Source organism: Glycine soja, chromosome 19 (genome assembly GCF_004193775.1).
Source record: "Glycine soja cultivar W05 chromosome 19, ASM419377v2, whole genome shotgun sequence".
In the NCBI taxonomy this organism is placed as follows: domain Eukaryota; kingdom Viridiplantae; phylum Streptophyta; class Magnoliopsida; order Fabales; family Fabaceae; genus Glycine; species Glycine soja.
The window spans coordinates 8,487,044-8,631,222 of NC_041020.1; the positions used below are offsets into that span (position 1 = coordinate 8,487,044).

Consider the following 144,179-nt stretch of genomic DNA (forward strand, 5'->3'; position numbering starts at 1 on the left):
TCACCAACAATCACAAATCACAATCAATAAGCCATGCTAGCTTTATTTCATTTATCTTCTAGAATCTAATCCAAGATCAGTAGTGTGTATGATTTATCTGAGAATTCTCTTAGTAGCTCGAAATGAATTTCACATTCCAACAAGAAGCATGCAGGAATCTGGATAGCAAATGGCAGCGTACACAATAAACTGTATCCTTGCTCACCTTCTCATTTAACACTAGAGAGGTGTTGACTGATTTACAGTTTTTCATTTCAAACTTTACAAAGAATATGCTAAGTTATTGAATTTTTTGGCTCATTAAATTAATCATTTAATTCCTATAAGCGATACTCAAGAATCAACCTCTATGATAAAAAAGATTTAGTCCATATATATCTGTATTAATACACATCGATTCCAGGTATTACTATGTTCCTTAAGTTTTATCCTTATGTCGATTTATAAGGACTAAAGCAAATCTTAACTTTTTTTTTCCATCCAATGACTAATTGTTAAATGAATATCGCCTATAAGGACTAACTGATTAATTTTAACTTCTGATCTGTAAACTCCTTCCTGATCTTATAGGACATTTCTTTCAATTTGTCTTTTCAAAATTCTTTTGCATCTCATCTTTGGAAATTCTTCTAAAAGAATGAAGCTATTATCAGTTGTTAACAAATCATCAGAGCATATAATGTTTCTGAACATTTAAAGTAGGTTAGATTTGGCCCCTGTAACTATTGATCAGTTCAGGTATATTAATCTCTTGAAGCATGTTATAGATCAAATAAGGCCATCTTAGAAAAGATAAATCTTCCCTTGACTCTACCCCCAAAAACCTTAATGCTATTGTGCATAGATCTCTCCCTAGTTAGGGGTGTGCAAAAATTAGTTCAGTAAAAAAATCCGAATTGGTTTTGAACTGTTTTAATCAATTTAGTTTTATATTCAGATAATCAAACTGATTTAAAAACTGGTTTGAAACCGAACTAGTTTTAAAAAATTGATTTTTAACTGAACTAGTTCTTAACAAGTTTAAATTAGTTCTAAGAGTTAAACTAGTTTCGAATTGGTTTTCGAACTAGTTTTTGAACTATTTTTTTAAATAAAAAAAATATTTAAATAAAAACCAGTTTGGTTAACTGAATTAGTTTTGTAGAAAAAATTTGATTAACTGTATTGATTTTATAAACTAGTGTACTCATTTTTTCTTAACTAGTACAAGGAAAAAAACCAATTCAGACTAGGTTCGGTTACAGTCCAATTTAATCCGAACCAATTTTTTTTTAACACCCTTATTTCCAGTGTTGTGATTTTCAACGAAAATAACACGGAAGAGTCACCCAAAATATTAGGAGAACTTCATGACTTGAGTACTAAATTAAGCTTCTTCTTATTTTATTCAATGTGAGACTCGTAACATTATCACTTTTAAAAGTTGACATCAACCACGACATTGTTCTATCGATAGAAAACAATGAGCTAATGGGAACCTTTTTCATTACATATAGACAGCATTTAGGAACCTAATTAACATCAAGTTGAAACATCCTCCTACCTTTGTGCGCCAAACAATAGCGTATATTATGTCAGGAAGACAGACACCTCTATAATCTGTACACAACTTTTGACTTCGTGGAAGCTCTTCAAGTTTCTTGGTGAGGTGCGTTTCAAATTAAGACAAATAATGTCCTTTATTTTGTTTCATGGTGATGAACAGAATTATATGCACCAACTTGTAAACTCTACGTACTTCACTTATTATTATAATATATATTTAGTGGCTAATATTTTATCTTATAATCTTGGTCATGAAACCCTGTTTATATAATCTATATTTAAAATAAAATAAAAAAATCTTATTCATAAGCTTCCAGAATATAAAAGTTTTCTTGTCTGAGAATCAATTATCTCCATTACTATTTCAGAGCTTCCCCTTCAGCCTATCCTAATATCAAACACACTTATCCTCATGCCTTTAGTAACTCAGCAATTAATATAACATAAATACCATTACCTGTCATTAACTCATTATATAATTGACATTAGTCTATTAATTCACATTCAAAATATCTGATACACTGAAATTCCATACAAACCTTCCTTAAGACATTGTTAACATTAACTAGAAGCAAACAACAAATTAGATTGCCCGGATCTATAGCTCACATTAGGGACTAGTAATCATATTCAATTATGACACTTGTATTCTGCATCATCCATATATTATATGATAATCCGATATCACTACAAAGTGCATGCAGACTGCAGAGTACTTTCAAGTTTCTCCCAACCAACAAGTAATACGAGAATCTTTTGAGTCAAATTCTGATTAAATTCATTGCCAAAAAATGGTATAAAAATACAGATAAGTCTGAAGTGAAATTCTGTACTCATAATTTTTACAATATAGTATAAAAAAATCTGAATTAACATCAATGCTACATTTTGTTATGCAAGGGAATAGTAAGGCCATTGGTCTTCCATTCGTTCCTCAGGATGAAGGGCAGCATAAGAAAGATGGCTGGTATCACCAAAAGCTGTTAAGTCAAACCTTCCATATGCACCTTCCCTTCTCTTGGATTCTATGTTGTTTGACAATGTCTTCTCATTCTGTTGCAATGTCACTCCTTTAGATGTATTCAACAACAACTCATGTCTATGTTTCTGCCAATCATAATGGCAATAATATTAATTATCCATGCATAAAAGAACCAACATTAATAACTGAATTGTTCTAAATTACAAATGTGCATAAGAAATTAACCTGCAAATGACTAGCTACTTGCTCTCTTGTCAAACCAGGGATATTCATAGCTTCAACAATCCTTTTTGGCTTTGCCTCTGAAGAATAATCAAGGGAGAAAATTAGTTATAAGCATCATATAATTATGCCTTATACATGTGTTGCAATACCAACTATGGTGAAGAATTAATCATACTATCAAGTCCAATTTGCATAACATCCTCGACAAATTGTTGATGCAATTCTTGTCGCCACATTAGACGGGGTTTCTTTGTAGGGGGTGCAAAAGAATCATCCAGTTCATCGGAATCAGATTCTTTGAAATTTGTACCGATCTTTTCTTGGCCCCTCGCTATTGCATCAAGAACATAAGAAACAAATTCAGAATCTTGTTTTTTTGGTGGTTGATTTTGACTCCAGAGTTTCCTCGCAAAATAGCAAGTGAGGCATCAGAGTATGCCACAGCTGCAACATAAAAACAATCATCAATAAAAAAGATCAAATCTTTGTACAAGAAATAGTAACAATTAATTGAAATTACCGCGATAGTGGCATCGAGAACACATATTAAGAATGTTATCAAGAATAGTGGGGTCATGATCAACTGCAACGACCCTAAGACCTACTGGGAATTCAAACAAAACCTTCTTCTGAGAAACCAACCATGTGTCCATTGCTTCCAAGTTGACACCTTTGAACCGATCGAGAAACAAAAGTCACAATTTTTAGTTTTATTTTGTTATTTAGTGATTATTTATTGGATTAGTACGTATTTATAACAATTTCGTAATACAAGCTTGTCTAAATTAAACATCTCAACCAATCAATCAATGATTTTTTCTGATCTTTCAACAACGGACTAATTTAATTCAAGCGGGTTAGCAACAACCGCTCAAAACTCTTTATTGAACCTTCTTATATTTAATGTTAATCTTTTAATTAACTGGCTCATGAATACTTTGTATGGGCACCACAACTTGTTTTAGATTGGAATTGAATTGAAGGGAACAACTATTTCCACTGCCGACAATTGCTAATGGCACTACCATAACGTTTGAAAATACTTAATTACTCATAGCTTCATTTTTTCACTCACCCTCCCCTTTGTCTCTCTTCATTTCAGCCACTCTCCCCCAATTTCCATTTACATTTTCTCACCCCAAATCAATTCCACTGCCAGCCATCGAGATTGTTGCCACCGCCCTTGTAGTCGTTGTCATAGTTGTCCTGGTGTTTTTGGCCTACCATCTAAATTGGATAAACGATGTTAAGTGACCCTTGTAATCACACTTTGTTGTGGTTTTAAACCATTTAAGCGGTTTTGAACCATTACTAGATGCACATTTTTCCAAACACCGTCAATTTAATTTAAACCAAAGGAGCTAATTGAATCAGTTTTAAAAATTAGAGGATAAAATTAAATTAAAAAACATTAGAGAACCAAATCGAACCTAAAAATTTAGAGGATAAAAAACTAATTTAACCTGTTTTTTTTTTTAAATGTCATTGTCTTCCTACTTCAAGTATGCGACAATTTTGATAAAAAAAAAAGGTTAAAAAAAATCAATTAAATTGTCATACCAGAAAACCTATAAACGAATCATCATGAACAATGGAACCATTGAACCAAATTTTTATACTCTGGAAGCTTATGAATAGGAATTTTTTATTTATTTTAAATAAAGATTATATAAACAGGGTTTCACGACAAGATTATAAGATAAAATATTAGCCACTAAATATATAGATTATAATAATAAGTGAAGTACGTAGAGTTTACAAGTTGGTGCATATAATTCTGTTCATCACTATGGAACAAAATAAAGGACATTATTTGTCTTAATTTGAAACGCATCTCACCAAGAAACTTACACTAAACATGCACGTCATTCATGAAAAAAAGTGTTTGTGAGCAGTAAAAATTTCCTTTAAGTCAACTCAGCTTGAAGAACTTCCAAGAAGTCAAAAGTTGTGTATAATGTAACAACCTTGATTTTCGATTTCTCAGTCGATTTCACACTATGACACTTCACACGGTAATACTTTACTCAACATATTTATTGGTCAGAATCTTCTACCGGTCAAAATCCTTGTTGATTTTTGATTTCTCAGCAGTTTTGTCCTTACCCGTATACTTCCCGTGAAACTTCCCAGAAGGTCACTCATCCCATAACTATTCCAAGTCAGGCAAACTTAACTATGAAGTTCTTAAGTGATGGGTTACCAAAGGGTAGATGCATCTTGTTGGTATAGGTAGTACCACTGAATTCTTTTAAGTCATCCTTAATTGTATAGTCGCATAATTGCAAAGCCTCTGAATTCCTCTCATTTTGGTGTGATTCGATCAGGGTGTTACATGCCCATTAGCTTCCACTTGGTTCTTTCTCGAACCACACCGTACTGGATAGATGTTTGCTCTGATATCATTTGTAACATCCTCGATTTTCAATTCTCGACGACTCTCACACTATGGCACGTCATGTGGTGGCATCTTCACTCAACATCTTTCTTGGTCAAAACCCTCCATAGGTACCCTCTAGGTTATCAAAATTGAGAGTCTACGTAGACTCGTGAGAGCTCCGTAGACTCGACTAGTAGAGTTGACTTATAGACTCGTAAGAGTCTACTTCGTAAAAAAATACATATGGATAATAAGTAAATATATTCAAAATGCATCATTTTGCAAACAAAATGACAATAAACTCATAATTCATACTATTAGTCTATTACAAAACATAAGTTCTCAAAGTTAAAACATTTAAATAACTAAAAAAACCACAAATGTCTTCAAAGAATCATGTCCAATCCTCTAATAGGATCATCTCCATGAATATCATCACTTTCATCCCCATCTCCATCATCATCAAGGTCTTCCTGAGATTGTGCATCATCATTTTCACCAAAATTAAATTATCTAGATCAAAAGCGTCTACAACTAGATCATTTGAACTTCCTCCAACATCTCCCACTAATTCAACATTGCCACCATCACCTTCACCTTGAGGTTGTTCATCCTCATCATTATATCCCTCTTCAGTTATCCATTCATCATCAAACTCAATCTCATCAAATGGAAGAGGAATGTTTTTTCTATTTTGTTTACTTTTTAACTTTAAGTTATACATCACATAAACCAAGTCATTCATTTTCTGTTGATGTAAGCGGTTTCTTCTCTTTGTATGAACCTATAATTAAAAATCAAATTTTAATTACTATATAAACCAAATAAGTAAAATTATCAAACAAATAAAATAAAGTCATAAGGTTGAATTGAATTACCATTTCAAATGAGCTCCAATTACGCTCACACCCAGAAGAGCTACAAGTCAAGCTTAAAACACGAATAGCAAATCTCCTCAACTCTGGGGTTCCATCACCAAACATCTCCCACCATTCTCCAGGTTGCATAACTTTTCTACTATCCTTTGCCTCTTCCATAGAGAAAAGCCCTCTAGCAAAATGAAACTCAACAAGTTGCAAATTATTTTTTTTTTCCTTTCTACAACATCCTTGACCAATCTTCTCATATACATGTGCAATCCTTCTTTCACCTGATGGTCATCATGTCTGAAAATAGGTTCATAATGTAGATAAGGATTAAGATAATATGCAGCTACATGCAAAGGCCTGTGAAGTTGATGATCCCACCTCTCATCAATAATTTTCCAAACGGGCTCATAGCTACATTGTACATAGATATCAAATATGCTATATCAAAAATAGTTAAAATAATACACAAGTAAATTTTAAATGTGAGAAAGTTTAGAAATTTTACCTTTTCCTGGTGTAATTAAAGTTGTATTTTATCTTCTCTTTTGCATTTTCCATCTCTTCATATATGAAACTCATGGTGGGTTTTGCATCTGAGTCCACCATAAGAGGGGCGACAACTTTGAGGCACATGGTTACGTTCTTCCAAAACCGATTATCCAAAGCCATATTCTATACTTTTCTCCCCTCTTGTGAAGTTCCAAACTTGCTTGTTTTCCACTCTTCAGAGCTAAACATGTTCATCAATGATGCTTTCAATTCATGAAGGCAAGCTAAGGTTAAATAAGTTGTGGCAAATCTAGTCATAGCAGGCCTAATCAAGTTTCTTCCATTTGTGAACTTCTTCATGATGCTAATCAACATTGTTCTACCATAAATGTAGGTGGTGATCCTTCTTCCCTTCTTTATAGTAGTCTCATGAACCTTCAAATGTTTCTCAAAATCTTTAAATATCATATCAATGCAATAAGAAACACATGGGGTCCAATAAAAATGCTCTTGTTTCTGCATCAACAATTCTCCAACTGCTTTGTAATTTGCAGCATTATCTGTTATCACCTGGACTACATTCTCCTCTCCAACAAAATTTACTACATCATCCAACATCTTCAACACTTTGTCAATTGTTTTTGAGATGTCCAAGGTATCCAATGAATAAAGAAATACAGTCCCTTTTGGACTGTTCACCAAAAAATTACAAATTGAACGTCTTTTTTTTATCTATCCACCCATCAGACATATTGTGCAACCAATTTTCTTCCACTCATCCCTAAATTGTTGAAGCATTACATTAGTTTTCTACATTACTCTTTTCAAAAGCTCCTCTTTGATATCATGATAAGATGAAGGTTTATAGCCAACCCCATATCTTGCAACCATGTCACAAAATTTTGCAAAAGCTGGACTTTTAATAACATTGAATGGAATGGCACTTGTGTACCAAAATTCAGCACATTGATCATCAACTCTATCTTTGTCACCTTGTTTATATAATTGATTTAAAGTTGCCTGAACTCCCTCACCACTAGCTTGAACAAATTTTGTTTTTCCTTTTCCATTGAAAACAAGCATCCCTTTTTATCCCACTTTGAGTGGTATTTGACTCCACTCCCTCAGTATGTATACCTTCTTCATGAATACTGTTCAATTTTCTTCTCCTCTCTGATGCATTAGCAACCTCTGCAATAACTTTCATCATAAGCATCTTAACTTCTTCAGGAAGTGAAGCACAAGGTTCAGAATCCCATCTAGTCCCAGCAAGATGATGCTTGAATCTAAAAATTCCCCCATTGTTGATCTTTGAGCAATAGTTGCACTTAACTTTTTTACCATTCCCTAAAACATTTGTCCCATGTTTCCACCCAATATCAATCCTATTTCTTGGAGCATTTTTATTTCTGCTTGTTGCACCTGTGGATGTGCCTATATTGGTATTTGATGAATTTGATTCATTCCCACTCCCAGACATACTAAAATGGAACACAAAAAACCAAAGAAAATATAGTCCACATATGCAAAGAAAGTCACCCATAATACTAAGTTACTGACAAATTCCCCACTTAGCCATTTATACTAGGGCAGTATTAATGATGGTTAGAACACAGACTCAATTAGAGAGATTGCTAAAATTCTAGCGGGACATTTAATGAGTAAATTATATATTTAGGATGACCATCCAATGGGACATTCTTTAATTAAACACGGGGTTGATGCAGTTGGCAGCTTGATTACAATCAAGATGTCCTCACGGATCATGGGCATAGATATTTTCACATGTACAAAGCCCCTTACTCCCTAGCTTTTAAGAAGCATTGAGGCTTATAAGCTGAGGTTTTAGCAGAGGTATTCCCGATGGCACACAGCTCTATAAAAACTACATATGCATAAGCAGTATGTTGCCAGAGTGCCAGTATCTAAGGACCATAGTGATGTAAGCTCCATTGGAGCTTGTAGGCCTATGATATTCTTCATCAATGGATTCCTTTGCTTCTTGAAAGATAAATGGCAGCGGAATGGAGAAGGAAGAGAGAGAGGAGACGCCACTTCAAGGAGAAGATGAGTCTAGAAGAAGCTCACCACCATAGGAGACCACGAATAAGAGCTTGGAGGAAGAAAGAGATGAATGAAGGGAGAGAAAGAGAAGAGCATGAAATTTTGTGCTTTAAAAGAGCTCTTAAATCTGAAGTTTAATTTTTAAATGATCAAAGTTAAAAAAAATGCACACACATGACCTCTATTTATAGCCTAAGTGTCACACAAAATTGGAGGGAAATTTGAATTTCTATTTAAATTTCACTTGAATTTGAAATTGAATTTGTGGAGCCAAATTTTGGAACCAAAATTCCACTAATTATGATCAGTGAATTTTAGCTATGGTTCAGCCTACTAATCCAAGATCAAGTCTAAGATTCTCCACTAAGTGAGCTTAGGTGTCATGAGGCATGTAAAGCATGAAGGACATGCACAAAGTGTGACTATATGATGTGACAATGGGGTGTGGCAAGCAAATGCTCACCTCCTCCTCTAAAATTTAATTGGATTGGGCTTCTCCCAATTCAATTAAATTTATTTCTCGACACACACATCAGATATTCACTTAATACATGTGAAATTACAAAATTATCCCTAATACAAAAACTAGTCTAGGTGCCCTAAAATACAAGGGCGAAAAAATCCTACATTTCTAGGGTACCCTACCTACATTATGGAGTCCTAAATACAAGGCCCAAAAATAATGAAATCTTAATCTAATATGTACAAATATAAGTGGGCTCATAGTTAGCCTATGGTCCCAAAATCTACCCTAAGGCTCGAGAACCTTAGGGCCTTCTCTTACATCTCTGACTCAATCTTTTTGGAGTCTTCTATCCAATGCCCTTGGGGGGTAGGATTGCATCACCCAGTTTCAATAATTTGTAACATGAAATCTTCCTAGTTTTTAAAGTAAAACACACAATCTTCATAGTTCTTAAAGTAAAACACACAGTATGCTGCCAGTATCTAAGGACCCCAGTTTCAGTTTTTATTGCAACCAAAGATATTTAGCTTTTCTCACCTCACCTGGACTCGTGGCTTCTCTTGAGCTTGTTGTGGACCTCATGGTATCTCATTGATAGAAGCAAAGTGGAACAAAAGAAGCAACAGAACCAGCGCACCGCGTCGGGCCTCATGTCGTTGGTCTCGTCTCGGCAACAAAACCAGCACACCGCATCGCCGTGTCCCATCACGCGTCGGGCCATCGCGTCTCATCTGATCTAATGTTGCGCCGCCGCTAAATAGCTCCAAGCCTCCAACTCGTCGTGAATGAAGAACAGGGACAAAGCAGAGTGGAACAAAAGAAGCAAAATCCCTAAACGTGATTGAGCTTTTTTCATGTTGCAGAGGGCACAAAGTGATGTCGTATTGCCAAAGAAAGCTTTCCCAATTGAACTCGTGTAACTCGGGCCAGACTCTCAAGTTTACACGAGTCTACCACGAGTTCACCAAGTTTGCTCCGAGTTTGATAAAAAAAACGAGTTTACTTTCAATTTCACTCGCAGGGACCAAGTAAACTCTTAAACTCATAAGAGTCTATGAGTTGAATCTAGAGTTTGACAATCATGGGTACCCTTTTTGAGACTTAAAAAATGAGGGATGTTACAAATGATATCAGAGCAAACCTTTCTCCCTGTGTGGTGTGGTTCGAGGACAAACTAGGCGGAAGCTGGTGGGCATATAACACCCCAATCGAATCACACCAGAATGAGAGGGATCCAGAAGTTGTGCAGTTATGAGACTATGCAACTGATGATGATTTAAAAGAATTAATTGGTACTATCTATACAAATAAGATGCATCTACTTTTCGGTAGCCCATCACTTAAAAACTCTATAGTTGAACGTGTTTGATTTGAAGTAGTTAAGGGATGGTAATCTTCTGGGAAGTTTTCCGAAAAGCGTGTGAGTGAGGACAAAGCACGCTGAAAAGTATCGTGTTGGTTTGTGGAGTCAATTATTGAACCTGGAAGCTGACAGAGCTGATTTTCAAGGTCTCAGAAAAGGCTACCTATGAAGGATTCTGACCGGTAAAAAGTTTTAACCAAAAAGGATGTTGAGTGAAATGTCATCACGTGAAGTGTCGTAGTGTGAGAGTAGCTTATAAATCAAAAATCAGGGATGTTACATACATACTATAGAGGTGTTGTCTTCCTAACATAATATATGCTATTGTTTTGCACAAAAAGGTTGGAGGATGTTTCAACTTGATGTTAATTAGGTTCCTAAATGTTGTCTAGATGTAACAAAAAAGGTTACCATTAGCTCATTGTTATTTATTGATAGAGCGATGTCATCGTGGATGCCAACTTTTAAAAGTGACAATGTTACAAGTCTCACATTAAATAAAATAAGAAACTTAATTTAGTTGTCTAAGTCATGAAGTTTTCCTAATCTTTTGGGTGGACTCTTTTGTGTTGCTTTTGTCGCAAGTCACCACACTAGAGAGATCTATGCATAATAACATTAAGGTTTTTCGTGCAGAGTCAAGAAGGGAAGATTTACCTTTTCAAGATGGCCTTATTTGATCTAAAACATGCTTAAGAGATTAATATACCTGAATTGATCAATAGTTACAGGGGCCAAAGCAAGCCTACTCTAAATATTTAGAAACATTTGTTGATTGAAACAACTGATAATAGCTTTATTCCTTTAGAAGAATTTCCAAAGATGAGATGCAAAAGAATTTTGAGAAGACATTGAAAGAAATGTCCCATAACAATAGGAAGGAGTTTACAAATCAGAAGTTTAAATTAGTTAGTCCTTATCGGTGATATTCATTTAAGAATTAGTCATTGTATGAAAAGCAAAGTTAAGATTTGGTCCTTATACATCGATATAAGGATAAAACTTAAGGAACATAGTAATACCAGGTACCGATGTGTACTAATAAGGATGTATATGGACTAAATCTTAAGTACTACTTATAGGAATCAAATGATTAATTTAATGAACCCAAGGATTAATTTAACATGTTCTTTGGAAACAGGCTCTGTAATTTGATGAAATCAATATTAAATTACGTAATAAACACAAATCTTGTATCTTTTTATATTCAGACACATTTATCAAACCCTTCGAACAAGCTTATGGCTATTCTCAGGTAAAAACATCAGGTTCTTCCAACTGCATGATTGACTTTGCCACACAATTCTAAGCCGTTATTCAGTGCTGCAATTAAATTCTCCCCTTTATGACTTCTAAATAAAAGTTGCACAATTTTTTTATCAAAATTTTTAATGATCTTATAAAAATGTAAAGTCAAACTTTGAACATTGAAATTAAAAGAAATATTATACAGTGTAGATAAGACTCTGAAAGTTACATATGAAATCAAAACCTGCACTTTCTACAAACATGAAACCAACATTTCTTACAAAAAGAATTTCCAAGCAAATAAATGCCTAAAACTAGATAACAATAGCATTAAAATTCAACTTCACCCAAAGTTAGCCATATTTCAGAAAGGCATGTTATAGTAATTTGTTTGAAATCCATCCAATGGTGGTGGCAATGCATTCAAAGTCCCTCCTCATCAGGTTGATTTGTCCAACCATCAAGATCACCAATCAATAGGTCCATCAAACCAGTTCTCCAAGTCAACAAATTGATTAGCCTAGTCTATAGACTCACCAAGTTGATTAGTTGAATACAGAGGCACATCAACTTGATTACTAGAATCTACTATCTCATTCTTATCACTAAGAGGCTTTAAAGCTTCAAGCACAGGTTGGCTTTGAGAAATGTTTTGCAAGCAATTGAGTTGGCTTGGATGTGAGACATGTGAGGAGGTAGCATTAGAACTTTCCTGAGCCATGTTTGGCACAAAACTAAAACAAGCATCACCTTGTTGCATGTTTCTCATCATATTATTAATTCCATAATTACAAGCTCCATCAAACTGATCCATTGAATTTGTAAAATTCACCCTCCTATTGTCATCATTAAGGAGGATTTGACTTGGATGGTTGGAGAAACCACTTGCTTGAGCCATGTTTTGCACGAAACTGAACTTGGCTTCACTCTGATGCTTGTTTTTCAACATGTTAATTCTATGATCATAACCTCTAATCTTAGAATCCACATGAGCAATGAGGCCCCTCAATTTCTCCTCTTTGATGTTTCTGATACTTTGATCCCAAGTTGGATACTTGATGCTGGCAATCTGTTTTTGCACTTTAGAAATATCAGCCTCAACCATCTTTTTCCTATTTGCAAAAAAATCTTGAATAACAAAAGTCTCTTGAGGCCTCTCATTCTTTGATTGAATCTCATAATACTTTTGAATGATGGCGTGTATCAGTGTGGGGTGTTGAGGCCAAGTCACAGGTCCAACATCACCATTTTCATCATCATACACAATCAAACATGCTTCATCTCCAAACATGGTGGAAAATTTAGAGACTTTCTCAATTAGCCCTTTCTTTCTCTGCTTGGACACCGTCTTGCGAGATCTCTCATTTGAGATATGTTTCAAGGTTATTCTTGCACGACCCATTTTCTACAAAACAACAAACATATATACAAAAATTGTCAATAAGATCATAAAACTTGGTTTATAGTATTTACAATCAAACAAAGTAATGAACAGAAATGGTAGCATTCAAGTAGCTGCATAATTCATACCCACACCACAGGTAGTAAGATCATCTCAATTCCTTAATTTCTCTTTCTTTTTCTAATTTACACGTCAATATTATGTCCTATATTAGTCAATAAAACAGAACTTGGTCTTTACATTTTTATTTTTTTGTACAAGAGAGGAAAGAAAAATTAAGAAGAAAGACGACAAAGAATTCGGTGAAACTAAGAGATCATTATTCGATAGACTTAATTCATCAAGAGAATTCAAGAACCCAAGAATGTGACTATTATCAACAGTTTTTAAATGAAAGGTAAACACGTTTGAGAAAACTCACTTGATGAAAAAAGGCAGAAGAAAGGGATGTTTTAGGGAAATTATTGTTCAAATAAAGGAGCTAAGAGTTTTAAACGAAGCTATAGATAATTAACACAACTTCAAGAAAAATTATTCAAAAGCAAAGAATAAACAACAGTGTAAAAGATTCAATGAAGAAGTAACGCTAAAAAGAGTAGTTACTTTTTTAGGTTGCTTAATTACCTTCAACAATGGTTTCCCTGCTGTGGAGAAGAATCAACGAAGAAGTAACGTTAATAAGAGTTGAATGTGCACAACTTGCTTCGTATTACAATTTTTTAAACAATACTATTTAGGAAACTGAATTTATATATCAAAATTTTGACCGTTGTGTTTCTTTTTAAGGCAGTTTTGAGTTTTTGACCATTGTTACTTGTTTCTAACCCGCTCGAATTAAACTATTCGGTTGTTTAGAGATCACCAAAAATCTTTGATTGATTGAGCGAATAAAATCTTATCTTATAATCAAATAGATGGAAAAAGAGGCACTACATGCCTCAACTATCAATTTCTTTTATTTTTTTAGTTTTAAATTAAAAATAAAAATAATTAAAACACATAAATAAACAAAGTTATGAAAAATTGATGTAATTGAGGTAGTGGGTCAACGATTCAACCGATGGGTCAAAAATTGATCCGGTTTGACCCAGTATATATTAAAAAATTTAAAATTATATATATATATATATATATATATATATATATATATATATATATTATATAAGTATATGACTAACATTATTTGATTAAAAAAAGTTTATTCATACTCCAAAATTCAAAATAACAATTGAAGTATTAAAATTGATAACACAAGTACACAAATAATAATTCAATAACACAATTATACAAGTTTAAGGTTTTTTTGGAGTGTTTTAGAGTTTTTTTTTTATGCGAAAGGGTTTTAAAAACTAATATAAGTTGTCGGGTTTACCCCAAATTGGCCGGGTCTGACTGAGTCATCCCAAACCAAATGCATGGACCGTCCAATAACCAAAATAACATAGTTATGTCAGAAAATCTCAATTGGACCGATCCAACCGACCAAGTCTGACCAGATCTTTAAACTGTCTAAATAAATGTCACATTTGAGGACTTATTTTTCTAATAACCGAAGGAGTTATTTTTTCTAATAATTGTTTGATTTAAAGCTGGTTTTTAGAATTAGTTCGAGGCTAAATTGGTATAAGAAAAAAATGTGTATATCAAGTAGGGATATTTGTCTTTATTAATAACTAGTTGAAAAAGACCATTTGTATCTTTATCCGTAATTCTTTAAAATAAAAAGTAAAAAACAAAAAATAATTGAAAAAAGTAGTGATAAAAATTATATTTTAAAAGTTCATGAAAAAAAATGAATATATTAAAGAGTAATTTAAGACTAGAAAATGTGTAAAAAAAGAGTTATAAATTATAGATATTTCTCTTTATTTATTCTATTTCTTTTTCTCTCTCTCTCCACCTAAATATTTAATGGTTTTTATTACATTTTTTAAAGAGTATTTCGTTTATTGAATGATTTAATCACTATTTTAATTCTCCAATTTAATTTTCAAGTTTAATTTAATTTTTTTATTATTAAAAAATTCAATTAGATCATATAATTTTTAAAAATAATTCAATGAGGTTATTTTATTTTTAAAATTTTTAATTAAGTCTCTTATTTTTAAAATAATTAAATTCAATCCATTATAAATCAAATAATAAAATATATTTTTTATCCTAATAAATATTAAAATATTTAAAATCCATCCTTACAAAATTTCAATAATTTGTTTGTCGGATCAAAATTAAATTTATTACTTGGGATGCATGTTGTTATGCACATAAGTGGACACATAACACATGTTACGTTTTAATTCTCTATAATGAGGTGCACCGCGCGAAATACCTAACCGTCCTCCCTCTCCAGCCTCTTCACCTTCACGGACTCCGACAACCAGCCTCCCTGTCACTTTGTTCCCTTGCCACCGCCGCCGCCACCACGACTCTTCCTCGCCTCTACCCATTTGATGTGTGTGCATGTGTGTATGAGAGAGAGAGAGAGAGAGAGACGTTGCAGTGGTAGTTGCGCTTTCTCTTTTGCGTCGTTGATGAGTCTTAGGGCGGTTGCTGGTTGCGGCGGATTTGGGTTCTTAGGTTTTGTTATGGCGAAACGATTTGGCTTTAGGTGGGTGGCGGCTCTTCGCATGGAGGTGGCTGTTTGATTGGAGGTGCGGTGGTTATGGTGTTTCATGGTGGTGGGTTGGGCGTTGTTGATTCTTATATATATTTTTGGGGGGATTTGTGGCGGTTTTTAATCCAATTTTAAAAAATAAATTAAAGAGTACGACACATAGGTTTAGGTTTATACCGACCCTATAACAAAAAATAATATATTTTAATTTTGGAAGAATTCAATCCTACATTTTTATATTTATGAAGATGAAAAATTTATTTTAATCTAAATTAAATTGGGTTTCGTTTTTTTAAATTTTTGGAACAAATAAAAGAAAAAATAGGATCAAATTCAACTATTTTTTACCTAATTGAATCCTTTATTAAGATCACAAGTACCAGCCTGTAAGGCGTAAGCAATGGCCACTCAGAAGAAGTTTTGTTTGAATTCCCAGTAGGTCTTAGGGTCGTCGCAGTTGATCATGACCCCACTATTCTTGATGTCATTCTGAATATGTGTTCTCCATGTCACTATCGCGGTTTGTTTCAAATTCAATTGTTACTATTTCTTTTACAAAGATTTGATCTTATTTATTGATGATTGTTTTTATGTTGCAGCTGTGGCATACTCTGATGTCTCACTTGCAGTGCTTCTCGGACATGTGCGCAAGGTAATCGACGGTTCAGGACTCTCATTTTGAGGGATTTCCACAACTTTTAAAAAATCTAAAAAAAAAATTTATTAACTTCATTTTTGGTGAACTTTTTAATATATAAGAATTTTGTGTATTATTTTTTATGGTTGAATTTATAAATTCATGAAATTTTTTGTCGATAAATTATTTATAAAATACGTTTTCGTTCTCTGGGAGTTCCTTTTTTAGTTTTTGCTCCGGATCCCAAAAATGTCGGAGACGGCACTGCTCACTTGAAGAGTATGTTCGGGAGAAAACACATTGCATTGATGTGATACTCATTGAAGTTCACATGCCATATGTCGATAGCCTTCAATTCCTTCAGCATGTCACTAACGAAACTAATGTTCCAGTTATCAGTATGTAACTCATTAATTAAACTTGTTCTATAAGTTAATTCTTATATAAGTTTTGGACTTTGTTTTACTTATAATGGTGCAATTTATGTGCAGTGATGTCTCTTGATGATGCTCAGAGTACTGTGATGAAGGCTATTAGAAATGGAGCTTGCAATTATTGGCTTAAGCCTTTGCAAGAGAGCCTAATCAAGGTTATGTGGATGGAATATGCTAGGAAACTCGAGTCAAAATATGCTACCAAGAAAAGAAGATTCTGAATTTGTTGCTTCTTCTGTTCCTGATGCAACAGTGACTCAGATCGGTTCAAATTTCGAAGAATCTGATTCGGATGAACTGAGTGATTCTTTAGCATCCCCAGCATTGAAACCCGACAAGAATTGCATCAACAATTTGTCAAGGCTGTGATGTAAATTGGGCTTGGTAGTAAGATTAATTCTTCACCATTTGTTTTTCTCTATTCATACAATGACTGGATTAATTAATTTCTTTGTTGGTTTTGCAATACAAGACATAACTATACGATTCTTATAATTAATTTCCTCCCTTGATTATTTTTCAGAGGCACAGCCAAAGAAGATTCTTGCAGTGATGAATATTCCTGGTTGGACAAGACAACAAGTACAGAGTCATTCACAGGTTCGTTTCTGTATGAATTTGAAATTTAGAATAATTCAGTATAAATTGCCATAGTCAATTATGCTTACGTGAAATATAGGTGCCATGCTTTTTTTCTATCCATATGGAGGCACTTGCATTTGGAACTTCTAAACAAATGTTGGTTCTTTTATGCATGGATAGTTAATTAATAATATTGCCATAGTGATTTGCAGAAACATAAACATCAGATGTTGAAAATGAAAACATCTGATGGAGTGACACTGCAACAGAATGAGAAGTCATTGTCAAACATCATAAAATCCAGTGAGACTGCAGGGCATGATACTAACCATGTTCCCAATGCACCTCTTCCTCCTGAGGAGCTCACAAGTAACTCAGCACCAATAGAAGAAGACGAAAAGCCTAACCTTTCTCTTGCATAACAAAATGTAGCAACTACATTAATTCAGAATTTTTTTATCCTATTTTGTAAATGAAAATTGAATTCAGAATTTGACTAGGGAGTTATCTGTATTTTGATACCATTTTTTGGCTGCGATTTTAATTCAGAATTTGACTCAAGAGATTCTCATATATTACTTGTTGGTTGGGCGAGACTTGAGAGTACGGTGCACTTTGTAGTGATTTCAGATTGTCATATATGAATATATGATGCAGACTATAGGTGTCAATTGAATATGATTACTAGTCCCTGATGCCAGCTATAGATCTGGGCAATCTAATTTGTTGTTTGCTCGTAGTTAATGTTAACAATGTCTTGAGGAAGGTTTTATGTAAATTCTGTGTATCATGCCCTGCATATAGATGTTTTGAATGTGAATTAAGCTTGGCAACAGGCAAATAGGTGTCAAAATAGTCTCCTCATGTATCTTTCTAAGGCGTCATCTTCCTTGAGCTTGATTTTGTAAATCCATTTGCATTCAATAGGTTTCTTTCCTTCAGGTAGTTGAATCAGGTCCCAAGTGTCAATTTTGAGTTAGAGTATCAAGTTCAGATTGCATTGCTTCAATTCATTAAGCAGCAAGGGATTGATACTAGACCACAAATCACACGTCTGCCAAACTGTAATGCTCCTCGGACATGTAATAAGACTATGCCAACAGTTTTCAAAAGCATCAGTACAAAAAACACATGATGTTGGGCAAGAAATACTAGTATTTTGAGATCAAATTCGGGTTGGGAGACAATCACAACAAGCCTTCCAAAGGGAAACTTTGACCTTAGGAGGGACCTGAAGCTTCCATAACATGCATATGCCAATCTCCTTCAACCTTGAACTGATTGGTATCTGCTATTGAATCCATGTATAAGTTGTATCCATTCTTGGTAAAGTTCCTAATCAACTTGTCTTCATTTGACAGAAAAATAGGCATACTAATGATCCTTTCAGCCATTTGGTGAGGGACTACAGCATGAATCAAAATCTTATCCCACTCATTTGACCATTCTTGAAGGTCTTCCTAGGGACTTTGATTAGGTTACTGCTCTCATAGAGAGTCATCTTCCACATATCTCCATTGAAGAAGTTGAAGGTTTAATCCTTGCACAAGAACTGTCTTAAAAAATATGCCAAACTCAGCTCCTTGAGTAATTCCTTTTCGGCGTCAATGAATCTTACTCATGGAAACTCTTCACAATTCATGACTGGTGAAGATTCTAGCACCAATTTTTCCTCTAATACCAATATGACATACGCAAACCAATACTCCTTTGATTCTAGGGTTTCTGGTGGTTGTATCAATCGAGGTGGAGGTGGCTTCAACCACAGTGGTGGTGGTAGCTCAGTTAAGTGTCAAGTGTGTTTTGAGTATAATCACACTTCTCTCACATGTTACAATCACTTTAATCCTCAGTATCAAGCCTCCAACAATGGAAACAATGGCAATGGTAATTGTTCTAACTGGCCTCAAAACCAGAATCAGAATTGGAACAACTCCTTTGGTTCCAATTGGCACTCTCAATAGCAAAATCAGAATTGGAACAACTCCTCTGGTTCTAATTGGAACTCACAGCAGCAAAATAATATGAACTCAGGGCAAACACTGGAAATCATCCTCCTCAAGCTACGGTAGCCAATTCTGATGCTACTTCTTTGGCCTCTTGGTTTCCAGATTCTAGAGCTTTGTTTCATGTGACCAACAATTCTCAGAATATTCGGCAAAACTCACCTTTTGAGGGTCCAGACCAAATCTTTATTGGTAACAGATGACAAGGTCTGAAAATTTCAGTCTCTAATCACTCTATTTTCCTTTCTCCCTATAATCCTAATATTAATCCTGCCCTTAACCATATGCTTCATGTCCCTCAAATCGCTAAAAATCTCATAAGTTTAAGCAAATTTGCTAATGATAATCATGTTTTCTTTGTGTTTCATGTTAATTGTTGCTTTGTCAAATCTCAAGATTCCAATGAAATCCTTCTTCAAGGTGATGTTGGACTTGATAGGTTGTATCAATTTCCTAGTCTCAAGTTTGGCCCAGCTGTCTGTCTCTTCTTCAACTACTGTTGTTTCTCCTTATATAAACATTGTTTCTGCTTCTGATTGTAATAATAAAGTGCCTAATTTTGTGTATACTTGGCACCTTAGACTAGGACACCCAAACTCTCAAGCTTTAAAGCTTGTTCTTAATAGTTGTAATCTGAAATTTCCTGTTAAGAATGATCTTCCCTTTGTTCTGCTTGTTGTATGGACAAGATACATCGTTTACCTTCTCTTCTCAAACTGTGTATAAATCTCCTTTGGAATTAATATACAGTGATTTGTGGAGTCCCTCTCCTATGGTTTCACAATCTGGTTTCAGATATTACATGTCTTTTGTTAATGCCCATACTCGGTTTACTTGGTTATATTTGCTTAAAAGTAAATATGATGCCATAGTTATATCAGATTATCAATAATAGTAAGAAGTCATTACCAATTGTTGAGCTCTGATCATAACTGCACCCTGTATTATTTCTCATGACTAACCCCTTACATAGATGAAAGTTTCAAAGATGTTTGGAAGGAGTTAACAATCACAAAAAATGGTAGTGCACTAACCTCCTTCATAGCCAAGCTACATGGAATAACAGTAAAGCTTATTATTTATGATTAAATATTATTTTCATTTTCCCTACCAATACTTTTTAATTTTTTATAATTTATAATTTATTAACTAATAAATTAATATGAGATAAAAATTGATGCTACATGAAAGTGAAAAAAAAAAAGTTATATCACAAAATAAAAAGAAAGAAAGAAAAGAAAGAATTAGACACCGTGTGAATGAAGCAAAGCATCTTATTTCCCATAAATCCAGTATATCTAACAGGATTCTTGAACAAAGATTATCATTTCTTATGCAAGCATTACACATCCTTAAACTGAGATCTATAGTATATTGTCATGACAAGTGAAATAATTACGTATGTGAAACTACTAAAGCTTCCAATCACACACACTATCATAAAAGAGCACCCACCAGACAATTTGTACATCAACACCTGAACTCGCGTTTGAGGCTTTGAGCAAGTAAAGGGCCATAACCAAACAATCAATTATCAAAGACTAATAAAGTATACACTTTTTTATCTACAAATCAATATTGTATATGGAGAAATATACTTTCAAATAAATCAATCATACACACCGAAGAAGAAACAGGGGTATTCCTGGACCAGTAGCGAACGCAAGGCACAATAGACATAAGAGATTCAGACATTTCATCGTACAAGTCAAATAGGAATCAAACCTTTTGTCCTCACTTTTTTTGTCTGTATTGCACATAATAACTTATGAACTGTTCAAAGAAGAAACACAACTAAAACAAAAAACAATTGCTTCTTATTCACGAGCTACCTTAGAATAAAGGAATAACTTGCATCTATCGTCATTCAACACCTTACTTCAAAAATGAGAAATGATGAATTTCCTATTACTTTAAGTTTTATTCTTCCAATTAACCATATAATTATGTACTTCTTTACTCATTATCTGTGATCTTTCCCATCTCTTGTCAATTATTTTCATTCATCAAAATTGCAACTCCACATTATTCAATATTGCGGTCGGCCACAAGGCTGTTTCTTATAAATTCTCGTTGGATATTCCTGACATTAAATCTGCACATATCTTGAGGTGCGCATCAACACAAATCTTCAATTTAGTTTAGATTTTGTTTAACTTCATTACATGTCCAGGCCAATGATATAGAAATCATTTCCCCAAGCTTTTGATTTTATGAAGTTATGTCATAAAGTTGCAATTCTAAATATATTATCAAATATTTGAATCGTATTGAGACAAAAGAAATGTCACTCACACTCACTAGAGTGATTGACTCAAATTTATCAGAAATCATCAATTTTGGTAGATTTTACTTCTAAATTAAGAGATAAAATCATTGAATGAGAAGTCTGACCTACAAAAAAATAATATTTTTTAATAAATTTCAATCAATCATAACGAGATGGTTAGAGAGAAAGTATGCTAGCATTATTCCTCATATATAAAATGGAGTAACTAGAAGACAAATTTTACTATTTCTAGCACAATGCAATTTCAAAACTATCCTTTATAAGAAATTTTCTTTTGTACCTCTTTTAACTAATGTATTTTTTTTCTTACTTTAATAAATAATAATTGTTACAATATTAATAATAGAGCAATGCTAGGGATGAACCACCTATGGTGAACCATAATTTTTTACCTTTAGATTAATTTTACTACAGTAGGTAATTTCACATTGGATCCCTCACCTCCTCGCAGCAACCACCGTTTGTCGCCGCTGTTGGAGGCAATTTTCAACAGCGGCATTTTTTCCCCTCACCACCTCCACCATCTTCTCTGACGATCTTTCCCGTGACAATGAACTCAGCTTCATGGACAAGCAACCTATGATTGATCTGCGGAATTAACTCCTTCAAAAACTATTCTCTCTACCACATAAAAGGGCTTTAACATCAGTTATGGAGGAATTTCAACATCAGTTTTAAAATTGATATTGAAACCTCCATCGTTGAAAGTAAGCATTTTTCAACATCAGTTTTAAAATCGATGTTGAAAATCATTATCTACATCGGTTTTGGCTAAAACTGATGTAGAAATGTGGCTAAAATTGTGTAATCTGAAGCGTTTTCTACATCAGTTCTGAAAAGATCGATGTTAAAAGTTGTATACAACATTAGTTCTTAGCACAACCGATGTTGAAAGTGTTATACCACATCGGTTTTGGCCAAAATCAATGTTAAATATGTCTTTATAACCGATTTTGGTCAAAATTGATGTGGTATAGCACATTCAACATCGATTATAGACTAATCGATGTTTTGGGCAAAAAAAATTTAATAATCTCGTCCATGATAGCATCTTCTGAGCTTTCTCATTAACAAAGTGCTGAGATATTTAAGCAGGCAATGACAACCAAAAGTAACAGCAATTGTAGAATCAAGAGATCTCACTAATATGTCTCTTGTCACTCTCTTTGGAAAACTTCAAAAACATGAAATGGAACTTATTAGACTCCATCAACATGAAGAGAATGATAAAAAGAGGAAAGGAATAGCACTCAGAGCCTCATCATCTTCTATTCAAGAAGAAAATGACAAAGAGGACTTGACTAAAATAGAAGAAGATGATGATTTCAGATTTTTTGTGAAGAGATTCAATAAGTTTCTGAGAAACAAAAAAAAAATCAAAGAAAATCAAACATCAATCCAAAGAAGAAAGGAGAAGATTTCTCCTTAGCGCCAAAATGCTATGAATGAGATCAACCTGGGTACATGAGATTTGATTGTCCTGTCTTTAAAAGAAGAATGGAAAAATCCGACAAGAGGAATTTTAAAGAAAAGAAAGCATACATCACTTAGGAAGATAATGACATAAATTCATCAAGTGATTCAGAAAATAAAATCATAAATCTGAGTCTCATGGCGAAAGACTATGAAAGCGAAAAAGAGTTGACACATTGATAATGGTTGCTCCAAACACATGGCGGAAAATGCATCAAAGATTATTCATATTTCTCTCAAAGATATTGAATATGTGATATATGGAGACAACAAACAAAGGCCATTTGATCAACAAGTCCAACAAGTGGTATCAAATGATACCAAAAGGTCTCTTGTCTTTGATTGATTACTTTTGATGATTGTTTTTTATTGTCCTTGATAATTATGATTGATAGTTATGTTGATTGTCTTTTGATGACTATTTTGATTGAGTTTTGATTGTCTTTGATGATTGTTTTTTATTGAGTTTTGATTGTCTTTGATGATTGCTTTTGATTGAGTTTTTTTTTATTGAGTTTTTGATTGTCTATGATGATTGTGTTTGAGAGTTATGTTGATTGTCTTTGATGATTGATTTTGATGATTGTGTTTGAAGGTTATGTTGATTGTTGATAACTTTTGATGATTTTTTTTATTATTATATATTTTGATTGTTTTATACTGGATATGTATTTTTGTGGGTGCAAAATAGTTTGTTTTAATGCCTTTTGGTATCACTTGACTCTCATATATTGCAACAAGCGTTAACATTTTCTTTTAGGCCATGAAATGATACTTGTATGGTATGACATTCTCTACTCTTTTAATTCATTATAAATTGTTGAATGGTTTTCTCCTCTCTGCTCATAATTCATTTTTGATGTTGACAAAGGGGGAGAGATAGATAAAAGATAAAATAGTAAGGGAAATTATCTATTCTTTATGATACAGCTTTTTATATATGAAATCTTCAACTGTCTCATATAAGCAATCATTGCAAAATCAAGGGGGAGTAAACTATAGAGATAAATTTTTTTTTTTTTTGTTGTTGTTCCTAATCTATAGATAGTTGTCATCATCAAAAAGGGGAAGAATGTGAATCATGCAGGTTTTGATGATGTCAAAAAGAATTTACTTGATAATAATTCTCATCATCAAAAAGGGGTAAAATGTGAATCATGCAGGTTTTGATGATGTCAAAAAAAATTTACTTGATAATGATTGTCATCATCAAAAAGGGGGAGAATGTGAATCATGAAGGTTTTGATGATGCTAAAAATAATTCACTTGATAATGATTGTCACCATCAAAAAGGGGGAGAATATGAATGTATGAATACATGATTTTGATGATGTCAAAGAATAATCAAACAAGGTTGCAATTGTGTTCAAGATTACTTCAACAAACATTCAAAGGTTAAGCATTGCTTCAAGATTAATACAAGGTTGCTTCAACAAACAAGCATTGCTTCAAGATTAATTCAAGATCAAGCTTGGCCTCAAAACAAAGTGTTTCCAAGACATCCAAGGTTGTAGTAATCGATTATTAGGCATTGTAATCGATTACCAGAAGAAAATTTTGAAAAATAGCTGTTAAAAAGGGTTTTGAATTTGAATTTTGAACCTGTAATCGATTACTAGATGTTTGTAATCGATTACCAGCAACGAAACTCTTGAAATTCAAATTCAAAATTCATGACCCTTCAAAATATAACTGTGTAATCGATTACCAGAAACCTCTAATCAATTAGCAGTGAAAAAATTCAGAAAATTTTTTTTGGAAAGACACATCTCTTCAAACCAATTTGAAAAGGCGCGAAGGGCCTATATATATGTGTGTCTGATTTCAAAAAGCAAGAGAGAGATATTTCAAGAGAACTTCATTGTCAAATGCTCTATCAACAACTCTTAGGAAAACACTTGCAAATCTATTGAGAGTTTATCCAGGAACTTCAAATTGTATTATTCACTCTAAAGGAGAGAAATCTTTATGTTCTTCTTAGAAAGTCAATTGTAATCAAGAGACTAGTTGTCTCTTGAATTATGAGTTTCCTGAACATAAGGGAAAGGGATTCCTTGGGTGTTTAGAAGTTGTAAAAAGGCTTTTACAAAGTTAGTGAAAATCTCAAGTGGATTTCTTGAGGACTAGATGTAGGCACGGGAAGTGGCCGAACCAGTATAAATCAAGTTTACATATCTTTTCCCTTATCTCATTTATTTTATTGCAATCAATTTTGTCTTGCATGTTTAAAGAACATTATTAAATTGATTGTTGCTTCTTCTTCTACATTTTGAGTCTATCATTTAGAAGGGGGTTAAAAGTTTTTTAGTGGGAAATTTTGAAACTTAATTCACCCCCCTTCTTAAGTTATTGAGGCCACTTGTCCAACAAAATTGACCAATATTCTTTCGTAAATGAGTTTGCTGAAAGACCTCATCTAAGCATGCAGATTGACCAAGCTCCTCTGACTATTAACAAACATTATAAAATAAACATTAAGTGGTAAATTAAGCAAGTACAAAGATGTATTATAATTTTAATGTACATACGAAGTGAGTGGCATGATCCTGCAAACTAATAGAACCACCTGATGTAGCTCCATGTGGAGCTTGTAGGCCTTGGATCTTCTTCATCAATGGAGTCATTTGCTTCTTGAACTTTAATGGCAGCAAAATGGAGAAGGAAGAAAGATGATTGGAGACACCACTTCAAGGAGAAGATGAGTCAAGAACAAGCTCACCACCATAGGAAGCCATGGATAAGAGCTTGAAGGTAAGAGAAGATGAGTGGAGGGAGAGAGAGAGAAAGAGCACGAAATTTTGTGCCTCAAATGAGGTTTAAACATTGAAGTGTAATTCTCAATTGATCAAAGTTGAAAAAAATTCACACACATGACCTCTATTTATAGCCTAAGTGTCACACAATATTGGAGGGAAATTTGAATTTCTATTCAAATTTCACTTGAATTTGTGGAGCCAAATTTTAGAACCAAAATTTCACTAATTATAATTAGTGAATTTTAGTTATGGTTCAGCCCACTAATCCAAGATCAAGTCCAAGATTCTCCACTAAGTGTGCTTAGGTGTCATGAGGCATGTAAAGCATGAAGGACATGCACAAAATGTGACTATATGATGTGGCAATGTGGTGTAGCAAGCAAATGCTCACCTCCTCCTATAAAATTTAATTGGATTGGGCTTCTCCCAATTCAATTAAATTTATTTCTCAACACACACATCAAATATTCACTTAATGCATGTGAAATTACAAAACTACCCCTAATACAAAAGCTAGTCTAAGTGCCCTAAAATACAAAGGCTGAAAAATCCCACATTTCTAGGATACCCTACCTACATTATGGAGCCCTAAATACATGGCTCAAAAATAATGAAATCTTAATCTAATATGTACAAAGATAAGTGGACTCATACTTAGCCCATGGGCCCAAAATCTACCCTAAAGCTCATGAGAATCCTTGGGCCTTCTCTTGTCTCTTTGGCCCAATCTTCTTGGAGTCTTCTATCCAATGCCCTTGGGGGTATGATTGCATCATTCCCTCCTCTTGAAAAGGATTTGACCTCAAATCCAAAGGTTCTTGAAACTCGGGGATTCTTTCCTCAACAACTATAAAAAGAATAAAAACAAATGTATTAGTGGTGTTGGGTATGTTAGAGTAGGGTAAGGACTGAAAACCCCTTTCCTAACCATCTTCCCATGAGAGAACATGGTTCGTCACCAACTCAATGAGTGGTGCTACAAGTATAGAAAAATATAGGACAAACATTTTGTAAAAGTTTGTTAAGTCATTGAAGCCCCGAATTTCCCTTATACTTGGTGGAGTGGGCCACTCAGGAATGACCTTTATTCTCTTAGGGTCCGTGGGAACCCCTTGATCACTAGTTAAAAAGTTAAGGAAAGTAATGGAATAAAACATACCTTTTCCTTTATTTTCATGTTGATTATTCCTACAAAAAATTACGACAAACGTAAGGTGTCCCATATGAGCACCTAGGTTTGTATTGAAACCAAAAATAAGAACAAACCTACCTAATAAGTCCCTATCTACACGAATCTTGAAAATGTTGGGCGCATGAGTGATTTTACAAAAGAGGGTTGCACCACTCAACACATTCATCATATCACCTATTTTAGGGATTCGATGCCTAATATTACCTATTTTGGGCACCAACAAAGCACATGGATTTATGCTCTTATGGACCAAACCATCATCCAACAACTCCTTTACTTAAGGAATAATATCAAGCCCAAGAGGTGTGGCAACGCTAACAAGTGTCTTTTTACAAAGGAGAAGATGTGCAGGTTGTCTAAGAGGGGAAGTTTCTTTAATATTTGTCTTTATTGCACAATGACTTTCCTTCTTAGCTAACGTCTTGGAGGAGACAATTACCTCTTTACACTCCTCCTTAACCATTCAAGGTTGTTTTTATTCTTGGGGTAGATTTCTTTGCTAGATCCTTCCCCTTTTGCTTCTTCACTTTCACTAGAGGAAGGTGAAGTAGTAGCCTCATCTTGGTTACTATAAATGTCTTGGCCCCTCATAATCATAGTTTTCTTGGTGGGGCATTAAGAAGTAATGTGTCCTTTTCCAAGACATTTAAAGTACTTCTTCTCTTGCATACTAGCCTTAGGGGGTTGCTTTTCTATTGTCTTCCCCTTATCATCTTTGGGCTTAGAAGGTGCCGCCCCTAAGATGCCTAGACTTTGGTCTTTCTTTGGATAAGAGTGAGAGCCATAAGATTTTGAAGTAGACTTTCTTTTAAGTTGTTGCTCTATCCTTATTTCTCAATCTAAGTAAGCCTCTACATTGTCCTTCCCATGAAAGTATGGGAGGTTAATGTTAGCCTTTTCAGACTTTCTTTCCTTTTCTCTCCTATGGGAGTGAGGTCTAAGATGTGACTTATGTCTTCCTTCATAATAGTCATGAAGTTCTTCACTTAGGCTCTTACAAGAGTCCTGACTACTATAGGTGACATGTTTTTCTTTTCTTAATTCTTTTAATATTTTCCTTCTTTATTTTTCCCTTATTTGTTCTCTCTCATCTTGATTTATTTTTACCCTCTCTTTTACTTTTTCATTTCTTTCTAGTTTTTCTTTCCATAACTTTAGGGAACTCAACTCATCTAAGATTCTAGATAGAGGATCCTTATGACTAGTATCCTCACCATTAACATTAGATGAATGATGACTCATGTTGGTTCCTAAGTTGTGGTTCTTTCTTGTTGGGGGTTTGTAAAAAGTAAAATCTAGGGTTCAAAAGAACTCAAGATAAGCATGATAAGAAAGAAGAAAGTATTATGTAATTACAAGATAAACTAGGTGTGACTAGGAAAGAAAATAAGCTATGAAAGTAAGCAAGAAATTAAAGTGCAAGAAATGTAAACTAGGTGGATCCTAGGAGTGTATGGATGACCACATTTAAGGTTCCCAACAAAACACTCACTATCCTAAAGGAAAATTGCCTAAAATTATTACACACAAATAGAAGTTTGGTAACCTATTGGAGGCTTCCAACACACTTTCAATGAAAGGTCGTTTTGTTACAAAACTTAAAAGCAATAAAGGTAAGTAAATTTCCAATTACAAAACGGTCCTTAATTTTGGTGTTTGTGCTCTCTTTGATGATTCACTCGATTTGGAGTGCTTCTTAATCCAATAGCTCTTAAGGTGGTTGGCCCCTTGCTTCTTGACTCAAATTCTTCAAGGGATGACACTAATCCTCCTTTTCAATTCCCTATATGGCAACTCACAAATAAGGAAACAAAGAGACAAGCAATAACCAAAGACCAAAAAATGAAATGAAAGCTAAACCAATAGAGTTTTAACAAGACAAATTTTCAAGGATTATTCAACAATTAAAGCAATGAAACCACACAAAAGTAAGCTATGGATGAGTCAAGAACAAGCTCACCACCATAGGAAGCCATGGATAAGAGCTTGAAGGTAGAAAAAGGTGAGTGGAGGGAGAGGGAGAGAAGGAGCACAAAATTTTGTACCTCAAATGAGGTCTAAACTTTGAAGTGTAATTTTCAATTGATCAAAGTTGAAAAAAATGCATACACATGACCTCTATTTATAGCCTAAGTGTCACACATGACCTAAATACAAGGCCCAAAAATAATGAAATCATAATCTAATATGTTCAAAGATAAGTGGGCTCATACTTAGCCCATGGGTCCAAAATCTACCATAAGGCTCATGAGAACCCTAAGGCCTTCTCTTGCCTCTCTAACCCAATCTTCTTGGAGTCTTCTATCCAATGCCCTTGGGGGGTAGGATTGCATCACCACCTGTGTGCATGCACTCCCCCTTTTCATAAGCTCGGTTTTTTTTTGCTTGTGCACACTTGGAACAGTACCCAAGTGCACTCCAATATGATAACAAATCGTTCCAGACATGATCTTAATCCAATATAGCCTTTTATTTTTATTCCGGGCATCCCTAAACATCTCAAAAAGTCTATGAGAGGCTTTCGAGTTAAAAGTTTTCTTAATTTCATTCTCTTCCTTGGGTCTCTAAACCAATTTTCTCTAAAGTATCACAAAGTTATGAAATGTTACATAATTAGCAAAATGCCAATTTTACAATTTCAAATCAAATAAAACAAAATCAACATTACTATCCATTTCAACCATTGAACTAATTCATTAAGACGTGAATAATTTACCTTAAAACATTGGAAAAAGAGTTCCTGGTGATCTTTTGGAATTGTTCCCCATGTAGGCCATGGGTTAGAAAATTGTTGTCTAATGGACAATAGATAACCTTTGTCGTAACCTTAGATGGATGGAACCTAGATAGAAAAAATAATTGATGAAAAAGTAAAAGATCAAATGATGTATCATATATAATGATAATTATTTAAATTTTGTAATACTTATGCTCCATTGATAAGTGTAACCATAGGATGATCATTAAGGGGGGGGGGGGTATTCCATGACCAAATTTGGAACGTCTTCATCAGTAGGCATGTTCGCTATAGGCGGGGAGGGGGATGGTATGGATGTAGATATTAGGGATGGTCCATGTGCATCAATCGGGGATGGGGATGGTGTGGATGTAGGTACCAGGGACGATCTGCGTGCATCAATCAGAGATTGGGATGGTCTAACTTCAATCAGAGGTGGAGATGGTGTAGGTGCAACATCCGAAGATCTTATTAGCTTAGATATAGTAGACGGGGATGGGGTACATGATGGCAGACTATCTCTAGGTGGCAGTAGTCTAACCACATATCATTTTTTCTTTCCACTTGTCCCTTTCCTACTGGAGTCATGTGACAGGGGTCAGGGAGGGTCAGCACCACCTAATGACATATCTATATATAGAAAAAAAATATTACAAATAATTAATCAAATAGAATATTGGGATGAATTAAAATTAGATAACTAACAAAATTCCATTTCTCACCAAAATATACACTAATAAAGTGTTCAAGTATTACAACAAAACAAAGATGTCACTAATAACAAACATTATAACTGACTAACAAACATTAATGTCTAATTCTCTTTAGAATTGTAAACTTCAAAGTCATCTTATAACTCCCATTCATTGTCTTGTTCAATATTATTTGATTCTCCATTCAAATTATTTGATTCTCCATTCAAATTATTTGATTCTTCTTCGTTTGTCAACAGATTAGCAGGGTCTACTTTTTCTTAAATTTTGCAAATCCAGAAATACTTTTAACTTCAATGACTTTGTTGACATGTGACATTTCCTCTACTTGGTAAGGCACATCATCTTGTACATTATCGGATTCTATGCAACCCCTTGTCCCTTCTTATTGTTGGATATGGCACATAATACATTTGCCTTATATTATGTGAACTGATGAATGGGTCAAACAAATTATATCTTTTATCCATTCGAATTTCCACAATTCCATATTTAGGATCAACTCTTGTTCCTCTACTTGTTGGATCAAACCAATGACAATAAAATAATACTACTCGCTTAAGATAGCTTGTAGTATTATACTCTAGCTTAAATATATGTTGAATGACCCCATAAAAATCATTTGCACCTCCTTCTATAAGGCCCTTTATGTGAACCCCGATATTTATCATTTTCTTCCCCTCGGTCCATGTTTAAGTATGGAATTTGTACTCATTGACAAAGTATGTGTGTCATTCCTTAACGTAACTCATAGGACCGTACGATAAATCATTTAAGTGTTGGTTTCCCATATTTATAGGTTCATTTATAACCTATGAATATAAAGAGCATGAATAGTTATATTTTATTTATCATAAAATAGAAAAATAAATTAAACTATAATATACATACTTGTTCTTGGAACCAAGTAGGAAAATTTGCATGTAGATTGAGTATAGCCATTTGATTGGGAGTGCAAGAATGAATTGTCCAAATATAATGTATAACGGGTCAATATTTAGAGTATAATGCTATTGACAACAATAATAATTAAAACTCAAAGGGCATAGATGGTCCAACTTACTCAAGCTATGCTTAACTTTGGCACAGTTAATCAACACATGAACATAGGTTGAGTCATTCTCTTCATCAATTAACCAGTGAATGAACTCCTTCCTAGAAGGGCGACCTTGTTGGTCAAACACTAATAACATTGGTGGGCGTCATTCAGTTTTAATTTAAATTTGATTCATAATATTGCATGACAACAACATAAAGTTATTGAAATAATGAGAACAAAAATGAGTTGTCTCACGATGTAAGTAAGACGTGCAAATGGATCCTTCAACCCTTGCCTTATTTTTCACTACTCGTTTAGAATCGCCCATGAATCTACGAATTTGCATAACCAAGTCATGATTGGTGAGCATTAAACAAATAAATTTTAAATAAAATGCAATAATGATTTTATTACCTTTCAAATTGATACATCCATCTATATTGGATTGGTCCGCCAAGTCTAGCTTCATATGCCAGATGAATAGGAAGATGTTCCATTGAATTGAAAAAACCAAGGGGGAATATTCTCTCCAACTTGCACAAAATGAATGAAATATTTTGTTCCATTCTACTCAGGTCATCCTCCATCAAAGTTGTAGAACACAAATCTTTGAAGAAATGACTTGTTTCAATAGGTGGATTTAAAGCATGTGGCGACAATGAGCTAAAAGCAATAGGAAGTAAACACTCCATGAATACATGACAGTCATGGCTTTTCATCCCATGCATGGTTCCCTTATCAACATTGGCACATCTCACCAAGTTGGAAGAATAACCATCTGGCATTCTTAGTTCTTTTATCCATTGACAGACTAACTTTGTTTGGTCTGCAGTTAGAGTGTAATTCCTTTTTGGCTTTAACAACTTCACATTAGCCTCCCGACTTCAGCTCCAAGTCTTTCCGCCTACAATGAAAAGCTAAGTCCACCCTAACCTTCTCATTGTCTTTTTTCTTACCACTGACATTCATCAATATGTTGAATATGTTGTCAAAGAAAATTTTCTCTATGTGCATAACATCAAGATTGTGTCACAACAAATTATCTTTTCAATATGAAAGATCCTAAAAGATACTTCTTTTTTTCCAATGATATCATTCCCCATATCCATCTATTGGTGGTGGTGGCGGACCAGTTTCCGTGACTTTTGGAAAATTCCTAACCCTACGCCAAACTTGTGTAGGTATCAACATACGCGGTGGCTCATCCCTTTATAATTCCCCTTTTTTTAAGGCATTTTTGTTCATCTTAAATGCACAATCACTCAGTAAGAACCTACAATGACAGTCAAACCAAGAAGATTTTCCCTCATTTGCCAACAAGAAGACATTTTGTGTCTTTCATGCAATACAAACATGTCAATCTACCATGTGTCCCCCAACCAGACAACATGCCATAAGCAGGAAAATCATTAATAGTCTACATCAAAGCTGCCCTCATCATGAAATTTTGCTTTCTTTAGATCATCAATTAAAAGGTTGTAAATAAACATCAATACCAATCATTGGATTAAATGGGCCTGGTACGACACAACTCAAAAACATATAAGGTTTACTCATACACATTTCTAGAGGAAGATTGTATGGGATAACAATGATTGGCCAACAAGAATAAGGTGAAGATGATGCTTGAATATATGGGTTAAATCCATCTACGCATAAATCGAGTTGCACATTATGCGAATCAATAGCAAAATCTACATGTACCCGATCAAAGAGCTTCCAGGCTTCACCATCAGAGGGATGGCGTAACATGCCCGAAGATCTTTTATTCACATAGTGTCATGTCATTTGGCTTGCAGTTTGCATTAATGCAAAAATTTTCTACAACATAGATATAATAGGCAAATAGAACATCGCCTTTACTGGAACTAATTTTTTGTTGCTTGTTCCAACAGTCTTGGCACGATACTTGGGCTTATTACAAAATTTGCATTCAGTTAATGCTCCATCATTGTTATAATACAACATGCAGTCATCCACACAACAATCAATCCTCTTAGCCTCCAATCCCAACTTCGATACTAACCTCTTGGCATCATAAAATTTTTTTGGCAAACACTGTTTTATAGGTGTTACATCCAAAAGCATTTTTGAAATAAACTCTAAGCACTAGTTGGGAACATTTCAATTGGACTTGCAAACAAAAAGTCTCGTGGATATTGATAATTTTGAGTCTCATGCCCCTTCATACAGTGGCTTATTTGCCTCCACCAATAAATTCTAAAATCTTTAAGTATCTTTGTTTGGAGGTTCTTCTGTATTATTTGAGTTTGAAGCTTCAAATGTCTCAAGTTGCCTGAGAGCATCACACACCATCTCTTACATTAAGATAAATTGTTCACCTTAAGCCACATATTCTGCACTACTTGAAATGTCCATGTAACTATTGTCATCATTTAAATCAACATGTGGCATCTCTTTGCCATGATCAATTCAAATCCAATAATTAGGCTTGAACCCATTTTTGTAGAGGTGAACCTTCACAACTCTATCCTCCAAAGCCCTAGTACAATCACATCTAATCCCCTCGTCATTGTGATAACAATCTTGTTGACTAACTTTGCTTACAAACTCTTCAACCCCCTCAACAAAAAACTCTTTCAAATCACTACTACCACTATAACATCTATCATACATCCAACAATGATTCAAAAGGATATAGTTCAAGTTCTGATATTTAAGAAAAAAAAATATGAATATTCATGAATCATATACATAATCTTAAAGTGATCTCTATTATTAGAGTGTATTACAAGGTCTTTCTATTTCTTTTCCTCCTACTTACAACGGAGCTCTAAGGCTCTTTATATAGAGAAAATAAGAAAGAAGAAGACAAAAGACCCCTTCAGTCAAGAACAGTAAAATTACTATTCTTTTACTCTGTCACAGGGTCTACTTTTACAAAAGCTGGAAAAGACTGAAAGTAGAAAATGATGCCAACAAATAAAGGAAAGATTCCCGCCTTAAATTACAGTTGTGTTTTGGCAGGATGTGTCTGTGCCTTATCTTCAATTTTTTGAAGACTTTGTGATGGTAACACCCTCTTCTTCTTGGATGTTTCCTGAAGATGAACAAAAAATGTCTGATGAATCTTTCATAGAAAGATCAGTGGATGGGAATGGAGGAGTTTGTTGTCCATGGCAACCACTGGCCTCATATAATTCTTTATCTTTCTTTTCTTTTTGAAAAATTTTTACTAATTTATTGTTATATTCTACCGGAAAAGGTATGAAAATTTTCCAATTGTATGCAGGTAGAAAAAGCTTTGTGTCAAAGGTCTCTCTTATTAGGTCAAAATCTCTTTTATCGGATTTTGAGAAAAACCATTGATAACCTTGTGTTTGTGCTCTCATGAGGTTGTATTGGTATTGTATACTGCCTTGCACATCCCAGTTCTCATATTCGTCATTAAACAAACAAGAAATATCCCTATGGTCATCTGGCAATAGTTTCATAACATGGGTGGGATAATTTTGTGAGGTAAAATTACTCGGGCAGGTTACAATTTTGATGGAGATATAGTCCATCATTTCAACTTGTATAAGGTTTATGGCTTCATTTATAGAGGGATTAAACCCTTCAAATTTGTTCGAGGGAGGGATTAAAATAAATTCTAGACAGCCATAATCGAGAAGACTTTTTGCAGATACTACTAAGTCTTCGAATCCGAAGGATTTGAATTGGTCTAGGTCTAATCTGACTTTTCTGAAAAGGGATTTTATTTTACAAGGATAATTAATTTTATCCTCGCAAAATGGAGTTTTATTAGTACACACAATTGTCTAGTTGAGGTAGGCATGGACACCTATATAAAGACCAGGAATTTGGGTTTGGTTGGTGTGAACCTTGAACAATAATCTTTGGATTTTCTTGAAATTATTAAGGTTCAAATGGTTTATTGGTCCGGGAACATTTGGACCGACAGAGTCTTTGTAAGTTTTGGGAGTAGTTTTAGTTTGGTCAGCATTTATGACCACAGTTGTGGGCTCAGGTTCGAGGGCTTCTTTTATTTTATTTATATTGGTAGTATTTAATTCAAGGGTTTTTTTTGCTTCTTCTCTTGAATAAAATCCTTTTTAGATTGGGCTTTGAATACCCTCCTTTTCTAAACAAAGGTCTTTGAAGTTGGTATAAACACCTTTATGAGGTCCTGATAATAAGACAAAAGTTATATATCCTTTCCTGGGAGGAGAGGCTTTTGTAAGGAGAGGAACTCCTTGATTACTGCTATGCAGAAATTGTATAAAGCACAAATTATACCCTTTTTAACATAACAAAGAAATTGTTCATTGTTGTTTGTATGCTTTGGAATATTCCAAATGTTGTTAATAAGACAATTAAATTTATCATTGACAGCTTCCCTACTAGGGTAGCGAAACTCATTTGTAAGTACTGGTAATTCTTGATTACCAAACTTCATTTTATGTTTTATATTTTGATAAGAAACCTTGGAGGCTTTCATTTTGTCAGATACCTGAAAAATGAGAAAGAATATCAGCACCAACATTCTTAACTCCTTTTATATGTTCAAAATTTATTTTTATTCCATTATGGTAAACATATTCTTGAAATAAAAGCCATCTTTTGTGAGGTTTTTTATCAGTATTTATTTGTTGACTACCATAAGCTACTATTGCTTCACAATCAGTTCTTATGATGATTTCACTTTTATTGATCATAAAGAGTTTAAATTCTTCTAAAGCGTTTATCACAGCATTGACCTCATAATCTGTAGGAGTAGAATATACTTGTGGTTTCGCATGATATTTTTTTGAGGCATACCTACAAATTTCTTCATCATGAATTTTTTCATATTTATTTTTCTTTTTCTTTAGGATGGCTCCCCATCCTAGTTCACAACCATCACATTCTATGACTAGATGATTAGAATCTAAAGGAAGTGATAAATAAGGTAAATCATTGACTAATTCTTTTATTTTCTGGACCAGTTTTATATCTTTTGTATTAAATTTCCTTTGTCCAGTTAAAGAAGTTTTATTATAAAAGGGAGATGTACATTTCCCCAAGTTTTTAATAAAATTTATTGCATAATTAAGTAACCCGAGAAAGGCTCTTAGAGTTTTTATATCTTCCATTTTGCCTGGAAAAGCAAGAAGTTTTTTGGGAAATATAAGGCTAAAGCCTTATTTTTTCCATTCCCTATTTCTATTCCTAAGAATGAAATATAAGTCTTACAAATTTCCATTTTTGAATTTGAAATGATCAATCAAATTTTTCAAAGAACTTGTTTCAAGTGTAAATAATGTTTTTCCTTTGTTTTTGAAAAAACAAGTACATCATCAATATATGTACATGTGAATTCTTTATAAATTCCAAAAATATCATCCATTTTTCTTTGGAAAATTTGCAGCACATTTTTTAATCCAAAAAGGCATTACCTTCCATTCAAATATGAACAAGAAAAAGTAGTCCACTTTATTGAGTCAGGATGCATTTTTACTTGATGGAATCCTAATTTCAATTCAAATTTTGAAAACCATTTGGCCTTCTGTATTCTATTTATTAACACATCTTTGGTAGGAATAGTATAACCATCTATGTGAGTGCTTATTAACAATAAAGGCTGGACTTCTGTGAGGACTAGTACTGGGTTCTATAACCTTTAAATCTAATAGGGCTTTTATATGAGTTTTACACTCTTCTTGTTCAAAATTTCCATATTGAATATCTTGGGTTTTAATAACCAGGTCTGGGTTTATAATGTCTAATTTACATATAATAGGATCTTTTTTCCAGTATTTAGTGGGGTCTTCTTCTATTATACTTGTTTTATTTAAACCATCTATAATGTGTTGTATATTGTCAAATGTTATGGTTTTTTTTATCTTAACAGAATTGTAATCAGATTCTACTATAGATAAATCATATTCTACTTGAATGTATGTTTTTATGCTATTTAAGATAGCTTCTTGATATGTATCTTGAAGTGTATCTAAAGTGCCTATACTACAATACTTTCGTGATTCTTTTATCTTACAACTACCAGGTATATCACAAGGACATTGGGAATTGAGGGTAGGTGTAGGGTTGGTAGAGGTATCACCACGCTTTGTTTGTAACTATGATGTGAGTTCGTCTATTATTGGTGATATTTGTGAGTTTGTAGAGATTAATAAATAATATGTTGTAATAGTAATTGATCTATTATCATGTGTAATAAAATCAAGTCCTAGGATCATTTGTTCTTTAGAAGGTTGCAAATCTACTACGTTTGCCTTATTTATAAAAAAAATTGTCAAAAATATCACAATTTGTAGATAATTGTATAGTGAAATTTTTGGTTTCTATACCATTGGTTATTATGTCTCCTGACATAGTTCTAGTCTTGGTTATTATGTTACTTCTAAAGCAATTATGTTGAGGTACAACACTTTTGCATATGGAAGTAAAGGAACAACCAGTGTCTACTAAAGCTTGTAAGACTACTTCAGTCTGATCAAAATTATTTGTTTTAGGAAAATTTAATTTAACCAAAATATGTAGGCTTTTATTATTCTTGTTATTGCAAATTATGGGATACAAGCTTTATTTTGTAACGCCATAAGGCCACTTGTTTGTTCTTCCGTTGAAGTGGAGGTTCTATTTTTCTCAAAATTTTCGTAGAGAAAATCTACTATTTTTTCAATTTGGTTTAATCTGGTTTCCAAAGTAGAAATCCTGTTATTTATAACTTTATTTCCAGAATCATTTTCCTTTTTAAAATCAGGAAAATCTATTTTTGAAATTGTTTGTAGGCAAGTTTTGCAAAAATTCTTATGACATAAGCTACAATGAGCTCTTAATGTTTTATGAGGATATCTTTAGCAAAAATAACATTCTTTATGATCAGGTCTTGTATAGAATTGTATTTCATGTTCACAGTTATTTAAATCAGTTTTGAACATAAGGTTGTATCCCAAATCATCAAAGACTTTTCCATAATGGTTATATTTATCATCTACTGGGTAGAGGTCAGTGTACTCATTTCTAGTGAATTCATTGATGATTTTATAGTCTTTATTGACTACTTCTTCCACAGAAGTATATTCAAACCAACTAACTAATTTCTGAGTCAGTAGAAACTGTTTCGTCTATAGGGATGAGGTTCATCCTACAACTTTTTATCAGTTATGCTTCTCTAGTAAATAGATTGGTCTTGTTAGGATAGTCTCTGGAATAATGTCCTGGTTGATGGCAAGCATAACATTCTAGTTGTTTTGTATAGGTTTTAGTATCCTTAATCTTTCTAACATGTCTGTCGTTATTGAGAGTAGGTTTTCTAGAATTAAAGGCTCTAATTGAATACCTACGAGTTGGGTTTTTCTTTATAGGGGGTCTGTACTGAGGTCTTTTTCTTCTGATCTCTTTGTGGTATTGATGTGGAGTGTAAATCTGTTTATAGATTTCTGAATCAACCATTTTTATCTATTTGTTAATGGCTATGTTGGTACATGTGTCTTCCATTACTTTCATTATGTGTTGGATTCTAACAGTCAAATTATTCATGATTGGGTCGATTTGGTTGTCATTCGAACTGTCTCTGATTTTTTTGTCCTAATTTACCAAGGAGTTTTAGGAATAATTTTTCTCCCAAAGATCTATCAATAAATCCTCATGCTATAGAGGCATACATTAGGTAGTCTTGGGTAAATTCTTTTATTTTACCAAAGTAACTTATAAAGAGTCTTTATAGGTTATCTAAGTAATTCTTTTGTCTGATGGTATTTCCATCATTTACAGATTGGGTTGTAAAGATTCTTTGTATTAAACAACAAAATTTTTAGATGTTTGGACCAAGGTCAACTAAATTTGTTTTGATTTGTTCTAGGAAAACTTGCTTAAAAGATTCCTAGCATGCTCTAGCTATATCACCCAAATATGTTTCGACTCTAACTATCATGTCTTGGCTAGTAGATACATGATTCTCATGGTTTATCCAATAGTCTCTTATAACAACAGAAGTCTTGGGTAAATTCTTTTATTTTACCAAAGTAACTTATAGAGAGTATTTCTAGGTTACCTAAGTAAATCTTTTGTCTGATGGTATTTCCATCATTTACAGATTGGGCTGTAAAGATTCTTTGTATTAAACGACAAAAATTGTAAATGTTTGGACCAGGGTCAACTAAATTTGTTTTGATTTGTTCTGGGAAAACTTGCTTAAAAGATTCCCAGCGTGCTCTAGCTATATCACCTAAATATATTTCGGCTCTAGCTATCATGTCTTGGCTAGTAGATACATGATTCTCATGGTTTACCCTATAGTCTCTTATAACAGCAGAAGTCCACTATTCTATCTAATTTGAAAGTAATTAAGGGTCAATACTCCCTATGTTTAATAGGAGAGAAGGCATATTAAACACCGGTTCAATGGGCAATCTTTTCCCTTTTGACTTTATGTTATCTCCTAAAGATAAATCTACAGGAGTAATAATTTTTTCATGGGGGAAGAACCCCATTTGGTAATCTTCTATACTATAGTCAAATTGTGGGGTAAAATATGAACTAGTACCGGAAGTATCAGCCATGAGGCCTTGGTAAGATTCAGGAAAAGAGACTAATGATTTTGTTCCATCAATCTTGGAAGTAATTTCTAATGTGTTTTTGAAGTTGATTTCTTTTTCATAAAAATCTTGTAGATCAATCTTCTCAATTAAATCTTCAGTACCATCGGTATCTGAATTTTCTTTATTTATTGTTGAAAATATTTTTTGTCTAAAATTAGAGTCATCATCTTCGCTAGTGTCTTCAGAATCTGTTTCATTGTTTATGAAACCTTGTGGTTGACACTTCTTATCTTCTTCCCACTTTTTAACTGCTTTAAGAAGTTTTTGGAAAAGAGAAGTTTTTCCTGAAAAAGAAATTTCAATTTGTATGGGTTCATCATAGGGGATATATGACTCAAAATATGAACAATGCCATAAATTCATCATGGACATCCTAGAGGGTTCTTTCTCTTTTCCTGGAGGGGTTTGTATGTCTTTGTAATTAGTAAACCTTACTGAGAGACTATTTCTTCTGTTTGTTATTATGGTTGCACTAGGGGTGGTTATAGCACTCCTAGAGAATCCAACATCAATATGTGTTTGCCATTGGTTACTCTGATTCCTAGAGGAATCAAAAACTTCAGGCGGCAAAAATTGCATTCCATTAGATGACAATGTTGTCACAATGGATTGGTATTTATCTTATCTCTAGGGGATATTTGGTCACTTATTATACCTATAAAGGTAATGTCTAGATGTAAGTTATGCCCTACAAAGTTTCTTCCAAAACCTATGGTCCGGACTTCTAAATTTATGTTTTGTATAAAATCACTAAAATTCATTGTATAATTAGGAGCAATGTATGGTAGGGAGACTGTTAATGAGTCTATTCTAGAGTTTAACTCAATATCAATGTTAGACTCTATGTCTACTATTTATTCTTTCTTAAAGATAATTTAGAAAGTTGTGTAGTTATTTTGTCAAGATTGCTTAAAGAAAAGTGGATTTGTGATTCCATACATAAATAATGTGCACATTATTCTGCTCTTTGTAAGAGTACAAATTTCTTTGTTAAAAAAGAAACCACTCAGGTTTTATTTTTTATTTTTTCAAAAAATAACTGACTTAAAAATTAGCTCATTACATTATTTTAAAGTAACCACTATTATTTGAAAACTCATCATTTTATTTTATTTTTAAAATTCCAAAATGCTATTATTTAAAAATGGCCAATTTTTGTCTTCATTACATTCCTTTCGGCATTGTTTGTCACTATCCAGTTTTCTTTGTTTTTAATTTTTATTTAATTCAAGTAATTATAAAAAAGTTGCTGTAAAAAAGAAAAAGAAATGGCTAAAGTTTTTTCAAAAATAACTAAATTAAAAAATTATAACAGTAATATTTTCGATTTGACTTGAATAAAAATAGGATTTAATTATGATAATTAGAAATGTTGTTAATTGTCGATAAGATAAATAATAAAATCTAAATTAACAATTTGAAATTTTTGTTACAAAAGATAAGATGGGAGAAAAAAAAAAGATGGAAGAGTGACACCATCTCAAAGTGCCAACGTTACAAATACTGAGATCCATCTGTATAGATATCATCATCTACATCCAGGAAGTTGTATGCTTTGTAAGAAGCTTGTACAGTTTGGGAAGAGGTTTTTAGCTACAGTAGGAGGTGCTATAGCGAAACTAATTACAAAAGAGGGGAAATCGGCCACATTAAAATTACCTTCTGGGGAGGTCCGTTTGGGAAATGTTGGAGTAAACCAGAAAAATTTAGGTAGAGCCAGATCTAAATGTTGGTTAGGTAAGCATCCTGTAGTAAGAGGAGTAGTTATGAACCCCGTAGACCATCCGCATGAGGGTGGTGAAGGGAGGGCCCCAATTGGTAGGAAAAAAACCCGCAACTCCTTGGGATTTTCCAGCACTTGGAAGAAGATAATTTGATTCTTTGTCGTCGTACTAAATAGTAGAGAAAATAGAAAAATAGTGGACTGATAGTGTCCATTTTTAAAAATTCGAGTATCCTAATATACTTTCTACCAACATAGTAGTAATTTTATCATTAACTCTACCATTAATGTAAATGGTAACAAAACACAAATTGTTGATGAGATTGTATGAAAACATATCATGTGATGAAAAAAAAATCTAACTATTAAAAATAGTACAATTATATTATTTCCATCTAATTAAAACTGACAGTGTTAACTTTTATTTTAAAAAAAGAAAAAGAAAAAACCTAAATTATTAAACACAAAATTTGGTGTACTCTTTATCAAAGTGATTTTCAAGTCCACACATCTATCTTTGCATATCACCAACATAGATTCCAAGCGTATGATAAAGGATGATGCATGACCATATAATAGTCATATTATGGTGTGTTGTTTTTGGTCAAGGATGTCTGCTATCATATGTTATTTTACTGTAAACGTTTTTTGTATCTGTCATGCCAGTTTGGATCACGTCGTGTGGTTCAATTCTGATTTTTCTTTAATAATAATGAATTTGTTGTAAAAAAAATAAACACCAAATTAGTCAGTATGGAATAAAAGAAAGAAAGAAGATAGTAGTATAGCACACCCTATATTAAATAAACCCTATATTAAATAAAGAACAAATAAAAATGATGAAAAGAGGAAAAGAAAAAGAAATAAAATAAAACAACAGAGAGAACAAACATACGATGAAAAGAGGAAAAGGAAAAGAAATACAATAAAATAACATACAGAACAAAAAAAAGTGATGAGACACATTACTTCATTGATATATGAAACAAATGAAAAAAAGTAAGAAACAAAAAACCTGTGAAGATTACATTGTTTTTGTTTACTTTGCTCAATTGCTTTGACGAATGGTGATAACAGAGAGAACAAAGCAAAAGCAAAATCAATTAGTTAGGCAATGTAGCATCGACCTAGCTGAGAATAGTGAAAGGGATTCTAGAAGGTTGGCAAGATCCAGTTTGTTCTCTTTCGCCTTCATCGGCTGCTCGATCTTCCTCTTCTTCTGCCTCCACTTGTTCTGTCATGTGCTCCTCGCCATTCAAATTGGAATATAATGCTCCATTTCTAGATCATGGTTATTGAATTTCACTCCTCCAAAACCTACTTTTGCGGTGGTGTACCTTATTGTTAGCGGTGGCGGCAATGGTGTCATTCTCCACGCAAATGAGGAAAGGTGACAGAGAGAAATTAATTGAAGATGAATTTTAATAAGGAGAAGGAGATAGTTTAGATAATCGAGTCAGTTGAAGAGAATATATGTAAATGTGATTATATTATTTGGAATGTGTAACAGAATGTTAACCCAAATTCACTGCAAAACAGTTGAAGTTTGTTTACATGAGCAATTGAAGGGGAGGATAATGAGGAGGTTGCAAAATCATAATACTAATGGATGAGGAAGTTACAAAATCAAAACTGGTATAAATAGTATCCCCTCTATTTATTGTTATAGATATATTAATTTATGAAATTATTTATTTAAATTTCTGGATTATTTTTATTTTTGCAAGACCATTAATGAGATTTTAATATTTTTATAAATAAATTTGTGAATCTAGTATCAAAGGAAATAAATAATAATATTTTAATCAAATATTACATCATTTCTTCCTTCTTTTTCTTTATAAATTAATAGTAAAAAAATAATAAATAGAAATAAAATTTTCTCATAATAATAATAATAATTAAGTGCTTTTTCCATAATAATAAACGATAAACATATTATTCCTATAAATATTAAATAATTTCCAAATACATTTTTTTAATTTTCCTCAAGACTATAATGTTTTATAATCTTATTCCCAGTAAATTAGTTTAATTGAGAGTGAAATATTTTCATGCATTAAATGTAGGGATGGGTAAACGGGCTCAGGTCAATGGACTGGCCCGTAGGGCCCGCAGTCCACACGGGTTACGGACCAATTTTTTAAAACGGTTCATAGTTATGTCATATTTATAGGCCCGTCCCGTTTAAGCCATGAACTATGCGGGTTTGTCCGTAGCCCGCATTAGGTTTGATTTGTGTGACCCTGACCCAATCATATTAGATTTGATTTTCTTTTTTTCACTTTAAACTTCTTTTAAAATAGCATATAAAAAAATATATTAGACAAGATAAAGATTTAAAGATAAAAATAAAAAATTTAAATTAAAAGATGATAAAGATAAAAAAGGATAAGATAAAAAAAAATAAAAGGTAACAAAAATAAAAGATTAAGATAAACAAGATAAGTGATAACATAAAATCTTTCTTTTTTGATATTTTCTCGATCTTTTTTCTCTTTTAATCTATCTTTTTCATACCTGCAAGCCATAAATAATAAAAATATTAATTCTTATCATTTAAGCAAAAAATAATTGTTTAATAAATATTTTTAAAGATATTTCAATATATTTTTATTATAAAAAATAGTTCACTTTAGCAGTTATCATTGTAGCAGGCTAATAACACTTTTTTATATTATTGTTGTCATTTGTTGTTGGAGATGTTTAAATTTCATATTTTAGATATATTGCTTGAATTTTCTTTTGTTAAGACATTATTTATTTTATTGATGTAATTGACTAATTATTGAAATTTTATTTACATTTATGCTAAACTTAATTTGATTGTATTGTATTTTTATTAAAATTGATTTTTTTTTTAAAACTAGGCTCGCGGACCGGTACATTTGACCCGCGAGGCGGGGATGGACCAATTTATTTGGTCTGTGTAAGAAGCGGGGCAGACTAGCCCAGTCCGCTGCCAATGCAGGCTTATGCGAGCGAGCCTTACGCGGGGTGGGCCGGTCCGCTTACCCACCCCTAATTAAACGCCATTTTTATGCTTAACTTATTATGAGTGATTTTATGCTTAATTAGGGATTCAAGAAATGTTTTAATTCTTTACGGGGGGAATGAACGGTTTAATTTTCGGTTTAGTTTTTTTATTTAAAAAATTGTCATAAATAATTGGTGTATATTTTCATTCAACGGAACTGATGATGAGAAACTACTACCAATTCCACATTGCCTTTCCTTTTTGAAGCATAATCCACACCACCTTAATACTGTTGGATCGAGTGGCCTCAAAATAATTAAGAAGGGGGGTTGAATTAATTATTCCTAAACCTTTACTAATTAAAAAATTACTCTTCTAAGGTTTTTACTAAATTGTTAAGAGAATAAGGAGTAGAAGAGAAACTTAACAAAAAGTAAAAACGGAAATTAAATGCACAGCGGAAAGTAAAAGAGTAGGGAAGAAGGAAACAAACACACAAGAGTTTTTATACTTGTTCGGCAACAACTCGTGCCTACATCCAGTCCCCAAGTGACCTGCGGTCCTTGAGATTTCTTTCAACCTTGTAAAAATCCTTTTACAAGCAAAGATCCACAAGGGATGTATCCTCCCTTGTTCTCTTTGAACCTAGTGGATGTACCCTCCACTAGAACTGATCCACAAGAGATGTACCCTCTCTTGTTCTCAGTCAAACCCAAGTAGATGTACTCTTTACTTGTACCACAAAGGATGTACCCTCCAATGTGTTAAGACAAATATCTCAGGCGGTTAAACCTTTGATACTTTGTGAATGGGGATACAAAAGAATTCTCAGGCGGTTAGTCCTTTGAATACTTTTGTATAAGGGAAAAGGAAGAATCAAAATAATTCTCAGACTGTGTCGTTTTGAATTCTTTGACAAGGGAGAAGGGAGACACAAAAGAATTCAAGCAGTTAGTCCTTTGTTCTTTTGGAAAAGGGAGAAGAGAGACACAAAAAGAATTCAGGCGGTTAGTCCTTGGCGAATTCTTTTTGGCAAAGGGAGAAGAGAATGAAACGATGAATGGCACAAGTTTTCAAGGTTTAGAAAACCAGAAAACTTCAGAAAGCTTTTGGTACAAAGAAGAAGAAGAAGTTCAAAGAGATTCAAGGCTTGTAAAGGATTCTATGAAATAAGTGTAAAAGTATTGAATGAATTGGAAAAGATTGATTGATAGAATGAATGATTCAAAATGCAAAACAAAGTCTTGCTTTTATAGACTTTTCATGTCTGGCCAAGAGGACCATTTAGAAGAGTTATAACTTTTAGAAAAACTTAAAACCAATTTGAAAAAGTCAAAAACCTTTTGAAGATTTACATCTTTTGATTTATTCAGAAACAAACACTGGTAATCGATTACCAAATCAGTGTAATCGATTACACAAAGATTTTGTGTGAAAGGATGTGACTCTTCCCATTTGAATTTGAATTTCAATGTTCAAAAGCACTGGTAATCAATTACCAAAACATTGTAATCGATTACAACTTTTTGAAATTAATTGGAACGTTGTAAATTCAACTTGAAAACTTTTTCAAATCCATTTTGCTACTGGTAATCGATTACAACAATCTGGTAATCGATTACTAGAGAGTAAAAACTCTTTGGTAAACATGTTTTGAGAAAAATCATGTGCTACTCAATTTTTGAGAAAAACTTTTCATACTTATCTTGATTAAGCCTTCTCTTGATTCTTGAATCTTGAGTCTTGAATCTTGATCTTGATTCTTGAGATCTTGAACCTTGAATCTTGATTCTTGACTCTAAACTTTCTTCTTGAGTCTTGAATTCTTCTTGATTCTTATCTTGAACTCTTGAATTGTTCATGATTCACTTGAGTTGTTCTTTGGTTGATCTTTGATTCACTTGAGTTGTTCTTTGATTGATCTTTGAGCTTTTTGTCATCACCTTTGATTCACCATGAAACTTTGTTTCTACAAATACCATCGCTAATCACAATTTAGTTCCAACAATATCAAATCATATATATATATATATATATATATATATATATATATATATATATATATATATATTAAAAATATGAATATCACTATAATATTAAAATGAAAATAAACATCATTAATTTAAAAAAAACATCATACTTAGAGTTATGTTTGACTAAATTAATTGAAAAACTACTTGGAAGCTTAAAAGTTAGTTGGAAGTTGAAAAGCTAGTTGGTAGATGAAAACTGAAAAACTAGTTTATTAAATTAAAAGTATTTAGTAAAACTAGCTATTCAATTAATTAAAAAGTATAAAATGACATAAAAATAATAAAATCATGACTTATTTAAAAAGATAACAAGAAAAATGAATAAATATATAAAGTTAGAAGTTAGAAACTAATATTTTAAAAAATGTTATTTCGATTAATGTTTCAAAAAAATGCTAAAAGTTGAATATGTCAACTGAACATTAAACCAATATCAAGAAAACGTGAGACAAAGAAATTGAGAGTTATAAATAATTTATAATATTCTTTAAGAAAATTCTTTTGAAATAAACATTAAAATACAACAATCCCTCACATATTTCAAAAAAATAAATTACATTTAATAAATAAAAGAAAATTCTTGGGTTAACATGAGATGTAATGCATTGGACCTGATATAGCGAACTATATGAACCAGACCTAGGCTAATAGGACTTAACGCACAGTATAGTTGGTGTCGCAAGCTATATGAACAAAAAACACTTGGCGTATGATAATGGTTTACCAATCACAAAACACCCCCACAGTCTTTGTTGTTATCACTGTGTTACACTTGGCATATGAATATTAAGTCATGCACGTGCCTAATATTCATGAGTGTTCTAGAGATCTAGCTAAGATCTCATGCATGCAACCCCACCTAACACTCATATACATGATTTCATCAAGTGTACGCTACAAATCATACACCACCCATAAGGGATATGAAAATCATAAAAACTTTATAAGAAGTAAAGCTTTCTCAAACATGTAATGTTTACTATAAAATTTATCCTCTCATTAATGCAACTCTAACACTTTCTCACACCCTAGGAAGGGACTAAAAGCAAATTGATAGAAATCAATTTAAGTGTTAGCAGAACTAACAAGTAACTTGTTTTTACCCATATGAACCTTTTTCATGGGATCTCCAATCACAAAGGTTGGGTTACCATCACTTGTTTGCTTTCAAGTGGCTTAAGTCTCATTCCCCTCGATGTTTCTAATATCATATTCCTTCCTAGGGGTTTTATCAAAGGGTCTGTTAAGTTTCCTTCTAACTTCACATAATCTATGAAAATTGTTCCATCTTTTAGCAGTTGCTTAACCACATTATGTCTCAATTGTATATGTCTATTTTTTCCATTGAATGTTTTATTCTTAGCCACAACTATCATTGACTCAGAATCACAATGCATAGATATTGATGAGGTCGGTTTCATTCCCAAAGGAATGTTAGCTAAGAATTTTTTCAACCACTCAGCCTCACTACCATCCATTTTTCGAGCAATAAACTCTGACTCCATTGTTGATCTAGCAATAATAATTTGTCTGGCTTATCTCCATGCTATCATACCACCACCAAGAGTAAACACATAACCACTAGTGGATTTTGTCACATCTGAATCAGAGATCCAGTTAGCATCATTATACCCTTCAAGTACTACGGGAAATCCATTGTATTCAATATCATAATCCATGATACCTCTCAGATATCTCATGAGTCTAGCAAGTGCATCCCAATGGTCCTGATTAGGACTATGGGTATATCTACTTAATCTGCCTATTGCATATGCAATATCAAGTCTAGAAAAGTTCATCAAATGCAGTAAGCTCCCAATGATTTGGGCATATTGAGTTGAGCAATTGGTTCTCCTTTATTTTTCTGTAATTGAGAGTTAGCATCATAAGGGGTACTCGCTGACTTAAAGTCATAATGTTTATACTTCCTAAGAAGTTTCTCAACATAATGCTCTTGGGATAGTAATATACTATCTCCCTTCCTTATAATTTTAACTCCCAAAATAACACTTGTTTCACCCATGTCTTTCATATCAAATTTAGATGCTAAGAAAGATTTAGTTTTAAAAACTATATCATTTCATGTACCAAAGATAAGCATGTCATCCACATACAAGCATATAATAACATGATCATCATTCACAAACTTTGTATACACACATCTATTAGCATCACTACTAGAAAAACCATCAACAAGTAAAGTCTCATTAAACTTTTCATGCCATTGTTTAGACTCTTGTTTTAAACCATATAGGGATTTCAAAAGTTTGCACACTTTGTTCTCTTAACCATCCACCACACACCCCTCAGGTTGAGTCATATATATCTCTTCCTCTAAATCATCATTCAAGAAAGTTGTCTTAACATTCATCTGATGAATCACTAACTTATGGATCGCAACTAAGGCTATCAAAATCCTAATGGAGGAAATCCTTGTAACAGGTGCAAAGGTATAAAAAAAAATCTGTTAGGTTTCTAAGTAAACCTTTTAGCAACCAACCTTGCCTTGTACTTATCTATAGATCCATTAGGGTTATACTTCCTCTTAAAGATCCATTTACATCAAATAGGACTTACACCCTCAGGTAGATCTACTAAAGTCCATGTATTATTCTTTTTAATAGAATCAATCTCAATCCTAATGGCTTGCTCTCAAAGGTTTGCATCTGAAGAACTAATAGTTTCTAAAAAACTTAAGGGGTCATCCTCAATAAGATATGTATAAAAGTTATCTTCAAAAGATTTCTCTGTCCTATGTGTTTTACTTCTCCTCAAATCCTCGCTTATAGGTTCGCTATAGGTTTCCATTAGTTGTTCAAGACTAGAAATAGTACTGGAACTAGCACTGGCCCTTAAAGGGAAAACGTCCTCAAAGAATTTGGCATTCTTAGTCACCATGATGGCGTCGCACTCAATGATATCACTCTTAAGAACTAGAAACCTATAGGCATCACTATGTTCAGCATAACCTATAAACAAGCAATCATAAGTCTTAGATCCTATTTTCCTTTTCTTTAGATCAGGTAACATTACTTTGGCTAGGCACCCCCGCACTCAGATATTTTAAATTTGGTTTATATCCTTTCCATATCTCATAAGGGCTCAAACCTGTTTTTTTATGTGAAATTCTATTTTGTAAAAAAACAAGCCGTCAAAAGGGATTCTCCCAAAGGTTGTTAGGAGCAGAGGAACTAACGAGTAAAGCACTCATCATTTCCTTAAGGGTTTTATTTTTCCTTTCAGCTACTCCATTTGACTCAGATGAATATAGTGGGGTTACTTCATGAATTATACCTTCTTTTTCACAAAATTCATTAAACAAAGTGTACTCACCACCCCTATCGGATCTTAGCCTCTTGATTTTTCTATTCAATTGATTTTTAACTTTGACTTTATAAGATAAAAACATATTAAATGTTTCATCTTTGTGTCTAATTAGACAAACTTTAGTATATCTAGAGTAATCATCTATAAAGGTTACAAAATAACTCGTACCTTCTATTGTCATAGTTTGTTTCAAATCAACAAGATCAAAATGAATTAAGCCTAGCAGTTTAGTTTCACGTTGTACAAAAGGACATGATTTCTTAGTTAATTTTGATTCAACACATATTTCGCATTTCATACTTTGTTTATCATGCATATTAATTAAACTTAGTCGTTGCAATTTTATAACATACATTGGATTAGCATGTCCTAATCTAACATGCCATATATCATAAGAATCAATCAAGTAAGTAGAAGAAGATGCATTCTCATTAATATTAATCACTTCACAAACATTGAGTACAAAAAGACCCTGATCACAATAACCCTTCCCCATAAATACATTATTCTTAATCATAACTATTTTATTAGACTCAAAGGATATCTTTACCCTAACCTTTCCCAACAATGCTACAGAAACAAGGTTAACTCTAATAGAGGGAACATGTAGCACATCATCAAAGCCAGTGTTTTCCTAGATGTAAGTTTGAGAAAAACTTTTCCCTTTCCTTGAACCGGAGTAGTTCTCAAATCACCAAGATAAAACTTATTCTTTTCCATTCCCCACAGTAGTGTAGGAGCTAAACATACTCTTATTAGCACAAATGTGGCTGGTAGCCCTAAAGTCTACCACCCATTTGTTCACATTGGTGACAACATTCACTTGAAAAATGACCGCAACAATAATGTCATCTCCTTCAACCAGGTTTGCCCTAGGCTTAAGAGGATTGTCATTTCTTACAACTCTGTACCTGCACTGAGGAGCAAAATGTCCTGACTTCCCACAAAAAAATAGACCTTTTTTCTTGAAAGAAGGATTAGAAGTAGGAGCACATGGGATGGGATTAGAAGGAGCAACACGTGGGTTATTATATTTGTACTTATTCTTGTTATTGTGATCAATTTTGTTGACATACCTCTTATGAAATGGTTTGTCATGTACCGTGTTTGCCTTGTCAGACATTGCTTTGGTCCTTGCTACAACACTTTCCTTCCTATTTGTATCTTCAATGATAATGTAGGTGATAAGGTCTAACAGTGACATATGTTTGTGCCTGTGCTTTAACTGTCGTTTGTAGTCTGTCCAGGACTCCCACAACTTCTCAATCAGGAGTTCAAAAATGAACTCATTAGGCAGAGAGATGTTTCCAGTCTTCAAGTCTTCCAGCAGCTTGTGATATTCGTTGATTTGTACCTTGATGTCTTTTTCTTCGTTCATGGTCCAACAGTAGTACTTAGTGATGATAAATCTTTGTCTGACCATGCCCTCGGCAATGTATTTGAGTATGAGAGAGTCTCATATCTCTTTGGATTCCTTGTAGGAGCAGTAGACATTGAAAAGATCATTAGACAAGACATATAACAAAGTGTGTCAGCATACCTTATTGGCCTGAAACCATTGTTGAAGTTGACTGGCATCAGCAGCAACATCAAATTTGGGAGTGTAAAAAGCGAAGACAACTTCACGCATGTCTAGCTAGGTATGAACGTGTTCTTGCCAACAGTGGAAGTTTTGACCAATGAAGACCTCAATTTTTGAGACGTCAGGCAGCGACTTGGCAAAGGTTGTAGTTGGTGGCATGGGGTTGGAAGCATCGGCATTACTGACAGGTTTTATGGCTTCAACCATGATATAAACATTTTAGATTGTTGTTGTTGAAGTTGAAAATCACGAACACAATTGAACTTCCTGAGGTGTGGCAGACATTGACCTAAAAGGTTTATCCGCGGTGTCCTACACAAACCTCCCAGGATACAACAGGAACGTCTTAACGGAGAACTCACAAAGATAAACAACCTAAGAATAAAGAGGGAGATAGATTGTTAGAAGCAAAGATGAGGAACAACAATATCACTTGATCAAAAAAAATTTCTCACACACACCTATCTTTTCCAATGTTGAAGAATATATATATATATATATATATATATATATATATATATATATATATATATATATATATATATATATATATATATATATATATGATCAAAGCAAATATTGTTAGTTAACAAAATTTCCAATGTTTGAAAACAAATTATGTTAGTTATCAAAATTGCACCTGACCATTTTAACGTTAAATCATTAACCAAGAGTTTGAATAAGTCAAATGAACATTAAACCGATATCAAGAAACCTGAGACAAAGAAATTGAGAGTTATAAATAATTTATAATATTCTTGAATTAATTTTTTTTTAAAATCTTTTGAAATAAACATTAAAATTACAATAGTTAGTACGTGAATTATGTGAGAATGAGAGATGAAAAGGGTGAGATAGAACCTTGTACTTATAAAGTGGAGTAAGAACTTTGTATCCTTGTTTGTAGGGGCTACATCGGTGGTGTAACAACCCTTGCAAATAATTACTAGCTTGTAGATAATTGTAGCTTATAGATAATGTGTATCTTACAGATAACTGAGTACCTGCCACTTGATAAGGAAGTTGCAACATTACCATTAATATTCAAGAAGTGGTTAGATATAACTTGTAGGGTTTGGCCTGACTGTTAAGGGTTCGTGTTCCTGTGCCATAGCTGACATGGAGGGCTTATGTGTGTGTTGGAGTGTCATGTAACTTGCCACGCTCACTTTGTGGGCCTTGAACAATATAGTTCTTGATGCAATAGCAAGGGTCCAAGAAAAGATCAGTTCAAATTTCAAAGAATCTAATTCTGATGAATTGGATGATTCTTTTGCACCCCCAACAAAGAAACCTCGTCTAGTGTGGAAACAAGAATTGCATCAACAATTTGTCGAGGCTGTTATGCAAATTGCACTTGATAGTATGATTAATTCTTTGCCATTGTTGGTATTGCAACACATGTATAAGGCATAATTATATGATGCTTATAACTAATTTTCTCCCTTGATTATTCTTTAGAGGCAAAGTCAAAAAGGATTATTGAAGCTATGAATATCCTTGGTTTGACAAGAGAGCAAGTAGCTAGTCATTTGCAGGTTAATTTCTTATGCACATTTGTAATTTAGAACAATTCAGATATTAATGTTGGTTCTTTTATGCATGGATAATTAATATTATTGCCATTATGATTGGCAGAAACATGGACATGAGTTGTTGTTGTTGAATACATCTAAAGGAGTGACATTGTAACAGAATGAGAAGACATTGTCAAACAACATAGAATCCAAGAGAAGGGAAGGTGCATATGGAAGGTTTGACTTAACAGCTTTTGGTGATACCAACCATCTTCTCTATGTTGCCCTTCATCTTGAGGAATGAACGAAAGACCAATGGCCTTACTATTCCCTTGCATAACAAAACCCTTCATCTTGAGGAATGAACGGAAGACCAATGGCCTTACTATTCCCTTGCATAACAAAATGTAGCATCGATGTTAATTCAGATTTTTTTATACTATATTGTAAAAATTATGAGTACAGAATTTCACTTTAGACTTATATGTATTTTTATACCATTTTTTGGTAATGAATTTAATTCAGAATTTGACTCAAAAGATTCTCATATTACTTGTTGGTTGGGAGAAACTTGAAAGTACTCTACCGTCTGCATGCACTTTGTAGTGATATCGGATTATCATATAATATATGGATGATGCAGAATATAAGTGTCATAATTGAAGAAGATTACTAGGTGTAAATGGAGATAGATAGAATAGCATGGGATTCTCCAGAATGTGCAGATATTCAATTAGTTGATCTCGGATTGTGTTTCGAAAACTTATTTTCAGTATTTTAAATTATGTTTCGGAAATTTAGTTTTAAACATATAAACCTATTGAATTCCAGAAATTTATTAGAAAAATATTTTCAAAAAAACTAAAGGGTTGTGAATAGAAAAAAGGGTTGCAAAAATATTCCCTGGAGAACTACTATTGGTTCTACCAGAAATGCTAATGGAACTACCCATGTGGGTAGCTTTTTCGTGTTTTTCCAAAATTACCCTTTTGATGGAAACACAGTTTTGTTGCACACTTATACAATGAAATCATATTTTCATTACATATATGGGGTGAAAAAAATAAAACAACGAAAATATGATTTTGTTGTATACTATACAACAATATAATCGTATTTTCATTGTTGGCTCGCCCTAACACAAATTCACCACCATCCCAAATCCATTGACAACAATAATCTTGTCGGATCACCATCCCAAAGCCAAACACAGATTCAACAAAAATGACAAGGGCCATGTTATGCCGCATGGATCTTTACGGTGTTGGTGGTTTGACAACGGTGGGGTGCACGAATCTCGCTGCCACAATCTTAGGTTTGGATGTCGGTGTTGGTGGACAACAAAAGGGGGACGAGGTGGCCAGTGTGACGCAAATCGATAATGCCAATGCTTGGAATTCAACATTATGCATGCAGTCTGGAGGGGTTGGCATGGGGGAGGGGTGGCCCGACGGTTCTAGATTTGGGCTGGGGTTGGGGTAAGAGGAGAAGGGGAGGGGTATAGGGATTTGGTGAGTGGGCAAAATAGGGATTCACATATGTTGGTAGTCTAAATAGCAAATATGGTAGTAGAAATAGTTGTTCCCTTCCCCTAAAGAACACCGAGTCCAGGCCTAGAATTCAGTCAGTCCACCAACAAACCAAAGCCCGAACAAGAAAAACAAAGCAAGAAACAAAAATCCAACAAGGGTTTTAGGAGGAAACAAGAGAAACAGAGTGTTAGTGAGGAACTGTTCTGTTCCGAAGTGATTCATTCCACTGCTATGAAGTTTCTTCAATCTCTCATTGGTATTCTACTTCTTCTTCTTCATTAAAGCATACAAGCACTTCTTTTTTCTATTCACAATCTCAGCTTCTCCTTCTTCTCTTTTTCTATAGCTCAATCCCGTTATGCAGCGCGTGCCGGGTCACTGAATCGGGTCTCGGGGCTCCGATTCTTCTCCGTTTCCACGGAAGAGTATTCCAAGAGAAACTATGCAAACAACGTTGCCGAGTACAACACTGTTTTGGGTTCTCTCACTGCACAAAGAAGGTGTCTCTCTCTCTCTCTCTCTCTGTCCACTTTTTTTGTTTAAAGAAACAAAAAATGGGTTAATTAATTAATGTGAGGCACCCCATTTGATTCAATTTTGCAAAGTTAATTTTTTTTTCATATAGGGTTTATTTGTTTGTTTGGTAGGAATTTCTTGCTGAGGGATGTGTACGATGATATGATGCTTGATGGGGTGAAGCCTACGCGTGACACTTTCCATTCCCTTGCTGTTGGAACCATGAAAGCAGCTAGAATGCAAGATGCTTTCTACTTCGCGGACCAAATGAAAATCATGGGTTTGCTTCCTGATGTATGTACTTTCTTTTCTTTCTTTTTTATTTTTTTTTAGTTTGTTAGTTAGCTTGTATAACTTTCTGTTGTGGGGATGTTTGGAATGATGCTAGTGATAAAGATCATTGAGTGTTATGTTATGTACTTATGCTTGAAGCTGTATGCAGAAAAATGCATACTTTTTATTTGGGGGGGGGGGGGGGGGGGGGGGTAATGATGCTATTGTTAGGGATTATTAAGTGGGGTGCTTGAATTGATATGTTGAAAAATGGGTGGTTAGTGAATTAGGTTGATCACCGGCAGAAAACGATTTCATTAATTGGAAATTCAATTAGGTGCTGACATATAATGAGATTTTGTGTTAGTTCTGCTGCTTTTGCCCTGTTTTTTTCCAATGGGAATGACTGATAATTATACGACAATGTATCATAGTTCTATATCTTGAGTATGTTGTGTTGAACTCATTTTTGGGGAGGTCTCTTCCTACTGTAATAGCTTGTTGAATATGGATAATCTTGAGTGAGAAAGGAAGTTGTCGAGATTCTTTTCTTCTTTGTAATCTTTTCAAGTTTACATGCTTGTGTGGATCCAAAGATGCATTGGTTATTTTTGTTTCATGGTTTCAAGTTAGAAAAATCACTTGTGTTGGTTGAAACTAAATGCAGGCCATTTTGTAATTTACAATGTATATTGTTTTACATACATTTGTGCGTGAAAAGGTGATTGGGGGTATGCATGGTTGCATCGCAGAGGCTATTGGTTTCCTCCCTTAGGAAGTTAACCCTGCTTTAAATAGAGAAGAATATTGTTCTGAATCTGATTTTTTTCTTATTTAGATTAGAACACGTGCCATAAGACCACAAAACGTTTTGACGTGTAATTTGTACATCCTCTTTATAGGTTTTCTAGATCAATGATCAGTTGTCTCATGTTGATGACATAGGTTACTTTATACAACTTTCTGATTTCGACTTGTGGGAAATGCAAGAACTCGAATAAGGCTATTCAGGTACTTATCACTATCGCTTGTAGTCATGCATTTAAATACTACTATTTTAGATGTGTTTAATGATTCCTTCTCTTTAGATGAATGATTTATTTGTTTTCTTTTGAACTGAAGATTTTGGAAGAGATGAAATGCATGGAAGTAAAGCCAAATATACAAACATACATCTGCTTGCTAAATGCTTGTGCTGCTGATGGACGCATAGACCGAGTGTATGCTATAATTCTACTTCTTTTACTATCTAATACTTCACACTATAAATTACCTTTGCCATTAATTCTTCCTTCAAGAACTCCATTGTCTTTTTTTTCACCATGCTTCTTGGTTGTCACTCAGTGCCAAAGGATTGGTACTTTATTTTTCACAATATGTTGTGACATGCCATGCTTAATGACCCAACAAATAAAACCTTGTTGCCTACAATTTATATCCTTTTCTGTTTTTGTCTTTTGAGTAAGATAGGAGAATTCCTACTTCTGGTTATCTGTTTTTTAGCACCCAAGTGTATTTATATCAGCATCATCAAGTCACCTTTTATTTGTTTTTTTTTTTTTTTGGAGTTATTAATTTTAATTATTGAAGCATATTGATCCAGGTATGCAATTGTTCGTGATATGACTGCAGCTGGTCTGGGATTAAATGAGTTCTGCTATGCTGGGCTTATAGTTGCACACAAGAATAAAACACCTCTTCCTGATGATTTTGCTGCAAAAGTACTTATCATATCTATTTTTTGATTTGGCATGTGTCTATGCTGTAACTGTCCAGTATGTTTAAACTTATTATTCTTTGTGGAAAAAGGTTATTGAGTTTGTGGAGAGATCGAAGATGTGGTCTTCTGTTGAAACCAACAGTGCCAATGCTGAGAATGTGATGATGGGTGTTTCAGATGAGGAGTTATACAGCTTACCAACAGCAGAATATGCTCATAGGCGTGGAGGATTTGTAGTTAGACAATTTACAGCATATCATACTGCATTTCATGCTGCTGCAGACCTCAAAAATGTTGAGGTAACATGTCTATCAGAATTTTGATGCTATTGTTAAATGATTCTTCTTGCTATGCTTCTGATTTATTCTTCTGATGCCATCTGTTTATCTGTGATATGAAATCCTTCAACCATATGAGTTTGAGATGTTGGGTTAAATTATCAGCATAAATATTGTGGAAATTGGTTGCAAGTGATATAGGAATCTGGACATCATTTAAAGTTTAATGAAGATCATGACATGATATTTTGATATCCATTTTCCTGGTTAATATTGTATGTTTCTTTTAAACAATATTTACCCACTTCATTTTGGTGGACTTATGCCCAGCAAGAAAAAATGGTATGATGTTATTTTCTGCTAAACTAGGATGTGCACATTAATCTTCCTTTTTTATGGAAACCCTTATAAAAGTTCTTTATTGCTTTTACTCTGTACTGACCAAAAATTAGATATTCAACGAACAGTGATGTGACTTAATGTAACCAATAGATTATATTGTTTTATAGTTTCCCTTTGGACACCAATAAGCTCAGTTAAATATTGCCACTACCCACCATACTAATATGAGCTAGGTCAATTGCATAGTTACTATCAGGAGTTAGGTGAGGTGGGGATTGGAAACAGTTAATCATCCAAGGTAGTTGAATCTGGATACAAATTGTGAGTTATAAAACCCATTTTCCGAATCACGAATTGAATCGTAAGATTCATGATCAATAATAAAACATAACTCTAAGAGCAATTTAACATAAAGAAACATATAAAAATCAATATATATATTAATTATTAAGTTAAATAGTTAACAAAGTGGCATATAAGCTTTAAATTAACTTTTTAGTTCCCAAAATATCTTGATTAAAGAATATTTATTTAAATTTTATTTGGAAATAAATCTTTATTATAATGAATCTAGATTTTATTTTTCTCTCTATATTTTGATTAAAAGAGATAAGAAAGTCCTATATGAACACAAGGGTCCAACAGAATAAAAGAATTATAAAGGCCCAATAAATAACTGACAGCTCAAAGTTGAAAGTCAGGGGTATTTGTATTGGAACTAAAATGCAAGAGTTCCCAACTTTAGAAAAAAGAACACAGAACACTGCCGTTTAGTTTTAGGCTATGGGTCATCTTTCTTCTCGAGACACTAACAGCAAAGCGCACAGAACCTGTAGATATGCAGTGCAGCATGATTTGGTTGCTCCGGCAGTGGCGGCATGATGGCATTTGGACGGCAAGGCACCACAACCCGCTGCATAAGAATCACACAATTGACGCAAAATTCAGACAAAAACGATACAACTCACAATTCGTATTGCCAAGCTGAAGAATCGCATCGTATCGTGAATCGTATAATACTAATAACCACGTAATCATCTATTAAATTTGAAATAGACATCATAGATATCAGGTGTCTTTTGCCTTAATATTCTGGTATGCTCTGTAAATGAATGTGGTTTAAATTACTTTTAATGAAATTCCCTACCTGTGAACTATGTCATATTTTTTATTTTTTATTTTTGGGAGGGGGGGGGGGGGGGGTGGAATTATGGAAAGAGACATTCAGGTAAAAGGAATTGACATTCTAGATGAGGTTTGTTGTTTTATATTCTACATATCAATAATGAATGTCTATGAAGGCTTTATGGAGCTGTGTGTATGCTACAAACTACTTCACTTAGCTTGGAGTTTGTTTAGCCTTTTTAGTTTATTTATTGTATATATTATGTGATGGAGAAAGCTGCAATTTGCTGAAATTTATATTTTATTTACATAATATATTGTACAACTTCAACATTTAAATTTGATCATTAGTTCTGTGTATGTTCTTTAGAGATTTATATTTTTAGATGTAAGGAAAAAAATTAATAAGAGCAATTTCTGGTTGGCTGTTGAAGCATTTTTTTTTCTAACAATTTAGTTATTGAAGGGATTGTATCACAGCTGAATATCTTATTTGATTTTTTTTTTCATAAAGTAACCTGTCCCCTACCATCCTGTGTCATTCAACTTTGATCAGATTTTGGGCTACAAATTGCAGGTTTGTTTGTGACAAAATGTGCCATTTTAATGTGGTGGTGGTCAAACTAAGTAGAGTCCAGCTTGAAAATAAAGGCTTAGGAAATCTTCAATAATTGAATTTGATCACCTTCTCTTGTCACTTTGATATTTTCCATTATTATTCTTCACTTCTGGTTTGTGATGCCTCAACACGTGGATTCTTTCTCTGCCCACCTGAACTGCTTGACATTTTTTGTTTTTATTTCCTATTCAAAATGGATTTTTTTTTCACACTTGTTGGTTTCTACTTTTTTCTTGTTTTAAACCATCTTTTAATATATGCATGTTTGCTATCTAATCGTGGCAGTTGACGGACACACTTTTGGAAATGCTGAACAAGCAGGGGAAAACTCCTGATATCTTTATTCTGATGCAAGTAATTAGGTAATCAATTACTTGTTTTTAGTTTCTATGGTTTGTCTTATTCAGATAACTTGACAACATGCGTACTACCAAATAATAGCTTTTCATTGGTAAGTAAATTAAGCAAGCCCATGAGCTGGATTTTATGCTTCCTTCAATTTAGATGCTAAATATATTAATCACTGGTGCATTTATTAATCAATTTTATTTCTATAGTTTGCCTTTGGTGCATGTCAATGTCATCATTGAGGTTTTTATGTGTCTTGATGCTGTCAGTGGTTTATGGTGTTGAAGCAAGTAGCCATTTATTAAAGAAGAAAAAAATGCTAAATTTAATATTGACGCCTGTAGAAACTAAATAAAATTACTTATTAGTTTATATAAAAAAATTTCTCATATAATTAGTTTTTCAAGAAAATTATATTATCATAAACTATAAAGGACACGTTAGCGTTGCAGACTGCAGACTCAAATATATAAATGCTGAAAATCAAAGAACAAAAAAGTCACCAAACAATCAGACGAAAATAACAATGTCATTAGAGAGAATAACTACAGTCTCAAAATTTTAATTGGTAATGACCATTGGCCTCCTTAATCTTACTTCTCATCCTCCTCCCTTATGGCATTTGCTTCTCCCTATTGCTACCAACTAATGGACATTCCTAAGTCTTCATTAGCTCATGTTTCTTCATCACTACCAAAACTTAAATCTTCAATATCAGTACTACAAGCAGCAGTTCCTTTCTCTTTGCCTTGCTTTTTTTGACACTATTTTGCTGCAACATCACTGTCCATTTGACATCTTTTGGCTAAAGAGATGCTGTTGTGAGTTGTGATATAAATGTAACTTTTTCACTGAAATAAAACACAACAATAATTTTAATATTCTCTTTCTTACAACAGTTTATACCTCTATCTTGGATCTGTCCTAATGTCCTATTTAGTTTTGCCAAAGCTAAGGATCCTCCAGTTGTCATGGCCCCTAATTGAGGGGAAGGGAATCAAATTATACACACACACACACTGATGCAGAGAAAATTATTGAATAGGTATTTTCCTCTTGGGTAGCTCCTTTCCTTACCCTTTCTGGGAAGCAGCTACTTGTGTGGATAATGAATGGTATTTGACCATTTCAATCAGATGGAAGTTAAAACTCCATAGGAAAGTAGGTTTTCTTTTATATGTAGTTAACATGTAAATAATTACTTTGAATATATTGCTTCTTTTGAAGGATGCTTTTAGGTAGATAAGGGATTTCTTTTGCAATATAATTTAGTTCTTTAAAACAAAATCAAAAATCTTTATTGAATATACCCCCTCTGTCCCTAAATATAAGACTCTTTGAACTAATTCACACCCTTTAAGAAAGTTGGTTAATATAGTTAGTAGCATTAAATTTGTTAACAAATTGTATTGTTTTGCCAAAATTACCCTTAAGTTTATTAGGACTCTTAATCTTTCTCTTTCCACTTAATTGCTTTCACACCTAATTAATTAATGTGTGCTAGTCTTCTTATCCAATCCTTATAAGAGAGATAATGTATTTATCTTTTAAATATATAGTACTTATTGTAAAGTAATAAAGGGTATCTAGGTCAATAAATAATTAATACAAAAGACAACTTGAAAATAGTCTTATAAAAAGGTACAAATAAAATTGAAAAAATACTCTTATATTTAGGGACGGAGAGAGTATAATATTTTTAAATTATAAAATTTTACTAATTAGTGAACATTTAGCATTCTATGGTTTATTCATTTTCCAACATTCAAAACTTTTCAATTGAATTGTTATAGAACACCTAGTTTTTTCTAATATTATTTCTTGTCATGCATTTAACAAACTTCTTTAATGCGTGAATTACACATTCTTTGGTCATTTAATGCTTTCTGGTGTATGGGATGTAATTTAAGATTAAGCTATCAAGAGCAGGCATTGTAGATTTTGGTCTTCTAATTTTTCTTGGCATTCTTCTAAGTTCTAAAGGAGGTTGGTTAATGAGAAGCTTTTGTACATTGGAATATAAAGGAGAGTTTCATGAATACCACAGGCAATATGTTTAAGAAATGGAATATCTCAAAAAGGAAGACATGTATAATTTAAATAATTAGTCAAGTACATAATAGTGAATGATTGATAAGGTTACTAAATGAATATGTTTTGCCAAGCCTGCAATTTTAAAATGACTAATGTGGTGACCCACAAACCTATGTTTTCCAATCACTCAGTAAGCAACAGTGCCAATTACTAATAAGGCACCATCACTCCCTAGGGCCTAATGTCAGTCAAGCAGATGTCATGCTTTAAATTCTTCTTGTTACATCTGCAGGATTTGCTTAACAATTGATATAATTCCCAGTGCTAGATATGAAACTATTAAGTTGCACATTGTTTTGGAGTCTTGTTATGTTTGTAATCTAATCAGGCTATGTTTTTACTAGATATACTACACTAATACTGGAGCTTGATTATTATTACTATAATAAAAGCACTTGGTTGATTTAGAATATTTTACAAAATTTGTTCTTCTTTTCTTCCTTTTTCCCTTTAATTTCTACAAAACAACTTCACTGAACCTGCCCAATTGGAGGGTGCTGCTAATAGTAAGTAGATTATGAATTGCTTGTAAAAAGGCATGGATGTAACCATCAAACTTGCTCTACTTTATTGCAGTATGGTTGGTGAAGGAAGTGAATGCGGTTTCAATTTGAACTTTTTTTGGCTGTAGACTGGATCCTTCTTTCTTCATTCTGTTTTATGTGACTAGTATTTGTTTTCCTATTGCATTTGTCAAAAAAATCAGTTTTTCTATGTTTACCATTATTATGCAGGTGCTATTGTCATGCAGGAGATATTGAGCGTGGTCTTCAAAATTTTGAGAACCACCTAAGGCAGGACAGGTCTGTTCCTGCAGAACTTTTTGTGGTGAGTTTTGGTCATACGGTTTCAATACCAAATCTTGTAGTTCAATGGATAAGTACCCTTTTGGCAGTGGTGTGGCTTGTTTGGGTGTGCAAGAATTTTATTATTCTCTCTAATTTCTACTTGTTTTCCTGTCTTGCATCTAACATATAGACATGGTATGTGTGGCTGACAATTTGTATCCCCCCTACCTCTTTGAACTCTGCTGCTTAATGAATTTTTTAAAACAATTTGTATAAAATGCATATTGAGTTATACTAACCAACTCGACTGCAGACTCTTGCAGAAGGGGCAATGGTTGGGTACACTGAAAAAGGAATGCAAATGGCTCAAGATATTCTGGTAGGTCATCATAGCTACATCATCAACTTCATTACAATGAGATTTATATAATCTGTTTAAAGACTTAAAATTTAATTTTGTAAATGTAGGTAAGGATGAACGAGAGAAACATTTTTTTGAATAACAAATTGGGAAGTGAGCTCCTATTTACAGCTGCGGGAGAAAAGGTATGAAACTATATCTCGTTACGTGATTGATACAAAGTTTATATTTGTTGCCCTGGATTTTAAAAGTGTATTATTTTTTCTTATTTCTTAAATGGTAGACTGGGGGATATATCACTGCTAACTACATATGGGACTTGATGCAAGCTCGTGGAATTACCCCTTCGTTTCCTGCAGTAGAAGCATATTACCAAGGCTTAAAAGTGAGTTATTTGCCTCAATAATGCATCATGTTTTTTTATGTGCTTTGAAATATTTTCTCTTGATAGTGATAGTTTTTATATTCATATTTGTGGTAAAAATTTATGAATCTTACATTGAAGAGGTTGCAAATTCTCTTATCTCAATTGGAGATGATAATTAATGAGTTTAATTTTGATCCACTATCACTAACCTTTTTGTACTACAGTCCAATCTTTTTTGTTAGATTGCTTTGTTTAACTTCTGATTTAATTACATTGCTATCATGATCAAACTCCTTTAATAGTGTGGCAATTCAAGGTTTGATGGTGTAATTACACTAACCACGGATCAAAACTAAACGCATATGGTTGGAAAAGTGTTTCATCTTTTTGCATGGAAGTACAATAAGTTTTCGTTTCTATGTTCTCCAAATGACTCTATAGTTTGAAATGCTTGTATTGTATTTGAATTTGAATAAATGAAAAACTACACTCTAGGATATGAGGCTTAGTTTTCTAATGGTCACATGTCATTATCATCTAGTCAAACTATCTTCCCATTGAGTGCACCCTTGATGTTCACTGTTTTGTGTGTGGAATTGCAGGATCGAGAGATACCTGAAGATGATCCTAGACTTGTATTGGTTTCTAGAATACACAAAAACCTTAGCGTGAGATTCGGGAACAGGACGAACATAAATTTATAGAGATTTAGGCTCTTCCCTTATTGTTAAGAATTCTGCTAGCTGCTTATGAGTTTGCTATTTTGAATCAAGAATCCATAAGTTACCTGAATTATTTGTTTGATTCATGTATGGCATGGTACGTAGAATCCATGTATTCACACAGGGTTTTGCTGTTGTCCAGAGTAAGTTTAACTAAGTGTTGGTATTTTAGGAGATTATGTAGAGCATTTTATACCTTTTCCCACCATTTGATGGTTTATGTTTCTTTTCTTTCTTTCTTTTTTCTTTTTTGAAATAAGTATTTGTTTCAGAGTGTGAATACATGAGGTAGCATTGATGTGAAGTTATTTCAATGTCAATGAGGAATACGTTGTTATTTGTAATTTACACTAATCTCTTTTAATTGTTGACTTAACACGGCTATCACCTCAAGGAGGAATAAGTCGTGTGGTTTTTGTATATACATGTTTACTAATTAGATTATATTGAGCCGCAATATATGTGAGGCAAGTTAAACAAAAAAGACTATTTTGTAGAAAATTAGTCAATGATGTCCTTCCATGAATTCACCTATACAAGCCGTAGCTAAAGTATAAAAAATCAGAGCTTGAATACCCACTTGCGAATAATGCAAGGAGTGTGACAGGTATAGGAAGTGCTAAAGAAACAAGAAACACTACTAATTCTTCAGTCAATATATTTTTGAAAAGTCAAAAACTTTTCAATATTATGGTGTACTGTGTACGTTTATATGCAAAAGATTTTTTCTTTTTGTTCTTTCTGTTCCTTGTTTTAGGTCTTGTAGTTCAATTGTTTTAATCGAAAGGACATGCTTTCAATTTTTTTTATGAAACATAGACAAGGATTAATTTTTGTTCTTTCTGTTTCTTGGTTTAGGTCTTGTATTTCAATTGTTTTAATGGAAATGACATGCTTTCAATTACCAACTGTAAATAGTCAAATGATGGAATTGTTTTAAAAAATTTACAAATTGATCAAATCAAAATGTAGATATACAAAATATTGAAACAGATATTATTATTGAATATTGCAAATTGTGTAGAAACAGGTATTATTATTGAATATTGCAAATTGTGTAGATACAAAGTAGGCTTAATGATGATTTTGGTCTATATAATATATTATGTATGGTTATTGTTTTTGTCTCAAAAAAATTTCTACTTTCGATCTTGTTAAGAAAAATTGTTTTAATTTTAGTCTTTTATGCTAGGTCACTTTTGAGTGATGGACAAACTTGATATTCCTTAAACTAAAGGGATTAAAATGAACTATTTTTTTTAGATTTATATCAAAACTTTATAGTTTTTTAGAGACTATAACTAAAGGCTAAAATGGAAGGAAAAAAATTAATAGAGACAAATTATTAAAATCTAACAAATGTATATATTATTATAAGGACTAAACTTATTCTTCTCAGAAAAAAAGGGACTAAACTTATTTTGAGCCTAATATACGTGTAACATTATTCTACTATCTGAAATTTAGAATTATCATGGAAAGCCACGTGAAATTACAGCTACTCGATATTATATGCCCCAACAACACAATATGGTGCATGTTGTATAAATTGTAATAATATATATATTTCACAAGTCTTATAGTTTATGTGGCAATGTGTTACCTGGCTAAGTGTTATTCAAATGCTTCGAAACTTTAAAGTTTATTTGTTTTTGAAATCAATGTATACTGAGTGGAGCTTTTCGGAAGTTTATCTTAAGTTTAAAAATCTCTTTGACCGAATCTTTTGCTATCTTTATTGTGTTAGAAAAAAAATTGTTTAAACCATAAGAATTCCAAGCTTCCCCTCCAAGTATTTAAGTTGGAATAACCCCACAAGTATTATTCTAATAAAATATGATTTCTGTTGTTCTTCTACCTTTGCCTTATTTAAACTGTTAAATCCTGAAGGATTTTTGCGCTACACAAATAAACCCTTAAGGTCAATGTTACTCCACAAGTCTAAGACTATTGTTCTCTTTGTTGGGTTTTTTATCGTTGTTGTTTCTAGTATCGGGTTGTTGCTCCAACTTTTTCCAACAGTACATACAAATAGAAAATTAGCACGAAGAACCTTGCATCTGTAACTGCACACTGATGATGATATACGAGCAAAACAAATATCCACGGGTAGGAGGACTACTTTTACAAACTTTTTCCCTAAAAAGTCTGTTTGTAAAGAAATTCTTGGGGGGTCTATTTTTAAGGATGTTTCGTCAGTGCCAATGGCGAAACACCCTATTTCGCCAAGACCAGCAGCGGTACAAAGGGTTCCGCCAGCACCACCAGCGACACAGCACTGTGTCAGCTTGGGCGAAACACACTCATGCAGAGTGCCACCAACCCACTTGGCGAAACGTCCATGCATTCATGCCTTCCTTCCCATGCATGGATGCATGTCATGCATCACATGGGTGCCGCCAGCCTGGCTGGCAAAACGCGTGCAATGGGTTCTGCCAACCCCATTGGCGAAACACGTGCCAGCCAGTTTTTCCAGCTTTTTTTGCTTCAACGTAGCTACATGCAGAAGCTTTTTCAAAAGTTTCAGGAGGTGTAGGATGTGCAGGAAAAATTAGACACATACTCGAAAAACTCCAAAGGAGGCAATTTCTAGTAACTAAGTAACTAATTTCCAGTCAGTAAAATTTCCACTTCCAGTAAGCAAGAAAACTAGAAAAATCTTCTGGGGTGCCTTTATTCTTCAGCAGCATGCTCTTATATAAACAACAAAAAGGGGGAGAGGGTGGAGGAGTTGATAAATTTGAATGAAACAAGCTAGGCTTACAAATTCTGAAAATGCTACATGCTTTAATAGTAAAACCTTCTGAAGAGTGCAGGCTATTGATTTAGTACATCTAGAGTCAGTCTAGGACTCACGGGTTTTTCTGACCCTCTTGGCTTCATCAACTTCATTTTTCATGTTGGTAATATATAAAAAGTAAAGTCATTAAATAAAAATTGGGGAGTTGGCATTTTTATTCTTTTTTATTTGTTATGGGTTGTAAGCTACCTTGCTTATGTTATGAATGTGCATTTTTTACTAGTTTGGTGACTTATTATTACTATTAAAAGTAATTCATAGATACATAAAAAATATCTTTCTTGCTACAACTTGTTTTCTTGTGTTGCTTTTTAATTAAAACTTGATTTCCAAAATTAATGTTTATATTTAATATAAAATGATTATGTTAATTAATGAGATAAAACATTTAATTAAGAGTTTAATTCTCACATAAATTATCTTATTTATTATAAATGATCAAACTAACTATACAAAATTTATATTTCAAAAAAAGCAGCTTCTGAAAATGGAAGGGGGCACCTATGGTGGAAATGGAAGGGGGCATGCAACGTGCCTGGAATGCATGCATGAATGCGTGGAAAAAAATAAATACTTCTGAAAAGGGAAGGAGAAAAAGGAATGGGGCACTCATGGTGTATGCATGGTATGCATGCATGTATGGAAATGGAAGGGAGTGTGTTTCACCAATGGTACTGGCGAAACAAACTGGACATGTGAACCTGACACCACAACTACAACTGTGTCGCTGGTGGTGCTGGCGGAACCCCTCGGTGTCGCTGCTGCTCCTAGCGAAATAAGGCGTTTCGTCATTGGCACTGGCGAAACACCCTTAAAAATAGACCCCCCCAAGAATTTCTTTACAAACAGACCCCTTTAGGGAAAAAGTTTGTAAAAGTAGCCCTCCTATGTCATTTTGCCATTCTAAGCCTTGGAATTTTCTCTTTTAGGCTTGGTGTGTTGGTCAAATCTGCATGCTCATCTTCTATACGGTCGTATCCTTAGACTCATTTTTTAAGCATAATTTACACTAAACTTTTTGTCAATGGCAATAATTAAGCTTACCTATGTGTTAGCACAAGAAATTAAAAGATTGATTCAAGAAGTTGAGAATTATCAGGCTAAAGAAATGTTCCTTCATTAGGTTAATGAATGAATACTTCATATTACATTTATAAGGGTTGTGAAACTTTTCTTATTTATTATTTGTTGTTGTAATGATGTTTACTTCCAACATGCTTACTTATGTTAGTAAGTAATGTTCTTATTGGTGGGTTTTATGGTTGCTTTTAATTTAGGCAAAACTGCACTCTCTAATGTGAATGGTTGTATGTCTTTTGATAGCATCATATATGGGTATCATGATGAGTTGTCACTTTTTATATATTTGCACTTAAATATGAATGAAAACATGAAAAATAATATGTATGTGCACCAAATACAAAAATTGTTCTACTCTCTCATCTTCTTCTCTACTCTTTATGATTTATGTTCATTGTTGTCTTAATTTACCTTGTGGTATCTAGAGCTTTATCTTATAGGTTATGGGTATGAAAAAATTGAAAGGAGAGATTAAACACTTGTGAGTGAAGTGAGAGATCAAAATGGCTTAGGGATCAAAATATGGTGAATCAAATGCGACTATATGGTAAGTTGTAGATGACAACAAGGTGGTTGAAAAGATGTTGATCAGCCTACCCCAAAAAATTGAAGCCAAAGTTTTCGCTATTGAAGAATCATGTGAATTGTGATCTCAAGAAACTAACTATTTCTGAGATAGTGAGCAAGTTGCATGCTCAAGAACAAAAAATTCCTATGAGGATGGATGACAATACTAAAGGTGTTTTTTCAAGCAAGACATAATGGGAAGCCACCTGGTCGAAAAAATCAAAAGAAGAAAAGTTATAAATGGATGGCGGTAAAAAATGGATAGGAGTTTCAACTGAATCTGAAGCAAGGGGAAATTTTCCTCTTTGCACTACATGCAAAAGGACAAATCACTTGTCTAAAGATTGTTGTAATAAGGGGAAGTCTTAAATTCAATGTAACAACTGCAACAAGTGGAGACACATAGAGAGGTATTGTCGTTTTAAGTAGAATAAATTTCACCCACAAACTACACATCAAGTTAACTTCACTAATGAATAATCTGAAGTTGGAGAAAACTTGCTTATGGATTCTCAAGCATGTATTTCAAGTTCAAAAGATGTATGGTATGTTGATAGTGGGTGCACAAACCACATGGCAAGGGACTCAAGTCTCTTCACCTGTTTAGAAAAGGCTCTTAAAACAAAAGTCAAGCTTGGAAATGGAGAAACTGCTCAAGTTGAAAGAAGAGATATTGTTTCTTTCACACTATTAAAGGTCCTAAATTTATTCATGTTGTTTTGTTTATTCTAGTCTTGGATCAAAATTTGCTTAGTGTTGCTCAGTTAATAAAGAAAGGATATTCACCCTTATTTAAAAATAATGGTTGCATCATATTGGATTCAAATGATTATGAAGTTATTAATGTTGAAATGTGTGATAATGTTTTTCCAATCAATTTGAATCAAGTGAAACAAGTTGCACTTGTTTCTAAGCATGATGATTCTACATTATGGCACAAAAGGTATGATCATTTTAATATGGATGCATTGAAGTTTTTGTAAACTTGTCATATGATGAGAGACATGCCTATGATGGGTTATTTTGATGATTTATGTGATCCTTCTCCATTAGGGAAAATGCACAGAAAGTCTTTTCCAGCAACAAATGTTACACAAGGCAAAGAGCAAGTTAGAGCTTATTCACATTGATTTGTGTGGTCCTATGAGCATACATTCTCTTAACCAAAACAAGTATTTCATCTTGTTTACTGATGATTTTACAAGAATGACATATATATTTTGTCAAGCAAAGCTCAAACTTTTAATGTCTTTAAAAAGTTTAGAGCTATGGTGGAGTCTCAAAGTGGTTGTAAGATTAAAGTGTTGAGATCAGATAATGGCAAGAAATATACCTCCAAAGAATTCAACATGTTTTGTGAAAATATGAGCATTATTCATGAATTGACAATGACTTACACTCTTGAACAAAATGGTATTTTTTAGGGAAAAAATAGAACAATGATGGAAATGGCAAAATGTTTGATTGCAAAAAAAAAAAAGCTACCAAAGAGCTTTTGGGCAGAAACTATTTATACAACAATGTATCTCTTGAATAGGCTACCAACAAGAGTTGTTCGGTTGAAAACACCAACTGAAGCATGGATAGCTATGTTCATATTGTAGCAGTTAAAAGATCCAAATTCAATGACAAAGGTGAAATGAAGATTTTCTTAGGCTATGCTACACGCTCTCAAGATTATAGAGTCTACAATTCGAAATCAAACAAATTGTGATCAACCAGGATGTTCTGTTTAATGAAAATGCATACAAGGATTGAAAGAATAATGAAGTTTAAAGAATAACAATGTACAAATGATGATAAAATTTAGATTGATGAATCTAATTCCTCAGTGTTGGAAACAAAGTCTTTGGCTAAAATTTATAAGAAATGTAGATTTGTTGTGCATGAGCCTTCTTGTTTTGAAGAGACTTCAATGCAAAAAGAATGGAATGATACAATGAAGGAGGAGAAGATTATAAATAACAAAAATGGGATTTGAGAACTTACTTCAAGGCCCAAGGACAAAGCATATGATTGGTGTGAAGTGGGTTTATAGAACCAAGTTACATCCAAATGGTTTTGTTCACAAACATAAAGTTAGACTAGTTGTGAAGGGATATTCCCAAATGACTAGAGTTGATTATGGTGATACATTTGCGCTTGTTGCTAAGCATGAAACAAATAGATTAATTGTTGTTTTATCCACTCAATGTGGATGGAGAATCTTTCACCTAGATGTCAAATTAGCTTTTCTAAATGGAGTTTTGGAGGAAGAAATTTATGTTAAACAGTCTATTGGTTTTATTGTTGAAAGTCATGAAGACAAAGTTTATAGGCTTCACAAAGTCTTGTATAGGCTGAAACAAGCTCCAAGAGCTTGGTACAACATAATTGGTTCACACTTCTTGTAAAATGATTTAAGAAGGAGCCAAAATGGGCCTATTCTTTATGTGAGAGATTGTAGCAATTGAAAGAAAATTATTGTTTCACTTTATATGGAAAATTTGCTTGTTATAGATGATGATATTGATGAAATTGATAAATTTAAGAGTAGCATGCTGCAAGTTTTTAAAATGATAGATCTTGGATTGATGAAATAATTTTTGGGAATGGAAGTAGATCAACTTAATGATGGAATCTTTCTCTGACAGAGAAAGTATTTTGTTGATTTGCTAAAGAAATTCAAATTGTAGAGTTGTAATCCCATTACAACTCCACTAGTTGTAAATGAAAAGCTCTCCAAGAATAATGGTGATACAAAGGTTGATGTAACACAATATAGAAATTTGACTAGTAGCCTTCTTTATTTGCCTACAACTAGATCAGATTTGATGTTCTTTGCTAGTTTGCTTTCAAGGTTCATCCGTGCATTAAGTTTAACACACTTTGGTTTAGGCAAAAGAGTGCTGAAATATTTGAAAGGCACTATTGATTTTGGCATTTGATACTACAAAGGAGATGGAAAACTTAAAGGTTATGTTGACAGTGATTGGATTGGTTCTATTGATGATTCAAATAGTATAACTAGGTATGTTTTTTCACTTAGTAGTGGTGTGTTCACATGGAATTCTAAGAAGCAAGATGTAGTTGTTCAATCCTCAGCTGAAGTAGAGCATATTGTTGCAGCAGTTGCCTCAAATCAAGCTATCTGGATTAGAAAGATATTGGCTTACTTGGTTTGTGTGCAAGAAGAATCTACTGTGGTATGGTGTGACAAAAAATCAACCATTTTTATTGCTAAAAATCCAATTCAACATGGAAGATCCAAGCATATCAATGTCAAATTTCATGCTATAAGAGATGCTAAGAAGAATGGAAATGTTCAATTGATGTATTATAGGTCTAAAGAGAAAATTGTAGACATTTTAACTATGACACTTCCATGTGCTAAGTTTAATGTGCTGAGGAGGAAGCTAGGAATATTCAACAAATATTTTAAGGAGGAGTGTTAAATTTAATGGGTTGTAAAACTTTTTTATTTACTATTTACTATTGTAATAATGTTTGCTTCCATCATGCTTACTTATGTCAATAAGTAATGTTCCTATTGGTGGGTTTTATGGTTGCTTTTAATTTAGGTAAAACTATACTCTCTAATGTGAGTGGTTGCATGCCTTTTGATGACATGTATGGGTATTATGATGGGTTTTCACTTATGTATTTGCACTTAAATATGAATGGAAACATGAAAAACAATATGTATATGCATGAAATACGAAAATTGCTCTACTCTTTCATCTTCTTCTTTACTCTTTATGGTTCATAGTGTTTATGCTTATTGTTGTCTTAATTTAACAGAGATGAGGAATGCTTTAAAAAATAGTTATATTAGTTTGAAGCTTTGCTCGCAAAGAAAAGGAGATATCAAACTACAAATTTTTTTTATGGTAATAACCAACACGCATTCAAAATATTATGCAAAATTAAACAACCAAATCGTTCAAAATGTTCATAACTATAATAAATATTACTACATAATAGCAACACAAATAACCTAACAAACACATTAACATTATAGACAACATTGTGCGCAATAAAAACAAGTAAGCTCCTCAATTGTTAAAGAATTATTCTTTACGTTCAAAATTTGTAACAGAATGATTGGTCTCACTAGTTAGCAATGCACTTTCTTGACCAGACACCTAAAATATAATATAAAACATTGTTGGGAAAGTGTTAATTACATTATAAAAGATTAAAAAGTAATTCAACTTTAAATATTACCAATGATGTTTGAAACATTACTAAGTCTGAGAGCAACTGACTTTAATAGTCTTGTATAAAAATACTCATCATTACCTTCATTTTTTATTTTGTTCAACCATTTTTTCAATCTATTTGTAATTTCAACACAAAAATCTGATTTTACAACACCAATTTAGTCAAATCAACACAAGTTAAATCATAATTAGAAAATAATATGGACAAAATTATCCGTCAAATCTATTTGTGATAAAAATGAAACAACTTTTCATTTTTCATTTACTTCACCAATTTGTAATTTCAATGCAGAAACCTAATTTTGTAGCTCTAATATAGTTAAACTAGCAAAAGTCAAATCACAATTAGTTAATAATATAGACAAAGTTATAAACTTGTTGGGAAACAATTCAATTTTTTAATTTTAAATCTCTAAGATATTATTTAGAAAAAAAATATTATCTTATTGTTAGGATTTGTTTATTTAAGGATATTATTTGTAAATTAGGTATTTATTTTCTCATTTAAAACTAGGATGCCTAGGTCTATAAATAGAGTTTTAATATGAGAAGAATCACATTACATGAAAAGATGGTCACCATTCTAAGTGAAAGAGGGATCATGTGGAGGAAAAGTTTATAAGTTTGTTCCCAAAACTTATTTTGAGGTAATGGATGAAAGGATAAAGGCTTAAACCACATTAAACAAATTTGAGGTCATGGATTTAGGGATAAGAGCCTAAACCACTTTTACAAAATAAGTTATGTGAGTGTAGGTTTTAGGGGTCGAACCACGTTAAACAATTACTAAGAATGCAGGAACAAAAATTGAAAATAAAATTACAAATTTTAGTTAAATTGAAACAAGATTTTCTACAAGTACAAGCCAAACAAAGAGGATGGTGCATGCTTGTTCACAAACATTCTTCCACAAATGAAGGCTAGGCCTTATAGCAAAATTCGTCCACAGTTGTCACTGCAAGCACTATCACCCTAGTCAATTACACTTAAGGGTGAAATAAGACAATAGTGCAAATAATTTTATATCATTTAATGGAATAAAAAAAAGAAGGTTTGCAAGCTCAATAAATCAAAAGCATTATTAGGCATTATTCTAACTACACAAGTTTTTTGAATAGTTGGTCCATTCATATGGAATGAAAGCGTTGTCAACCAAGCAGTCAAAACTTGTTCATAAATAGAACGATCATATGTGTTGTTAAAATATGTAGGAATGAAAGCCAATAGAAAAAAAATAATCAAATCCTTAACATGGTAGACCTATATAACAGTGATTTACTAACAAAAACCCGATATTACTATCCTAGAAAAGTCTCTACAATAAGTACTAAAAAAATCCATAAACAAATCCAATTTGGGATGGAGTCACTAAACATAGAAGTGCTTACAATTGTGCACAAATATAAATAATTTAGTGAATTTTAATGAAATTACTTGCATAATTGGTTAATCATGAAAGAAAAATTTGTAGAGAGCATTGATCATGTCAATTTTCAGTCATGCAAGAATCAAATTAAGAATTAAAAAATTACCTAAGGCTTTTAAGGATCTATTTCTATAACATTTTAATTATATTTCACTATAGCATCCACAACTATACATACAACCACATGAAATCCATGTCAAACTTTCACCAACCAAATTAACCTCACATGTAATGAATAACAAAACAAAAAACAAAAGCTATCTTATTTATGTGTGGAATTTATGTTGTTAAAATATGAACTTGCTAAATGGAAAACTCAAAAACTGAGTTGAACAAAAAAGAAAAAGAGTTGTTGGGTTTCAACTTTCAAGTGTAACTTTCTAATAGAGAATTTGTACAATTTATCACCATTGTTTATTCTTTTAATTTTGTTAGATGTAGTTCTTTCTAATACCTCGACAATCTGCTTTGAATGCTTTTAGGATCAATGACTATCCCCACAAATCAACATGAGACTTTTTAGCGTACTTTGTCCTCACTCACATGTTTTCCGAAAAACTTCCTAGAAGGTCACTCATCTCATAATTACTCCAAGCCAAACATGCATAATTAAGGAGTTCTTATGTGATAATGTACCGAAAAGTAGATGCATGTTATTGATGTAGGTAATATCAATTAATTCTTTTAAGTAATCCTTAATTGTACAGTCTCACATCTGCAGTCTTTGGATCCCTCTCATTTTAGTGTGATTCGTCCAATGTGTTACACAAAGCCATATTGAGAACAAAAAAATACAATTTGGAAGTTGAGCTAAGAATGCAGTGCAAATTCATTGAAAATGAAATTGATAAAAAGAGACAAGCTTGGGAATTAAATGAGGTTGATCATAAGCATTATGAGGATCAAATCCTGGAAAAGGAACATGAGTTGGAAGCTTTGTCAAGATCATTAAGTGAGAAGGGGAATGATCTAGTGGATTAGTAAAGTACTTTTGAAGAAAAAATATCAAAGGTTAAACACTACTAAGAAGTTTGAGTTGAATAAAGCTCAGTTGCAAAAGGAGAAAGAGAATATTAAACTAGAAAAGCAACATATATAGAAGTATTTGGCATATTTAGAAAATAAAATAAGTCAAGTCAATGCTAAAAAGAGACATAGGAGGCCATTAAAAGCGAAATAGTGACTTATCAATTTTGTAAGTGAAATTAAAGTAAGAGATTGACCTTGTAAGATCTCAAGAAATGGAGCTTTTGGAAGAAAAGGAAAGTTTGAAGCTGAGTGGGAGCTTCTTGATGAAAAAAATAAAGAGTTGCAGAAACAAGCAGATTTAAAAACTAGCATTAGTACCCGTGCACTACATGGATGTAAAAAACAATGGAAGAATGAACAACAAATTGAGTAATTGAATAAAATAAATGAAAAAAGTCAGAAAAATGTAGCGATAGTTGGACAATTATTATAATACTATTGATGAAAGTGACTAGCTTAGAGGAGAAAGAAAATTTATGTAATTAGTGAACCCAAGACTTAGGGGGGTTGCCAACAAGCGAGAAAAGTTCATAAACAAGACGTCACATGAACACGCTAAATGGTTTGGCAAGATGCAAAATCAACAATTGAATAACCTCATTGAGAAAAAACTAAAGTGGAAGTTTAGAAAGAGAAAAGACTTTCAAAATCATTGAGAACCTAGTTGCGAGAAAAAAAATTCATCTAGTTTCTGATACAGGTAATGTTAGCAACATACTAAAGCACTTTGAAAATGACAAACCACTTGGTAATTTTGGAAAGGGAGAGTAAATGGGTTTCCTTTTGAAGAACCAAAAGTAATAGTTGAAGTGCCTTCTTGCACAAGTTCGTTGAAGGTACTTCAACTATTACTTTAGAAGCCACTTGGACCAACTATTCATTACTTCACAAATGGTTGAAGTCATTTTTCTTTTGAAGTTGATAATTTATATATATATATATATATATATATATATATATATATATATATATATATATATATATATATATATATATGCAAAAAAGGGTAGGAGTAATTACACATGTGGTTGACTTTTATGTGATTGGATGTACAGTGACATTTTTATGTATACTCTTGTGGCATGTTTGCACTTACAATGATAAAATAAGGTTTGGATACATGTTTAATCCATTTAGGACCTTAAGTCTCTCACATAGCACATGGCTTGTGGTGTTCATGATATATAATTGTTAACCACACTTATAATTGAAGACAAAAGTAGTATTACTTATTCTTAGATTGTAATCATTGGAAAATATAATTGATGCATATATATATATATATATATATATATATATATATATATATATCAACTTGTTGAGGAATTAAAACTATTATGAACAAACATGTGATATTTTGAATAAATAATCAATTCAAATGTGTTCGACTCTCTTTTAGATTATTAGTGATTATCATGCATATTCCATGTTATCTAGTTAGAACACAAAAGGTACATTTTAGCTTCATGCAAGTATATTTTTTCATTCTACACTTTGTAAAGGGTATCTTTGGTACCCCTTTGATCCTTTGTTTTCTCTTTATGAATAATATTGGTCTTATTGGCTCCCTTCCTAGATTTTATTGTCATGATTTGTTGGAATAGGTTTTTTCTAAATTTCAGAAAGTAATTTTCAGGATACGAAATTTGAAATAGGATTCTTAAAATTACTTTTCTAAACTTTATTTTTAATTTTAGAAATTAGTTTTTGGAATACTGTTTCAAATTTTTTATTCTGAAAAGTATTTTCTGGAACACAAATTTGAAACACTATTTTGGAAACTACATTTTGAAATAATGATTAAATGGCATATACATGTATATAAGGGTATTTTTGGTATAAAGAGTATTTGTGATAGTAAAAGTTTAAAATAAAATATAAGAGGGAGTGTACTTAGGAAAAAAAGGAATGGATATAGCAAATACCAAAAAAATGTTAGTAAAGTAAAAACATAAAAACAAAGTTGAATTTCTTCCCCTCTAAAAAAATCTTTGTATTTAGTAGCATATTTGGTGTTGAAAATTCACAATTTATTAAATTTTTGTATTTTCCATATGGTAAATGTTTTCTTCCCATCTAAAAAACTTTTTACTTCCAGTTTTTTTTTATCTGTAAGAATTGAAGACACTATTAGAGGGTTTACAACAGCTCATACCCTCATCAATCAATTGAATTAGACTCCTTTGTCCCTATCTTCAGTTGTTTGAAATCAACAATAAGGAATGTTGTCAATTTATTTATTCTAATTTTAAAAATGACACTTCAATTTACTTTACTTTTTGTTTTTTAAAAAAATTGTATAGAAAATGAGAAAATAGGTTATACACTAATTTACACAGTCATCCAATCACAATGATTTATTGACTTTTATAATAATTATCCTAAAATTCATAATAATTTATGATTGAATGACAATGTAAAACTAGTATGACCATTAATGTAATATCTATGATTTTTTACTTATCGGAAACTCTTACACTATGACACTTCACGCGGTGACACTTCACTCAACATCCTTATTAGTCAAAACATTTCACTAGTCAGAACCTTCTGTTAATAGCCATTTCCAAGATTTCGATAATCAGCTCTATCTGCTTTTAAGATTAATGATTGACCTCACAAATCAACATGAGACTTTTCAGCATACTTTGTCCCCACCCACATGGAGTTCTTAAGTGATGGACTACTAGAAAATATATACATTTGGTTGGTATAGGTAGTACCAATTAATTCCTTTAAGTCATCCTCAATTGTACAGTCTCATGTCTGCACAACATTTGAATCTCTCTCATTTTGATATGATTCATCCGGAGTATTATAATTAAACTCCGAAAATAATGATTTTTTTTATTTTCACTATTTTCAACACAAACTTTTAAACATAAAAACTAAAAACTTATATTTTATAATAAAAATATTTTCAAATAAAATCACCAATGAAAAAAATTAAGAACTGAAGCTTTCAACCCTAATTCAAACTCTATTTGTATCGTTTTCTCTCTCTCTCTTCACATTTCCTTTCTTTCAAAAATTGCTTTTCGAAATATAAATGAGAGGAAAAAAACAGAGTAAGAAGAGGGGTAAAATAAATAAAAAAAAAATTGGCATATTAAATGGGCTGCAAAAGCTTTATTCAAGCCCATTTACCGAAGCCCTTAAAACTGAACGACAACATTACAAAACCCCTATCTATAAATAAAAAATTGAAGTGAGATTCGACCCTTTTTCAGCTTTCACACGAAGAAGAAGCTGTAAAGAAACGATGAATGCTTCAGACTCAGAGAAAGAAGACGCAGAAATTGAAGCAACAGAAACTGCACCCGATGAAGAGAATGCGAAATTGAAGAAGAAAGAGAAGAAAAAGAAGAAGAAAGCTTCGTCGAAGGATGCAGAGAAGAAGCGCGGCGTGTGCTATATGAGTCGAATCCCCCCTCACATGGACCACGTCAAGCTTCGCCACATTCTCTCTCAGTTCGGCGATATTCAACGAATTTTTCTCGCTCCTCAAGGTCTCTCTCTCTCTAGAATTTTCGGATTACACTTTTATGTAGATACAAACTTGAAAACGTTTTTGTTTTTAATTAAATTTTAAAATTTACTGTTATGAAATTGATATTTAACATTTTTAAATTGGTAGAAGTAGAATAGTATAGCAACCAAGTGATTGAACACGAGTGATTAATAGCATTCTATGGTTGAGATTTTTTTTTATTATTTGAATTTTTTCAGATTCTTCTGTCCAAGTGTCTGCCAAGAGGTCACGTGGATCCCGAGACCAAGCATATTCAGAAGGGTATTTTTTTTTTTTGGGAATTGGATATTTGGATTGGTATTTGATTGAAGTTATTCAAGACTTCAAGTTGTTATTGGTTTTTTTGGTTAGTAGTGTTTGAATTTGATCATTGAGTTTTTCTCTGTGCTGTGTAGATGGGTTGAATTCGGTAATAAAAGTGTTGCTAAGAGGGTTGCCAATATGTTAAATGGTGAACAAATAGGTATGTGCTTGAACCTTGTCTTGTATCGCTTTCGGTCACCTGTTGCTCTTTGTTCTTCATTCTTAAATGAAAATCGTAATGTTGTCTCCTAAATCCTAATGATTCTAGAATAGTAATATATCTCAATTCTCATGCATTGACTATTATATACTTCTATGATTTTTGGGAAAAAATATGATATGGTGTTTACTTACTGTAGCTGGATTATATACACATGTAGTGGCTTGGCTATACCTATTGCTCTTTCTTCTCCAGTTTTTTTTTAAATGGGAATCATAGTGTTGTTCTATAAACTCTAGAATTTGGTTTTATACTTTAAATTTAGTGAAATAGAAATACAATTGTGTTCATAGTTGTGTGTGCTTATTGTAGCGGGATATTTGTTGTGTCTGTCTGTATTGGTTTGGTTTTCAAGTTTCTAATTTGTATTGATTGACTACAAGGGGGTAAGAAGAGGTCATCATTCTACTATGATCTTTGGAATATTAAGTACTTAAGTAAGTTCAAGTGGGATGATCTGACTGAAGAACTAGGTAAGTGCTTTATGATCAGTGTCTTGTTTTTATTGGTGAAGCATAAGCAGATTATGCTAAAACAATGTATATCTTACAGCCTTAAAGAAAGCTATTCGGGAGCAAAAGCTGGCTGTAGAACTTTCTGCTGCCAAGAGAGAGAGGGATTTCTATCTTTCCAAAGTTGATCAATCACGTGCTTTGAGTGCTATAGAGGGCCGACTAAAGAAGGTATGCTAACAGCTAAATGGTAGTTATTTTTCTTGTCTGTGTGGATTGTTCAGAAAATGGGGTAGCATTTTTCATAGAATTTAAAAAAAGTTCTCCATTAATCAGAGCCTGCTATTGAGCAAGTAATGAAGCTCACTATTAAAATTGGGTTTTCTAATTTAAGATATCTTGTTTGTTTTACTTTTGGATTTTGTCTTGGAATTAAAACTTCTTACTACAATTATAACTTCAAAGGAATCATAAAATAACTATCATTATCCAATTCTCAACTTGAACAAGAAGAAATAGATTTTTAAACCATAAATCTGGCAAAAGCTCACCCATCCCTGCTGTCTTGAGTCTTGATACTGTGTCTTATTTTGGTTTTCATAGAGCTGTTCTGAGTGGCAATTCTGGCAGACCATGAGATAGTTGTTTTACTGCTTTCTTTTCAGTCTTCACCTATTCACCTAACCTGATCTGTATCTAAAATAAATTACTCATGAGTTATGGAAATGGAAGACCTTTCTTTTAAATAATTTGTAAAGGTTAATGCACAAAAATTGCCTCTCTAAAATGGTAGTGAGGTGTGTATCTATTGTATCTCCATTTGAGCACAACAGTACAATGCAACTGATACTTATTTTTGGCTACTATTTGGGAGTGCCAAAGCTAGACAATATCCTCTGATTATTAGGCTTTGAGTTCTGCTCTCTGTTGGGACCCAACCTAACAATGAGAATTGCAGTTAAGTTTAAATAAATACAATTTTGGGAACAACAGTAAATTAAATTATTAACATTGGCTTTGGAATCTGCTGCAATTTTTAATTGTTGGTTTGTGACTTGCAAGATAAATAGAACACTTCTATGTTTTAAGGAACTCAACTGCTACTGATTTTTAATAATTTGAGTTCTACTTCTTGATGACATTTGAGATTATAGCTTCCATGAATTTCTGATCCACTTTTATTTTGTGGTTCACTGAATGTGCTTAATCATTTAACCTGTATAACTTTTTATTTGAATTACTTTAACTCCTTAAAAGCAAGGTAGAGTGACAAGCTAAGCAGCTATGATTATCTTCTCAAATGGAAGAACTTATGGATTATTAATGTCAATACTTTTTCCTTGAAGCCAAAAAAACTCTTCAATTATCATGTCTCATGCATTTGTTGATGGTTATGTGATATTCTTTTGTTATGATTTTTAATACTGCCTAATTTGATTCACAAATATGCAATGATAGAAACTGGTTCAGGTTCAGCACACAAAAAACATATTGTTATTGATGAACAGAAAGAATGCTCAATTTCTCTGGATATTCAAGAGATCCAAGACTCTCCCTATCCAAAATACTAACTCTCCAATTGACTAACTACTCTCAACCCCTCTTCTTCCTATTTATAGAAAACATGCCTTGGTTTTGTAATCGTTCCAGCCCTCAACTAACTCCAATTATTCTACTATCCAACTATAACTAATGGGTATCTATCAATCTCCCCCTCTAAAGTTTCACCTTGTCCTCAAGATGAATTGGCTTGTGGCTGCTGAAATGAAGTCCCAATGGTATTCTAACTGATTGAAGCATGGTAATCAAGCCTAATCTCAGTGGATACAAAAGAGTGTCAATACATCTCCTACTGGACTGTGACTCCATGACTCTCTTAGGTACTGCACTATGGCAAGTGGCAGCTGATGATGACTATCATAGTCCCTCTTTGTTACTAGTTCGCTTAAGTTTGTTTTTTCTCCCAAGTGGTTCTTGTTTTCCACCTTCAAATTTTCATATTTGCTTCTGTCTTCAGGTTCTTGATTCAGAATGTTGAGTGATTGTTGTTTTCTTCCTTCTCTACTCTCGATTCCTCCATCTCCATCATGCTTCTTTCATTCTCCTAGATCTTGCTTCTCTACTTGCTGGTTTTGTTGGGTTTCTTCCTCTTGAGATGTTTCCTTTATCCAGAATTTTGGTCCCTCCAATTCTGCTTTCTTTTCTGCATCAATTTCTTATTTCCTCGTTTCTCTTCCTTGAGCCGCTGATTCTCTTCTCTCCCATTCTTCATCTTTGTTTGTTTTCTTGCTGCCTTTTGTCATCACCTTGTGCCTTCCGCTCCATTGATTCTTGGATTTTCTCTTGAATTTCATCTCTGCATCTACATTCTTGCTCCTCAGTTTCTGAATCTTGAAGACAAAGCTTCTAGTTGGTATTTCCTGAGTACTGCCTTCTAAAAAGTCCACCTGATTGCATTGTGGTTACTCTCCTTACAAGAAACCCACCATTTGAGAGCTTTCTTCTCAAATGCAAATGCAACAATCCATGATAGTTTCATCTCCTCAGGTACTCTTCTAACCCCAAAATACTGCTCTGCATTGATCAGCCACCAATAGGCGTCACTTCCATCAAATCTTAGAATCAATCTTGAAGCAATTTTCTTGTCAATTTCCCCCCACTGCTCCTAGATCGGAGCTTTGATACCAGTTGATAGAAACTGGTTCGGGTTGAGCGCACTAAGAACATATTGTTGTTGATGAACAGAAAGAATGCACAATTTCCCTAGATATTCAAGAGATTCAGGACTCTCCCTAGCCACAATACTAACTCTCCAATTGACTAACTACTACTCCCAACCCCTCTTCCTATTTATAGGCAACATGCCTTATTTTTCTAATTATTCCAACCCTCAACTTACTAACTATAATTATTCTACTATCTAACAAACTAACTAATGGGTATCTATCAGGCAATCAGAAAATTAGTAATGACACGTTCAGCTATTTCTTTTCATCTGTATTTTTTTTCAAATTTCAGTAAATAACAGTATATTGAAGAATCTATTCATATTCATACTGACATCATTTCATTCTGCTTCCACAGAAGCAGAAGATTCAACAAGACTCAGGACTAGTGGAAAAAGTGATTCGCCATTTCCCTCAAACAAAGCCTATAGCTGCTGACACCAAAAAAAATAAACCTGAGCTCTCTGATGATATATTGGATGCTGTAAGTATCATTTTCATTGTTGGTTAGAGATAATAATCCTCTTATTTGTGTCTCATTCTGTTTTGTGTTTTTTACTGTTTTCTCTTTTCTCCCTCTTTAGAAAATATGTCGTAACTTGATTTATGAAGTCGTTAGTTTTTAATTCAAGGCTTTCCACTCTGTCCCTTGCAGGTATTTGGTGGCTCGTAATTCATGTATTGATACTTTCACATCAGGAGCCAAAAATCACATTATATTTTCTGTGTCCTTGGTTCCCATAGGCAGGGTGAATCAGTGAAGCTTCTCTGGATGTATTTATTGTAGCGATTTTTCTAGAAAATATTTTTTTTTGTTGATCTAGGTTTTCAAAAGAAAATGCAATCTTCTTATACGTAAAAAACAAGCAATGAAGTTAACCGGAGTTGAAATTTGTGAGTTTGACAGGACTTGGTTATAAATGTCTTTTTGCTTGCACTACAAAATACAAATTTTCCGATTATGAATTCTAGAGATGAATAGAAATATAAAAACGGGTTAGATAATTAAGGGAAGAGGGGAAAGGATGTGAGATCCATCCTCTCTGCTAACAAAAATAACATTCAAATAAAAAATAACCAAGTTAATTTTTTTATCCTATCATGATTCTTTAATGGAAGTTGATAAAGTTCATTATACGTTTTTCTCATTGTGTTGCCAATTGTTTAGGTCTTCAAACTGATTACAGGTGGTAAATTTTTTTTGGATGGTCATTTGTACATATTAATACACAATTTTTTTCAGTTGGTAATTGAATAAAAGATCTTTTATCACGATGAAGAAATAAATCTTATACGTGTTGATAATATTAAATGAGGGGAATGTGAGTAATAATAATATTTCGTTCTAATATAGTATTTTTTTTATTTGTAAATGTTAATTGTTAATTTGTATTAATAAGAGGAATTAACCCATGACCTTTTTTCTTTTCCCACCTTAATTATTTAACTAATCTTATATCTTCCTATTCCTATTGTAGGTAAATAAGGCACTTGACCCATACGACAGTTTAAAAGGTATACCAGCTTAAATTGTCATGAAATTAATTTTGATACATGAGTAGATGATATCATAAGATAAATACATTTATGAAAAAAATTAAATGATAGCTTGCTAAAGTTTATTAAATTCATATTTAGTTCGGTGTATTTTGTAAAAATAATTTATTTTGTTAATTTCATGATTTTTTTTTTGAAAATTAGTTATTTCTATAAATTAATTATAAAATAAATACATTTATGAGAAAATTTAATGATACTTTGCTAAAGTTGATTAAGCTTAGATGTAGTTCAGTGTATTTTATAGAAAATAATTTATTTTGTTAATTTTGTGAAAAAAAATTTAAAAATATTAAGATAATGTGAACAATTTAACATGAGAAGTGCCAAGAACATCCTACTAATTATTAAGATTTATTAAAGATTACAAAATTAGAATAAAGACTTTTTAAATGAAATTACTATTGATATAAATTTTAAATTAATTATTGGGTTAATTTGTTTAAGCTTATTTGTTTTGAAACAAATGCTAATTTAATAAAATAAATAACTTTATTTTTTTAGTGTGTTTGTCTAAATTATTTCTGCTTAAAAAATAATTGTTTATTTTAAAAAATAAATCCTATTTGTTTCTTAATGTTTATATAAAAACAAGTATTTTAAAGTTATTTTTTTATATTCAAACAAACTCATCTATTATAAAAATTAATAAACGTATCATACATAATAATTTATGATTAATTAAAAATGTAAAATTATGTTGCACTTTTAATATAATGTCCATTTTCTCTAAATTTTAACCAGTTATAGAATGTATTAAAAAATGTTAAAAAAATTGTTACTAACAATTCTTATTTTATATTATCAACTAATTAAAAATCATGATAAACATATGAAAACTTCAAAACTTTGTGCGTGTTTAACAGTATATAGAGAAATTCATGTGCAATCACAATCTATCACATCATCTTTGGATACTCCATTCAACAGTTGACATGTAAGACATTCAACTTTTGCATGTTTTGTTTTTTATCAAAAATAATCAAAGATAATATCAAGGGCTTTAACGCTGAATGAAGTGTATTAGTTAAGCTACTAAGAAATTACTCCATGTTTATATTAAGCCAAGTAATAATAAATCAATAAAGGCAAATAAAAACTGGCATTGAACACAACAGCCAACCATTAAACTATGTAGTGAAATCTGTCCCAAGAAGGCCTTTGAGATTAGATCTATACATGAAATTGTAGTGCTATTCAAAAGTTCCATGTCTAAGTCTAAAGAGTATACACTCGGTTGAGACAGGGAATTCAGAAATCGATGCACAAAAGGGATTAGATTCAGAGTTGTTTCCCTCTCAATCAGCTGCAACACCCACCTCTGGCTGAAACAGTTCCATCTCTGGCACCTGGTTGACCTTGGGGACGTCCATAGCCAACTTTTATACCAAATGACTGAAATAATAGATTCATTGGTAATGTTAGCCAAAAGGGCACATAAGATAAGGATGCAAGAAGATTTCCTTTTAATTTATTTACTTTTTACCCAAAAAAACAGAAGAAAAAGATCCATGCTTCAGTTTCATTTAATCTCATTTTGGTGAAACCGGCCATCATTAACACAGCCTAAATCTCAGGTGATAAATACCATTCTCAAGACACAACCGAAAGAATTAACAAAATCACATGATTTCTGATCTTGATAATTTGATTTATAAATCTGATGCCATATTGGAGTGGGACCAATATTGACCAAAGTCCAAGATATAGTTAGTCACAACTAACTTCCCACTGATTTTTGCATGAAACTGACAGTATATAATTACCTCATTGGACACATCAAACACACCTTCCTGGATATTCTGAAGAATCTTGCCAGCAGTTCTTATAAAAGCCTGCAGAAGAAACAGTAAGTTGCTTTTGATGGTAATTCACAGTATTGTTGGGGTTGCAAAGCATATGTACTGTATCATGCTTGCTATTGACTGAGATACATCACCTCTTCTACATTTTGAGCTGTCCTAGCAGAAGCCTCCAAGAACAGAAGTCCATTTTCCTTTGCAAATTGCTCTCCCTCCTCTTTGCTCACTGCGCGTCGATGAGACAGATCACACTTGTTCCCTATGAGCATGATGGTCATGTTAGGATTGGCATGCTGCCGGGCATCTTCCAGCCAACTTGCTAAATGATTAAATGTGTCTCTCCTGGTCAACAAAAGAATCTTTTGGTTTTCAGTTGAAAAGACTTTGAAAAAATGAACAAACCTCAGATTTAAACCCCCACCCACCCCCACCACCACCACATACAGAAAAGCAAAAATGAAAGGGGGGACAGGATCATTGGACATTATATTTATTTGTTTATGTGGAACAAAAGTGTACATTGCTTGGGAGGCCCATAGTACAAGGAAGAAAGGACATACCAGCATAGCACATTAGAATACACTTGAGAAACAGACAAAAAAAAAAACAAAACAAAGATGATTGTAACACAAAATATAGCTTGCTATCAGCAGTACTAGAGCTGATCCACAAATGAGGATCGAAAAACCAAAAGCATTACAAGGTGGGTTCAAACATTAACATTTGGAAATAAACTAAGACACAAATGCCTTGTTCAAAATAATTGAAACTTTCAAATAGGGCAATCAACATTAACATAAGAGATGGAAATAATATATCTACAGTCAACCACCAAAACTTCAAAAGTTTGTAGAATCGTAACCGTGCAGCATTTCACTTCTATTGCATTGCTAGTATTCATGAAAGTGGAAAATACCACACAACATAAGTGCACGTTAGAATGGTGATATAAAGTTTGGTATTATTCTCAAGATGTAGATCAAGATCTTTAGTCAAATAGACAATAGCACAACCCACCTTGTAATGTCATAAACTAGAAGTGCTCCTGCTGCTCCTCTGTAGTAAGACCTAGTGATGGATCTAAAAGACTCTTGCCCAGCCTACAGTCAAACAAGTTCTGCATCAGTATCGAAATATTATTAAAAATTACAATTTGGACATGACAGAATATGTGACTAAAGAATTCCATATTCAACACTATTATGACTGCTTAATCTTATTCAGATTCTACAGATACACCATCTCATGGACCAAAGGAAGCAATGAAAGCATTCATTACGGATTCAATTTAATCTACCATGCATGGCCAAACACTTTAATTTCCAGCTTGGCCTTACAAAACTAGAAAGCACAGACATGTGGGTCAATATTATATACTAAATGGTTATCAGTGAGATATAATTTCAGAAATAGGTTGAATGACTACAAATTTCAAGGACTTGTTTAAATGGATGAAAAATATAAAGAAGATTAAGCAGCACCACAGGATAAAGAAGTATTAAGCAACCTAAGACATAACTAATAGGTTGTGCATGTATGATATATCTGCTTTAACAAGTTCAAGTGTTCAACTACAGATTCCCCATCCTAAAACAAGTTTTAACCATTTTCACAATAAGATTCAGATTTATTTCTCACAATCACAAATCCAACACCTTGTTCTAATACCTATATACATATTATATATAGAACCTACAAGCGTATCAAATGAAAGATGAGAGTATGAGAGGAGCGAATTTCAACTATATAATTCAAATGAGTAGTTAAAATTAAAACAACATATTAATCATCCATGTATGGTTGCAGGTTGTATAGTCAAACTTAACTTCTCTCACTGTCTCACATATCACTAGATATGCCCTGTATAGAACCTTATTCCTTTTTTCAGAGTAAGAAAAGTTTAGGTGTGTTGGGTTCCGAAAGTTCACCAGGGTCAAGGTCAAGGTCAAGGAAGGTCTCATTATTGCTCAAAGAGGACTTACATCCATCTACTAAGTCATCATATCAGTAGCGCAATTCAAACTCATACCCTTGTGAGATATTACTATATTATATTCTTATCAATTCGACCAATCTTTATTAGCTATAGAACCTTACCAACTACACTCCTATTTCCATGATAAAATCGGTGTTTAAAAAACACATTAAAAAATTAAAACAAACTTACAAAAAGATTTCAAACCCATCAATCACAAAAATTTCACTGTGGTGTTCTAGTACATACACAAACCCTTAATCAATTCTCACCTAATTTGAAATACCCTACCAAAAAATAATCAAGTCATAGAAATTATAAAAAAAAAAAAAAAAAGTGCAGAGAGAGACTAACTGTATCCCATATCTGAAGCTTAATGGGTCGAGAATCGATGGTGACCATGCGAGCACCAAACTCGACACCAATGGTGAGATCATGAACCGGTTGGAACCTCTTATCGGTGAACTGCAGGAGCAGGCACGATTTCCCTACACCTGCACCGTACCATAGAAAAACCCAAACTTGGTGTCAGATTCGGAGACCCAATTGCGAGAAAAAAAGAGGGTTGGCGAGAACATAACCTGTGTCACCGATGATGATGTACTTGAAGAGGTAGTCGTACGACATGGCTGAACGACGAGAAACAACGTCGTTTGGAGGGTGCGAAACAGAAAGAAGAAGAGTAAGAAGGAAGTTTTGGAGAATAATAAGACGAAGAAGGAAGAAAGGGATGCACAGTGCGGATGGTTGGTTTGAATCCCAACCAAAACCAACCAAGTGACGTATCGGTATCACTCATTTATACGTCTGTTATACGTCTACAACATTCGTTATTTATTTTTCATTTTTGTTTTTTACTAATACTACTAGATGTATTGACACATGTCATGCACGGATAAATAGTGTTAACTAAATAGTAATAAAAAATAAGTATTTATTAATTATTTATGCATAGATAAAATTTTAGTAATTAATTATAATTATTATCATTTTATTTATTTTAACTAATGGATTGTAAATGTTTTGAAATATTTATTATAATCAGGTCACACTTTAAAATTATTTGAGTAGACTAAAATGAAAAAATAAAAAAAGCAAATTACAATAATACCTTCTATGGTTTATTCTAATTACATACACACTTCCTTTATTTGAAGACATTTTTTTGGTAATTTGAAGACATTTTTTTTGTACTCCTATTATGACAGTGTTAAGGTCAATCTTAATATTTAAAGTCCGGTCAATTACAAAAAAATCTTCAACAATATTCAAAATTAACATTCACTTAAGTCTAAAATAGTGTACATCTTCCCACAAAAGGAAGACTTGTGATAAGAATGAAAGTTGCCTTTCTTGGTTTCATTGTCACAGTTTTCATACACTGATTGCAATAAATATAGTGAGTTTATTTGAAGCACATACAAAAACACATAGTTGACAGGTGGAATTTTTAATGATATCAAAGGGTGAAATTTGTTATGATGTTATCCCATTAAAATAAACGCGTTAAAAACAAAATTCAGGCAATAATTTGTTCACTTATTTCGGGGCAAGTCTTTTGGTTATAAATGTCTTCGTTTTTGGATGGTGCTTGTTTAGTCACAAAGATTTGGAAGCACATCTAATTTTTTTAAAAAGCTTTGAATTGTTCTATCAGCATGTCTTGCATATTCGTATGGCACATATTTTTCTTTTTTGTTGGATATTGTGTCTATGTATTGGTATGTTGGTTCCAAATTTTAGGAGGTCCTTTTTTTTATAACTTGTGAGATTCACTTTCTATTTGCTTTAAAAAAAATCTTTCAGGTTGATGAAGAAGAAAATGGAGGAGGGGGCATTTTTCGGTTAAAGTTTTATTTAAAAATCACATGCATATATCAATTGTTTTATCATTGTAGATGCATCTATAAAATTGATCTATGTTTGACTTTATTATTGTTATTTGCTTCACTTCCATTTCATAAAGCTCTTAGCCGAAATACTAAATTCATCTCATAATTTCATAATATTTTGAATTATATCTTCCTTAACAATGGTTGTTTTGTTCCAATACAATTCTTAAGCAATGTCCAATTCACTTGTAATTTACCTTAAATTTGCAATAGCAGGTGATTAAAAACAATTTCTTCAACTATAGTAAAACAACATATGATATATGCACAAAATGGATAGCAAATTAATAAAAAAAAAATCAAAAGGGAAAAGCTAATTAAAAATTTGTTGTTTTCTAATAAATGATTATTGTCATTCCTCAACTTATTATTAGGTGAAGTGGTGTCCTAAAATTAGGAGAAAATTAGAAGTTAAAAATCATAAAAATATAGAACATGAACACGGATAAAACAAAATACTAATCTTCCTCTTCAAATAACTTGCTTTGGATATTCAAATTATGGCTGGAAAAAAATTCTACCAATTTTCAGAAGGAAAAAAAAATATGTATAGACAATGTTCTTCATCAGAAAAGAAAAGTAGCGCCTTTACTTACTTACAGGGAATAATCCATGCTCCTCCTTTCGATTTTTCATGATGATTCTTTTTATTTGAAAAAAAGAAAAAAAAACATATAATGAAGAAGGTTGAAAAGAAAGAAAGAAAAATCTCTCTTGATGCTTCTCTTTCTATTAATTAGTGTGGGTTGTGAAAGAAAAGAAAGAGTGTTGAGTGGGTTAAGAAATTGTGTATTAAATAACATGTTGAAATTGTCAATTTACAACTATTATTGTTGAAAATTAAAATTTCATTAAAAAGGGAAATGAAGACTTCTAAAAAAGCCACGTGTACATTTCCTTTTTAAAATCATTTTTGTATGTGTTATTATAGAATTATAGATTCAGTTTTATTATGCCCTTGGTATAGAATTTAGGAATGAGTTAATTTGTTTTTTTTTTTTTGGTTTTGGATTAAAAAGTTTAGGTGAGTTGACTCTTGGGGATTTATTAAAGTTAGGATATGCTTCAAAACTTAAAAAGATTATCGATCAACAATGTTACATTATCGACGAGATTTGAATCATCCTTGTGAAATATGAGTTTGATACTTATTAATTAAATTGTTCTTTGTTGGCATGAAAGACTTAATTTGTCTTTGTTAGGACACCCATTAGGATTTCTACAATAGACTACTATAGCTACACTACCACTAAGACTACTTTTACAATATTTCTTTTTATATCATCAATCACTACAATAATGTCTTAAATAGACAAAAAGTGTTAACAATCTCATGATCCAGTCTGAACACTTGGTTATATTTGAGCATTAGAGATAATTAAATACAAGAGTGGATAAGACCAAATACGTAATGATAAGACCAAAGGATATTCAAATATAATCTAGAAACTTCCTAGACAGGTAATGACTCTTATAACCCTCATAGATGTGGGCTTGCTAACAATGTCTAGCAGTCCAAGAACAACCTTGTCCTCAAGGTTGAGTAAAAAGGTTAGGTCCAAGAAGGAATATGAGGAAGGGTTATTAGTGTTGGTGGAGGTCACATGAGTGGTAGCTAGTTGCATTAAGACAGACAGTTGGATAAGGTGAGTATGGGGACACGTTTTAGACTGTGGAGGATGCATTGGAAGTAACAACGGTTGGTGGAGTTTGAACTGATGTGTTTATTGTGACATAAGTGGAAGGGTTGAGTGAAGTGTGTTGGGTTGAAAGGTCATAAGTGAGTTTAAATATTATATGCTTTATGGCAAATGAGGGGAAAAAAATCTTCTAGTGAGGGTGGGGGAGAGGCTTTGTCGGTTGGTGGTGGACCAAAATAAGGCCACAAAAGAGAGACGTGGAAGATATTGTGAATGTTAGAGTTGGCCAGAAGCTCAAGTTCATACACAACATTGCTAATGCGGCGAGTAACTCAATAAGGTTCAAAGAAATGGCAAGCAAGCTATTTGGAACGACATTGAGTGAGGGATTGTTGGCAATGATTTTTCAAATGCAAAAGAACCAAATCATTGACAACAAAGGTATAGTTTGTTATATGCTTATTTGCTTGGATAGTTATGCTCTAACGGGTGCGGGCTAGTGTTTGTTTGAGCTAAGCTAACACCAGTTGTCATTGTTATAGGGACTCATGGAAGGATCCAAGAGTGGCACAACCTGCGATATAGTCTGAAATGGAAGGGGGTGGGCAATTGACAATGCTTGGAACGATGTCCTTTGGATAGCCAAATGAAAAGATGTGTTAAACTGGTATTTGGTCAAGTGAAGGTATTTATACCATGAGTGAGGGTGGTCATCAAAGAAACACTAAAGGTAAACCTCAAGACTACGGTTGACTACCTCCATTTGGTTGTTCGACTAAGGGTGGTAAACGGTGCTAAAACAAAGCTTTGTCCCTTGGAGTTTGTGCCAAAATTGACTGAGAAACAAGTGATCACAATTTGAGACTATATATAGAGCACGACACGCCATGCAACCTATAAATGTCCATAGAAAAATGGTGAGCTAAAAAGGGGTTGTGTAGTGTGTGGGAAGTGTCAAGAAGTGGGTGTATTTCTAGAGTCTATCGTAGATGACCCAAATCACTGTTAGTCCAAACAAAGTTGGAAGATGGGTCCCAAAGTCCATGCAACCTGTAAATGTCCACAAAAAAATGGTGAGCTAAAAAGGGGTTGTGTAGTGTGTGGGAAGTGTCAAGAAGTGGGTGTATTTCTAGAGTCTATCGAGATGACCCAAATTACTGTTAGTCCAAACAAAGTTGGAAGATGGGTCACAAAGTCCATGGTGAGATCATCCTAAACCTAAGCTAGTATGGGTAAAGGTTGTAATAGGGCAAAAGGTTTTCTGTTGATGGGTTTATTTTGTTGGCAGGTGAGGCAAGTTTTGATGAAAAGTTTGGTGTCACGGCGAATACTAGGCCAATAGAAGGATGTTGCTAGGTGAGCTATGGTGGCCTTGACCCTTGAGTGACCAATGAAAAAGGAAGAAAGAAACTCTTGAAGCAATCTTGGTGCCATATACCATAATTTGGAATGAAGAGCTTTTAGTTGAAAAAGAGTAAGTTATTTTGAAATTGAAATGGGCCTTGAGAGTCTGAGTTTTGTAAGCTTTGGGTTACTAATTCTTTGCCTTGGGTTATGCTAGTACAATGGTTTTGAAATTGGGTGATGAGAGTCGAAATAGGGGATGATATACTAAGCAAGAGGACGAACCACTTTTATTAATTTTAAAATAAAAAATAGGTGGCATCTTTGGCGGACCACTTTTATAAGTGATCCATCATCATGGATCCTTCCTCATTATAATATCTCCTCCTTTCTATCCCTCCCTCTCCCAATGCCTTTAATGGAAGCTCTAACGATGACTCTAATGACACCTTCATCACAGGTAATCCCTAACTGCCACCATAGCCTTCTCATTCTTTCTCCGTCCAAAACAAAGATAACATAAAAACATAGTGACATTGCTAAACTCACCAAACTAGCAAATCCCCAATGCACAATAACAAATGGAAGATATTAAATTTCAAAATGCATAAAGCTGGGGCATTAATGGAGTACAAAGTTGTTCACAATACCATTAACCAAGTTTATTTGAAGAACCAACAAATACCCATTACACGTCAAGTTCAAAAGTTTTAAGACACCCATTTGAAATTTCAATAAAAGGTTTTCATTATGTGTTTGAAAAGCAATTGTGAACAAACATAAACCAAGAGCTACTATATCGTAAAATCAAAATCAAACCGCCGTACATAGACATGTGGCTTCAATGTTGTGAAACCATCGCAACTTCTTTGTTGATGACAAATTCGAAACCCTTGGCAATGATTAATTTCTTCGTGTCCTCCCTCTTGGTCTTAATTTTTCGTGTTATTCAAACAGAGAAATTTCATATTTCATTTTGAAAGGGATGGATTGCCGTTTCGACAGTGCATGGTGAAAGATAAGGTTACGATGCAAGGGAGTTTGAGGCTTGTTGTGGCAGCATAAAGAGAGTATTAGGAAATAATATTTGTAACAAAGATGCATGGTAGCATCGTAGGCACAAGATTAATCTAATGAATACAAAAAGTGATACTCCATTCACAAGTGGTCCTTGAGAGAGGTCGCCTAAAAAATATTAGCAAAAAAAAAACAATTAAAAAAATTAAATTTTATATTTGTCTATTAACAATTATATCACTAGTGACATAATGATCACCAAAAAAGTATCACTACTAACATGTTTATCTACAATTATACAATGGTAATAAGTAGAAACTAAAATAAAGGGCATATGTGTCTTTTACTTTACAAAAAGTAAATATAGTGCAATTAATATTAACAAGTTTATCATTAAAAGAACATAGACAAATAATTTGAAAGGAAATGAAACAAAAATTGATTTACATGTTAATTCATAATAATAAAATGGTATGGCATAACAAATTTAGCTCAATGAAATATGATAACGTAATAAAAATACAAACATACAAACTATTTCAATCTAACGTATTAGACAAATTATTTCAACTTATCAATTTTAATGTATTAGACAAATTATTTCAATATATCAAATTTAGCGTAATAAAAATGCAAACACATAATTAATAACAAATAAATATCAAGCGAATGTAGCTTAATTGGTTGAGCAGGTACGTGAAATATAATAAACCCCTGTCTTTGATTCCCACAAATAAAAAATAACAAATAAATCAAACAGAACAATAAATTAAAAAAGAAGAAAAACTAAGGAGATATTTGTTTCATTAAATATTAATAGATTCTCGGGAATATGAAGACTAGAATATACATTCTCATATTTGTTAAAGTTTTTAAAAAATATTTATGGGTATTATTGATCACGGGGAATACTATAATTTTCTTTCTTTTTACCATATTTTCTTGCATCTATATTCCCATTAAGAAGGGATGAGAAAGTGATATTCATGTGGGAAGGTGAAAATTTATTGTCTAATACACATGTAACTTCTCTTTTTATTGAAATTATTTCAAAATTTAAAAACTATTCCTATGAATATTAAAATGTAAGCAAATATATTTGTTTTAAATACCTTGAAACGATATTCCCATGAGAATAAAAGAAGATTCTATGAAACAAATACATCTATTAAGATAAATATTATAAAATATATCAAATTTAGTATATTAAAATATAATAACAACATACAAACGTTCATGTTATATATATATATATATATATATATATATATATATATATATATATATAACTTGAATAGGTCAACAATTATATAATTTTAAAATATGTTTAATTATTTCATGGTCCGTAGACTTTTATCAGGTTTTTAATTAGGTTTCTGAATTGAAATTATATCTTATTTAGTATATATAAAGAAAATAATTATTTTAACCTATTATATCAAAACAGTGAATCCTTTAACTCTAAAACTAATCCTATCTTTATTTTACAAAAAATACTAAACCTATCTATTATTTTTTTTAAATGTTAAACCCATCATCTAGGATAGTTTTAAATTCGCATAAAAAAAGATAGTTTTAAATTAGATAGGATTTTTTTTATATCAAAACATTGAATCCTTAAACTCTATAACTAATCCTATCTTTATTTTTAAAAAAATACTAAACCTATCTAATATTTTTTTAAAGGATAAACCTATCTAATCTAAGATAGTTTTAAATTAGATAGGATTTTTTTATATCAAAACAGTGAATCCTTAAACTCTAAAATTAATCCTATCTTTATTTAAAACTATCTAATCTTTTTTTTAAGGATAAACCTATCTAATCTAAGATAGTTTTAAATTAGATAGGTTTAGTAAACCTATATGAATTTTATTTTTTTATGATTAAAAAAAAATCTTAGATATGATTTTATTTTAATCCCAGCATTTGCCACGTTCGAACGTGAGCCAAAACGATGTCGTTACAATATCTTAACCTAGCCGAAACGATGTCGTGGTAACTCATAATATCGCAGCCTTCTGTTTCGTCCTTGCCCAATGCCAACTGGACTACGCCGAACCCACAAAACCCGACATCCGCGCGAACCAAAGCGCGTGACGCCAAATTGCTCAAACCACAAAGGAAACAAAGGCGCGTTAATAACACGCGCTATCCCACGCGTGTTAAGCACAGTAACGTTCAACAAAGAGAAGCAGGGTATAATGGGAAACCAAAGAGAAACCTAAGGCCATTATGGGAAACAAAAAGTAGCTCACTCATTATAAAATTCAAGTAACCCTAGTTTTCATCATCACTCTGCTGCCTCGCTCTGTTTCTGTCTCTGTGTTTGCGGCTGAGGATTCCGAACGAGCGACCTTCTTCGTTTCTCGCAAAGGTAACAGCCTCTGCTCTTGTCTCTTCCATTCGATCCATGCCTGTCTCTTCTTTACGATGATGTTTCTTCGGTGTATGTTTATTTATTTATTTATTTATGCTTTATGTTGTGAATGTTCGGTTGTTTTGTTTCGCTTTGCTTTTGTGGATTCTATTGGTTTTTGAATCAGTTAATCGGAAGAGATTTTCGAGTTGTTTTGTGTTTTGGAGGTGAATCTTTTTGTTGAGGTCGCAGATCTGTTGATTTTGTGTCATAAACGTGCGACTCTGTTTGATTTTTTACGAGGTTATGACGTTTTGGTTGTTTTATTATGGATCTGTTAAGGCAGAACCATGATTTATGTTTATGTTCGTTTACACGATTAAATTTTCTTGTAACACGATGAAGTTTTTTTAAACACGTTGAAGGAGTCTTGTTGATATGAATTTGTCGATTGTTTTTTTGTGGTTTTGTTCTCACGTTATCAAGCGTAATCTTTTACTATGTACGCGAACATATCTAGATCTAGCAGAGCTTTTTTTTTTTTAATTCTTTGTGAAGCTTTTGAAATATGAAATTTGTTTTTCAAATTTTTTTTTAATTTATTGAAAACACTGTGGATACTGAATAAGGTTCTATGTATGATGCGAACCATGTTTGATATGTTTGTTTTTGTTGTTCCATATGGATTTTTCTGTTAGATTTCCATATGCTTTTGAGTTTGTTTTTGCTGTTACAGATTGATTTACTTTTTAGAATATTTCTCTTGGCTTTCACTGTTTTAGAAATTTTTTGTTATTGGTAACTATAAATGTGTGAATTTGGATTATACCTTTACCTTGTTATTTAGTTGTGTGATAATTTGGTTTATAGTTATTTTGAGTTCTGACTCGTGTTTCTTTGAATTGATTCCAGTTTAAGTCATCATGGGTAAGGAAAAGACTCACATCAACATTGTCGTCATTGGACATGTCGACTCTGGGAAGTCAACTACCACTGGTCATTTGATCTACAAGCTTGGAGGTATTGACAAGCGTGTGATTGAGAGGTTCGAGAAGGAGGCTGCTGAGATGAACAAGAGGTCATTCAAGTATGCCTGGGTGCTTGACAAGCTCAAGGCTGAGCGCGAAAGAGGAATTACCATTGATATTGCTTTGTGGAAGTTTGAAACCACCAAGTACTACTGCACAGTCATCGATGCCCCCGGACATCGTGACTTTATCAAGAACATGATTACTGGTACCTCCCAGGCTGATTGTGCTGTCCTTATCATTGACTCCACCACTGGTGGTTTTGAAGCTGGTATTTCTAAGGATGGACAGACTCGTGAGCATGCTCTTCTTGCTTTCACCCTTGGTGTGAAGCAGATGATCTGCTGCTGTAACAAGGTATAATAAATCTAAGCTTTCTTTGACTAAAATGATTGGATTTGATGAGAATTTGGTTATTTCTTATGGAATACTGCAGAACTTTTAACCATGTTCTATTGTTGTTTCAGATGGATGCCACTACCCCGAAGTACTCTAAGGCTAGGTATGATGAAATTGTGAAGGAAGTCTCTTCCTACTTGAAGAAGGTTGGTTACAACCCAGACAAGATTCCATTTGTGCCCATCTCTGGTTTCGAGGGTGACAACATGATTGAGAGGTCCACCAACCTTGACTGGTACAAGGGACCAACTCTCCTTGAGGCTCTTGACCAAATCAATGAGCCCAAGAGGCCCTCAGACAAGCCACTCAGGCTTCCATTGCAGGATGTCTACAAAATTGGTGGTATTGGTACCGTGCCAGTGGGACGTGTTGAGACTGGTGTCGTGAAGCCCGGTATGGTGGTGACTTTTGGTCCCACTGGGCTGACAACTGAGGTTAAGTCTGTTGAGATGCACCATGAGGCTCTCACAGAGGCTCTTCCAGGTGACAATGTTGGCTTTAATGTGAAGAATGTTGCAGTCAAGGATCTCAAGCGTGGTTTTGTTGCATCCAACTCCAAGGATGACCCTGCCAAGGAAGCTGCCAACTTCACATCTCAAGTCATTATCATGAACCACCCTGGCCAGATTGGAAATGGATACGCACCGGTGCTTGATTGCCACACTTCTCACATTGCTGTCAAGTTTTCTGAAATCTTGACCAAGATTGACAGGCGATCTGGTAAGGAGCTTGAGAAGGAGCCCAAATTTTTGAAGAATGGTGATGCAGGTATGGTTAAGATGATTCCAACCAAGCCCATGGTGGTTGAAACTTTCTCTGAGTATCCTCCCCTTGGTCGTTTTGCTGTGAGGGACATGCGTCAAACTGTGGCTGTCGGAGTCATCAAGAGTGTTGAGAAGAAAGACCCCACCGGAGCCAAGGTCACCAAGGCCGCTGCCAAGAAGAAGTGATTGCATTTGGGCAATTTTGCTAGCACATGTGATCATCATCGTGGTTACTCCTTTATAGTAGTTTTATCCTTGCAGAGTCTTAGGTGTTTTGTTTAAGTTATATTTTTAAGTTTCTGCCGATTTCATGTAGCCGTAACTTTCAAAACTAGGTTCTTGATCGGCGGTGGTCAATTTTCATTGCTGTTTGTTTTTGATGAGTACTGTTTTTTGTTTTGATGGTAAGAAGAGTCTGAGATATTTCGAATTTCACAAGCAGCTATAGGGTTTTAGTCCATTTCCTTTGCTGCTGAGGGATGTTTTAAGTTGCATTTAATTTATAACGAAGTTTTATAAACTGTTTATGGTTTAAAGGCTATTATTCTTTAATTTTGTTGTTGAAGTAATGTGAATGGGAGGTGCGCTTGAGCTGTGTGGACGTAGTTGAGCTCTTAATAATGAGATCGTAGATTCGTAGTTGCACTAAAGAACAATTGTTGCCATGTTAAATGAGCATCTATAGACTGAAGTGTGATGAGACTTGTATATAATAAAAGCCTGTGCAACTATTTCAAAGTTCCATATTCTATTTAACGTTATATGTTTTGAAAAATGGCAATTGAATCTCATGCATTCTTGAAATTTTGCACGTCATTTATGTAGAACTCTTTTTGTTCAAGGTCGAATATCTTTTGAGCATGGAAAAACATCTTATTAACAGGTGAATTGATACTTCTAAATCATGGTGACATGGTGAAAGTTTCATATTGTTTGGGAGCAGAATAACTTCGCTGATTTTTTTAAAGTTCTTTTAAATGTTATTTCAATATCTAGTTTTTTTAATTAGTAATATGAACTCTAAATTTTATAATATCAAGTTTTTTACCCGCTCATAATCAACAAACATTTGATTTGGTTTGCAGAAAAGCTATTGCAACTTGTAAGTTTCCAACAAAGAAAATAAGCCTAATTCGAGAAGAATAGACAAGAAAATAAGCCTAGGGTGGAAATGCAAGTCAAGCTTATTAGGTTTGAGTTCGGCTTGTTATAGACTTTTTTCAAAAGCTTGGTTCAACTTACCTAGTTTGACTTGACTTACGAGCCTATTTAAAAGTTTACTTAAAAACGTCTTTGATCAATTAATTATTTTAAAACAATATTAACTAAAAAAAAGAAACTTATAAAATTTCGTATAAGTAATGTACAAATTCAAAAATAATTTATAAACAAAATCATATTGAATTTAAGTCTTTAAAACACAAAGTATATCAGAAGAAAATAAAAAAAAGAGGATAATATTAAAAAATGTATGAATTAAAGATGATTTATACTAATATAATCAAACAAAAATATTTAAATTGTCTGAAAAGTTTTTACAAAACATTCTTTTCTTTGGGTTTAACCTTTATAATAAACAAGTCAAGTCGAACCTTGAACAGACCTTTCCAAAATGTTTGAAAATATTATTATTATTATTATTACTTAAATAGATCCGACTTATCAAGTTTAACAATTTTTTTTATAATTTGGATTTGACCTTTTTATTTTAAAAACTTTTTAAAAAATTTAAACTTGACCTTTATAAACAAGTCAAGCTAAACCTTAAATAGCCAAAGCCAAAGCCAAAAGGTCCTTAACAAACACTCATCTTTATTCCTAGACATGTATTAAGTGGTTCGTTTTATCTTTCAAGAGTATCTGATCACCAATTACGCAATCCATTCTTATGCAATATTATTGATTGATAAATAAAAAAGAATACGCAGGCCAATATATTGTTGTATGAAAACATTGCAGTAAAGTTCGATTATTTTTACCTAGTGAGGGATCAACTCTTTTCGAGATATATATGTTTTCTCTCTCTCTTAACAAAATGTTTTTCATATACATGATTAAAAACTTATCAATATTTAAGAAACTTAGTTATCTAACCTCTGATGATGGACCTTGTTGGTTTTAAATTTTATGGCATATATTTTGCACCTTAGTTAGAAAAACAATATTTGAAATAATATTATAAAATTCTTTTTATCTCATAATAATCGTCCTATAAGAACAAATGTTATGAAATGATTATTATTTTAATTACCAATGTAATATTAATTATTTTTTTCATTTATAACTCTATAATATTAATGATATAGACTACAGAAACAAAAAATAAATTAATGATAAAAATATTAATTTTGTAAAATTGATATTCTTTTATATCTATTTATTGATTTTTCTTGATTTGTGTAAAATAATATAGAATAACAATTATAATACAACGGAGAGAGTAGTGCATTTTAGACTTAAATATATTTTTAGTCCCTCAAATTTAAAAGTTTATCTTTGCAGTCCTCGAAATTAAAATGTGTATTTCTTAGTCACTAAAATTGGTAAAAAAAAATTATTAATCCTTCATGGAGTCAAAAAATACTAAAAATTGTGCATCCAAGCAGCAAGAAAATGATCAAGAGGACTAAACAAAATATTCTGCAAATTCAAGAACTATAAAAAAAAGAACCCAAATTAAGGGACTAAAACAACCATTAAACTTATATTTGATCAAATAGTTTAGATTTCCATTATTTAATTAAAAATTCACCAATTGAGTTTTAACCAACCGAATAGCTCATTATATAATACAATAAAATTTGAATTATTGTTTGCTTGTAATTAAATTTAAGCAACACTATCGAGATATTTTAATTAAATTTTCATATTACAATTGTTGGTTAACCTGTTAGCAACAGCCACGATATGGGCCATAGTGACTTGGGCCACGTCCATGAAGGCCATGCAGACGACCATGCAGAGCTACGTGAGACCCATAACAGACCTAGAAGAAGCAGTACTCGTCCAAGCTACCTGAAGGACTTTGTGTGACCTCCTGTGCATCGTTGTCACTAGTCGTTATAGTTGGTTAATAAGTTAATATTGTTGTCATTCCGTTAAGTTCATTCGAGCAGTTGCTTGTTGTGTATAAAAGCATCATTAAGTGTTGAATAAAGGATGAGAGAAAGTTTTCTTGAATCTTTGTTTGCAAGGAGGCCTTTGGTCCTCGAAACCAAAACACCATCCCTTCCCCGCGTCCTCTGCACCTAACATTGGTCCGACCTGTCGCTGCGTTCCTATGGCGGACCATACCACTCGACGAACCACCACCGATAGACTCGAAAAAGCCATTGCCTCCCTGACCGAACGCCACATTGAGTTAGCCAGCAAAGTCGACGTCCTGTGCGACCACCTGAATCAACTCTCCACCCAACCCACACTGCCCCCACCACCACAACCCCACCACCCCGTCAAACTGGATGTTCCTCGTTTCAACGGGCACAACCCATTGGGTTGGATCTTCAAGGTAACCCAATTTTTCGATTACCAAGGAACTCCCGACGAAGACCGAATCACCGTCGCGTCCTTCTACCTTGATGGACCAGCTCTTAGCTGGTTTCAATGGATGCACAGAAATGGCTTTATCACCTCGTGGTAGGCAATGCTTCAAGCAATTGAAACCCGCTTCGCACCATCGTTCAATGATGACCCACGAGGCATGTTATTCAAGCTCGTACAGTGCGGCTCCGTGGTGGACTACCTCACTGAGTTTGAAAGGCTCGCAAATTAGATCGTCGGCTTGCCCCCACCATTTCTTTTAAGTTGTTTTGTCTCCGACCTTGCCTCGGACATTCGCCACGAAGTCCAAGCCCTCCAACCATCATCCCTACCGCAAGCTGCTGCCCTCGCACGCCTACAAGAGGATAAGATCAACAACCGCCGTCATCCTTCCAGGCCACAATCCTACACGTCATCCTCTCTACCCCCTCACCCACTTCCCAACTCTAACCCCAGTAAACCCAAACCACCCTTCGTCCAACGCACCCCCGAAGAAATGGCGTTTCGTCGAGAAAAGGGGCTCTGTTATAACTGCGACGAGAAATGGAGCACCTCCCACCGATGTAACGGCCATGTCCTTCTCCTTATTTCAGACCCATTTGACCTACCCACCACTTCCCATACACCTTCTTCCCCCTACCCTCGAACCTGACCTCGATCCCTCATCAGCACCAGACACATCACCCACCAGTCCTCACATTAGCATCCACACACTAGTAGGACTTCCGGCAACTGATACTTTTCGGGTTCACGGTACCATACACCACACTTGCCTCACAATCTTGATCGATAATGGCAGCACGCTTAACTTCATTCGACCACAAGTGGCTAAGTTTTTGAACCTTCACACAGTAAAGATTGAACCACTGTGGGTCATGGTTGGAAATGGATCAGTTCTTGACTGCTTCTCTTGGTGCCTATCAGTTGACATTCAACTCCAGGGACACCCGTTTACGGTGGACCTCCGCCTGCTACCTATGCATGGCGTCGACGTTGTCTTGGGCGTGGAATGGCTACGCACACTGGGTTTGATACTCACTGACTACACGGCTCTCACCATGAATTTCACCCATTTGGGCCAACCGGTTTGCCTCCGCGCCGACATCCACACCTCTCCTTCCCAAGCCTTGGCCCATCAGTTACGACGCATGGTACACAACCACTCTACCTTCGCCCTCTTCCACCTATCACTATTACCTGCACCCTCCCCTGACACCATACCCCAACCAGACCACCCCATTCCCACCATTCACGACCTTCTTCACCAGTTCATACACATCTTCACCCCCCCCACCTCCCTTCCCCCACCACGTCAAAACGTCCACCATATTAACCTTATTCCATCTTCCCAACCAGTTAACGTTAGACCCTATTGCTACCCACACTTTCAGAAATCTGAGATTGAACGCCAAGTATCCGAGCTGCTCGACTCCAGCTTGATCCAGCACAGTCGCAATCCTTTCTCCTCCCCCGTGCTGCTTGTCAAAAAGAAAGATGGCACATGGCATATGTGTGTTGATTATTGTGCTCTCAATTCCATCACCGTCAAGGACCGCTTTCCTCTGACAATCGACGAGCTCTTAGACGAACTTGGTCGCGCTTCTTGGTTCTCAAAACTCGACCTACGCCAAGGGTTCCACCAGATCCTCATGGCGGATGCAGACGTTGCCAAGACAGCGTTCAGAACCCATGAGGGCCATTATGAATACCGGGTCATGCCATTCGGCCTCTGCAACGCCCCCTCCACATTTCAGGAAGCCATGACCACCATGCTTCGCCCATTCCTCTGCCAGTTCGCCACGATGTTTTTCGACGACATCTTAGTTTACAGTGCCACCCTTACTGACCATGTGCACCATTTGCATTTGATTTTGCAGGCACTAACCAAGCACCGTTACCATCTCAAGCTTTCCAAGTGCTCCTTTGCACAGCGGCAACTCGACTATTTAGGCCATGTTATCTCTGGGCGAGGCGTTCAACCAGAACCTTCGAAGATTCAGGCCATCCTTGATTGGCCAACCCCACGCACCACCAAGGAACTTTGCACCTTTCTGGGGCTTACGGGCTTCTACCGGAAATTCGTGCAAGGTTACGCCGCTATCACCACTCCTCTTACTTCCCTGCTATGTAAGGATGCCTTCCGCTGGATGCCGGAGTCGTAGATCGCCTTCGACCTGCTCAAAACAGCCATGACGACGTCTCCAATCTTGGCCCTTCCGCAATTCGACCTGCCCTTCACCGTTGAGATCGACGCGTCAGGCATCACCATGGGAGTTTTCCTCGTCCAGCAAGGCCACCCAATTGCGTTCTTTAGCAAGACATTTTGCCCACGCGTCCATCAAGCCTCCACCTACATCCAAGAGCTGTACGCCATCACTGTCGCCGTGCGCAAGTGGCGACAATACCTCTTGGGCCACCGTTTCACAATTCTGACTGACCATCGGAGCCTTCGAGAGTTGATGACCCAGATAATCCAAACCCCCGAGCAACAGTACCATCTGGCCAAGTTGCTGGGTTTCGATTATGATATCCAATACAAATCTGGGCCCTCGAACGTTGTCCCTGACTCCCTTTCACGTATTCCGGCACCTGAGGGGAAGTGCCTGCTACTATCTACACCTAACTTCCTCTTCATGGACCAGTTACGACGTACACTACAGGAGAGTGATGCATTCCAAACTCAGTCCAAACTTGTGCGCGAGGAACCTTCGACCTGGACTGACTTTCACATATCGCGAGACCTCCTCTTTTACAAAAACGCAATCTGGATCAACCCAGGTAACCCTTTGATCCCCGCACTCCTTACGGAGTTTCACTCTACCCCCATTGGCGACCACTTGGGAATGAGGAAGACCCTCCATCGCCTTCAAGCCAGCTTCTACTGGCCAACTATGGCCACAAACGTTAAGGACTTCGTGCGCCAGTGCCAGGTTTGCCAACAAATGAAGCCAGTCAACCGAAAGCCTGCCGGCCTACTCCACCCCATTCCTCCTCCATCCGGCGTCTGGGAGGATATTTTGATGGATTTTATCACCCACTTACCCCCTCGCAGGTTTCACGATTTTATTGGTTATCGTTGATCGCTTCTCCAAGGGGGTTCACCTTGGCGCCTTACCAGCCCGCTTCACTGCTTATAAAGTTGCAGCCTTGTTCCTCGACATCATGTGCAAACATCACGGGTTTTCGTGTAGCATCATCTTCGATCGCGACCCCATATTTGTCAGCTCCTTCTGACGCGAGCTGTTTCGCCTGAGTGGCACATCCTTGCGGATGAGCACGACCTACCACCCCCAATCGGACGGCCAGACTAAGGTCATGAACCACTCCATCGAACAGTACTTACGATGCTTCGCCTATACTCAACCATCCACCTGGTTCACATACCTCGCCTTGGCCGAATGGTCGTATAACACTTCGGTCCATTCGAGCACTAACCTGACACCTTACGGGGTCATTTATAGCAAACCACCACCCGCGGTATCCTCCTATATTCTAGGCACCACTGAGAACGAGGCCGTTGACGCCCTACTCTCTGATCGTGACACGATCCACGCCAAACTTCGAAGCCGCTTACTCAAAGCCCACACGACAATGAAACACTATGCAGATCAACACTGTCGAGAGGTTCAGTATGACGTTGGGCAGCTGGTTTATGTGAAGCTCCGCCCTTACTGGCAAACGTCCGTTCATGGCCACCACTCTCACAAACTTGCCAAATGTTACTTTGGCCCCTTTCCGATCCTAGAGCGCATTGGCAGTGTCGCTTATTGCCTTCAACTTCCCCTCAACTCTAAACTCCATCCCGTATTCCACTGTTCCCTCTTACGGCCCCACCACGGCCATCTTGATCTTCCGGTATCCCCACTCCCACCAGAAATTATTGACAATCAACCCGTCCTCGAACCTTTAGCCATCCTATCGTCATGTGAGGACCCCTCGACGTCACCACCAACTCGCCAGGTTTTGGTCCAATGGCATGGCCTCGCCCCGAAGTTCTCGACTTGGGAAAAGTGGGACGACATCCAGCATTGCATCCACCTTGAGGACAAGGTGAGTTTCCCTAGAGGAGGAGATGTTAGCAACAACCACGATATGGGCCATAGTGACTTGGGTCACGTCCATGAAGGTCATGCAGACGACCATGCAAAGCTATGTGAGACCCATAATAGACCTAGAAGAAGCAGTACTCGTCCAAGCTACCTGAAGGACTTTGTGTGACCTCCTATAAATCGTTGTCACTAGTCGTTATAGTTGGTTAATCAGTTAATATTGTTGTCATTCCATTAAGTTCGTTCAAGCAATTGCTTATTGTGTATAAAAGCATCATTAAGTGTTGAATAAAGGATGAGAGAAAGTTTTCTTGAATCTTTGTTTGCAAGGAGGCCTTTGGTCCTCGAAACCAAAACACCATCCATTCCCCGCTTCCTCTGCACCTAACATAACCAAACTAACAATTTAAGTTATTTGGAAAGAGGAGATATCAAATTAGACGGTCAATAAGACAATAACTTTAATCCGTAATTATTTGTTAATATAATTTGATCCTCCTCATTTGAAAATGCATTAGTTTTGAAGTTGTTCTAAATATAATTTCATTTATTTTTCCATTTTAGGTTAGTTATAATAAAGTACAACATTATAATAATTGATATTTAAATAAAATTAATATGGGGCATTCCGAGAATTAAAGTCGGGACCTCTTGCACCCATCATGCCACCAGACCAAATGCCCTATATGTTATTTAATTCTTAACCAATTTAGCAGAAAAAAGAGTTCCAAATTTTCAGAACGATTTAACAAGTCGGATAACAAAAAAGAGTTAGCTTCAAAAGATCATGCAATTTGCTTAATCTAAAAGTCTTGAGTGGTAAAATATAATTAAAAGTTTTAAACAAGCAGAAAATAAACTCATTTTTCTCTCGTATGAAGCAGGTTCCGCTTTTAAAAAACATTAATGTTAATTACATGAACGATATTACAGAAAAATTTAAGTACACTCACTAACCGTTATTCCCAATATTCATATAATGAAACAAAAAAATAACAAAAGAGAGGAATGAAGCGCAAGGCAATTTCAAAAAGACAAAAAAAAAGTAAAAAATTAATCATCAAAAAATTAATATATCCAACCATATTGTTATTTAGTTCAGGCAGTACTCAAACTGATTATTTGCCAGTCATCAAGTTTTGACAAATAGTTCAAGCTGCAATATTGGCAACAAGATCATAAATTACCTCCTTCCATCAATACAAGAGATGATGGTTTATTATCAAACTCCTAAGTCCTAATTAAGTATAATCGTGAGATTCTTCTAACTGACTTATCTTGCTGTCTTCAAACAACCCATTTGATTTCATATAATCATTTTTCAATGAAAATTAGCATCTAATAGACTAGAACCACATTTAACAATTCGGTAAATTGGCATCTAATAACTTATAGTAGGGATGAAAATGACAAAAAAAAAGAAGTTAAATTACACTTTTGATTATTTATTTTTAAAAAAAATTAATTTATTCCTTAATTTTTAAAATTGATTCAATTTGATCCTTCCATCATGTTAGAATTAATGTTGTTAATTTTTTTTTACATAATAATAGTTAAAAAACTGTAACAAAGCAACACTTATGGACCTAGACATGTTTGTACACATGTAATTAACAAAAGTCATAATAATATTTAAAATTATAAAAATTAAAACTCATTTGTGAACAATGTGAAAAGTTTCATGCTCGATTTTTCTTCTACGATTCCATGAATCTTAAAATTTATCGAGGAGTTCTCTAGATCGAAGCATTCCAGTAAAAACACCTTAACTTTTACAACAAATTGATATATAGATTTCAACAATTGAGTTGGTCATATTTATCCCTTGTTGCAAAAAACGGTTCCAACTTGTAAACTTGATCCAATTTGTTCTTTTTTTATTGAAATGAAACAATATATTAATATGCTTCTTGCATGGGAGTGGCAACACGAACCCAACAATCAGAAAACGTGGACTCAAAGCATAGATCAAAACTATTCTGATATAAATATCGACTAAACATCTAAAAAGCATTCTAAGTCAGAGATCTCGATAAGATTCGACTTAAGGGACGAGGCTCAAAAGATGGCGAAGTTAACTTTATAGCCCAACAAGAGAAGTAGGCCTCTAATGTAAACAATAACTAATTGGATAATGATATCTGACATACATGATCCAATCAGTTCGATTATAAATAAGAGGCTCTAACTTAATATAACTAACCTACTCATTTAATGCAAAATTATGAAATTATTTTGATTTTCAACTATATTCATAGTAACACTTAGGGTAACAAAATCTCTTAATCAATTGTAAGATTGATGAAAAATATGAGTAAAATTGAGCACAAAAAATTAAAGTTCTTCTCAAAGAGATTTTTTATTTTTATAATTTTAAAATATTATTGTGGTTGCTGAAAATTATCACTTCACAAAGAAAATATTACTATTTATAATTTCAACTAATTTAATCTTGACACATTAAATTTCTTTAAAAATATAAATATATAATTTTTTAGCATCATTATTACTATTGTCATTATTGTTGTCATTTTTATTATTATTATCATCATCATCATTACCACTTCACCATCATCAATATAATTATTGATATGATTATCATGATAACTATTATTATCATCATCATCATCAGTGTCATGTAGTGGTAATAATAGTGACTGTGATTGTGTCAGGAATAGTAAAGACAATAATAATGATGATAAATGATACATTTTTATTTTATTAGAAGATAAATTTGAATTTGTTATAATGATTTAAACCATTTGTTGTTTTTGAATAATTAGAAAGCGCGCATACTTTACTCTCACACAGCTAGCCCAATTTATGTTTCATATATTAAGATTTTGACCCTTCATGATGATGTGCACATGTTTGGAAAGAGATTAATTTTGAGAAAGTATTGTTTTTATTTAAAAAATTCTCAGGAAAATTGAAGACAAAAAACTAGAATAATTGAACCAAACACGAGTAGTTTTGTAAACCTGCCACACGCTACAACGTCGCTGTCCTTAATAACCTTCTGGAGCATCTATCTACGACTATTGTCTACCGGCGCTTCTACTACCTCCTTAATTAATTTGTTGCTTATTATCCCCATTTCATGAAATTAACTCATATAAATGCCTATAGTATAGTGTTTCATTTGATCACAAACAGTGAAACACAACAATTAAGTGGTTTAATCTCAAATTCATGCAATGTTAATGCATTATATATATAAAGAAAACCACAAAGCCAGGTTCAAGTCAACCTTTGTAAAAATGAAGAAGGGAGAAAAATTGACCAGTGAATTTTATTGTTTATTCATTTATTTGTTATGTGCATTTAAACTGATTTGCAAGATTCAAAAAGCTCAAAACTGTTAGTAAACATTTATTTTATAATTTAAAATTTATAAAAATATATTATTTATATTAATTTTGTTGGTATAAAATAAAATATATGTTTATGTTATGTAAAATTAAAATTATCTTTTAAGATGATTTTGTTTTTAGTGGGTTAATTTGGTTTATTACGTATTTGTTATGTTTGTTTGTTTTTTCTCTATATTGGTTTCCAACTTTCATTAAGTTGATTCACTTTGAATTTTGTGGAATGTTATGTAAGGGAGTCTATGTTCATATATTTTTCTCTTTAGCCAATAGACACGAGTAGAAAAATATTTTTGTATTTTCTTTTAAATTTCTTATGTTCTTGTGAAAATTACTTTTTGGAGAAAAAAAACATTAACCAACGGGTTGTCATATTTTGGGAGATGAATACAATAAGATTGTTCTAACGGTGTAGTGGAGACGTTTTCTCTATAAGGATAGCGTTTGCATGCTTTCACCACGCTATTTAAAACTTCTCATTTGAAGTTATTTTCTTTTATACTTATTGTATGTTATATTGCATTGTTAAGCCATATTTTGTCATATTTTAAAGTTGTTTTGTTACTGTTGTTCTTTTATTTAGTTTGAGATTGTGCATCTTTTTTCCATTTATTTATTTTATTTTATTTTCTAATAGTCTTATAGAGAAAAGTCTATTTTTTTCTTGCATAGTCTTTTCTGCAGTAGCATTCTATTTTATCAAAATGTCTGTCATGGATATGATTAAGTTCCTTTCTAGTAAGCTTGAAAAATTTACAGGTGAAAACACAATATATTATGCTCTATTAAAAATGTTTTTATTACATTATTTCATTTCTTTAAATTTTAAATAAGTGGGAGATTGTTGGAAAGTATTTTCTTATAATTTAAAATTTAAAATTAAAATATATTTTCTTTATCAATTATATTTTTCAAAGATAAAATACTTTTAGAATGAGTTTCCGTGAAAAACTAAAAGCATCCCTCTACTTCTATTCCTATATGTTAGGAAGTTATATTTTACTTAGTTAATTTTCTTACTGAACATTACAAGTCTTTACCATTAGAAAGTTTGTTATTCGATTTTTATTTTTTGTTTTTTAACATTGTGGCTGCAAGTATTTTGGTGCTACACGTTGGTGACTAGTTGCCTCTATATATGTTGCTCCTTGCTAAAAAATAAACATGTGAAAATATATCACACAAAACAATAAAATGAACATAATTCAAACAATAGATATTTTACCTATCTCTTTACAAAATTCTACTATTATTTAAAATATGTTTTGGGAGTATGAAACATATGTTAGGAGAAGGTCAAGTGAAGATAGAGCTATTTTCAGGGAATTTTCTTGTTTTAGGTGGAGTCTATCACATTTCTAATATTAGGAAAAATTTAATAACTACTTCTTTATTAGTCCAACAAGGGTACAAGTTGTTTTTGAGTCCAATAGAGTTGTTATTACTAGACATGATGTTTTTATTGGTAAAGGTTACATTTATGATGTGAAGTCTTTCTTGTCTAATAATTTTGATATGAAGAACCTTGGTCCTGTAGATGTAATTTTGGGTATTAAGCTTATAAAGAAAAATGATGGCATGAGTCTAACCCAATCATATTATGTTGAAAAACTATTGAAGAAGTTTAATTATTTTGATGTGAAATCTGTTTCTACTCCTTATGACTCATCCATTAGTTAAAGAAAAATTTGAGTAAAGGAATTTCTTAAATATTCTCAAATTATTGGTTCGTTGTTGCATTTGACAAACTTCTCCAGGTCATACTAATAATCCAGATCATTCTCATTGGACTGCATTGGAAAAGGTTTTTAGATACTTAAAATGAACCATTGATTATGACATTCGTTATACATGTTTTCCTGTTGTTATTGAGGGGTTTAGTGATGTAAATTGGATTTCTGATTCTGATAAAATAAAATTGACAAGCGGTTATGTCTTTACTTTAACCGGTGGTGCGGTATCATGGAAATCTGCTAAACAAACTATTATTTCACTTTCTACCATGGATGCAAAAATTATTGTTTTAGATACTGCTACTAGTGAGGCTGAATTTCTTAAAAATTTGCTATGTGACTTGCCATTGTTGAATAAGCCTATACCTCCAATTTCAATGCACCGTGATAGTCAAGTTGCTATATCTAAAGTTACTAGTAAAAATTTTAATAAAAAAAGAAAACACTTACGAGTGAGACATAAGTCTATCAGAAATTTGATTTCTCATGGTATTATTTCTCTTGACTTTGTCAGGTCAGCAAACAATATTGCGGATCCGCTTACAAAAGGATTGAAGCGCCAACAAGTACTTGAGACATCGAGGGGAATGAGACTAAAACTCATTATTTAATCACAACAATGGACATTCGTCTCCGTGTGATTGGTGATCCCATGAATGAAGTTCAATGGGTAACAACTAAATTGTTTGTTGACTAAAGTACACCAAAATAAAATTTTGCAAAGTTATTCCATTTCTCATTCCTATGACGAGATGTATTGTAAATTGTGGCAATATTAAGGTTGAGGTATTGACATATGTGTATTTTTTGTCTAAAAAATACCTTTTAATGGATCCGATGACAATTATTTTAGGGGTGGGGGTCACAAACCACTCTCTGAGGATCCACCTAGTGAGTGTGGTGGTGGGGCCGTCAATGTGAGATATGGGCTAATATTTAAGAGACACTTACAAAATAAGATACATGCACAAGGCCGTGCAATACACAATCACTAATTATAACCTAAATGAACACCAATATTGTAGGGATTGTGTACTAAAGTCTGATTAAAGAAGATGTGGTTCAAGAAAATTAAGTCTCTACATTTTTTTCTCAGGTGAAAGTTTACAAACACTAGGTATAAGGCTCAAACACAGAAGGTTCCTTATACTGAAATACAATATCATATGTTTTGTCTTTTATGTTTCTATACGAATTGTGTTTTTTTAAAACATTTTAAAATTGTCGTATCTTGAGACATGACTGCAATTAGATTCTCTTACCAATGCAGTGGAGGCATGTTTTCTCTCCAAGAATAGTGTTTGCACGCTTAAACTCAAACTATTTAAAATTTCTCATTTAAAATTATTTTCCTTTATATTTATTGTATGTATGATATGTTGTATTGTTAACCCATAGTCTGTCATATATTATGTTGATATTGTTGTTCTTTTATTTAGTTTGAGACTTATACCTTCTTCTCATTTGTTTATTTTACTTTATTTTCTAACCGAAACTAATATAAGTTTATAGGCTAATCTATTTATAAAGAAATTACAAAATTCAAAAACTAACAATAACCTTAAAAACTAATAGATCTGTAAAATTAAAAAACTAACAAGTTTATTTATAATTCTAAAATTAAAAATAATAGGCCTGCTGATCTAAATCTAAAAATTACTAACAATTCAAATTTAAAATTTAAAACTCTTTGATATGAGTCAATACCTACTCCTTCTCCTAAGAGAAAGTGTCATAGTGTCCACTTTCTTTCTCAGTTGATGTTGTAAAAAAAAAAAAAGAATAAATAAACTTTTTTGTTTTTCACACGGAATGATAACCACCAATCTCTACCCACTCATTAATATATGTGTAGAAATGGTAAACGAACCCATCCACAGCAAATCTAAGCCAAAAACTTCTAGTAACCCAAAACCATAAACGAATTTTAAAAAAGTAAATCATTTAAAAATGACAAGGTCATTATAGTTAACATTTAATGTATTTATGGCTTTGAAGGATTAGAAACATTTGTGGGGATTTTGAGTAATTAATTCGTATTTGACTAGTATTTACTTAAAAAAATCCTACGGTACAAAGTGGAAAAAAATCTCGAACTCCATGTTTTTTTCAATAATTTATTGGCATAAAACAAACAATTAAAAAATCCTGCGGTACAAAGTGAAAAAAAATTCTCGAACTTATGTTTTTTTCAATAATTTATTAGCATAAAACAAACATTTCTTTGCTTTTTAGAATTCCTCGTTGCTGTGAACGGTAATGTTATGTATATCTTAATTAAGTGATTTTTAACGAATGAAATATTTATTTTATATGTGCTTAAAATTTCAAATAAAAGTTTATTAAAAAATAGTTAAAAGAACGAGCTTCCAATAAAATAGTTTAAAAAATCCCCCGAAACTCGGTGCTGAAGGAAATATCTGATCTTAGAAAGAAAACATTCGCTCCCAAGACTGCGTCAATTGACAATTTTCTTCTACCTATCTCTCCACTCATACGCATTCTAGAAAAAAAAAAAAAAAAAACTCGTAACGTTCACGTTATATATTCCTCTCAGTGTTTCACTTCCATTATTCTAAACTCTTTCAAACACTCTTCTTCTTTTCTTAGGTGGGTGATTAATTGTTTAATTGTTGTTTCCGTTATGAAACGCTCTGAATTTGAGTTCCCCGCAACTGATTATTCCAGTGCGGTCCCCAACGACGTCGTTTTATTTGGCAAAGTCATAACGCGCCGAACCGAACCCGGTCCAGACAAAAGGGAAAACCGGGTTCTGACGAAATCCGAGTCTTCTTCGGGTCGCTCCAATGGGTTCATGTCGTGGCTCCGGTCGCCGTCCGGGAAGGAAATCCGGTGCCGGAGAAGTGAGAGTGGCCGGAGCCGTTATAAGACGGTATTGAAGTTTCCGTTGCAAATGGAACTGAGTGACATTAAGAAGAGGCAGGACCGGAGGGAGCCGCTTCCGCCGCTGCCGAGGGTTACGGCGGAGTGCGACGGCGACGGCGGAGAGAGTTGCTGGGAACTGGTCCGGCCGTTGAGGCGTCAAGGAACGCTTAAGAATGCCTTCTTTGGATGCTTTCTTCCCATTGTTTAGGATTTTTTCTTTCTTTCTTTAGTTTTTTTATACACTTAAATATGTTTCATATTCCCATTGTTCTAAAATAAAATGTTATTTTAGAACTTTATCGATTATGAAGAAAACTAATTAGAGTAAATTGTCGATGCATTAATTTACTTCTCATTCGGTTAGAAATTTAAATTGTTTTATACATTAATTATTTTTAATTTTTAATAGTTATCTAAAAAGTCGTATATCATTTTTTTGAGTGGTTGATAATGTAAATATTTTTATGTTTATAGTGTATAAAGATTGCACTCAATTAATTATGGAATGAATAATCAAATGAGTCCCTAAAATTGTAAGAAAGGGTAATATTGATCCTTAAAATTAATAAAATAATTTATTATAATTTTAGTCTTTCAAATTAAAAAAGAACAATTTTTTAGTTCCTCTATTAGAATTTGAAGTAAAAAAATATAAATTTTTATTTGAAAGGAAAGATTAAAAAGAATATTTTTTTTAAACTTGATGAACTTAAAAAATATATTTTATTTATTTATTTGAGGGACTAAAATAAACATACTATTAAGTCTTAATGAAATGTTGATTGAAATGATAAACTATCAAATAATCCAATCTCTTAATTAATTGGTGCAACCTAACATCCTTAAAAAGGCTCATTCACTCCATTTAATTATGCATGTTTCTTTCTAGAAAATTTGATTTCAAGGATTATTTCTCGATATCTCTAATAGGAGATTTCATTTTGGATTCTTAATCACTTTTTGATAGATTTTATAGTATCATATTACTTTTAAGATCTTTTAAATTTTTTTACTCCAATAATAGATCTCATTTTGAGATCTTAAACCATTTTTTATAGATATTACAAGGGACTTACCTTCTAATATTTATTTATAAATTATTTTAAAATAATAAAAAATAATTAATTATATTTTTTAATTTAAAAAAAATTATAACGAAAATACAAAATTCATTAATAGTTGAAATATTCATTTATCAATATAATTTAAACTTACGATAATACATAAAAAATACAAACATCAACATTGAGTAAAAAAATTGATTCGCTACAATAATGTCCAAAAAACATTTGAAAATGTTATAGTAATGGCAATAAAGAAATAGAAATAGAAAAAAAAAATATCGTGCACGATAGACAATTTTTTATTTTTTTTGAAAAACAATGCAAATCTTGGTATTCTTGTAGAAGAACTAGATCTTCACATGAAGATCTGGGTGCCGACTTTAATAATGAATCTTAGGAAGATCATATCTTGAAGCTAAGGTCTCCTTCCAAGAACCATTATTGGAAATGGCCTTAGTGGATAGACTTCAAGACTAGAGCAAAAGTTAATGGACAATAGAAGAATAAATACATAAGAAAGGGAAAATTAATTATGGTTTAATTATCTATTTAGTTCCTATAGTTAATAAGTGAATTTTTTAATCCTGACATTTAATAAGTAGATTTTTTAGTCCCTAAATTTTACATTTTAAATCCCAAATGGTCCTGCCGTTAATTTTTTTTAACTCCATTAGTTAAAGAATTTTAACGGCAAAGACCTTTTGAGAATTAAAATGTAAACTTTAGGAAATAAAAAATTCACTTATTAATTATAGGAACTAAAATGAATAAATTTGGAAACTATAGGAACTAAATGGGTAATAAAACCATTAATTATTGTTTCACCAATGTTTCAATCTTTTTTGCTTATAGGATGCTACAATTAGATGTGTACCTAATTGATTGTCACTAACACACTTGATATAATGAAGCTAGCTAATAACAAAGAGATTAAATAGATTGATGATTTATAATTTTAGGGATCATTTTGTCATTTTATTTGTAAAAAAAAATATTTGACAAGATATTACTATTTTAGAGACTAAATTGGTGATTCACTTATTAATTATAAGACTAACTTATTATTTTCTTTGAATAATAAGTCAATGACATAACAATATGTAACAAGCTTTTACACTATCAACAAATTAGCATGGGTGTTCATGAGTTGGATTGGTTTGAATTTATGGTAAAATCAAATTCAAAGTGATAAATTTTAATTCGGTTGATTTGGTTAGGATTTTGAAATTTTTTTTGTCAATCCAAATTGAACCAATATGATTAAGATCCACTTAAAAAAATGATTAAGATCAATTTCGCTTGGTTTGGATCATCAGGTTTTGGTAAAAAAAATTATCATATTGTTAAGTCAAACGATATTTATGTCTTAAAGAAGAATCACAACTCTTAATTATTCGGGTTAGATGCAAATAAATACAAATGATAAAAGTTGTGTCTGATGTGTTATATCTCTGCGTCTGATGTTTCAGACGATATATCCATATAAGACGATATGGTATAACATTAAGTAGTACATTTAAGATCTTCATTTAATACTCTTTGTCTCGGATTCTCTCTTGCAGAAAACATTCTCCTTAGATCTCTCAAAGTCCTATGAAGAATAGATGAAGTCCACAGTCTGGAAGTATTGATCTTCATCAAAAGGCGTGTTCTGCTTGTACAGACCTACTCTGATGGAAGAAGTGACTTTTTGTTGAAATGCCTAACACGCCAACCTATAAACATGGACTTTGCATGAAGAACAAATGTGCATTCAATGCAAACATTAAGTGCTTCAATGACCACAATACATCAGACCGACAAAGAACTAGAGTGAAGAATCCATCCGTTAAGAGACAACAAATACTTGAAGATGAAAACTATAAATAGAAGAAGCTTTGAAGATACAAGATATGAATCAACTTGCGCGAATCATTCATTCATTCATTCTTTCTTGTAAATCTTTCTATATATTTTTTGTATAGATACAAAACTCTTAAAACACCTTGTAAATCTTGAAATAAAAGACTTAAGTACTAAGTGATATATCTGCTGTAAGACGATCATATCTTAGTCATTGTGTGAACTTCCAACAAATCTTGTTGATTTGTTTATAACCAACAACGACTTGGTAGGACAAAAAATATTGAGTTGAAGTCAAGCTTGGGGTAGAATTTTTTTGTCTTTGTAATAGCTAGAAGTGACAGTGAAGAATACTTATAACTCTTGATAAGTTAGTGAAAACTTAGTGGGTTACTAAAAATTGAACATAGTCTCAGTGGTAGAGATAAATCAGTATAAACTCTTGTGTGTTATTTTTTATTGTTTTTCTATGTGTTTGACTGATAAAGGATTTAAATTTATTTTTAGATATTATATTTGTTTTGATCTGATAAAGCTCTTTTCAACATCCTTTATTTGATTTTTTGTAAAATCTGTATCAAACGATAAATATTTTTTTGGTCAAAAAAAGTTTAAAATTTCTAAAATCACAATTCAATTCACTTTTTGTGTTATTTGTTTCTACACATATTTTCAAGTCTCATATTCAAACCCCTTTGTGATGCCAAATTAGTTGATGAGAAATTAAAAACACAACTTAACCCAAAAAATTACATGAGGTTGCTTGATGATGTGTTAAGCACTAGACTGCCAATTATATGTCTATCACGTTATTAATTAACATTGTTAATTGATGGTAAAGACTAACAATAGAGATGGACAAAAACTGTTATTTTTTTATTAGTGACTAAAATAAAATTTGCAAAAAAATAGAAAAAAAAAACATAATTAAACCTTTTTTTACAACCATATAAAAATCAAATTATTGTATTAATTTTATTAATATATACTAATTATGATAAAATTAATTTTAATAAATATATAATAATATTAAGAAATATAAATTAAAATATATATAGTACTTTATTAAATTAGTACATACTAATATACTTTAACAACAAAAATAAAGTAAATATTACTTAATTTATTATATTATATTAAATTTATTAATATTTAAAATATTATTAGTATAGATTATTATTAATATTTGAAACTATTATTATATCCATAATGTTATTATATTTACTAATATTAAAAATATTATTAATAGGACAAGCACAAACAGTTTTCTTTTTTGTGAATTACAAAAGAAAATGTTATATCAGTAATAGTATGATACTTCAATAACTGAAATACGAAAAGAAAAAAAAAATAATGACAGCACAATTTTAAAATAATACCATAGTATTTAAGAGATATGGTATTAAAACGTCACGTTATTGTTAGTTTGTTTTTAATATATATATATATATATATATATATATATATATATATATATATATATATATATATATTATATAATTTTTTGCTTGTATTATTTAAGCATGTTGGCTTAATTAGAATAAGGAGTTCACTGTAAAATTCATGAAAATTTCATCTTTATGAATGTTATTTCACATTGGTAGTGTATATGCACTAAAGTGTTTCGTTGACTAAGATTTTGAACCTTTAATTATGAAGTGTACATGTTTGGGAAGATCAAATCAACTTTAAGAAATTAATTTGTTTTTTTATGTAAATATTCTCAAAAGAAATTGAAAAAAATCTAGATTTATTGAACTAAACATTTCTATTAGGTCAAATGATCTATTTGATTCTTTATGATAATTTGTTGGTTCATTTTAATTCTCTATCTTTTAAAAAAATCATTTTGATCATTTATGTTTTAGAAAATGACCCAAATGATTCTTCTATCATTGCAAACTTAACATCGTTTGGAAAACTAAGATAGCGATGATTTTTAGTTGTCACTATCATAACATTTACAAATTTGAAAAAAAAAAACTATCTTCCCCACATTCACAATTGTCCTCCTCCCATCCATGTCTTTCAGCTGCACAATCAAATCTCATAAAGTCAGGTCTCACAAGTTGTGTAACTTGGCTTGGTGGTGATTCGTTGACGCAGTTGAAGCACATCCATGGCAACAAGTTCAGATCTGGAGCAGCGACACAAATTTGTACCAATGGCTATGTCAATGAGCGAATTTGGTTGGGGTGGCAAGGTAGATTTGTACTAGCAATTTTGTAGAGTTTTGTTGCTTGCAATCGTTGTTGTGTCCCAGAGGTTGTCACAACGATGAACTCGGATGTGAGATCACGCACTTGAGGAATTCCTTGCAGACGCCAGGGAACACAAGGATGCAATGGTGCACCAAAAAATGGATCTCGTCAATGATGTGGTGGTCGTGGTGGTGGAGGAGGTTGAGAATCAGATTGAACCCTAATTGAAGAAATTTAGGGGGGGGGGGGGGGGAGTGGTTGTTTTGAGTTAGTTTTCCACCATTTTGAGACCATTCATTCTTGTTTTTTGTATTATGGGTGTGATTGGTATTTTGGAGTTGAAGATTTTTGTTGTATGTGATTGAGTTGGAGATGAAGATGATAAAAAATGAGGGAGGAGGAAGGGAGAAGAAGAGGAGGAAAAAAGAGAAACAAAATTACATTTTGTGGTGATTTTAAACTATCATTATCTTAGTTTCATTAGCGGTGTTAAATTTCTACGGTTAATGACAAAATGATTAAAATTTTGGTCATTTCTTAAAACATATATAATTAAAATAAACTTTTTAAAAGATAGACAATCAAAATAAATAAATAAAAAGATAAAAAATTAAATAAGTCATTTGACATTATTTTATTATTCTATTGTCTTATTTGTTTCTTTCTACTACGTCATGAATCCAATTCAAGGTTTACAAATTAATTAGAAACATTTTTCCTTTTTTTATTTATTTAAAATGACTAAGTTTTGAGATTTGAACTTAAAATCTTAAATAATTTTTCTAAACTATCATTATGTTAATATGTAATTACACTAAAAAACAATGTATGAAAAAAAAACATAGCCAATTTCAAGTCGACACCTTTCCCTTCTAGAGAGTCGTATCCTTTAGTGTCTGCTGTCCATTCCCATAGTAATTCCAACTCAAAAATCCCACTAAAAATACTCATAATTTTTTTTTCACAGAATGATAACCACCACACCAAATATGGGTAGTAGAAATGGAAACGAACCCATCCATCCATGACCCTGATAAATTAAAGTAAACAACTTCTAGTATTGTAGGCTTCTAGTGACCCAAAATCGAAAAAACATTAAAAAAATATAAATACTAGAATTAATCATTTTAGAATACATAAGGTCATTGCGGTTACAAAGTTGAAAAAAATGTCAAAAAACAAATATATTATATGTTTTCTTTCTAGAATGCCGCAAACTCAGGTGCCGAAGGAAATATCCTAGCAATAAACAGAACCTTCACTCCCATGACTGCGTCAATTTGATGATTTCCTTCTCTCTTTCTATCCGTTCACGCATTCTAGAAAAGAAACCTCATAACATTAATGTTACACGACACGACCTATGTGTTTTTGTTTTTTTTCCCTCCTATTCGTTCAACTATATATATATTATTTCTCTTAGTGTTTCACTTCCCTTATTCTCAAGTCTTCCAAACATTCTTACAATCTTGTATTCTTAAAACCGTGATTAGTTGTTGTTTCCGTTATGAAACGCTCCGAATTTGAGTTTCCCGCAACTGATTTTTCCAGCGCCATCCCCAGCGACGTCGTTTTGTTTGGCAAAGTCATAACACGCCGAACCGAACCCGGTCCAGATAAAAGAGAAAACCGGGTTCTGTCGAAATCTGAGTCTTCTTCGGGTCGCTCCAATGGGTTCATGTCGTGGCTCCGGTCGCCGTCCGGGAAGAAAAACCGGTGCCGGAGAAGTGAGAGTGGCCGGAGCCGTTATAAGACGGTATTGAAGTTTCCGTTGCAAATGGAACTGAGTGACATTAAGAAGAGGCAGGACCGGAGGGAATCGCTTCCGCCGCCGCCGCCGCTCCCGATATTTACGGCGAAGGACGACAGCGACAGCGACGGCGGAGAGAGTTGCTGGGAACTGGTCCGGCCGTCGAGGCGTCAGGGAACACTTAAGAACGCCTTCTTTGGATGCTTTCTTCCCATTATTTAGGATTTTTTTTTCTCTAATTTTTTTATACACTATGTTTCATACCCCCATTGTTCTAAACTAAATTATTTTGTTATTTTAGAACTTTATCGATTAATCGATTATGAAGAAAATTAATTAGAGTAAATAGTCTATGCATTAATTTACTTCTCATTTGGTTACAAATTTAAATTGCCTTATACTGTAACTTTGTTAATTTTTTTAATAGTTATCTAAAATGTCATTCGTACGTACGTATCGTATTTTTTTTTGAGTGCATGGTTGGTAATGTAAAGATTTTTATGCTCATAGTGTATAAAGATTGAACTCAATTAATTATGGTACGAACAACAATTTATTCCTTAAAATTGTAAGAAATGATAATATTGATCCTTAAAATTAAAATAAAATAAAATTTTATTTTTAGTCACTTAAATTAAAAAAATACTTTTTAATTCCTTTCTCATTATTTAAAGGACTAAAAATGTAAATTTTATTTGAGGAAAAGAATTAAAAAGAATATTCTTCAAATTTGATGGAATAAAAAATGTATTTTTTTATGTAGGAATTAAAATAAACATAGCCCAAATTTAATGGAGTAAACATATAATTAAGTCTTAATAAAATGATCACAAAACAGTCACTGGAATTGTAAACTATCAAATAATCTAGTCTCTTAATTTAATTGGTGTTACCTAACATCATTACAAAGGCTCAGTCCCTCCGTTTAATTAATTTTAATAAATATAGAACAATATTATTAACAAATATAACTTTAAATATATAGTAATTTTTCTTCTAAAATATATATACTAATTTATTAAATTAGTACATATTAATACACTTCAAAAAATATAAATATAATAGATACTGCTTAATTTATTATATTATATTTATTAATATTTAAAATATTATTAAATCCATAATATTATTAGTATATATTATTATTAATATTAAAAAAATTTATTATTTGGACACACTCACACATTTTTAGTGAACTACAAATGAAAATATTATATCAGTAATAGTATGATACTTCAATAACTGAAATATGAAAAGAAAAAAAAACACAATTTTATAATAATACCAAAGTATTTAACAGATATGGTATTAAAACGTTAAGTTAAATATCTATGATTTATTTTATATATATATATATATATATATATGGTATATATATATATATATATATGGCTTAAGGTTTAAATATTTTTTAGTTCTTATAATATAATGTTTTTTTTTACTTTGTAAAGTAATTAATTTTTTTTAAAATTCTCATAATGTTTGTTTTATTTTTTATTTTTATAGTGTTTTAGATAATATTTTTTACTATTTAAAATGTTATCTAAAGCACTTTAAAAATAAAAAATAAAACAAACATAAGGACTAAAAATAAAAAATAATTTTATAAGGATGAAAAGTAAAAAAAGTTAAATAATAAGAACTAAAACATATTTTGGTGTTGTGTTTTGAACTATAGAGTAAGGAGTTTGTTTATTGAAAAATTTATTGATTTTTCATCTTGTTTTTACATGCCACTTCGTTATGAAATATATTAGTTTTGCCATATCAACATCCAATGTCACTTTAGCAAATTTTGTTAAGTTTTTAACCGATTGACATAATGTCTTGATTGTAAAATTGAGTAAACATTTAGCAACTAGCAAGTGATTTTGCTGTGGTAATCTAACTTTCGATAATTGGTTCAAAATATTAAACAAGATTTTGCATGAAATTAATATTGGTAGTGTATTTGCAATAAAGTGTTTCATTGATTCAGATTTTGATCCTTTATGAAGTGTTCATGTTTAGGAAGATCAAATCAACTTAATTTAAGAAAATAATTTGTTTTTTTATGTAAATATTTTCTAAAAATTCTGAAAAACAAAAAATTAGAATAACTAAACCAAAACATTTCTATTATTCTATTGTCTCATTTGTTTTTTTCTACTACCTCACATGAAAGATGAATCAATTCAAGGTCTAAAATAATGTTATTTTTTTTAGAATGACCACAGTATGTTAGGATAGGCTTTAGGAGACTTAAATATACTTTTACAATTAAATGGTTAAAAGACTATATAGAATATAATTAGTATTTATATTATTTTTATTATAAATAATGAGATGTTGACACATAGACAAATAATATTTACTTATTAACATTAAGGTATATAAATGCATTTCTTTACAAGGAAATCAATCAATAAGAAATGAATGAACTTTATATTGTTTTTCTTTTATCTTATTTTTTTGCTTTGATTAGGTAAATTAGAGTAATCTTATAATTTATTTTGTATCATTTTCAATGGTTTGATATCCGTCTCTCATAGACCACACTATGACAGTCCTCACCACAATCATCATCCTTGTTTGTTACCTTGAACACCACAACCACTACCATCATCAAGTTTCCCATCATACCCATTAATTCCCATACTTCATTTTCCGCAACAGTGGCCACAACAATACTCATCTCCATGCCGCCATTGCTCCCAAAAACTTCCCGCCATCACCCACAACACCGTCCATCACCTTTCTCCTTTTCCTTCCAGAGCAAACTTAACCCTAGAATTTAATTTGTACCTCACAGTATTGAAATTTGAACCTAATTAAAATCTTAAACAATTTTTCTAAACTATCACTAAGTACGTTAATATGTAACTGCACTGAAACATAAGAATCAATAATGTATTGACCCATCTAGATCTTTTTCTTTCAAAGATTGCTACTAAATTGAAGATATGTCCATCCAGATCTTGCCTTTACTACAATATGATGTATTGACCTTCTCAGACACCTTTTCATTCTAAATATAGTGTCTTTTTTTTATTTTTCACACAGATCTAATAATAACCACCAGACCAAATATTGTCTAATGCCTACCCACTCTCTTTAATATGGACAGTGGAAATGAAAACGAACCCATCCATGATAAATTAAAGTAAAAAACTTTTAGTAACCCAAAATCGAAAACAACATTAAAAATGTAAACAGTTGAATTAATCATTTAAATATAATAAGGGTCATTGATTTGAGGTTACAAAGTTGAAAAAAATGCCATAAAACAAACAATATATTTATTATATGTTTTTCTAGAATGCCACAAAGGAAGAAACATCCTCGAAACAAAACCTTCACTCCCTCTTAAAAAAAGAAAAACCTTCACACCCGTGACCGCGTCAATTTGATTATTTTTTTCTCTTTCTATCTGTCCACCAATTCTAGAAAAGAAACCTCGTAACATTAACGTTACACGACACGACTTATGTGTTTTTTCTCCTATTCGTTCAACTATATATATTTCTCTCAGTGTTGCACTTCCCTTATTCTCAACTCTTCCAAACACATTTTTGCTTCTTAGAACAGAACCCTGACTCGGTGATTAATTGTTGTTTTCGTTATGAAACGCTCCGAATTTGAGTTTCCCGCAATTGATGTATCCAGTGCGGTTCCCAACAACGTCGTTTTATTTGGCAAAGTCATAACGCGCCGAACCGAACCGGCCGGTCCAGCGTCGGAAAGCGAAAACCGGGTTCTGTCGAAATCCAGGTCTTCTTCGGGTCGGACCAACGGGTTCGTGTCGTGGCTCCGGTCGCCGTCCGGGAGAGAAGGACGATGCCGGAGAAGTGAGAGTGGCCGGAGAAGTTATAAGACGGTACTGAAGTTTCCGTTGCAAATGGAACTGAGTGACATTAAGAAGAGGCAGGACCGGAGGGAGCCGCTTCCGCCGCCTCCGCTGCCGATAATTACGGCGAAGGACGAAGGCGACAGCGACGGCGGAGAGAGTTGCTGGGAACTGGTCCGGCCGTTGAGGCGTCAGGGAACGCTTAAGAACGCCTTCTTTGGATGCTTTCTTCCCATTGTTTAAGATTTTCTTTTCTTTTGTCTTATTCCTTATTTATTTATGTACAGTTATTTTCGATTTTCATATTCTCCTTATAATAAAGTAAATATTTGTTGATTTAGATCTTTACCAATAATTAAAATATTAATTAGAGTAAATACTCTCATTAAAAAATTTAGAGTAAATACTCTATATATTGATACTAACATCTAATCATAATCATAATTATAGGACTAATAAATTACTTTTTCTGGTAACTATGAATTGTTAATACTTATCAATCTCATATAAAGAAGTACCAACAAAAAAAAATTCATTACCAAAAAAATCCCTTAAAAGGAAGACAATCTAATTTTACAAATAAGAGTAGCAAATTAATATGAGAAACATTAGCAGTAAATTAGTATACCGTGTTTTTTAAAACTCATTCTCTCATTGAAATAATTTTACTAATTTGATAATGAAAGTTATAATTATAATAACAACATAAATTTCTTTTAATAATAAGAATCATCATCTCAAAGGTCAAGATTAAAATATTTTAAATTTAAATTAAACTTTTCTTTAATCATAAAATTTTTAAAAGATTTATCAAACATGAAATCAAATATCCTACATATTTAATTTATGTCATTTTAAAATATCTCAAACCTAATGACTACAACCACTATCAATTGCCACCATTATCATGGCTGTTTTCACCACCACCACTAGTATCATTGTGATTGTCGCCATGACTATGATCATTATCATTAACATGATCTCCATTAACGGTGGTGGTTACAATGAGAGTGACAGAGATCATGGTGGTACCAATGATGATGGTCATGATGACAATTATGGTGATAGTAGTTGTTATGGTGATAATCTTGACATAAATTTTTAAAAAATCAATAAAGAACATAAATTAAAAATTAAAAATATTTGATTTTTTGTTTAGTAAACCTTTTAGAGATTTTATGATTAAATAAAATTTTAATTTGAATTTAAAATATCTTAATCTTGACCATTCATTTTAATCTAACGATTAAGATTGATTATTTTTATTTTCATATAAGATGATCATTCTCATCTGATATGCCCTCTATGTATAGATATTTATATTTATAAATAATGACAAATATAAATAATGATGGTGACGCTTACATCTTAATCTTAAATCTTAATTTTAATATATTTAAAAGTAACCTCTGTTGATGTAACCAATGCAATAATTGATTAAATAGAAGACACAAAAAATAGAGAGCCATGTATAATTGAAATTGAAGCAATTAAAGAAAATGAAATTATAGTAACTCAGTCAAATAATATACGCATTTAATTATTTGGATAAGATTTAAATTATTATGATTAGTAAAATAGCATTCACTCAAAAGTTGTTTCTTCTTGATTTTGTGCCAAATCCATATCTCATATGTGGATAACATACATGTTACATTTTGCTTACTAAGATCTATCACATCAATCTTATTCATATTGTTGTATCGTCTGACAACAAAGAAGGACTTGCTATCTTTTGTCTTGACTGTACACTTGTGTTTGTTGAAGGACATAATATAACCACTATCATAAAATTGACTTATCCTTAGTAGATTATACTTTAGACCTTCAATGTATAAGACGTTGTCTATGGAGGCTATAGAAAGAATATGAACTTTACCTATACCAATAATCTTTCCTTTGCTCGTGCTTCCAAAGGCAACTTCTTCTCCTTCAAGTGACTTTAGGTCAAGGAACATAGACCTTTTCTTCGTCATCAATTATGAGTAGTCACTATCTAGGTACCAGCTTAAACCCTGACATTTTCCTACCAAGGATATTTGCAACAAGAGCAATATGAGATTTTGGTATCCAAATCTTTTTGGGTCCAGTGGCATTAGTACACCTAGAAATTTGTTTCTTCTTATGAATACATCTAAACTTGGAATGTCCAAACTTACCACAAAAGTCACATTTGTCTGTATCAAATTGTGACTTGGAGGAAGACATGTTACCTCCTTTCTTAGTTATTCAATTATGGAGGATTTGTCTGTCGTATTAGCTTGACACAAACTCTCTTACAAAGTTTGAATTTTATTTTTTAGAACTTCATATGATTCCTTCAACTCAGGATTTTCACAAATATATGCTTTGAGTTTTTCTATATAATTTTTGCACTGAAGAGAAATCATGTGAGAGTTCTGAAGAAAAACATCGTAAGATGAAGCAATGGAAGAAGTTTTAGATTCAGAACAAGTTTTTACCTTATCTTATCATTTGTATTAGCCATTAGACAGATGTTGCATTGCTCATCATCTAAACTGTTACTCTTCTTACCGGCTAAGTCATCCCAGGTGACCATGAGACTCTTTTCTTTTTGTCACTAAAGTATCTTTTCTTTTTCAACTGGAGCACTCAGCCTTCATGTGTCCAAGCTTCCTGCATTCAAAATAGATTATCTCATTGCTTTCCTCTTTGTACTTCTTGAATCTCGTGTCATTTCTTCAGAAGGAGTGCTGAAATTTTCCTTTCTTTTTCGTCATATGTTTGAACTTTCTGAACATGAGATCCACTTCATCGTCTATGGACTTTTCAAAATCATTGTTTGATTTATCAAACTCGGCTATCTGCACTTTAAGAGCTTTAGAAAAATTCTTATTTTCTTCTCTTATGGAGTTGGGTTCTCCATATTTGAGGGCATCAAAATCTATTTTTGGGCAGATGATCTTTATTATGAAGACGAACTTCATCGATTCTTAAGATACCCAATAGTTTATCCCATGCAAGAGTTTTTAGGTTTCTAGTTGTTGAATGGATATTGTTTTTGGTTCCCACACTTTGGGAGAATTGTCTAGAATCTTTAGATTTATCTAAGCTTTGGTGAAAGTGTTTCCTAGAGCTTCAAGTTTGTTAACTCCTTGACAATTGTACCAATTCGTCCAAGTAGTATTTTAAAATGGAAGTCTAAGTGTCGAATTCACAGAGACTTTGACTGTACTCAGAGTTTATGTATATCCAATTTCCAAGCAATTAATGAATTGATTCAAATATTTGTAACATGTGACATTAAATGTAATTTGACATAAAATTAAACTAATAAGCTAGCATGTGCAAGGTCGAGAAAACAAACACTTAAAGCAGTGAAGTGATGATTGATGCAAAATTACGGGCATGTTGGGGGCTTAGCCTACCAAAACTACTCTTAATGCAACGTTAACGATTTTTCTCTATTCAATATTATTTCATTTATCACCTACGCTTACTTGTATACTCTAGTCATTATTCCTCACATGAAAGAGACTAATCTACCTAATTTCTACCTTAATCCCTTAGGAGATAAACTAGATAAATTGCATTATAAACAGAGATGCACAAAAAAGGCTAAATAACATCATTATATCCCTAAAGATGAATTATTTAGATTTTCTTTTCTAGTTCTTAAGAGATAAACATTTTCTAATGCCTAAATTCTATAACATCAAATGAGCATGGGTGATCAAGCCACAAACATGACAATAAGCACAGAAAAGAGACAATGAAACTGAAATAACATTAAATAGATAGTAAGAATCATTACATCAAGAATATTTGGTTGCTAAGCTCTTAACAATGGGTGGTTTAGCTTCTCATTGTCATGAAAAACTTACAAATACAAAAAGGGGCGAAGGTGGAGGAAGAGAATGGAGGAAAATGGAGAGGAAAGGAAAGAAAAGCTCCCAATAGGTGGTTTTCCCTCCAATGGACGTGCCCTAACTTCTTGCTCCATGGGAATATGCTCAATGCCTTTGTTCCCTCCCTTTTCCCTTCTTAAAATGCAACACAATCATGTTTTTTGCCATTCTGTGTGCTATGCAAGGTTGGTGCGTTGTGTAACATCCCAATTTATTCGTAAATAAATTTAAAAAGCTTTTTAGTAATAAATAAATAAATAAATAAATATAGAGCAAATAATAGGCTGAGTACCCTAGGTATAAATAGTTATGTTAAGTCAGCTGCCTCCTTTTGGCCTCATTTTCGTTTTTCCGCTTCTCCTCTCAAAACCCTTTCTTTTTCCCGCAGCCCACCAAACCAGTCTCAGAAAAACAACGATCTCGAATCCGTTCACCGTTGGATCGTCGTGAAATTTGAGTATCATGTTCGCAACACAATTCCGAGCATTCTCACCGTTGGGAATTTCGATATCATGTCTGAAATGAGAGAAAAACCCTTCGCATTGTAGCCTTTTTCTTTCCCGCAGAAATCCAGAGCTGTCTTGGTAAAACTACGATCCCGGTTTCGTTAACCGTTGGATTATTGTGAAATTTGGATATGTTGTTCGAAATTCAATTCCGCACGCTTCCACCGTTGGGATTTGCGAGATAATATTCGTGGAGGGAGAAAAAGGAATCGTATGAAGACAGTACAAGTGGAGGTTTCAATCTCTTCTCCGTCTCTCTGACGTTTGGGAATTCTATCGGAGCAGTCGGATGAATAATTGAAAGAATTTCCGGGAACCGCTAGAGATGTTGCTATCGCTGGCTGAAGACACGTGAGCCCGCTTAGAGGTAAGGGATGAGTTATTCACAGTTGGGGATTAGTGAGAACATGTGTAGGGATCCTTAGAGGATTAAATTGGGATTTTATTTTGGGATGTTTGTTAAATTGCAATTTTTCCTTTATGATTATAAATAAAATATTGATGTCCTGATGAAAATTGCTTGATAAATTGTGCTCTTGATATTTGTATATTTGGACCTATGATTTGGATATAATTGTGTAATATTATTTGAGGGGTTTTAGTCCTCATGTTGTGATAGTCTTTTATATAAATTGTTATATTGAGGATATGAAATGATAATTCAAATTGTGAGTATGTGATGAATTGTAGAATAACATGTTGCTTTGAGATTATAATATTGTTATTGAGATTGAGTATAAGTGTAAAGTTGAACATGTGTTAATTTGTGAGATACGTGTAAACATGTGATGGTGGATTGTGACACTATGAGATGTGAGATTGTGAATGAGTTCTAGTTGTGGATAAGTGTGTAGTTAACACTTGATGTGAAATTACTTGTGTTGTAAGCTATGAATTGTACAATACCCGACCAGCGTTATCTTGAGAAAAGCGTTGATGCGCAGTGTTAAAGAGAAAATGTAGGTTTCCTATTTAGGAACCAGTGTTAAATCGTAGCGCAATGGTGTTGAACGTGTTTAAAACACGAGTGTAAGGTCGTGGGTATTGTATAATTCATGAGCAGTGTCTGCATGTAAAAAAAAATTATTTTAGGGGTTGGACCTGAATCAGGAGGGAGAGGCCCTGACGGACTCTTCGGAGTGTAGGCCTTGGGGGTCACCGGGTTTGAGTGCTCCTTTAAGCCTATGCTGATCTCATATGGTTGGAGCATTCTCGCAAAACATCGTGACCCTGACTGGTCTCCCTATGATCTTACTTAGTGAGAGTGACCTGACAAACTCATTGTGTGGTGTGTCTTGTTATGTACTCCTAAGCGCCCCAGGGTGGTTTTTCACTGACATGGTACCACATTGCATATAAAATTGAGTCTTAGCATAACTATTGCATATGCTTGCTAATTGATGTGTTATTATATCTTGATCGAAGTGTGGGATTCTTGTGTAATGTGATCGATAATTAAAAAGTGAATTTTGAATGACGAAGTGGTGAAGTTACGTGAGCTATGTTTAAGCAAGTGGTATCTCATTTATATAATATGTATATTTAATTGTCTTGTTTCTCTATTAGCTAGGAATGTGATAACTCACTCCCTGTGTGTTGTTGTGTTTGGATCCTGTGATGATCTTGAACTTGTGTTCGGGGGAGCAGATGAATAGGTGGATGACTATGAAGAACCTCATGCTAGAGGACACGGGAACACCACGCTCTGATAGGATGTGACATTAGGATATATGTTCTATATTAATTGTATGAGACTTATATGACTTTCTTTGAGTCGAGATGACTTTATTATTTATTTGGACAAGTTTGAATATGATGTAGAAGAAAGTGAATGTGAGCCTTTTACCCATTTGAAAAGCTTGTATTTAAAAATGTTTTAAAAATACTTTTAATTAATATTTGAATTTTTATTCCTTTATTAATATATATGTGAGGGGTAGAGGGTGTCACATTTAGTGGTATCAGAGCAGGTCGAACCTTTCGGCCAGTGTGTTATGTGCTTACCATATTCTGGTGTGCACTCTGTGTGGTTACTTATGAGTACTTTTGTTAAGCATGCTTGAATTTTTATTTGTATTTTCTCCTACATGATTAAATAAGACTTAATAATAATGCTTGTATGTGCCTTGCATCCTTAATGTCTGTTATACCATAAATCCACTGTTGAGTCATGAGTTATGAGACTGGCCATCTCTATAATTTGTGAAGTGCGGTTCGACATTATGGTAAGCCGTTAGGTGATGCAAGAAGCCTTGATACTGATGGATAATGCTTTAATGAGCCCTTATCTTCTTGCTTGTATGTTGTTAATAAACTTATTTCTATCTTGATGTGTGGATTAGTGTTGTGAAAACCTTTTGAACCATATATATGTCTTGGATGAGTATGTCTTTCTTGATGTGTAAACGCATGACTACTTAACTCACTTTATTTTGTGTGTAGTCGTGAATGTAGTAGTTGAAGTTTGTGATTCTTTAATACATCCTTATTAACTATTAAATTCTTACTTCTTATATGTACGTTGTATACTTATTATAAGAACCTTATAATTCTGGGTATGTTAGTAGTATGGTGTTTTGCCTTAATTGCATAAATAGTATGGTTGTTCGTGATTTCTTGTTCTTAGCAATGTTGATACTCTATAGTTCGAGGACTCGTATCGAGATATATTTTATATAGAATACTCTTTTGACCATACCTTTTTATTCTAGTGTAAACTATTCTTTGTGTTGCGTACTTAAGTCGAGTAATTCGATTTCACTTGCAAGCTTGAGTATAATTCATTGTTTGCGTTATGAGCCTACATCAAATAATTGGATTATTGATGTTTCTGTCACGATCAAGTGATAGTTGATATCTCCATATGTGCGTACACTGTGATTATGTTTTCGTTTCTAGAATTCATTTGGAGTATCTACTGTTGATTCTAGATGAGTGATCCTTCTTGATTTAAAATTATTGTCTCCTAATCAATCGAGTGTTCATCTTATTATTGGCTGCTCATCTTCCAATCATGTCTAGTTAAACTGCTTGATAATCTTTCTTGTTGTTACTTCTAATACGAATAAAGAGAGACTTCGCCTTTGACAATCATGTTAAGATGTTTTGAGAGGAAATACTTGAGTAGACATGATCATTGTTACCTATAGACGAAAGTCAAACTTAGTAAGACGTGTACCTATGTTCCTTGAGGATATGCTTAGTTACCACCTAAGTGCAAGATTGAGAATCTTATAAGTGTAGTACCCATAGAAACTTGTAACCGTAGTTCGTGGGAAATATCTAGTGTAGAGTTGTTGGAGAACATAGTCTAGTTGGAAAAGTTATGAAGTATAGTTAAGAGGTTTAATGTGGAACCTTAAGAAGAGAGTAAGGTAGTTAGTAAGACATTAATTGTTAAGCATAGAAGGATTCAAGAGTGAGTGTTCTTGCGTAAGGTAGGTGACCTAAAAGATTATTGATGATAGTTGTACGATTAGCAAGATAAATATTAGTTCTTTTTACCTTAATATGGAAAAAGTTTGTTGATGCTTTAAGAAATACCTTAGTACCTATTGTGACCTCTATGTGTACCTGGTCATGTCATAATATGATTGATGTCTATGTGTGTTTGTGGAATGCGTGATAGGATCTCTCACCCTGAGTTAGCTCTTGTTGTGGTTTTGATGATTAGTGTTTAGTATGTTTCCAGTTAAGTTGAATTATGATGTGCATTATAAGGTTGCTATAGACCCTTGGACATCATGTTCCGAGCTAAGAGTTTTGTTATGCATTTGAGTTAGATGAAGATGACCCTTAAAGTATGCTACGTCTAGGTGAAAGATAACTACAAATCCTTCTTGGGCAGAAGTTGTTTTGAGATGAGAGGAAACCTAAGATTAAGATGAAATGTTCTTAACTAGTAGTCGAACCAAAAGGTTATTTTAGGACTCATTGGATTAACCTTAATGCTTGTTGGAGATGACTTAAGTAAGTTTAAGTTTTTGAGTGAGATCCTTGTAAGGAGTAAGCCATAAGTTCATAGAGAAGTCGACCACTGTAAATTGTTGAGTGCTATCTTAGTCGCGTAGGTCCTTATTGGAGTAGTAAAATATTTGAAATAATTTTTAAGTTTAGAGGAGTGCTTGTAGGAGGACAAATAGTGATCAATGTTTCTTGACAACTTAAGACTTATGAAAAGATTTATCCTATATGTGAGTTAGAATAGGTAACCATGGGGTTCACCATAATATTTTGGGAGACATTACCGTTAGTTTGATACATTGTGAGGATCTTTGGAGCTGAATCCGAGATAAAAGAGATGTGCAAAATTCTCAAGAATCTTGTTGTGAGTTTAGTTTTAAACGTTAGAACTAGCTTAGTAGTTAGAGTTTGAATAGGAAACCGATGATATGACTAGTGTCCTAGTTATAGAGTTAAATATCGTAAACAACAGTTGAAATCTCAACTTCAAGTGCAAAGTTATAGGGTGACATGAGGAGCATAAATGTGTGAAGATTACCTCAAGGTGAACAAACTTACAGAAGTAGGGAGTAATCTGTATTGCTTATCTAATTAGCACCCAGTTAGTATCAAGTAGACAACCTTAGAGTTGAATCGTTACCATTCTTGAACCTAAGTGAGAGTTATGAGTCAAGTATACGAAAGTGAGAAAGATCATGTTGAAGGAAGAGGCTTAGACTCAAGGGTAGGCAAATCATGTATTCTCGATAGTCATCGTGAACTAGGATTGGTAGAGTGTGAGAGTCTCGAAACTCATTATCTTTCTTGAACCGTCCGATGTTCGAAAAAGAGTCGACCATGTGATCAGTCACGTCTCCTTGTGTTTGTTTGTTCTTTTCAATTTTTCATTAGTGTCTCCTATGATATTATTCTACTCCAAATAGTATGTCATTCACATTCTATTATAGTTGAGATGTCACTCTCGTGAGAAGACTTACTTATATAATACTATCATTGAGTAAACGAGGATCACCGAATTTAATAGTTAAGTGCAGAGGAGTCTTGTGATCAGAGTAACAGAAAAAGAGTTTCAACTAGACACACATCTTGATATTGAGAATCATATGCGTGATATCTTTTTCTCGATCTTTCGGCAAGTTTCGGGGACGAAACTTCTTTTAAGAGGGGTGGAATTGTAACATCCCAATTTATTCGTAAATAAATTTAAAAAGCTTTTTAGTAATAAATAAATAAATAAATAAATATAGAGCAAATAATAGGCTGAGTACCCTAGGTATAAATAGTTATGTTAAGTCAGCTGCCTCCTTTTGGCCTCATTTTCGTTTTTCCGCTTCTCCTCTCAAAACCCTTTCTTTTTCCCGCAGCCCACCAAACCAGTCTCAGAAAAACAACGATCTCGAATCCGTTCACCGTTGGATCGTCGTGAAATTTGAGTATCATGTTCGCAACACAATTCCGAGCATTCTCACCGTTGGGAATTTCGATATCATGTCTGAAATGAGAGAAAAACCCTTCGCATTGTAGCCTTTTTCTTTCCCGCAGAAATCCAGAGCTGTCTTGGTAAAACTACGATCCCGGTTTCGTTAACCGTTGGATTATTGTGAAATTTGGATATGTTGTTCGAAATTCAATTCCGCACGCTTCCACCGTTGGGATTTGCGAGATAATATTCGTGGAGGGAGAAAAAGGAATCGTATGAAGACAGTACAAGTGGAGGTTTCAATCTCTTCTCCGTCTCTCTGACGTTTGGGAATTCTATCGGAGCAGTCGGATGAATAATTGAAAGAATTTCCGGGAACCGCTAGAGATGTTGCTATCGCTGGCTGAAGACACGTGAGCCCGCTTAGAGGTAAGGGATGAGTTATTCACAGTTGGGGATTAGTGAGAACATGTGTAGGGATCCTTAGAGGATTAAATTGGGATTTTATTTTGGGATGTTTGTTAAATTGCAATTTTTCCTTTATGATTATAAATAAAATATTGATGTCCTGATGAAAATTGCTTGATAAATTGTGCTCTTGATATTTGTATATTTGGACCTATGATTTGGATATAATTGTGTAATATTATTTGAGGGGTTTTAGTCCTCATGTTGTGATAGTCTTTTATATAAATTGTTATATTGAGGATATGAAATGATAATTCAAATTGTGAGTATGTGATGAATTGTAGAATAACATGTTGCTTTGAGATTATAATATTGTTATTGAGATTGAGTATAAGTGTAAAGTTGAACATGTGTTAATTTGTGAGATACGTGTAAACATGTGATGGTGGATTGTGACACTATGAGATGTGAGATTGTGAATGAGTTCTAGTTGTGGATAAGTGTGTAGTTAACACTTGATGTGAAATTACTTGTGTTGTAAGCTATGAATTGTACAATACCCGACCAGCGTTATCTTGAGAAAAGCGTTGATGCGCAGTGTTAAAGAGAAAATGTAGGTTTCCTATTTAGGAACCAGTGTTAAATCGTAGCGCAATGGTGTTGAACGTGTTTAAAACACGAGTGTAAGGTCGTGGGTATTGTATAATTCATGAGCAGTGTCTGCATGTAAAAAAAAATTATTTTAGGGGTTGGACCTGAATCAGGAGGGAGAGGCCCTGACGGACTCTTCGGAGTGTAGGCCTTGGGGGTCACCGGGTTTGAGTGCTCCTTTAAGCCTATGCTGATCTCATATGGTTGGAGCATTCTCGCAAAACATCGTGACCCTGACTGGTCTCCCTATGATCTTACTTAGTGAGAGTGACCTGACAAACTCATTGTGTGGTGTGTCTTGTTATGTACTCCTAAGCGCCCCAGGGTGGTTTTTCACTGACATGGTACCACATTGCATATAAAATTGAGTCTTAGCATAACTATTGCATATGCTTGCTAATTGATGTGTTATTATATCTTGATCGAAGTGTGGGATTCTTGTGTAATGTGATCGATAATTAAAAAGTGAATTTTGAATGACGAAGTGGTGAAGTTACGTGAGCTATGTTTAAGCAAGTGGTATCTCATTTATATAATATGTATATTTAATTGTCTTGTTTCTCTATTAGCTAGGAATGTGATAACTCACTCCCTGTGTGTTGTTGTGTTTGGATCCTGTGATGATCTTGAACTTGTGTTCGGGGGAGCAGATGAATAGGTGGATGACTATGAAGAACCTCATGCTAGAGGACACGGGAACACCACGCTCTGATAGGATGTGACATTAGGATATATGTTCTATATTAATTGTATGAGACTTATATGACTTTCTTTGAGTCGAGATGACTTTATTATTTATTTGGACAAGTTTGAATATGATGTAGAAGAAAGTGAATGTGAGCCTTTTACCCATTTGAAAAGCTTGTATTTAAAAATGTTTTAAAAATACTTTTAATTAATATTTGAATTTTTATTCCTTTATTAATATATATGTGAGGGGTAGAGGGTGTCACACGTTGAGTGACAACGACATGCTAAGCGAGTATGGCACGCTTAGCGAGACTCTCCAGATCTTCAACTCTCTTCCATCTCTTCTTCTATGTTTCTACAAAAAAATATACCACCAAAACACTATAAATTTACCAGTTTGAGTACCTATTGGATAAAAACTCAGAAGATGTCAAAATCCTAATGTTTAACATAAAAAGAAGCAATAAAAGAGGGAAAATCAAATAATTTTTGTGTGACTTAATTACAAAATTTACTTATGCATAGCAATTATCAAACTCCACCAAATTGAAAGCTTTGCTTGTCCTTAAGCAAAAGTAAGCTGACTAGACTAAGTTGGGTCAATGACAATGTTCAGAATGTAACCAACCACAATAATTGAGACAATTGCATAACTTTTCAAACAACTTCAATTTCCAACTCTCAAGTTCACATTTGGCATAATTTTCATGGTAAAAGCATGCAAGAATGCACTTGGAGATAAAATAGGTTAGCAAGTATGACAAGCATCAAAGAAGACTAACCATGCTTCATTTCTCACAAGGATAGTGTTTCTCTCAAGCACACAAGTGTTTCGGTTATGTGTATTTAAATCAAAACAACTGAAAGTAATATTCCCAACTTTGCACATCATCTCATTCAATGCAATCACACATACACAATATGGATAACTAAAGACTTTATTAAGCTTGTAACGTGGCCGGGTTAACAAAGAAATCATGGTTTTTCTCGGATTCAAACACTTAGGTTCTAGGAGAGCATTCACCCATTCCTTATTTTCTTGACAAACCATAAATCATTTTTTTATTTCACAACCCCCAACCTTATTAGGTTGCCACACTTAATAGCACACAAAAATTACTTGATACACAATTGCTTCCAGCTCTTATTTCTTAAACTTTTTTTTTTACAATGATACTAAAGCACAATACCACATAATGAAGTTCTCATCACCTGTGTGTTGTTATTTATGTCCCTGCAACAAAATTTACCCAAGACACTCCCCCAAATTTGGAACAAATTTGTCTTGATCCATAAGAGTGCTCTCCTATAACTTAAGACAAGGTATACAACAACGACATTTGCATTCAACTCAAGGTTCAATGACAAATTCATTCATATTTATGCTCAACAGGGTGCAAGGGATTCATTCATTCACTAATAATAGGGTAGCTATTTGGCTAAGTGGCTGAAATGAAAAATAAACAGCAAGACCTTAATCATCTCCACATCATGTATGCATTCAAGCAGCTCAAGAATCATGGAAAATTGGGAAATTAAAATTAGTCGTTCTCTCACAATCAAGGTTCACACAACTCACCTGGTAATATGAAGCATTTAGTTTATCATTCCATAATTTCCTATCATACAAGCTAACCACTTCACTTACGTGCATTTATTTCATACTCCATTACTCACGACAACGCATGCTCACTTAAAAATTAGAAATTTCACAACAATATTCATCAGTATGCAATTCATCTTAATCATGTAGTCGATTCAACCAAACATGTCTAAAAATAATCGTTATTCAACCAAACCAATGAGTAATCCAAAATGTCTATCATGCATGGAAATAAATTAAAGCTACTAAATAACTGAAAATTAAAACTGTCATAAATGCAAAAAAAATAAATATAAGTCCTTATCAAAAGTGGCCTCAATCCCGAGTGGGCCAAGGGTCCTAAGCTCCCTGGGAAGTTGTGACATCTACAACATAGTCTTCGTCATCACCAGCCTCTGCAACATCAACATCACATGACTGGCTGTTCGAGAGAAAGCTGATGGGGACTCTTCATGATAAGGTATTGTCCCTGATGGAGACTCTGCAACATGGGGAGGAGTTGGTCGGGATGAGTAGAGAAAAGAGAAGGCGGGGCAGAAAGTAGAGGAGGAACTGCTGGCGGAGGAACTACAGATGGAGGGAAGAATGGCAAAGCATCTAGAGTGGCCCGAGCCCTAGCCCTTTGTGGCCTTGGGAAGACAATGGAAGGATCTATTGGATTCCGGTAATTCTTCCTAATATAGGCCAAGTTAATCACAGGGCTCAGCGACTCCAACGTTAGAGTGTTAGAAATGACCCCCTTGGCGTCGCAAAGGGATGCGATTAAGGTAGGGAAGCCCAACCTTGAAGAGATGGATTGGGCGATCTGAGTAATTTGAGAAGAGATCATGCTACCCAGGTCCATGTCCATCTTCATAACCAGCCAATAAATCAGTCGGGCACAGTCCACGTTCAGATCAGAGGTGGGGGAGGTAGGTTGAAATATAACAAGACACTCGACGTCTGCGCAAGGGTGGTTAGGTCCTTTCGAAGAATCTTCCAGGAATTTCCTTCAACATTTAGAATAAATTGACCACTCGACGAGCACAGCCTCACCGCAATGGTTTGGGCGTCTAGGTAGGTGTGCATAAACTGAGAGAAAGTGGTCAGGCGCTCCCCCTCCAGAATGATGATTGGTGTCTCCATGAAGGCATTCAATGTCACGGCGTCGAAATTGATGAGCTTCTCGCAGACTTTGCACTGCTTCGGGGAGCCATCCTTAAGATAATAAATGTTGGTAGTGCCACGTTAATGTGCTTCTCGAGCAATCTAATGAGGCATCGATGCCACTGCCTCTGTTGCAGCTGCTCAGAAAATTCGTCGTACTGGGTGGGGGAAAGCTCCATGTTCCGCTTCGGAAGAATGTTCCAGAGGTGAACATTGTTCGGGTAATGGTGCCAGGCGACCTCTATGACAAAGCGAGTGGAGTCCGAAGCGGGCTTTGCCCCCTATGGTCGACTGGGACCCACCTTTCGCTTCTTAGAGGCCATCTACAAAAAACACAAACAAAATATGACAAGTAAGATAAGAAGTAAGATTAATTGGTAATGGTAAAACTAAGCAGAAGAAAACAAAAAATAGGTGGGGCACTAAGCCGCCATGTGGGCGCTTAGCGCCACCCTAACAAAAAGAAGGTAGGGCTTAGTGCGAAGTTGCGCCCTAAGCCATTTTAGTGCAACAGGTTAAACAAAGAAGGTATTGGGCTTAACGAGCATCTCACTAAGCCTAGTACAACTGGAAGAAAAACATGGTAGTTGGGGCTTAACGCAAAGAGGCGTGCTAAGCCCAATGTGAGACAAAGAGTGTTTTGGGCTTAGCGCGTTGGTGCACACTAAGCCCAATTATGAGACAAGTGGTAGTGGCAGCTTAATGCGAGGCTGCATGCTTAGCCCCAGGGAAGAATCATTTATTGATGGGTGGCTTAGTGCGTGAGTGGTGCTAAGCCAGTGCAATGGCATAGAAAAAGGTGTTGGGGCTTAGCGCACAACTGGCGCTAAGCCCATGCATGGGATACATACAGACATTTGGGCTTAGCGCAAGGTGGTGTGCAGTCTGTGCGAGGGGAGACAAAAAGACATTGAGGCTTAACGCGTAGCTATCGCTAAGCCCATGCATGAAAACAAAAAGACACTGGGGCTTAGCGGGTAGCTAGGACTAAGCCCATGCATGGAAAAAAAAGACACTCATGATGTGAAATGACACGTGGGCTTAGTGTGCAACCAGCTCTAACCCCAAGTACAGAAGATGAATAGAAGAATCAATGTGCTTGCTTAGCACGTATAGATGCTTAGCGAGTAACAGATTTTGGGAAAAACCTAGATTTGCTTTGTGACGAAGGGTGAAGACAAACTCAAGACAAAACCTGGAAAACATGAACACTACATGAAAAACATGAAACCTAGATTTGCTAAGTGCGACATGCTGGCTTATCGAGTTCATCACAACAAACCCAGAAACTCATACAAAAGCCCAGAACGTATGAACTTGTTAAGCGCGCAGTTCAGGGTTAGCGAGTTCATAAAAAATTTCCAGAAATGCAAACTTTACCCAAAACATATGAACTTGCTAAGCCATAGGTGCAGGCTTAGCGAGCTCGGCAAAAATTTCCAGAAACAGATGCAACATAGACACATAGATAGGGTGAATGCATAATAACACACACATACGAAAAATGCAAGAGAAAACCAAAACACAAAACGCAACATAATTAAGCCAAAATGCACAAAATAAGATAACACAAATAAACGGTCAAGGAAGAGAAGTAGACTACATGAGTGGGAGTGTGGTACAAAAGTGGATGCACAAGAAGGTAGAAGGAGGTTGGAGGCAGCACTAGAGTGGAAGATGGGAAGACTTCGAACTGGGTAGGTGAGGGAGAGAGTGAGATTTTGCTTAAGGGAAAAAATGAAAGGGGAAAGTGGGGTTAAGGGCACATGGCAGTTTTCGAACTGCCTACAGTTATGGCCTTTGCACTTAGCGCGAGCATCGCGCTTAGCGTGCGGCCTGACAGTTACAGGTGCAATAATGGTCCCCACGCTTAGCGAGCATGACTCGCTTAGCGCACCAAGGATGACTTCCTTTGGTCTTCCCTCTCAACTTTTATTTGAATTTCAAAATATTCTTTTTTTTACTACTAAACTCGCACTTAGCGCGAAGGTGCTCGATAAGCCCAATTCGTGAAATTCCAAACCCGGGAAGGTTTTGGGCTTAGCGCCACTCATCTGACTTAGCGAGATTTACAGGTAAAATTGGCCTGCAACTTTTGCTTAGTAGACAACTACATGCTTAGCGAGCGTAGGTGGCTCGCTTCGCCTGTGATGTCGCGCTTAGCGAATTAACTAATGGAAGTTTCAAAGGTGCACAATGGCTTAGTGTGTCAGTGGCACTTAGTGTGCTGGTGACCACGCGCTTTGTGATACCCTCTACCCCGACATACATATAAATAAATAAAACATATAAAAATACAGATAAAAAAATTCACGTGGGTAAAAGATTCACATTCACTTCATTATTACCAAATAAAACTTATTAAAAGAATATCCGGCTCAGAACAAGACCGCCAAAGTTTACAAAAGAAATTTTGTTAAATGAGTAAGATAAAATAAAATAAAATAACATCATGCAGTTAAAATAAAAACTCATCCCCAATATCACATCCTATTAGAGCATTGTGTCCCAGCATCCTCTAGCACAAGGTTCTTTAAAGTCATCCACCTAGTCATCTGTTCCCATGAACACAAGGTTCAAGATCATCACAGGATCCAAACACAAATAACACACTGGGAGTGAGTTATCACATTTCTAAAAAAATACAAATAAACAAAGACATGATCTAAATAAATTATAGAAGTATTTATAATATAGCTCAACTTAATACAATCCATGTCACTTCACCACTTTATCATTTAAAATTCATTTTTCAATCATCAATCACATCACACATGAATCACACACTTGGGTCATGACGTAATAACACTCATCAATTTCATAATAAACAATTAGCAGACGTTATGAAACAATTATACTAAGACTCAAGCGTATATGCTATGCGGTACCATATCAGTGAAAAACCACACTTGAGCGCTTAGGAGTACATAACAAGACACACCATACAATGGGTATGTCAGGTCACTCTCACTAAGTAAAATCATAAGGTGACCAGTCAGGGTCACTCCGTTTTACGAGAATGCTCCAACCATATGGGATCAACATAGGCTTAAAGGAGCACTCAAACTGAGTGTCTTTATCCCCAAGGCCAAGACTCCGAAGTATCTGTTAGGGCCTCACCTTCCTGATTTAGGTCCAACCCCTAAAAAAAATTTTGCACGCAGGCACTGCTCGTGAATTATACAATACCCACGACCTCACACTAGTGTTTCAAACATGTTTAACACATTGCGCTATAATTTAACACTTTAGGTTCCTAACTAGGAATCCTACATCTTCCCTTTAACACTGCACATAAACACTTTTCTCAAGATAAACACCAGTCGGGTTATTGTAAAATTCAAAGCTCACAACAAAAGTATTATCACATCAAGTGTTAACCACTCACATATTCACAACCAAATTACATGCCTACAATTTTAACATCTCACGCCACAATTCATCACATATTCAATTTATCACTTATACACAATTTCAATCACAATTTCATGATCCTAATATAGCAATCTCGCAATTATAATCATACATGAAAAATTACAATACAATAAACATCCCGAAGTAAATCCCAATTTAATCACCTAAGGATCTCTACAGATGTTCATTCTAACCCCAATTACGATAAAATCATCCCTTACCTCTAAGCGGGCTCACGTGTGTAGTCTGGCAGTGATAGTAACGTCTCTAACGGTTTCCTAAGATTTCTTAAGCTTTCCCTCTGTTTGCTCTATTAGGGTTTCCAAGCGTTTGAGAGGAGAAGGGATTGGAGCCTCTAGTTCACTGTTTACGTGTGATGAGAATTTCTTCCTTCAAAAATACTATTTTGCAAATCCTAACGGTAAGAATGTGCTAAAGTGGGTTTCAAAGTTGGTTTCCAAATTTCACGACTATCCAACGGCTAACGAGTCCAAGATCATAGTTTTACTGGCACAGGTTTGGGTGTATGCGGGAAAAGAGAAAACTCCCTACGGTGGATGTGTTCGGATATAATTTCCAAACCTCATGTTCAAATTGCACAATGATCCAATGGTTAACGAGTCCGAGATCATCGTTGTATTGAGACAGATTTGAGTGTATGCGGGAAAAAGAGAAGGTTTTGGGAAAAGAAGAAGGAAAACAAATTTGAGAGGAAGAGAGAGCGTAGAGACGTGTATTTACTCTATTTTTCTTTATTTTATCATTCTATATAAAGAAAATATATTTTACCCCCTATCAAATGAAGAAATAAAATTTATTATTTATTTACTTAATTACAAACAACTCATTATTTTCCTAAAATTCAATTTATTTTAAATAAAATCATTTTTAATTTATTTCATGAAAAATGGGATGTTACACGCTCAGCACACATTTATGCGCTAAGCCTAATTTGTGGAGGCTCCAAACAGAGAGGAATTAGGCTTAGCATGATAGGTGTGCTAAGCCCAATTTGAATTAATTCTAGGTAGAGGGGTTTTCGGGATTAGCGCAAAGAGTCGCACTTAGCGAGAGTTTTGGCTTGCTTAGCGTGCGTTTGCGCTCTAAGCCCAATTAGAAGTATTGCAAGATAGAGATATATTTGGGCTTAGCGCAACTGTTTGCGCTTAGCGCCACTGTCAGAACAGAATACACGCATTTTGTGAGTTACTAAGCGCTAAGCGCAGGATGACAATTTCAAAACTCAAGCTCAGCACTTCTACACCAACAACTTAACCAATTCTAATCATGCAGAACATTCCTAAGGTGTTAACATCACATTGTGGCAACAACAAGCTCACACCATTATTGAAATTTAAAACATAACTAGCCTAACTCACGATCCACACACAAAAGAATTAACAAGCAACATAAAAGCACACAATTGAACACAAAGAAAAGAAAGGTAGGATAAGAAATCCTGGGTTGCCTCCCAATAAGCATTTCTTTAACGTCACTAACTTGACGTGAGACACCCTCATGGGTCTTAGAGGTGGATGATGGTGGTCAATCTCTCAATATTGCCACCATTGTAGATCTTCAACCTTTGGAAATTCACAATCCAACTCACTCTGGGTCAGTAGAGGAAGGGTCCATTCGTTCGATCGCTCCGTAGGGCTTCACATCTTTGATTGCGAAAGGGCCAGACCACTTGGACTTGAGTTTTCCAGGAAAAAGCTTTAGTCGGGAATCGAACAGCAGCACCTGCTGTCCGGGTTGGAAATTCCTTTTCATCAATTTTCGATCATGGTAAGCCTTCATCTTCTGCTTATAAATC

General features: G+C 33.5%; 7 protein-coding genes and 1 long non-coding RNA gene across 10 annotated transcripts; 4 read left to right on the forward strand and 4 right to left on the reverse strand.

The window, feature by feature from the left end:
* Positions 1 to 2,363: 2,363 nt before the first annotated feature.
* On the reverse strand, positions 2,364 to 3,460 carry LOC114399138 (two-component response regulator ARR14-like). Its single transcript, XM_028361263.1, has 4 exons — positions 3,273 to 3,460; positions 2,928 to 3,196; positions 2,753 to 2,829; positions 2,364 to 2,652 (listed from the first exon to the last, which is right to left on the reverse strand). The coding sequence occupies exons 2-4, from the start codon at positions 2,986 to 2,988 to the stop codon at positions 2,437 to 2,439; spliced, it is 354 nt and encodes a 117-aa protein (XP_028217064.1). The 5' UTR covers positions 2,989 to 3,196; positions 3,273 to 3,460; the 3' UTR covers positions 2,364 to 2,436.
* A 2,058-nt stretch (positions 3,461 to 5,518) lies between these two features.
* LOC114398571 lies at positions 5,519 to 6,670 on the reverse strand. Its single transcript, XM_028360754.1, has 5 exons — positions 6,507 to 6,670; positions 6,263 to 6,412; positions 6,011 to 6,182; positions 5,692 to 5,916; positions 5,519 to 5,605 (listed from the first exon to the last, which is right to left on the reverse strand). Exons 1-5 carry the CDS (start codon positions 6,668 to 6,670, stop codon positions 5,519 to 5,521), a joined length of 798 nt encoding a protein of 265 aa, XP_028216555.1.
* Positions 6,671 to 12,151: 5,481 nt separating this feature from the next.
* Positions 12,152 to 13,033, reverse strand: LOC114398572 (MADS-box transcription factor PHERES 2-like). Its single transcript, XM_028360755.1, has one exon. It carries the CDS (start codon positions 13,031 to 13,033, stop codon positions 12,152 to 12,154), a length of 882 nt encoding a protein of 293 aa, XP_028216556.1.
* A 2,298-nt stretch (positions 13,034 to 15,331) lies between these two features.
* Positions 15,332 to 17,946, forward strand: LOC114399945. 2 transcript variants are annotated; one of them, XR_003663870.1, is made up of 6 exons: positions 15,332 to 16,167; positions 16,247 to 16,299; positions 16,513 to 16,682; positions 16,776 to 17,105; positions 17,242 to 17,318; positions 17,513 to 17,946. It is a non-coding gene; the product is annotated as an uncharacterized LOC114399945 (long non-coding RNA). The 2 variants fall into 2 exon arrangements; XR_003663869.1 differs by having other exon boundaries at positions 16,776 to 17,102; positions 17,513 to 17,944.
* Positions 17,947 to 54,859: 36,913 nt separating this feature from the next.
* On the forward strand, positions 54,860 to 64,737 carry LOC114397936 (pentatricopeptide repeat-containing protein At4g35850, mitochondrial-like). Its single transcript, XM_028360007.1, has 13 exons — positions 54,860 to 55,020; positions 55,111 to 55,264; positions 55,412 to 55,574; positions 56,499 to 56,564; positions 56,676 to 56,773; positions 57,157 to 57,274; positions 57,363 to 57,572; positions 59,923 to 59,999; positions 62,814 to 62,907; positions 63,181 to 63,246; positions 63,336 to 63,413; positions 63,512 to 63,613; positions 64,198 to 64,737. Exons 1-13 carry the CDS (start codon positions 54,996 to 54,998, stop codon positions 64,297 to 64,299), a joined length of 1,353 nt encoding a protein of 450 aa, XP_028215808.1. The 5' UTR covers positions 54,860 to 54,995; the 3' UTR covers positions 64,300 to 64,737.
* A 13,876-nt stretch (positions 64,738 to 78,613) lies between these two features.
* LOC114398168 (pre-rRNA-processing protein esf2-like) lies at positions 78,614 to 83,599 on the forward strand. 2 transcript variants are annotated; one of them, XM_028360328.1, is made up of 7 exons: positions 78,614 to 78,930; positions 79,151 to 79,214; positions 79,349 to 79,416; positions 79,860 to 79,949; positions 80,029 to 80,159; positions 83,013 to 83,138; positions 83,310 to 83,599. In XM_028360328.1, the coding sequence occupies exons 1-7, from the start codon at positions 78,684 to 78,686 to the stop codon at positions 83,325 to 83,327; spliced, it is 744 nt and encodes a 247-aa protein (XP_028216129.1). In that variant the 5' UTR covers positions 78,614 to 78,683; the 3' UTR covers positions 83,328 to 83,599. The 2 variants fall into 2 exon arrangements, with proteins under 2 accessions (XP_028216129.1, XP_028216130.1); XM_028360329.1 differs by having other exon boundaries at positions 83,019 to 83,138; positions 83,310 to 83,594.
* A 1,614-nt stretch (positions 83,600 to 85,213) lies between these two features.
* On the reverse strand, positions 85,214 to 88,767 carry LOC114398219 (ras-related protein RABB1b). Its single transcript, XM_028360390.1, has 6 exons — positions 88,570 to 88,767; positions 88,343 to 88,482; positions 87,031 to 87,113; positions 86,151 to 86,355; positions 85,978 to 86,046; positions 85,214 to 85,606 (listed from the first exon to the last, which is right to left on the reverse strand). Exons 1-6 carry the CDS (start codon positions 88,613 to 88,615, stop codon positions 85,514 to 85,516), a joined length of 636 nt encoding a protein of 211 aa, XP_028216191.1. The 5' UTR covers positions 88,616 to 88,767; the 3' UTR covers positions 85,214 to 85,513.
* A 7,342-nt stretch (positions 88,768 to 96,109) lies between these two features.
* LOC114400678 (elongation factor 1-alpha) lies at positions 96,110 to 98,970 on the forward strand. Its single transcript, XM_028363250.1, has 3 exons — positions 96,110 to 96,258; positions 97,153 to 97,625; positions 97,736 to 98,970. The coding sequence occupies exons 2-3, from the start codon at positions 97,164 to 97,166 to the stop codon at positions 98,615 to 98,617; spliced, it is 1,344 nt and encodes a 447-aa protein (XP_028219051.1). The 5' UTR covers positions 96,110 to 96,258; positions 97,153 to 97,163; the 3' UTR covers positions 98,618 to 98,970.
* The last annotated feature ends 45,209 nt before the right edge of the window (positions 98,971 to 144,179 follow it).

Bases quoted from the DNA above. Each gene is read 5' to 3' on its own strand.
- LOC114399138 (XM_028361263.1), bottom strand. From the start codon at position 2,988: ATGTGGCGACAAGAATTGCATCAACAATTTGTCGAGGATGTTATGCAA. The intron at 2,830-2,927 runs GTATGATTAATT...ATTATTCTTCAG, and splicing joins TATGCAAATTGGACTTGATA to AGGCAAAGCCAAAAAGGATT. The intron at 2,653-2,752 runs GTTAATTTCTTA...TATGATTGGCAG, and splicing joins AAGTAGCTAGTCATTTGCAG to AAACATAGACATGAGTTGTT.
- LOC114398571 (XM_028360754.1), bottom strand. From the start codon at position 6,670: ATGGCTTTGGATAATCGGTTTTGGAAGAACGTAACCATGTGCCTCAAA. The intron at 6,183-6,262 runs GTATATGAGAAG...TCATTTTGCTAG, and splicing joins GTGAAAGAAGGATTGCACAT to AGGGCTTTTCTCTATGGAAG. The intron at 5,917-6,010 runs GTAATTCAATTC...TTTTAATTATAG, and splicing joins ATTGGAGCTCATTTGAAATG to GTTCATACAAAGAGAAGAAA.
- LOC114398572 (XM_028360755.1), bottom strand. From the start codon at position 13,033: ATGGGTCGTGCAAGAATAACCTTGAAACATATCTCAAATGAGAGATCT.
- LOC114397936 (XM_028360007.1), top strand. From the start codon at position 54,996: ATGAAGTTTCTTCAATCTCTCATTG. The intron at 55,021-55,110 runs GTATTCTACTTC...CTTTTTCTATAG, and splicing joins GTTTCTTCAATCTCTCATTG to CTCAATCCCGTTATGCAGCG. The intron at 56,565-56,675 runs GTACTTATCACT...TTTGAACTGAAG, and splicing joins ACTCGAATAAGGCTATTCAG to ATTTTGGAAGAGATGAAATG.
- LOC114398168 (XM_028360328.1), top strand. From the start codon at position 78,684: ATGAATGCTTCAGACTCAGAGAAAGAAGACGCAGAAATTGAAGCAACA. The intron at 78,931-79,150 runs GTCTCTCTCTCT...GAATTTTTTCAG, and splicing joins AATTTTTCTCGCTCCTCAAG to ATTCTTCTGTCCAAGTGTCT. The intron at 79,950-80,028 runs GTAAGTGCTTTA...TATATCTTACAG, and splicing joins TGATCTGACTGAAGAACTAG to CCTTAAAGAAAGCTATTCGG.
- LOC114398219 (XM_028360390.1), bottom strand. From the start codon at position 88,615: ATGTCGTACGACTACCTCTTCAAGTACATCATCATCGGTGACACAG. The intron at 86,047-86,150 runs GTGATGTATCTC...TTTCTTCTGCAG, and splicing joins CAGCTCAAAATGTAGAAGAG to GCTTTTATAAGAACTGCTGG. The intron at 85,607-85,977 runs GTAATTATATAC...CTATTATTTCAG, and splicing joins TGTTTGATGTGTCCAATGAG to TCATTTGGTATAAAAGTTGG.
- LOC114400678 (XM_028363250.1), top strand. From the start codon at position 97,164: ATGGGTAAGGAAAAGACTCACATCAACATTGTCGTCATTGGACATGTC. The intron at 97,626-97,735 runs GTATAATAAATC...TTGTTGTTTCAG, and splicing joins TGATCTGCTGCTGTAACAAG to ATGGATGCCACTACCCCGAA.